Here is a 144,179-nt window from a genome sequence, read left to right as displayed (position 1 = left end):
CTCAGGCCCTACACACTTGGTGTCCCCTCCGCCTCAAAGCCAGTCCCCCAGGTATTTCCTTAGCTGGCTGCTTCTCACCGAATTCAGACGCCCTGACTTCCCCTGGTACAGAGGGGTCCGTTGCCCTGCAGAGTGACGGGACCGCACTTGTCACTCTGAAATGACCTGAGATGTTCATTTTCCTTCTACCCCACCTGAACACAGGCTCCGTGACGGCGGGCGCCCAGCCCGTCCTCCAGGCTTGGACCAGCGCCCAGGACAGCACGCACTAAATATTATCATCCGAGGAGCAAAGGCTTGACCTCAGTGACTTGGGGTGGTGGTTTCAGCGCCTGGCGTCTGAAGATCTTTTTTTTTTTTTTTCAATTGCTCCATTCCAATGGGTTAAATCCTTCATAAGCAAGTCAAAAGCAAGGGTCGTAACAATTATCCAGAGAATTCAGGTGCAAACATCCCACTTTGACCTCAGATATCCATTTCAAGAGAAAGTGAATCTTTCCAGTTCCTTCAGTTTTATGTGTAAATCTGGCTGTGAACACGTACTTTTCCGCTGAATGTGAGCTCTAGGTTCTTCTCCTTTCTCCACAATTAGGGAGTTTCACACCAGAAAGCTCTAAAGCATTAGGGCTACACGTGCACTGGGTTTTGGTTTTATAATCTTTACTTAGAAAACAATTGGACCAAGATGGGTCCAGTCTTCCCAGCTGGGAGGTCCTGACCACGCGCAGCTCAGTTTCCTCCATTTTGTGAATGGTAAGTTTTAGCTAATAAGAACGTGTCTTCCACCTCTCAAAATTACAGATTTTTCTATAATCCTAGGATGACTTTTGAGCAAGATTCTGCCTTTTTGTTTTAACATGAGGGAGGAAACATAGTTCTTTTTTGTTAGCCATGTCTCCAGTACGTCCCCTGGTCTATTGAACTTTGCTCACCATAAAGGATTGAAGATTTCTGTAAGCAGAGTCTCCTCTAGAAGAATCTCGTGCGTGGTCAGTGTTCATGCACCAAATGCTTCAATTGGATTATAGAGTTAAATGTACAATGACCACAGTGAGTACTTCTCTGCACAGCACTTACCATGCGTTCCTAAGACTTACATATACTGTCACTGAATCCCCACATCGGCTTTGTGAAGTAGGTAATAGTGTAACCGTTTCCGCTTTACAGATGAAGAAACTGAGGCACACGGGGGTCAAAGACCTTTGCTTCAAGTCGCAGAGCCAAGTGAAAATGTGAGCTGTCGCATGGCTCCAGAGCTCACACTTAGTCACCATGTCATATCGTCCGGGGTGCAAGATTTTTCCAAACCCGGAATGGGGGAAGATGATGTAGGCCTTAAAAAGAAGGAAGTTATCAAATATGTGGCTATGTGGATCCATGTACTCAAAAATGAAAAGTGCTCTATGTCAGAAAACAGCATATAATTTAGAAGGCAAATAAAATCTGAGAAAAATATTTACAACATTTGTGACAGACAAGCTAATATCCTTTTCATACAGAGCTCTTTAAATAAGAAAAAGGCCAACACCAGAAAAGAAAAATGGACAGAGAATTGTAATGCAAACGAATGAATGCAAACAGAATTTGAAAATATCTTCAAACTCTTGGCTATCAAATAAATGCAAACTGAAACAAAATAAGTTTTTTTCCTACAAAATTTGTTTTTTTTATGCAATAATAGCTTCACTAAGGCAGCTCATGGGAAAACAAACTGGCACAACCTTTCCTGGAATTTTTTCCCCAGAGTACCTGGAACAGTAAAATTAATCATCCATAGATGTGGAAAAATATTGATAATTGTGAAATTGTTGATAATTGCTGAAATTGAATGGCAGGTATATGGGGCATTCACGGTATTAGAGTCAACTGTGTTTGTTTGAATTTTTTCACATTAAAAATATTTTCAAGAAAAATTTAATTTGAAAACAGTCAATTCTTTTTATGCAACAACTCAAAAAGCTTATGTACAAGATTATTCATTTTGGCCTTACCTATAATAGCCAAAAAGTCACCAAAAACACATTTCTAACATTAGAATTTTTTTTACATAGTGCCAGTTTGATACAATGGAATATTAAGCAACTATCAAAAAATCATATTTATAAAGACTGTTCCATAACATGAGAAAATATGACTGGTAAAACATCAAGTGAGAACAAAAGGAAGCTACAAGATTTTCTGTCTTTCAAAAACATATTTATATCCCTAAGGAGGCAGAAAGAAAGAAATTCTCAAATTATACACAGATTTCCTTTGATGGTAGGATTATAATTTTTTTTTAATTTCTCCCACCTTTAAAAATATTTTCTACATTTTTCTGCAATAGTCATGCAGCAATGTTACAATGAGGGGAAATGTAATCTAAACATTTCATTGATCAAAAATTGAAGACAAGGGTGGCCAGTTGGCTCAGTGGTTAGAGCGCAGTGCTCATAACACCAAGGTCACCGGTTCGATTCCCCACATGGGCTGTTGAGCTGCGCCCTCCACAACTAGATTGAAAACAATGACTTGACCTGGAGCTTATGGGTCCTGGAAAAACACACTGTTCCCCAATATTCCCCAATAAAAGTTTTAAAAAAAAAATTGAAGACAAATAAAGAAAGAAAAAGCAAGAAGAGAATCCCAGATGTAGAAATTAACTACTCCTGTGTGAACGCATTTCGCTGAGTTTCCCTAACATGACGCCGGCCACCCTTGAGAGGCCTGTGCAATAAACATGACAACGTCGTGAGCTGTGTCACTCACAGCCCGCATCTCCTGACAGGACTCTCCTCCTTATCAAGTCCTGGGATTTTACAACGACTGGCATTTGACCAAACAGAAAGCATGTGCACACTCCCAGTTCCAATGCGTTAGGGGCTACCGTCTGCAAACATGCAGGACAGAGTCAAGTTGGGCCACAAGTGATGGAATTGCATGTCACCAGCCTCCATGGACCCGGGGTGACCGTGCTGGCTGGCAGCGCATGTGTGAGTCTGGCTGGCTTTTCCAGTTGATTACAGAACATTCTCTGGAGGACTGAGATTTTATAAACAACAAAAATAATTCTGACAGCCGACGATAGAAATAATCATTTCTCCTCGCATTTCATTAGTATCAACTCCCACTTTTTTTGGTTTGTTTTTTAATGTTCTTTTCAAAATGAAGTCTGCGTGGCCCTACTCAGCCAGTATGGGATATCTTTTTTTTCTATGATTAGCAATGGAATGCCCAGGATTTGAAGGTAGACGAGATGGCTGATAAATACTCCACTTCTCCAGATGGAAGACATTTGAGGAAAATTCAACAGAATGTCAAAATGTTTATAAGAAATGTGAGATGGGAGAATTTGTGATGCAGAACAGATAGACACAACAAACAAATTTAGCCTCTGCCACCCTTAGGCCTCATTACAAATCCCCTAACCCCCTGAACACAGCCTGAATTTGCTCAACCGGGGGAGAGTTGAGATGAACCAAAAGCGCAGACGCAGAACAAGTCAGGAAAACCATGTCTTGAGTGACATCGAACCTGCTGCCTTCCTCTGGTCCTGCACATCCAGCTTTGGGGAGCCCAGGGACTTCCTTCTGCATTGTTTTGCCAAGTGGAGTGCCCTGCGTGCCCAGGTGGCCTGTCACCTGCTTCTGGAGTAAAGCGTCAACCAGATGACTGGGTGACGACAGGGCTTGGTGACTGGGGATCCATCATGATTGAGGGGCTGTATTTTAAGGCATATGTGAAAGGGGACTGCCCAGTTGACAAATAATAGAAATATAACTTTTAGAATATGACAAGTTAAATTATCTCTACAGGTGTGGTTCTATTTTTTACTTTTTTAAGGAGAGCGCAGCTCACAGTGGCCCATGTGGGGATCGAACCAGCAACCTTGGTGCTACCGGCACCGCACTCCAACCAGCTGAGCTAATCGGCCACCCCTCCAAAGGTGTGGTTTTAAAGAAGCAGAGATGAGATTTTAAATCACAGACGAAAAACCAAGTACTTCATATATTTCTCCCTAGCAAGAGTGCATTTAAAAAAATTTTACCTTGGTTATCTCAAATTAAATTCTAAAAGAAAGAAACCTATGTATTTCTATTACTCACTTGTGTGGGGTCTTTTTACTCTTTTTTCAATAGACTTTTTTTTTTCTTTTTAGCAGTTTTAGGTTCACAGGAAAATTAAGTGGAAGGTACAGAAACTGTCCATGAACCCTCTACTTTCACGCATGACAACCTCCCTGTCACCAACATCCCCACCAGGTGGTACATTTGTCACCACTGATGAGCCCAAATGGACACGTCATCGCCACCCAGCGTCCACAGTTGACATTAGGGTCACTCTCGGTGTTGTGCCTTCTACGGGTTTGGACAGACGTATCATGACACGTATCCATCATCATAGTGTCATACAGAGCAGTGTCACTGCCCTAAAAATAAAAACCCTGTCTGCTTTGCCTCTCTTGTGTGTGTGTGCGTGTGTGTGTGTGTGTTGTTGTTTTACTCTCCTGTGTTCTTAAAAGTCCAAATGCACACTTCACTGCTATCCTACTCCAGAAAAAGACGAGTGCCGAGTTCCCAATGTGTGTACCATGATGTCTGGCATTCACATTCCAAGAGATACAGAATAAGATTGACAAGGGAATCAGCTTAGCTTTCCTTTCGTTAGTTCAGGAAAGAAGCCGGCATTCGAGGCTCCTCATATCAGACTCAGCGTACCCTTCATCATCCTATCCACACTGCCTGTCCTGTTTCATCCCTGTTTCATCACCTCTGGGTCATTCCAGCCTGTTTCTCTTTCTTTAGGCTACTTCTCACCAGAATGTTCTCTCATCTCATTGCCATCCATCCTTCAAGATGCCGTCATGTCTAGCTCACCTTAGAAGCTGCTGCCGACGCCCCCACCTCTGAACTTCTGTTCAGTCACTGTTCCATCACTTGGCTCCGATTTATATTCTGGTTTTCACTGCAGGTTAAGTTTTCCTGCGTGTAGGTCTCATCTCCCAACTGAACTGTAAACAGCTAAACCACCAGGGCTCTGTTCTCCCCTTAAAAGAAAACACACTCCCATGCACAGAGGTGCAGCTCACTAAATTCCTTGCATTTTGGACCAAAGGGCCTCAACCCAAGTCCCATGTGTGCACACCATAAGAAAAGCAGGCATGGTCTGAGACCAGAAATCCCATCTCTTTGTGCTTCCACTGAACTGGAACAGAGCCAGAAACCTGGATCAGCTGGATTCACTATGGCTCATCCAGACTTATCTCCAAGCAAATCTTCCGATTCAAGAACCATGCGTGCAGATCCTACTTCACTAGACGGCTGAACGGCCTACAGCTAAGCAGCCAGCCTTTCCGCAATTCCACAGCCTGTTGAGTCACCGTATTCCTTCCCAGATACTGGAATTGTACACAACAGACCCCCAGTTATTAAATGGGGGTGCATTTGCTCTGGACCCAACCTGCCCTGACATGCCTTAATGAAAGCCAGCTCCTGGTCCTTCTAGAAAATAAAGTACTTTTAAAATATTTCTGTACAAACAAATATATTTTCGGCATAATCTCGCCTGGAGTTCCGTACATGTGGAAACAATTATAACATAAAAGGACCGAATTGAGAAAGGTGTATTTGTGTAATGAGAATAACCTGTCTTGGTTGACATAAGGCTATTTTCTGTCTAAAAGCTATTTTAGTGCTGTTGTAAGAACCCCCCTCCTTTTCTTTTCAAGCCCATCCCTTAGAAGAAAAGAAAATATGGTTAGTGATCATTAGCCTGTTTTATTTTATTTACTCAGATAAGATTTATAGCTTTCAAGTACGAATAAACTCTTGTGTGCTACCCACAATTACCTTGTGACACAGAAAATGGCGACTGAGTCTCTTTGTAAATGCTGAACTCTCCTAAGACTGTGGAAATTCCTGGACACCACTTGCCCTAATGACCTCAAAGAAATGGTCCAATCACAGCTCATTACTAATTAGAACAGTCACATAACAAAAGGTAATGTATGAAAAAATAAGTTATCATAAGACACTGGAAAAGAGAAGATTCCTTTTAAATGGTTTTGGGATAATTAGCTAATTCTGTGGAAAAGGGAGGTAAGACAATCCCTAGAAAGCCAGGGTTTATGCTTTCTCCAGACTAGTATCTCCAAAACCAGCACAGTGATTTATAGAATACGCATTCAATAAACATGTGTTAAATAAATGATGAAACGGCAAGGCAACAAGATCTCTGTATCACGAATCTTTGCCCCCGCCCTTCAATAGTCCTGGTTACTCCCCAAAATGCGGACCACAGGGCCATGCAAACCAGTTTAAATCAGAAAATCCCATCATGAACTCCAACTCCAGTTGACAAGAACAAACACAGCAATGCCAGAGGACTAGTTATGAAACGATATTTCCAAAGAAAGAACTTCCTCTGAGTGTCCCTGTGTGACAGCCAGCTACCCAAAGTTCCACTTAGAGCGAGCTTGCTGCAGCCTCGAGCTTTACAGCCCAAAGGCAAATGTGTCCCAGACAGCAGAGCAGTCACAGTGTCCCCACGGTGCCCACCGGGCAGCCTGATTGTACGCTTGACGCATATTGAATTGTGTGCTGACTTTAGACTAAAGCGGAAAGAAGAGAGAAGTAAACTGGTTCATTTCCGTGGTGGCAAAGGAGAGTTAGGCACCTGAAGAGCAGCCATCGTAGGGGCCCGTCACATAGGACAGCCAATTGAAATTAATGTCAGTAAAGTTACCATATCCACGTCCCACATGTGTTCGTCTTTGAGCTAACTACAGAATTCTAGACCACATTCCTTTTCTGAAACATCACAAGACAAAAGGCGAGGGAATGATTTAGTGAAGGAGAATGTTCTTGGCCCTTCTTTCTGTGATGTAAAAAGTCACGCATTCACGTCTTGGTGACAACGGCTAATGGGAACCTTTAAGATCCATTAACATCAGCACCAATGACCGACTGGCAATGGTTCTGCCGAGAACCACCTTGCTCAGCGCTGCAAACACGCCCTTCTCAACCTGGTCTAAATCCTGCCAGATGGGTACTGGGATCCCCATGTCATAGATGAGGAAACTGAAGTTCAAGTGCATGAAGAAATCTGCCCAAGGTCCAACAGGACGTGAGTGAGTTAGGACTTAAACCTATGTCCTTGTGACTCGAAAACCGAGTTCTTGACTTCCTAAAGAAAAAGTCACCTGAACGCAGGTAGCACTGAGCACCTCGCGGTGGCTGGAGAGCTGTACAAAGAGGAATCGAGTCAGCTGCGAGCCGGCAGCTGCTGCCGAAAGCACGTGCTCCTACCCCCGGGCCTGGGGTACCGGGCACCCCATCCTCTCCTCTCTCTCCCCTTGAGCTGTTCTCCCGGAATCATCTCGAGCTCTTCCATTCAAGCGCCATCACACCTAATCCCTCTCTGTCCCTACCCAGCACTTAGGACGCAGATAAGGCCGCCACCTTCACAAGAGCTGTGTTACCCTCTCTGTGCGCCTCAGAGTAAGAACCGGGCACAAACGGAACCCTTTGGGCTCCTGGACGTGTCACCTGTGTGGTCACCTCACGTGCTGGTTTGCATAGCGACGCCCCGCCCACTCCTCCCAGGGCCTGCCAAACGCCCACGCGGCGAAATACTCCGCAGTCGTCTTCCCATATAGTGCTTCCCACAGCGGCCCCGACGTGGTACTGTCACTGCGCCACTTCACGAGCGAAGGGACCGGCTGAGCGAAGCTGAAGCCGTAGGTAGGGCTGCCATTCAAATAGCCTTGTCTGCTTTCCAGGGATGAAAAAGTCATTTCTGGGTTACTCTGCTACCAACCAGGTAACGAAGGAACTCTATTGCAGTGCTGTATCAATACGAGCAGAGAAATCCTTCCAAACCTAAAACTTATGGGTTTTTGGGGTTTTTTTTAAATTACAAATGAAATCAGTGTAAATTCTAGTACCTCTGCAGGCAGGGCCCCCTGCGTGGGGGACGCCCGGGAATGACAGGTCTCAGCCCTTTGCCTGGGCAGACTCCCGAATGGCACAGGCTTCCTTACGGAAACCAATTTTAAACAGACGAGAAAAAATAACAACTGGTAAAGCTAGAAAATAGAACAAATCACAATACAACATGCCAGCAAGAAGACTGGCGCGTGCGCTAACTAACTGGCAGATCAGAGGCGCAGACAATATTTTGTCAAAGCATTGATGAGGCCGATTAAATCAGTAATCAAAGCCGGCCCACCCACTGTGAGTCAGGACTCGCTGGAGGCCACTGCCCGGCAGCGAACTGCCCGGTGACAGACTGAAGTCAGGGCTGGACCCAGAGGGGCGTCCTTGGGGGCTCCTGGCAGCACTCAACCCATCGGTTATGCTCGCTGGCTTTCTACTTCTTGGTCTGAAGGTTGGGGCCAGTAGGTTCAAGCAGCCTAGAGACCGAATCCTGAAAAACAACGAATCTACCAGGAGGACAGGAAAAGCTTTTTCTCAGGTGATGGGGGGAAAATGTACGCTATGGCGTAAGTTCAAGTGATTCAAAACAGCACGTGGAAATTAAACCCCAGTTAGGAAGTGGAAAGTATGAGGATTCCCCAGCCGACTTCTATGATGCTGGCCCTATTTCATCAGCAATCTGAACCACGTCCGGTTCACCAGTCCCACGGGACAGTCTCTTTCTTTTGCATGAAGTTTTATATTACCGGATTATACAGGTTTCTGGAAAACGACCCTTTTGGTGTATGGTTGCTCAACTAAAAACAGAGGAAAAAATTCAGAGATAATTATGCATCTAAAGGGGCAGGATTTCAGTCACTCTCATCAGTGTTCTATAGCCCTTGAAAAAACAATGTATCCTGTTTTGGTTGTAACCTTTCCAAGGCCCATAAGGAAGGGCCCTGAACATCGATAGCTAATATCAAATTGTGCCTTAATGGCCACAAAGTATTGTCACTGATTAGAGTGGGAGAGAGGGGCTTCTCAATGAATACAAGATATTGCCACAATTTAATTTTATTCTCAGCCAAACCAACTTTACAAAGACATGTTTTTCAGGGCCCCTGGAATGCCAGCTAAGCAGTGTTATCTGACTGAGCCAGGTCAAGGTCAAGTCCCATCTGGGGTTAGGGCTTCCCACCCATCATCGCCCAGCTCCTTACTAACCTAGTGCGACCTGAATTCTTCTCTTCTTTCCTCTAAGCAACCGGTGGAAGCCCATATAATTCTCATCTTATAAAAGAATTCATTTAAAGGTGGTTTGAAAGTTAATGGTTAAACCCATTGTTTGTGGTTCCATGAATATAGGTCACAATGGTAACAAGCCTTTAGACAGAAGATACACAAAGAGGTAGTGAGCAGTTCAGGACCTTGTTACGACATGTCTGTCAAACCCAAAGGAACAAACAATGTGTCTGATTGATTTTTTTTTTTTTTTTTTAAGTCTGGCCCAAAGCTCCCATTGTGCCATTAGCCCCAAACGCTGCCCCAAATTAAAAGTGGAAGTTGAAGCCAGAGCTTCCTGAGTCAGCGCCGCAGGACACACTCCCTTCAGGGCAACACTCTCAGTCACACTTAAGATTCTCATTTCCCATCTCACAGATTCTGCTGCTGGTGACCCGGAAATGTCTGTGTGGACACATCGTCCCCAGGATGGAGAGATCTCGGGAGAAGAAATTCAGCCCCGCCACCCCCCACCCCAACAACACACAACATAAAGCTCCTTTTCACTTTTAACACTTCTGGTCTAGTCAGCTCTCATCTTGTTATGGGAAAGGCCACATACTAACCGTGCAAATGAATATGAGTGTGAGGACATCTGTTTCTCCAACTAATATTACATCTCAGGTCTCGATACCAGTTACTGGCACTCTTTAAAGCCCATATACAGTATGATGGTGGCTCTTACCACACTAGACTGCTGTCTCCTATGTGACCATGAACCCTTTAAAAATATAAAAGAATAGCAATGATCAAATTAAACACTAGCTAGTTTTCAAAGTGATAAAATCTTTAAGTTCCAAGATAGTACTTCCAGTGTTTTTAACACATCCATGCACACACGCAAACACACGTGTCTCTAGATGTAGAATTATGCTTTAAGCTAAGCCGAGAAGAATAAAATATTTAATGTGGATTACAAGAGCTGTGAAGAAAAATTGTCTAAACTTATAAACTATGTTGATAAGTTGAACGTAGAAAAGTGATTAAATATACCATGAAAGGCTCTGGAATAATTTCTCTCCATCATCCCTTTCAGAGATCTGATAAAGCAGATTTATAACTGCAAAAAATTGCAGTTTTTACAGATAACACAACTAAAGTTGAAGAAAAAACATCATCACAAAAAACATCAAACTTAAGCTCTTGAAATCCTATTCCCTAGTATTTGGGTATAACAAAAGAATTTGTTTTCAAATTCACAAGTTTATGACAAATTTAATTAAATGTCTTTTAGATGTTAGATCATGGCTCAGAAATGTTTTTGAAAATTGCATTTCTTTAAAAAGCTTCATTTGAAGTACATTTGAAATTATCTAATAAAACATTTAGAAAGTGTTGACATAGTCTCAATTCCCATAAAACTTTAAAAGTTGTCAATACAATAGGTCTCTGTACCTCTCTTGGTGATTTTAGGACTAAAGCAGATCCTTGTAGTAATTCAAAATTGTCCAACCATCTTCTAGAACGGCAGCAGTCCAACTGAGGCTTAAGATAAGATACAAAGTTTTGTAGATCCCTAAATTGGGCCAACTTTTGATAATGTTTTCCAGGAATACCTAATGTCTTATCAAATGGCTTTGAAACCCATTCTTCCAGAAAATATTGTTAATCCCTGAAGTCATTTCATACGTGCAAGCATTTCTCAAAGGTGTTTTGCCTTTGGAGTCCCACTTCTAAATGTGGGCAAATCTCATACACCTTCGTGGACCAAACAGTTAATCGGTGGATACTTCCTACAGAAAATAGGACATACGCATGTACAGGTGGGAAACAGACGTATAGCCCAGGTACCTGGCAGGTACCACCTCACCTGGTTCTCCCAAGTTGAGGCCAGATCAACTCACTCAGTGGCCACCACCTACCCACCCCCATGAGAAGAATTCTAGGAGACACTGCTCACTTCCCAGACCCACTTCACAGCTCATCTCATGCCACATCCACTTTGGTATCAAGAGAAGGACAGCAAAGCAGCTTTTCCCAAAATGGCAATTTCCATGATTCTGCCCACGCAGATATTGGGGCGTTTTCTATTAATATATATGCAGGTTTAAGATGAATAAATGATTGCTAGGGGGTGGCCGGATGGCTCAGTTGGTTAGAGCACAAGCTCTCAACAACAAGGCTACCGGTTCAATTCCCGCATGGGATGGTGGGCTGCGCCCCCTGCAACTAAGATTGAAAACGGCGACTGGACATGGAGCTGAGCTGCACCCTCCACAACTAGATTGAAGGACAATGACTTGACATGGAGCTGATGGGTCCTGGAGAAGCACACTGTTCCCCAACATTCCCCAAAAAAATTCATTGAAAAAAAATACTTTTTATAAAAAATGATTGTTAGAATCAATTCCAATTAACATTCAGTAATTTTTTAGCTCTAGCCAAAAACGTCTATCTTGGAAGCCCTGAGGGGTATGCAAACAGTGGGGAGAAACTAAAAACTAACATTGGCTGTGCCTGTGCCAGGCTTTCGGGGTCATTAACTCATTTAACCCTCATTGCAATCCTAGGACATAAGTACAATTATTATCCTTATTTTACAGATGAGGAAAATGAGGCACAGAGAGGTTAAGTAACTTGCTCAGGGTCGTCCAGCTCAGCTGAGCTTAAATCAATAAAGTTGTGGCCTTTGGAACTGAAGCCCAGCACTCTGCTGCCTCTACACACACACACACACACACACACACACACACACATACACACACACACACTCACCACTTCAAATTACCATCCTCCTTCTCATGTGGTACTACGAGAAATGTACTTTCTTAGAGGACATGCAGGGGACAGTGTGATCTAATAACTCACCGAACACAAGTAAGGAACTAAAACTACAAGGATCAGTTAGTTCTCGGGGGAGGGCTGCCTCTTACTTTGATTTTAATAATACTGACGAGTGGACCATGGAGCTCAAAACACAAACGTCAGCCCGGTTTCTCTGCGCGTTCATTCAGACATTGAGATTGCCCCTTTCTGTCAGAATTAAATACCTTCTGAGAACAAGAAGAAAAGGTTTTGTTGTGTGTTTAAGGGCATGTGTGAAAACAGTGCCTGAGTGGTCACATACAGTCCTCACTGCCTCTCAGATTATGTATTGGCCAGTTCACACACGTACTCACAAATGCATAATGTATGAGGTGTCAACCAAAGTCTGCCTTGGAGTTCCAATCGAAATTAGGAGATGTTGTGAGACGCCAAACAATCGTCAAAATGGCAAAACTCACTAGTGAGGAGACTAACGGAAGAAGACGTTTTTGCCATTCTCCTGCACTGAGCTGAAGTGCAACTGCTGCCGGTAAAGCCTCACCCAGGTGACGGTGGCAGGCTCCACGCTCAGGGACCGACTGCACAGCAGGGGTCACACCTTCGTCCACTAGAGTCCCCTCAGTCGCGTGCACATTGCACAACCTCCCCGTGCGTCAGTTCTTGACCTTTCGATTGGGAGTGAGAATGACACTGGCTCCCGGGGTCGTTGAACAAGTGAGCGAATGGGCTAAGCAGTGTCTGGACAGAGATGTTTCCTGCCCTCAGTGACACAGAGAGAGGACAGGAACATTCGAATGAGATCACATGGGTCTGCCCTTCTGATGAGCCGATTTTCTTTAATTCCTTCGCCGTGTGTACATCATGGTAACGATGTCCAGGGCAGTGAGCCGGGGCCGGTTTGTATGGCTCTGTTGACAACAGAAAATGTCTGGGAACGATGGCGGCTCCAAGCTTCAGCACAGCTGCAGGCAGGGGTCCTCAGGGCGCCCAGCCCTGGCACATCTTCTGCCCAGGCGTTGGGTAGGAAGTGGTGCTTCGTGGGGAGCTGTGACCTCCAGCCAGCCCGCGCCTCCGCTCCGCGGATACTGCTCTCACCTCCTGCCGTGAGTCCCCTGTCCCCTCACCGTGTCCAGTGACTCCCCACAGCCTCCTGTTCCTAACTTTGCAAACTCCCCTCCCTCGGTATGTGAAGTGAGCGGCTGCCACCAGGACACAGGTATGGACAGGGCAGGAGGAGGACACAGTTACGGGGCGCGGCAGACACAGGACCTGCTCCCCCAGCCCATTTTCTCTCTCTTGTCCTTGCCAGCAGGACCCTAACGCTCCCCACTGGAAAACGGACCCTATCGTGAGCTCATGTAGAGGCTAAATCCTGAGTGTTCCTGCGAATCGTGGTCACTCCGCACCCCTCCCCAGTGACTGCATGTGACCAGGAACTCATCCGTTACATACTCAGGAATCCGCCAGGCATTACTGATTTCTTTTCTGATGGAAACATAGAAAAATAGGACACCTTCATTGCTTATATTGGACATTATTTGTTGTCTGATGTGATTCATGAAATCGTACAGCCACCTGGCAACGATGAAAGCCACCTGAGGACACGTCGCCATGCTGGCAGGGGCAGGGATAGACAGAACTAGGACGTGATGACATCACCAAGCCCTAATGTAACCAGCCCTGGAGCCACCCCACCTCTGATGACGTGACATTGGATTTTCTCCTCAGCTCAGTCGGGGGCTTTCTGCTACTTGCAGCTTAACTAAACCAAGGAAAATGCACTGTTTTTAAAAGGAAAATAACTTAAAGATATGCATGGAGAGAGAGAGAAAGAGACAGAGAGAGAGAGAGAGAGGCTTAATGAAGGATATAGAATATATTTTAATCTACTGTTTTCATTGTAAGAATGGCCTATCCTTTTACTTATATAAAAGCTGCTTTTTAACATTCCTTCAATAAACTTGGTATGAAAAGTGTTCAGTGCAATACAGACTGCAGAGCTGTTCTTGACCTGCGGTGAAGACCAAAGTCACTTTAAATGTTTCCTCAAATGCCTCAAGTTCACCAGATAACCACTCTGGACGTCAAATCTGGTACCCCTCCCAAAGGATGGAGCTCACCTTACACGTTATTCTGGAAAGAAAATCGGTGTCATTGTTCAAGCCATTAGCCCCCATTACCTGGCACTTGAATCCCCCCACCCCCAGGGTGCTTAGCCACAAACAGCCCCAAGCAACCAAGCGACTTCCTACTGAGCCGGGACCAGAACCGGGAGCCTGTGAAAGTGTTCCTACTTTTGATGAACTAAGTTAAGGGGGAAACATCCCTCCACTGCGCAGACCTCTTTGCAAGAACCTCAAGTCCAATCAGGTCAGACATGGGGGCGCTGTGAGCTACGGTCAGCCCCTAACAAGTGTACGTCCAGCTCGGAATCCCCCAGCACAGAGATGCACAGGCGGGGCCAGAGGGCTTTGCCGCCCCGGGCACTTCTGCATTACACCTTCACTACCCACTGCCCCGCACGTTTCTCCAGAGCTGCGGTTAGAAAGCTTGGTGTCCTCAGCCTACAGGCTCAAGTCTTCATTGTAAAGCAGTCCTTCCCTACAAACATGTAATTAAATGAAAATGGTAAAGTAAAATAAAGTAAAATAAAATAAAATAATAAATAAAATAAAATGAAAAATAAAGCAGTCCTTTTCTTCCATATACTCTGGACTGTGGCTTTCTGGAGGCTCACAAGTTTGGGATTTTAAAAAATACAGAGGGTGCCAAAAGAATGTACACACAATTTAAGAAAGGAAAAAACTACTAAAATTGTAATCTTCAATATGTACCGATAACAAAAGATGAATACAAGTCATGAGCATACATTTTTTTCTGGCACCCCCGGGATATTCTCCAGTGTTTTAACCATTAGCTCCTCCACTGCTGAAGGTTTCCAGATTCATCTCTCTGTTTAAAAATAATCTCTCTGTTTACCTTGCTGACGTTCCCCTGCCTCTTTAACCAGCGCAGTGGTCACCGCTGAGCACAGGAAAAGACCACGTCTCGTCCCCAGTCCACCTGTGGCCCCCCAGTGTCTTGTCTTTTCACTGATGACTCACAAGCAATGAGATGACAGCTGTGACTCTGCAGATGTCCCAGCCGCACGACTGTGGATGAAAAAGCACGAGCACTGCGGACCTTTAGCAGGTCCACTGAAAGCAGGCTTGGTGCCATCTCAGGGACACTCTGACCTTTTTGCTTTCCCGCTGCAGGACTCTGTCTCTTTTCAGATGGCTGGAGAGCCCCGGAAGAATGTCCATTACTGTACGCCAAACTATGAAAGGGGCCCAATCGAGAGCCAGGCTGGCTGTGCAGTTTACCACCGTGACTGACAGGACACACTTGACCTTATTTGTCGAACACTGAAGCCAGGGACCGGAACCAGACAGAGTCATGAATCACAGCCCCATTCCTTACTAGCTGAATGACCTTGGGCAAATAATTGAACTTCACAAATCTCCAGTTTTCTCATCCTTAACACAGTGCTGGGGCCTAGCTGCCCCATGGAGGAAGCCATATCATTTACCTAAGACACGGTGCTCGAAATGATTAAATAAGACAATCCATATCAGAACTTAGCTACCTGATGGACTCAGAAGTTAGCTGTTCATGGCGGAGCAGATGACCCCCGCCTGCACCCCACCCCAGGCAGAGTCTCTTGTTTCCCCCCACCCGAGTGATCAGCCTGCTTCACACCACAGAGATTCTCACCAAATTCACCACCGCTCCCTTTATCTGCACATTGCCGTCCCTTGTCACCTCCATTTCAACAGCTTGATCTCGTTCCCCATGGTCATTTTTCTTTTGTCTTTTTCTTCCCTGTTCCCTCAAATAACTCTCCTCTTAAATCTTCCTTCTGAGTCATTGTGTGGGTGCTGGGGACAGACAAATAAAGGGTACACATGGTCACAAACAAGTTCAAGAGAAAAGAAGCCCTCCCGATACAGGGCGATACATCCTGTAACAGAGTGAGGTGTGGGTGCTATGTGAGCACAGAGGAAGAACACTGGACTCACCCTGGAGACCCCCAAAAGCCTGCTGCGTGTCAGATGCCCCGGAAGCCACTTGGAAGACGTTGTCTCAAACTCACAGCGGTGACGGGAAGCAGCCACCGTCATCTCCACTTCACAAGAGAAATTCTCACTCGCAGCTTCAGAGAGCTTCCTAAGAGCGGGCATTTACTGAGCACTTACTACGCGCCAGGCTTAGTTACGAGGAAATATTGCTGAAGCCATTTACACATTACAACTACCCTATACTATTCCTATGTCCTTTTTACTGATGCACAAAAAGATTAAGTAAGTCGTCCATGGTCATGCAGCCAGTAAGTGACAAAGCCAGGATTATTTAAATCCGCAAAATATATACATACACACATACATACATACACACACACACATACGTACATACACAGTAAATGAGCAACAAGAGAAGAGTGGTAGCTTATAAAGGATCCAACTGAAGGAATGGTGGCTAGAGATTAAAATTGTATTTCAGAAAAAATATAGTGGGATGGAAAAACACCGATCATATAACATTTAAAAGGGAAGAATATGAAACGCTATAAAAGATATAATACTAATTTTGTATGTATTTAAGGACTTATATACGTAACAAAAGACTAGAAGAAAATACTTCAACCATTAAGATCTCAAGATGTCAGGATTACAGAGGATTCATAGATCTTTCCTTTATACTTGCCTGCATTTTCTAAGTGGTTTTAATCTGTTTTAGTTGTATACGTACATATGCACATGTACACAAATTTTACATAAATGCCTCTACTGCATTTCCTCTGTTTGGTCGGTTCTCCCACTCACACAGTCACCTTGCTTTACTCAAGCAACAGTACTCACTTCCCATGATCCCGCCCCATCCCCTGGCCATCCAGTAAGGCCACAGTAGAGCCAATGAAGTGGAGACGCTATGATTTACTCAGCCATTCCCCAATTGTTGGCCATTCCTCTGTTTGCATGTGCTTCCATTTTTGGCCACGATTAAAGAAAAGTTCCAAGGACATGTCCTTCAACCTGGGCCAGGCTCAGCTCCAGTGGACTGTTTACAGCCCTGAGCTTGCCGTCGCCATGCTTCCGGGGCACTCTACATGCTCTTCCTCTCAGGAACCCTGGTTACCTGGCTGACTCACTCTCCCTCAAGAATGCCCAAGCATTTTTCTGGGCTGCTTCCTCTCATCTTTCCTAAGGCTGATTCAGGACCCCAAGCTCTGGTAAATAACTGTCACTTGTCTCTTTCACCAAATTGAACCAGTTGGATCTGTATCCCAGCACCAACTGCTGGCTCCAGCACATTTTAGTCAGTGGAACAAATGGATGGATGGGTGGATAGATAGATGGATAGGTAGAAGGATGATGGATGGATGGATGGATGGATGGATGGATGGATGGATGGTAGATGGAGGGAAGAAGAGAAGATGGATGGATAGGTGGATGAATAGATGGAGGGACAGAAGATGGATGGATGTGTGGATCAAGGTTAGGTCCTAAAGGGTCTTGTGTATCAAACTTAAAGAGTTTGAACTTTATCCTAAAGAATATGGCAAATTGTTGAAGAATTGTAAGCAGCAGAATATCATTATTAAATTTTTTTAAATGTTTTAGGCATGAGTGTGGAAGATAGAGTTGAGGAAGCCAGAGTAAAAGCAAGGCCCTGCTAGGAGACAACAGAAATGATGCAGGTGAGAAAAGATGAGGGTCGTGTCCATGCCACTCGTTGGGCAGACATACCGCATGTGCCCGTTTCATCTCCCACGTCCCAGGAGTCCGGGTCTGCAATGTCAAGGGGACAAAGAACTCACAAGGGTCACGCTGTCAATCAGTGCTGTGCTCTGACTGGACCTCAGGTCCCGCTGGCTCAGAGCCAGTGAGTTCTCCAGCGTGGACATTGCTAAGCAAAGACAATGGCAGAATGACGGGGCTGGGGGGTGGGGGAAAGGTGCCATTGGGAGATGGTAAAGAAATGGACGGAGCTTCAACTGAATACACGGAGTAAGTATATCAGAGGGAGATTTTAGAATGATACCCAAATTTCTGATTTAGCAATTTTAGAATGATACCCAAATTTCTGATCTAGCAACTCATCCAAAAAAACACAAACAAAAGTGGCATTCGAAATGAAAGATAATGAGTTCCATTTGGTGCCTGATGAATCGGGCCTGTACTTACAATTGCCTCGTATTTTGTATATGTTTGCCTCCTTTGTGGATTCAATGCATTACCAACTCTCTGTTTAAAACTCTTTGCATTTCCCAGGGCAAACCTTCCCAGACATCAATATCAATATTGATCACTGATGTTTACTGAATGACTGTCCTGTGTGAGGCGTACCTATCATTTAATTCATAACATAGATTTTCAAGGTAGGATCTTCTAATGATTAAGACCTTGAGCATTGAGATCAGACGTGAATTTGAATCCAGCTCTACGATATACGACCTGTGTAGGACTGCGCAAATGACTTAAAAATTTCCAATTTTTTCATATGTGAAATGGAGGTAAATAAAATAGTGTGACAATTAAGTGGTAGAGTGCATGTAAAGCTCCAAGCAGAGTGTCTGATATATGAGAACTGCTCAAAAAATGTAGAAATGATACACCAGTGTATAGAGGTAAAAAAGACTGAAAAACTACTCAAAAATGATATATCAAGTAACTGCTGTTCTAAATCTCTTATATATACTAATAGTAATAGAATTTATTGGAATAAAGCTTTCAGGTCATAATAAAGGCCAAAAAGGCCCTAAATTTAAGCACAGCACAGTTAAGTTTGGGTAGTAATGGAAGTTAATGAAAGAGAGAATAGACAACTGGAAACTGACCACAATTCCAAATTTTTTATTTCCCCATAATCTCAACTTTCTTTCCTCTTAGTTATTAGTTAAAAATAGAAAAATTGAATAGTTTGTGGCTTTCTGGGAAATGCTAAAGAACTTGAAAAAAACTTAAAATATATTTGTATCTAAATCATACTGCTTGAGGAAACAAACAAGGAAATAAAAATGGCAGGTAGACAGTAAGCCCGCCTCTTTGAAACTCATTTTTGTTTTTTTCTGTTTTTTTTTTATTTCATATAGTATAAGATGACACTTCTAAGTAGCTTCAGATTTTTTTCAATTAATCCTTTCTTTTTGAGGTTTATCTTTTCTTTCTCAAAATATAATGGAAAATATAACATATGTGCATTTATGCCTTTATTTTATTACAATCAGTAGTTTTGACTAATCACAGATTACTGTGTGTTGGGAAACTATGTCAGGGATAGCTATTTCTAAATTCTACAATATTTATCATTTTTGAGTAAACATTTTCTTTTTTCACAAAGAATTGAGAGGACAAAAAGAATGCCTATTGGAATAACTGAAAGGTTGAGTTCTATATCCCCATATAAGTTTGACCCATATAAAATATTTCATTCTAGAGGAATGCTTATAATTTGAAAGATTGTTTTATTCATGTGGTCTACCAGATCATGTTAGATAATCCATAACATCTCATTTCATGAACTAAGGTTGTCTGACATCTGTTTTTTTGGGTCCGTATTTTAAAACTAATTACTATGTGATTCCTAGGCAAATCACGGTGAATGTGCTACAGATAATTTCGTTAATTGCCTAAATGTTAAAAGGCCTTAAATGGAAACAAAACGGTACGAAGTTTGTTTCCTTTACTCTAAATAAAGATATGTGCCATACGTCAGCAGACGTAGATCACAGATTGTGATAAACATGGGGAACTCAACACAAGCCTAAGAAAGTCTAGAGGACTGCAGTTACCGAAAGATCGACTAAGGCTCTGTTTAATTATCAGCGCTATAAAAAGTGAGTAATATTTACCTGACCATAATAGTACTGTGTAAAAGTCACTTATCTTTCCTGCCAGGTGCCGTATTTCTCACAGTTATTACAAAGAATGAGAAGAAATCTTTAGTTAGTCCCTCCTTTCCCAATTCTGCCATCCCACCATCTTATACAGTTTGGGGGTTGGGGGGTTGTTTAAAAAAAAAAAAAAAGGAAGCTGATATAAAAAATAAAAACAAAAGTGCCAACTAGCCCAGATCCTACACAAAGACAGTGACTAACACCTTTGTTACTGAAGGGTACAAGCAAAAGTTAGGCAATGGTTTGGCAGGAACTCACTGGTTCAGTATTTATCAGTCTTCTGTAAACTCCCCAGTATCTGGTGCAATCAGAGCGGTGAGAAATCGAGGGTGCTTGTTCTTAGCAAGCCCAGGTTAAGAGCAGACTGAAAGGGTCCTTCTGGTATCACGGAGCGCATCAGAAATCCAGCCTTCCTGGAAGCTGCTCCTAACTGACATGGAAGCTCCCAGGAAGTTCAGTGACTGTAAGTCATTGACTGAGCTTCTCCTTCGTGGTGCAACGTGAGTTCCGGTGACATTGTGGAAGGCCTTTTGGATTTTGGCAAAGATGCTTTGGAGTCATTAGTTATCTGTCAATCATTTACAAATCTTTTCTGAAATCAGTGAGCAAATAATGCTTTATCACTATAAACATGTATCCGTGTAAATGTGAGTCATCGTTAGAGTGCGATGTGGAGGGATCTGGGAAGCTGAGTGGGGGAGTGAAGGTGTTTCAAACAAAATGCGGTGATGGAAAATGCCCACTCGTGCCAAAAAACAGTGGTCAGACTGCGCCTTGACTGGGAAAAATAATTAATAAAAATGGAGGCTGTGATTCATGCCGTGTTTTGCCCCAGCACAGGGGGAACACACATTGCTCATGAACTGCCGTCGCTCGCCCGGGCTGAGTTCTGAGCACCTGTTCTTTGTGTCACATGGGAACCTTACTCCAGCCCCTCTTTCACAAAAATGTGTTCATTTCTCACAAAGTACCGAGTATCTATTTCTATTAAATTCGCCTGACAGATAAGCTTCAAAAGACCAAAGTAACTCATTAATGCAATGTTTCCTCAGCCCGCCAGCCAGCTCTACAGGAAAGTAAGACAGTGACAAATAGCAAGTAACATTTTTAAAACCTGCTCGTAGGACTTATTAGGGATCTAGTAACGCTATGAAGCCTCAACAATTTTTTGTACATTTTGTAAAATAATTCTGTCTCATCAGAAGCACGTAACAGAGCGTGAAATTCAATTGTTTTTGTCATTGCATGTTTTATTAGCCATATACCACAAGGAGCAGAATCAAAGCAAATCAGTATATAATGCTATGAGAATCCTATGAGATCTTCCATAGGGTCAAACAGTATCTGTGACTAAGATAGAACTGGTGCCAAACACGAAACGCAAACAAGGAAACGTGTGTATGTCTTCCAGAACTCCATTCAAGAAGGTGGGTCCCTCCCCTAAGACCCCGGGTAGGATTCACCAACCAAACTGCCCATTTGTCAGGGATGACTTTGGGTCTCCAGCAGCGTCCGGAGGGTCAGATGGACAACGCTATGTTAGGAACTGGGCAATACGCAAAGCCTTGACAAATGCTTGCCTGATATTTTGGCATGAATAAGGGGAGACCCATAGATTCCAAAGTAGTGGCTGGTGTAAAATGTGTCCACAAAAATATATGTCCCTCCTGAGTTTCCATGGTGAATTAGAGAAGAATCATTGGTTTCAATAAAAATCATATTTTGAAATCCACTACATATTTCAAAGAAAACACTAATCGAAATAAATAACACCTAACACGGTGCTAAAGCACAGTAGGCTGCTTGGTTACCTGTACACATGAACTTCCAGTTCAAAGGGAAAGTACCATGTGTCTCCAGCCCTCCACCGCCAGCCGCGTCTACCAGCGCTCTCACCGTGTGTGAGCCAGCACCAGTTTTAAACTACCCACCTCCCGCGGTTTATCCCGAAATCAGTCTTCTAACCACCTGACCACGTATCCCCAAGGTGAAGGGAGGTACATTTTTAAAACAATCTTGACATCTGTCTCAAAAGATGAAAAGCCAGAAGAGCAGCCAAATCCTGTCTCCTACGGTAAGTATCCAGCCGAAGCGTGCGCACACACATGGCTCCACAAATCCCTTCAGGTCACTTTGGAAACAGGAGCCCCTGGTTCTGACACAGACGCTGATGGGACCTGGAAAATGTTCTATTCACAAATGAAATCTCAACACGCCTCCTTTGCAACATCTCAGCGGGGGATGGCTCATAATATTTAACAGAAGTAGGTATAATCTATTTTAATCCAATTCGCATTTCTTCCATACCCCCAATTTCATGAAAACACAAATATAAAAGTATATTTTTGAAACAGACCAAATTAACGGACCATTTCGCTTTATAAAAAACTTCTAAACGCTGGGTTGCCAGCCCAGAGCCCCAACGCGTGTATTCAGTAGATGACGTGGGTTGTAAACACGAACTGAGGTGCTGCTCTTAAGAACACGGCTACATCAGGACGCACAGCCCGCCACTAGCCAAGCCGAGCCATAGAATTAAATCCCCCCCTAACTGTGCGCAGTCCTCAAAGGTCTTCAAGCATCATGAAGGCCGAAGCCCAAGGATGGCAGCTGACTGCAGGCAAGCCGCCCACGTGGATGTTGCAGGGGCGGGCTGATCCAGCTGCTTTGTTTATAGAAAATTATTTTTACGTTCTAAGAATGACTGGCAGACAAACGATGGTTAGTTAGACGTGGGTATTTTGGGGACAAATAGGAATGAAGTGAACCTGTTACTTTAAAAACAAACTGACGGTATTTATGGTGATTTAAAAAAAAAAACTGATGGTAATTTTTTTTCCAATTTTAAAATTTAGGCTTTCGAAGTGAAAAGTTGGATTTTAGAAGCTTGTGTGCGACAGCTCCCCAATATTTCAAGACTTCTGACAGGGTGAGTGGTCATATTAGGGAACACAGTTTTCGATATTGTATAATAAACGTGTCAACATTTGATTAACCTGTGTTTCCCAAACTACCAATTTAAAATGTAACAAAATCATGAACAATGAAGGTGCATCTGGAGCACCACGTAGGCTGATAGGGTTTCAGACCTCACACGTGAAGTAATGTTTCAGAAATAGCACTTGTGGTGTTTTGCTGCCATATCAAAGAACATCTATAATTATTTGAAAAAGCTATTATAATACTCCTCCTTTTTCTAACCTCATATCTTGAAAATCGTATGGTCTTATGTACGTCAGCCAAAACAATATATTGCTACAGACTGAGTACAGAAGCAATGATACAAATCCAGCTGTCTTTTATTAAGTTAGATGTTAAAAATATTTGTGAAAATGCTGCTTTGTTTATGAATTGTTTTGTTTTGGAAAACAGTTCTTTGTAATGTAAAATGGGTTGTTTAAATTAATATGTAGTGGGTTTACTATTGTTATTTTAATGACAATTAATACCAATAAAATACAATTAATAAATAATTTATAATTTATTAAATAAATTAATAAATACAATAAATTAATACCAATTAAATACCATTAGTACCAATGGATACAATTCACATAAGCAAAAATTTGGGAGGTCCCAACAATTTTTAAGAGAACAGTTGCTATATCCTTTGACACATACCTAGGTATATTTCTAGTATTGTGCCATGTAATTTATTGATTATTGAAGAAATAACAGCAAAGAACTGACATGGTTGATCATCGTCGCCCAATTCTTTTTAGTTTAAAACACATATTTACTTGCCCCCATAAAATACTTGACATCCCAGCCTCCCTGGCAGCTAAATGTGAGTATGTGTCTAATTTCTGCTCATAAGATGCAAGCACCGGGCTTATGTGGTCCTTTCAGGAAGTGTCCTTAAAAAGGAGCGTGCATTTGTTCTCCTCCTTCCCCTATGCTGCTTCCCGGGAGTAATGGCTGGAGCTCTAGCAGTCATTTTGGAACATGAGGACGACAGACAGATAGTGAAACAGAAGGAACCAGATTCTGGACAACTTTGTGGAGTCATTGTGCCATCCCTGGACTGTCACCTCTGAACTTTTTATACAAAAGAAATAAAAGTTCTATTTAAACCTTATTAAACTATTGTTCTGGTTTCTCTGTAATATATATACTAACCCCCAAAATACAATTTTGATGGGAAAATGCTGTATATAAACATTTTGGGTTTTCCAAATAGAATATCGGGGGGGGAAGTTTGCTCCATTAGCAAAATCAAAACAAACAAAACAATACGGGAAAAGACATGCGTTGCTCTAAGAATCCAGATTTCATTACTTTGAAAAAACAATAGGGATACGTGACCAAAACCTAAAACTACCCTTGGCCATTTGAGTACTAGTGCTTTCATGGTGAAGAGTGATCCAGATATTTTCCAGATTCCATAGAAAATGTATCACACATTCATCATTTTGCCAGCATTCACCTCACAGTATAAGTTTTCTTTTATTGAGATAAAAAGATAGGCTGTCCTTTTAATCAGACACATTGTTTGATTAAATCGATCAATCGATTTTAATCAACTGACCAATGTACAAAGAAGCTCAGATTAACTCCTTGGCTAATTGCTAGGCATGATAAAAACACTGGTTGACAAAACATGAATAAATAAATGACTATAAGCTTAGAAGTGCTACCTGCAGTGTTTCAAAGTGTAAATCATATCTCTAGTCATTACTTACAGCATTAATATCTGCCAATGTTATCATCTAGAATGTATTTGCAGAGGTCAGAAGAGCTATGTCTCACTTCCCCTAAGCACAGAGGTGCAGACATCGAGGGGTATGTGACAAGCCTAAGGTGAGGTAGTGGATTTAAGCTGGTCTGGAGTTTCATCCATACACCAAGTCTCGTCTGCTGACGCCCCGTCTCACAGCCTCCCACTCTGTACTGCATAGCACCTCTCCACTTCTGAGTTAATCATTTCTTGGCCATTATCTGCCAAGAGTTCTTATCTCTTTTGCTGTCACTTTATAACAGGGTCCTCTTATCAACCTGCATAGAATCATGTGATCAGTTCAAACCTATCAAAAGTTTCCATTCTTCAGATTAGACACCATCATGAAACTGGATACATGGTTTACAGCAGGTCAGTAATCCTGGAAAAAGTACAGAGTCCAGGGAAAGACTTGCTTGTACTTTTCTGAATTCTCGGATTTTTGGGGTTTTTTTGTTTTTGTTTTTTTTTTTTTTTTGGTTTTTCATAACTTTCACTAAGGGTCACTGTAGTCTTGTAGTCTGATGTGTCGTCCCCCAAGGACACAAAATTTGACAAGCTGCATTTTTTCTTATGCTCAATGATTTCTGCTTTAAGCCAAAGGACCGCCTATAATTTCACTAAGAATGTGTTCTAATTTGGATACTGGGAAGTTACAAGAGTCTCTAAAGCATGGATTTACACCTGTTGGTAAGTAGGAGCTGCTCTATTTATCATCTTTTTATATTTTGCTATTAGATTAATACACGTAAGTTAATCTCACTGATGCATTTAGTATTATAAATCACTGCTTTTCCTAGTCTTTATTAAAAGCACATAAGCACATGTATATATCACACATTTATCTTTCTTGAAGTTCAAAGAAAGTAAATGGATATTTCAAATATTATTCATGATATCCACTGTTTTTGGATGTCATTCTATTAGCCTAAAACAGCTGGGAAAATATATCAATTTCATCCCTAATATTTCCTGATCATTTTTAATCAGAAATAATAAGCTAAAATTTTGAACAATTTGAACAAGTTAACCACATATGGGGTGATCGATCATTGACCAAACTTTAATGCACAGCTTTCAGATATTTGTGAAGTTTCCAGCCACACCACAGTACGGTATCATTCATTGCAGATACTGTAGAAAATCTTTTGTTTTTCTGGCAAATGGAAGTCATGCCAAAAAAAAGAAAAAAGAAAAGAATCGCACTAGCATTAGTTAAGAATTAGAAGCTAAGGGTTACTGTTTGTTTTTCAAAATAATGAAAAACGTCTTGTTTTTCTAATCAGAAGTACAGAAAGCTAATTTTCATTTTTTAAAAAAGAATCAAAGCAGGAGAGTCGCAAACTTGTTAATGCCACAGCCAGAGTACATTCAATTAATCGGAAGAATAGGACTGAAGGGCAGCGAGTCCCAGCGGCCTGAAAGGTCTGGAACTGCCAGTCGGCCTATGGAAGTCACGACCCCCTTGCTCCCCCAGTTTTAGGAGGCCTGTCCCTTTCCGGTAGCACTTTCTTAGGCTTCGGGACTGGGACTTCCTGCGAAATGCTGGGGCCTGTCCTGAGCTCCGCCTTCCGCCTCTGCTGGACCCAGAAGGGAAACCGAGGCTTCAGCTCTTCCTCTTTCTCGCCTGATACCCAGCTGACCCCACTGGGTGCAGTGATTGCTTTTTTATGGGCCCACTACACCCTAAAGCATATCAGTTGAGGAAATGGTTACCAAGAAATGTCCTGTACTTCCGAAAAGGAACACTCGGGGAGGCAAGCAGAGTGCAACTTGATTGCTCTGCAGATAAGAGGCTGAAAGGGACGCGAAACGATTTCAGATCTTTTCGCTGATCGCGACTCCCTCCAGGAGGCAGCCGCGCGGCGTCGGGGGCGCGCGGCGAGAGCGCGCTCGGACCGGGGACGCGGGCGGCGCGCGCACGGGGCCAAGCGCGCTTCCAGACGCGGCCGCGCGGGGAGGGGGTCCCGGGACCACACACGCCGATCGCCCACCGCGTGGCTCAAACCTCGGGGTGGGTTAACCCAGGTCAGGGAGTGGGAGGGGGCGCGCTTGCATTTCTCTGCGCTACTGCGGAATCACCGTCCGTTCCCCACCGCACCGGCCCCGCGGCCGGACAGGCGTGTCCAGCGTGAGCCGAAAGGACACCTGCCAGTCGGGTGAGCGGCTGCCTGCAGGGGCAGGGAACCCGCGGAGTCCGCCTACCCCGGAGGATCAGCTAGAGACTGGGCCTCCACAAAAAGTACCGAGCACGGCGCTCACCCAGCCGCCCCAACACCCTACACCTGCCCAGGCACTTCCGGGCGCCAGATCCCGGGGCGGCTGAATTCCAGGCAACTTTCCGGTAAAAGAGGCCTCTTTCCGGATCTTGTTCGCAGCCACCCGCTCCTGGCCCCCCCAGACACACGCCTCCCCTACCCCCTGGTATTGCAGCCCCGCAGGTGGCTGTGAGACGTCCCTGTTTTCAACATCTTAGTCACCGAGAGGTGGCTGCTGGCACTGGAGTCCATCTGTTCAAGGGGTAGGGTAGCCGCTGAGGGCCATTCCCTGGAACCTTGGTACCGACAGGAAGGAAGGGAGGACAGCGTGGAGCCATCACACACTGGACAGCTGGCTGGAAGGGGCTGACCCCCGGTGCTGAAGGCCGTTGCCTCTTGGACTGGGGTCTGGCTGCCTAGGGCCGGCCCGCTGGGCAGAACCCACGGGACAGCTGTACAGTGTCTGAGGGCCTCCCGCGGCTGTGAGGTGGGATAGGGGTGCCGAGAGGTTCACAAGACTGTCCCCAAGTATGTGAGCTTTCCAAGTCGCCATTAAGTCCCATGTGTCCTGTTAGCAAATGTGTCTGTTTATTTTAAAACCTGCCTCTGTGGGTCCCAGCTGGACACGAGTTTTCTTCTGTGCACATTGGTGGTTCCATGAAAAATGTGTCCAGAAGTCTGCACTCAGAGAAAAGTGGAAAAACGACAAAGTGCTCCTTCTGCCTACCTGTGATGGGATAACCAAGCAGAATGGGGTCCCAGAAGAGCAGCAGACACGGGTCATACCCAGATCGTCCCCTTAGGAAACACTCTGGCACACAGTTCTTCTGCCTCCCAAATAGTGATTTTACTGAGTGATGTGCAGTAGTAATTTAAGAGAAAGAGAGGAACTGAGAGAGAAAATAAAGTACTTGTTGGTATCAGCAAGAGCCAGGTGTGTGCGGTAGGAACCAAGCCACGTAACAAGCCTTCGTTGGTCCTCCTGCTGTGTGCCCCTACTATGCTTGGATTTGTATTACACGTGAGTAATGCTGCAGATTAAGGGCACTCATGGAAAATGTTATACACATTCGACACAACATTGTGTATTATCCACAGGAAGGCATGTCTGCGAAGTGAGGGGCACATAACGTCCAATGCAGGCGCCTTGTTGAGACCAGGACGTCAAGCTGCTACCAGGTCCTTAGCACTCTTGGGGGCTGCTTTGATCCAGTGATAACCTCCAGTAAGCTCCACGCCCACAAGGATCTCTGAGAGGAGATATCTTGCAGTGGAAAGTGACATAGCCCACTTTGTCACCCTAACCTCTAGCCAGCTTTATGTGCAGTGGACCTAGCCTGCCGGTCACCCAAGCCCAGGTTCTGATTCTGGCTGCTGGAAGCTAAGCTCTGCTGCCCCCTGTCCTTCCAGCCCCGCCCCCCTGCCAAACAGTGCTTTCCGGAGTCTCTCCTGGCCTCCACCCACCACTTCTGACCTGACCAAAGTGAAAGGATTTCTTTAGTGCCTCTCTTAAAAAAGCAAGGGAGATTTATGGAGGAAGGGAGAACAGAGACTCGGCAGGGCTTTTTCACTTGCCGCCTCCACCCAGACACAATGCCTAGCGCTATCTTGGATTCAGCCTTGAACTTGAGCTGAGCTAGAGAAGGGCTCTGGGAAGGTTCCCACCTGGAGGCCCTTCCCCCTCCCAGACTGCCTGGGAAGCTCCTCCCAGATGTCTCTCTCAGCATGTGCATAACCCACCTCAGGATAAAGCTACTTCTTTGAGTTGAACTTCCTCACTCTTCTTATTGGAACAAAAGCTTCTCTGAAAAATCTGGTTGGCTTCAAGGAACTTCAGAAGTTTGGGGGGGGGGGCGGTCATTGGAGCCTGGGGGGGGGGGTGAGGGAGGCCTGGGGAAGAGTTGAAATGTGACCAACGTGAGCTTGAAGAGAGTAAGCCTGGGAGGGCCGTGCAGACTGAAACGAAGCAGGCACTGTTAGTGAAGGTTGTTATTTCTTTGTCTTTTGGGAAGTTTTAGGTGTGCTTTTGTGTGATTGATAAGCAAGACATACTTAACTTTTAAACTCCAAATAATCTGAATACAGAAGAGAATAAACAGTTGCATCTGGGGGTGATGTTATTGGCCCTGGGGACAATGGCAGACCCTGCAAGAGGGTCCCCTCGGCAGGGACCTTGGGATGGTCAGCGATTCCCTTCTGGTCAGTTTCCTGACACAGATAAGTTTGGATGAAGTTAGGGGGAAGGAGACAGAAGAGACAAATACCAAGGACAGCTGATCTTCCCCAGCAGCCTAACAGGGAGCTTTCCTGACTCTGTCTCTGCAGCTATCTGGTAGGTAACCCCACTGATGAGACCACGGAGTCCAAAAGGTCAAGTGACTTACCTAAGGCCACTCAGCTTGTCAGGACAGTAAGCTGGAAACAGAACCCAGGGACTTCATTCTGAAACCCCTGCTTTCTCCTCAAGGGAGTAACACCTGTCCTTAGTGATGTAAAGGAATTATGATTAAAAACATGGCTGGTTGACTGGGACTTTCTTCCAAAAGGCGTTTGGGGATTCAGACAGACATTTGTAAATAGCCCTTCACCTCCCTTTTCATTCCACACTGGGAATCAGGTTTAGATCCTGCCTGGCAGGCTGATTCAGAAGGATGGGATGGGAGAGGGGGACAGCAGGGTGGGGACAGCACCGGGCAGCCCTGCGGGGAGGGCGGGGTGAGAAGGGACTCCTGGGGTCCTGGAGAGGATCTCGGGGTCTGCTGAGGTTTCGCTTGTATGATGATAACAACTCAGAGGGCTACTGAGCACGGCACTGCAAGACAACTCAGAGCATCTATTGGGTCCGAGGACGGCAGTAGAACCACTCAAAATGAGTGCGTTTCCGGAGAATAGGACTTGTTTCCCTAAGAAACAAACATCAGTGGTTCCATGGGGAGAGGAGACCGGTTAACCACTCCCCCGCCGCGTTTAAGCAAGTTTGACAAACCCAGGTGTGCCTGCAGCAGAGAGACTCTGACCCCGCGCCCGGTTACCATGGTCCGTGCTGATTCGTGTCTCAGCCACACCAGGCTCCATCCGCTCCCGCGGTCTACACAGGATGGGGAAGAAAACCCCTCTGAACCCTGCGCCAGGTCCCCAAAGCGACTTCCCACAGTTTCCACACCAGAAACCCAGGGAGAAAGCGAAAGAACCTGTCCCCAGCTTCGGCGCACGCTGGCCACCACCTCTTAGTCGCAAAAGTTTTCTGTAGGTTGGAAAAGCCAACACCCTCCGAACCGCGCAGCCCTAAGGTCCCCAACTCCCGTGCCGCGAGCCCGAGGTGACCATGCCACCGCAAGTCAGGCCTCTCCAGACCGCCACTTAATCTGCGGTTCAAGAGGGACCCTAATTGCTCAACCGCCTGGCTCCGCGCAGCACTCTGAGCTTGAGAATCAGAGACCCCGGGGGATCTCCCAAGGCAGAAGCCCTCAAAGGTCCATCCCAGCGCTGCACGAGCGCAGGAATTCGGGAACCTTCCCTCAAGAAACTGCCAGTGTGGCGGGGTTCAGGTGGCTGCTAGTCCCAGAATACACTAGTCCAAGTGGGGGGCCCTGGGGTCCGAGGGTTAGTGCTCTGCGTCATTTAGCGCTGGGTGGCCTGCTGGCCCAGGAGTACCCTGGAAAACGGCCGCTATTCACTGTTCTGCCTTGTTCCGAGGAGGGTCGGGGTGGTTCCCCTTACGAGTCTCCCAGTTGGTAGTGGGACCTGACTCACATTTCCACGTCACTTACAGAGAGGAAGACCACCTACCCACCATTATGTCCCCAGCCAGGCCGGCTCTCCCGGTTCACTCCGAAGGGCATCAGCCATCCCAAGGCTGAACTCGCCCAGACCCCTGGGTGGGGACAACGCACCCCAGAGAACAGGAACTCCAAAAGTCCTACAGTGAAGCCTTTTTACAGAGAGCAGCAGCTGCCCAGCCTGTGGGCCCAACTCCCCAAACCTCACCTTGCCGTCCAGGCCAGGAGGGAGGTGGTGTGGGGGCGGGGGCAGGAGCCCGCTGTCCCGAGGTCTTTGCGTTCCGTGCAGTTCCTCCCCAGTAAAGACGCCACGGTGTGTGAAGGCGCAGCCCTAGTGATCGTGAGCAAGGCCACGTGCGGGCACCCCTGAGGTCTACACCCGCAGTGGGGTCCCCTGCAGCAGGGCCCGTGTTGACATCTGCAGTAGTTATTTACACAGACGCAGAAAGGGTTTTGTTTTGTTTTGTTTTTTAACGAGGCAGGACTTCTCGCCCATTGCAGCTTATTTTTTTTCAAAGCCTCAGCCCATACGATGCTCCCCTGTAACGTGTGTAGGTCTGTACTGAAATCTAATCCCTCTTTTCTTAAAATCTAGTGCCGGGGCCGCGGGGGTGTGGGGCTGGGAGGCGAGGCACACAGCCGGGTCCCCTTAGCTCAGACGCCAGCTCTGGAGTTATCGCCAAACTCCATTTTCAGAAGAGAGAGGAGACTTCGACTGAGCTTTTCGAGTGGGGGTGGCGGGGAAACGAGGCGAGCCGCGTCCGTGGGCTGAAGGGCTCGCTTCCCCTCTCCTCTCAAGCCTTCGAGGCCTCTTCTGGAGTTTTTTCTAGAGACTTTCGGGGGGGGGGAAAAAAGCTAGGTTTCTTCTGGGGCTGAACAGTACACACGTGCTACAAGAAAAGTCATTATTCTGGTTTCTTAAAAACACCAAAAAACATAGGCCTGGAAGAGGCGTTAGCAACTGTTTCCAACCCTGTCGATTGGCAAGTTTTGTGTGGGGTTGGGTGGATGGTGCCAGGCGCGCGGGACAGGTGGGTCTCCCACTCTGGCCTTGGGAGACCTGCTCTTGCCATGCTTAGGAAGCCCGAGCTGGACGCGAGGATGTCGACCTTGTGTCCCTCTGCGGCCCGCACACGTGCAACACGCGAGTGGCTGGCACCTCTCGGTCAGGTCAAGGGCAGGAGCCCCTCCCCCACCCGCCGCGCGCTCGGACCTGAGGCAGCACAGACGGGAGGTGCGGACAGAGCAGAGCTGGGCGGCGGGTCCTTGCAGTGGGGAGTGAGAGACCCCGGCGCGCGGCCCCGCAACGCTGAGCCCGCATCAAATATGCCAGGACTGGCTTCCCGCGCTCATCAAGGCTGCGGGAGCCTCCCCGAGCCGTCAGCTTTTATACTTGCAACCGTCAATCAACGCTTTCAGACCGTCAGAACCCGCCTGGGCGAGCCCAGGAGACCCGTCTCGCCGCCGGAAAGGAGCTGGGGAACGTGGGGGAAAAGGGAGGAAAGTTTGCCCGGAGTTGGCAGGAGCGCAGAGAGGGAAGCAGAGCGCCGCGCCAGCTACAGCCGGGCGCCCTCCCCGCCTCCCGCCTCGGGCCTCAGGTCCCGCACCAGCCACGCCTCCCGCAGCCGGGTGGGTTCCTGAGCCGGCCTCCACCCAGAGGCAACGCCCGCGGGGGCTTCACCATTGATTCCAGCGGGTCGGTGCATCTGTGCGTCGGTGCAGCGCCCCGCGGCCTCCACGTTTAGACCTCACAGGCCCTGTTCCCCCTCCCATCTCAGCGGCGCCCCATTCCGCTCACACGGCGGCCTCTGCCACCCGGAGCCATCCCCAGGTGACCGACCCGAGGCACCACGCGGGGCTCCTCCTCGACAACTCTCCTGGGGAGGGTCTTCTGGGAGAGGCCGAGGCCCATCCCAGGTCACAGGGCAGGCGGCTCCTGGAGGGGGTGGGGAGCTACACAGCAGAACTAAAGTGTCAGGGGACCCGAGGGACTGCTCCGGAGGAGGCGTTCAGAGGGTGGGACCAGGTGAGGCTGCTTCGCCGGGATGTGCACCGCAGCGTCGGAAGCCGGGTACCGCCCCGCGCCCTCCCTTTGCGTCGGCCCCAGGTTTGGGGCCACCGCTGCTCCCCTAAATCCCTTGTGGAGCAAGGGAGAAGGTGAAGTGTGCCCCCGGGTCTCTGACAAGTACCGACTCCAGTGGAAGACTGCACCCGCCTCGTCCCCCGCAGCCCGGGTCTCGAGGTCACCGAGGGAACCTGGAGGGGCCGGCCCTGGGGAGGCGTCCCTCCGTGGAGTGGAGGCCTGCGGGTCTCAGACGAGGAGGATTTCTCTCCGCTTGAGACCCCCCTGCGCCTTCGGTGCCCCTCGGGCTCACTGCTTTCTCAGCAGAGCGTCAGCCTGGACTGGTCCTTCAAGGCAAGGCGGAAAGCCTCGGACCTTTCCTGGCAGATAGACTGCGTTGTTTTAAGGGCGGGTTTTGAAAACCGTGTCCCCAGCCCCTATTCTCCTCGATCGCCCCTCTCATTTTGTTAGGAGATAAATGAATGCCACCTGGCCTTTTGTCACCCTCACTCCTGGTCTTTGGGGTGGGGGTGATGGAAGGCCGACTGGTCTGGACTTCAGAGACTCCCGGGGTCCGAGCATGATCACAAGGTCCCCTTGGGCTAGTTCAGGCTGAGCCTCAAATCCAGGCAAGGACTTTTGCCCCATTCCAGTGACGAGGTCCTGTCAGACCCTCTCCCTACTTTCAACTCTCTTAACCTCTTCCTCCTGCCACTCCTACCACAGGACTTGTCCTCCCCTCCCAGGACCCAGCGTCAGGGATCGCCCTGAGCTGCCGGCCTGGCGTTGGGGGGATGCCCCACTTCCCAGTGGGAGGAGGTGTTCTTAAATTAAGGCTTGGTACTAAACTGATTTTCAAACGTCTCCTGAATCCACAACCTCTGAGGTGAACTCTCTTTCTCAAATATGTATACATATATTCTTAATTCACACCGATATTCAAACAATCTAGGAAAATTCTGGAAATGGCCTGACAGGGTTACTTGACACTGTCAGGAAAATCTGAGCATCCTAAACGTTACTAATTTTGCGCATTGCCCCCTGCAAACTAATGGAGCCCCCACCCCAAGTTTAAATGTTTCCACGAAACCAGAAGATGATACTAAGACTGAAATGTAAATAAGTAAGATTCTGAATACATACTGAAGAGCAAAATGACCAGTCAGTATAGAGAGAGCCAACAGTGTTGAATTGTGGGTGAGGATAGGGGGTAAACCATCCATTTCATATAAAAGTGTAGCTTATGCATAGTGATCAGGCTGTTTCTCAGTTCATCAAATACCGGTCGGGCAGTTTGAATGTGGGGTCTCTATGCCATTCAAACAGAATCCACTCAGATCTTTTGAGGTTGAAATTCACCCCCTCCCGCCTGGACTCCGATAATTACCGGCTCTCAGAGCAGACACTGAGGATGAGGCATTTCCCACGCAGTCAGGAGGGACAAACCATGTTCATGTGGTTGGGATGAGATCTGAAAACGTGTGAGGTTGGCTGGGTCGGTGGCCCAAGAGCTCGCCTAACAGATGCTTCTGTAAAACTTTGTAAAAGTGCTGGGCCTCTGGGCCTCAGGGGTTTCGGCCCACCAAAGAAACCCCAGCATGAAAAAGGAAAGCGCAGACTGACTGCGTTCACTGGAACTTAGGAAGTGTGTCGCCAAGATGGGGGGCGGGGGGTGGCATTTATAAGCGAGGGAAGGAACTGGGAAGAGCGGACAAACAGGGGTAGCAAGTGAGTGAACTCTAGGCGACGCGACTGCCCGTCGGTGAGCAGAGACGCTCGGCCACTCCAGGGCGCCCGGGGCCCGCCAGGGCCTCTCCGCGGACTGCGCGCCGCGGGCAGCAGCGGGGCGACGGTGTACAGCCAGCCAGCTCTGCTTTTGAAAAGAGCGGTCAACTGAATTCAACGTCTCTTTTCCCCTGTAGGTTGTTGAAATGGGTGTTCAAGTCCCCCCCCCCCACCAAGCCCCTCACCCGATGCAGACGTGGGGGCACAACCCACACCCCCAGCCCTCCTCCCGGCTCCCCCGCGGCTCACGCAAATCGCCGCCCTAGCCTTTCATCCGCCGCCGCGGCGCTCAGACAGAGGTCGCCTCTCACCCGCTGTAAGACCAGGCAGCATTCACAGCCCCCGCCCCGGGCCAGGGTGCGGTGGGAGGGGGTTAGGCGGGGTGAAGAGGTTGGGGCAGGCGAGGGACTGGGGCGTGCGCCGCCTCCTCATTGGCTGGCGGCTGGGGTCCGACCTGAGTCCGGACCCCGCGTCCCCAGTCGCTGTCAGCGTCCCCCATCCCAGCCTCCCCTCCCGGTCCTACCTACCTCCCTTCTCCTCCTCAGCCCCCTTCCTTCCAGCACCGTCACCCGCGGGGCTGGAAAGGGCTGTTCCGGGACACGCGGGAGGAGGACAGGAGGCGGGAGAGAAGGCTGCAACTTCACAGTCCGCACTTGAGAGCGAACGCGAGGCAGCGGGGAGCGCGCAGGGGTGGAGAGGAGCGGAGGGGAGGCAGACCCTGCTGCGCCGGAGGCGGGCGGCGCAGGGGCGGTGGGAGTCGCCGCGCCGTCCCGCAGCGGCGACAGCGGCCCCGCGGCGGCACCTCTCCCCGCCGCCCGCGCTGCGCGCCGGGATCCGCGCCCCAGGCGGCTCCGCCCTCGCCGAGTCCGCGCGCCCGGGCGCCGTCTCCGCCGGGTCTCCAGACCCCTGTCTCCTCGCAGCTCGCGAGCGACTCGGGAGCTGCGGGGCTGGACAGGGCGCAGGGGTCCGGACGCGCCGCCCGGGTGAGGAGGAGGAGGCAACACTCCGGCGAGCCGACGGACCGGCGAGTAGCCTGCCCCCAGGCGCCCCTTCCCCCTTCCCGCCGGAGTTGAATCTGCGGCCGCGTTCAGGTGCGGGGCTTCCGGACCGCGCCGAGCCCCTCTCCCCGCCCGCGGCCGCCTTGTCATGCTGCCCAAAGTGGAGACGGAAGCCCTGGGACTGGCTCGATCGCATGGAGACCAGGGGCAAATGCCGGAAAACATGCAAGGTAAGCGGGCGCCGCGCTCGGGTTCCCGTGGCTACCGCGCCCCGGGCTCCCCGAGCCTGGAGTGGCCGCGCCGGGCCGCGCGCGGGCGTCAGGCCCCCTCTCCAGGACAGGCATAAAAGTTTACAGCTCTTGAACCGTGCGGGGCGGGGGTTTTCCTAGCAATGCGTAATTGGCCGCTTCTAATTAAGCAAAGGCGGGGGGGGAGTTCTAGCTGTCTGGCAGCCTGAACGGTGGCTTTAGGCTAAAGGACTTGAGAATGGGAAAGTCGGTCGTTCTAAGACGTGGGGTATCGCACTGGAAACCGGGGCAGGATCTCAGTCACCGGAATCGGTGGGAAGGTAACCAGTGCTCTTGCGTGGAGGAAAAACGCGCTGCCTAGGAAAGTCACCTGCAGAAAGAGAGGGTGACCCCGGCGAGGCTGGTCTTAGGTTTTAGAAGGTGGGCACCCCCAAAAGCCCAGGCGATCCCCGGGCTACAGCTTCAGACGTGTGGGCAGAACTGAAGGACCAAAGTTGGCCCCGACCCCAAGCTCAGCGCAGGTCCTGCGGAGGGAGTGGGGCGAGCGCAGCAGCCTCGGCTTCATTTGCACCCCGAGAACTGGGAATGTGGGAGCCCTGGGTGTTTTCCCAGCGCCTGATAGGTAACAGACACAGCGAATCTCGCTGGCCATCTTTTCACCGCATTCCCAAACAGCGCTCGCAGATCAGGCTGTACCAGGCGCTTCAGAAGTTTGTCGCAGTGGCTCTGGGCCGGGAAGGGAACAATGCTAGGAAGAGTCACCGGTGCTCTTCCATCCTCGCCCCTTCCCGCGCGCAGGAAGAGCGGGCCGGCGGGCCTGTGATCCCGGAACGCTTCCTGCCATCCCCGTGGGGAACTTGAAAGGGCCGGGAGGTGTAGGGAGCCGAGTTCAGGGCTGGTGCACGCTGCGCCGAGCCCTGGGGCCTGGCGTCGACCCGCCGCGTTGCGGAAAGCGGGTGGCCGGGAGGCGTGCGGAAGGCCTGGGTGGCTTAGCCCTCGGCGATCTTGGGGTCTCTCCAATCCTCCAAGAAGGGCTCTGTAAGTCCCTTGCGCTGAGGACCCTGAGACTAACTTGAAGATTGGCAGCGGGGGCGAGGGTATCCCGGTTGACCCAAAGGGGCCTTGCTGCTGGTCCCTGGGATCCTCGAGAAGTGGGGCCGTGGAGGGCGCGGCGCCGAGAAGCCCGGTCCACGGTAGCCGCCGGCGGCCGAGAGGGATGTTCCGTTGGGCGCCGGTGAGGCTGGCGCGATTCTTGGATTCAAAAGGGAACTTTCTGCTGCTCTTCCCAGCGCGCGCTTTACCGAGGGACGCGAGGAGACGCTGGAGCCCGAAGTCGAGGAGGCAGGGGGAAGGGTTTGGGGAAGGAAGATGGAAGGGAAATGCCATTGTAATATTTTCTTTGTAAAGTTGGAGAGGGGCGTTCGTGACACGACCTAGTGCCCCAAGGCAGAAAGGTGGCTTTCCCTGTGTCCAGGGCTGCAGAAGAGTCGCTGGCCACGCGCTCAGCCCTGAGCTCCGGAGCAGCGTGGGAAGCGCCTGGACACCGCTTCCCCGACGCTCCGCGGCCCGAGAGGAGCCCCTGGGGACGGGTCTCCATTCCCGTGTTTGCTCAGGTCTGAGCCGGGGACGCACCATAGTCTGACCGGTTGGGGAGGTCCCGCTGAAGCGCCTGCGGCCCCAGCTGCCCAAGGCCCCACGGTCCCCTCCGCTTTCTCAAGACGGGGACTTCTTGGTCCCGACGGATTCGGTTCTCCAAATGCCTACCTGGGTTGCAGCACCGAGAAAACTCTGAAAGACGCCAGGTGTGGCGCAGCGGCGTGCGTCTCCCCGCACAGCCTCCGTCTTTGAATTTTCCCAGCTAGTTCCCACCCGGCCCCCGTCTTTGCGGTGCTGGATCCCCGCTGTGGGCTCCGCGTCCCCGTAGCAACGGTGGCCTCATTGCCCCTTAGGTGCGAAGCCAACGTTTACTTCGTTGGGGGATAGGGAAGTAAAAAAGACACGGTAAAGTACACTTTTCTTCCGTCCCTAAAACGTGCCTCAAACAACAGTCACAAGTTTTCGGAGACGTGGGGCTATGAACGAACTTCTCGAACCGACTGCCTCCCCCAAACCGGAGCGCGGCCCCCTGAGAGCTGGGACCCAGGCCGGCGCCGCAGGAGCACCGCGCTCAGAGTTCCCTTATTTCTGTGTCACGGAGCTCAGCGCCTGACTCTTCTGGAACACCTTCTCCCTGAACCCCCCACCCCCCGCCAAACTCTGCCTGTCTCCGGGTTAAGCCCCAGCCCAGGGTCTGCGTGGTTAAGAGACGGCTCTACTCAGCGGGTGGATGCTGTGCGCCCAGTGACACCCCCTCCCCACGGCCCCTTCCGGGGCTCTGCAGAATCCTTAGAGGAAAAAAGAATTTGAAAGAGAGAAAAAAAGAATTTGAAAGAGAGAGGGGGAAAGAGAGCAAGTCTTTGGCTCGGAGGCCTCCGCAGGGATCGAGTGCCAGGTACTCTGGGGGTGGGTGGGTGCTGCTTCTCTCTTTCCCTTTTGGTAAACAAATCAGGAAACTTCTGCCCGGTCATCGGTTCCCCACCCCCCACCCCGCCCCCTGCAAATGCCACTGATTAACTTAAAACAAACTGGACTCGGTGTTTGCGCGCCTGTGTTAACCGAGATTGAGCAAGGGGCGAGAGGCGAGTGCGCCCCAGGGGTTCACAGGACGGTGCCCGAGGGCGCGCGGCGCCGGGCTACGCGACCTGCCCCTCGCCCTCGGTCCCCGCCGCGCGGACGCGGAGTCTCGGGAAGGGACCCGACCAGGTATGATCCCGGGCCTCCTGGCCACTGTCCTGCGCGCACACGATCCATCTCGCGGCGAAGACGCCTCGGCAGGGCTGCGTCGGAGGAAGGCGGTCACCCGATCCCCGCGGCCTGATTTCTGTTTAACTTTCACAGGGCGATCCGGGGTGTTTAGATTTTTCAGGGAAGATCGGAAACATGTGAAGTTCATTACAGGACTTCAGGGCTTTGCGACGAGACCAAACCCTCCTGTGCCTCTTTTCCTCCCCCCCCGCCCCCCCAACCCTGGTCCGGGCGTCCTCCTGTTTTCCTTTTAATTTTTACAGGAGATTTTCAAATGTGTGGAGATGAAAGTATCCAGATCGGGAGTCCTGTCAGTGCGGAAATGCGTGTTTCCATAAATGCGACCGATCTGGACGTAGGGAGCCGCGGGCTGCCGGGAAAGTGGGACTGCTGAGAAGCGGGTTTCTGGGGCTCGAGTTTCTCTGCTAAGTGTTTGCAAACCCGTGTTGCCGTCCTTATTTATCAGCGCGGTGCTTGCTGCAAACTTATTCAGGAAGGGGGCAAGAGTGGGTATGCTTGTTTTCCTTCCTCCGGCCAAGGCGACGGTTTTGGAACTCTGAGGAGGGTTCAAAGAAATCCAGAGTTGTTACTGTAGGCAATTCCTGCGTCTCGTCTGATTGGTCGTTTTGCAGACTTGTGTTCAACAGTGGTCAGTGGATAAATGTTTAACAGAAGTTGGAATTATTTTTTAATTTAAAAAAATATACGAACTGCACGCTCATTGATGCCCAAAGATGCTTTACTTTCACTGCAGAAAAGTAGTTCTCTTCAGTGCACCTGGGTAAAAATAATTTTCATTTTATGTTTTCCCTTGTGGCATTTGCCCACCCGTCACCAAAATGCCTTTTCATTGCAGGATAAAAACCTGCCTAGGAAATTAATTGGATATGTGTGCCCATTTCTCTTCTTGTTCCAGGGTCTCAGTTTAAAATGGTGAATTACTCCTATGATGAAGACCTTGAAGAGCTGTGTCCGGTGTGTGGAGATAAAGTGTCCGGGTACCACTATGGACTTCTCACCTGTGAAAGCTGCAAGGTGCGCTCCCACTCTGCTGCCTGAGAAACAGACAGCAGACTTGGGTTCAGAGCCCAAGTCAACCGCTGGGTTCCTTGTTAAAGCTAAATTGGGGGCTCTTTTTTAGACCCAATTAAAAATGAGAGGGAGAAAGCCTCTCAAGGAGCTGATTCTTAGAAATATGTGTCTGATTTAATTCAAAAGGCAAGGAAATTTATGCTGTTTAGAAAACTGCCACTCTCGTGGCTTTAAAATATTTTATTGTAGTGAAGTGATGTCCCTGTAGAAAGACTTCTATTTCTAATGGTCCTAAATATTGATTTTGCTTGACTTATATATATTTAAAGCATCGTTGTTCATGAGAGGAAACATGACAAAGTATTTTCCAAATACCTTTTAACTTCAGAGTATTCTGTGCTGCAAGTCTAAACATTTTTTATCCACAGACATAAAAGTATAAATTCCCAACTGTATGATTTCATCCTGATTTATTCTAAAAATAATTTTTGGACATTTATATCATACAGAACAAGAAAGCAGATCTTAGTTTATAATACAGCAGTTTTCACAAATACATTATAGGACCTATTTAAATGCAAGGAATTTTAATATGTAAAATGTACTCTATTGTTACTAATATCAACTAGACATTAAGGATTTATCTCAGACCTTTTTGATATGTTCCCAATAAATTTGATACTCGATGTTTCTCCACATTTTTTAAAGCAGAAAACTCAGTACAATTACTTACAGCACTGCCAGGAAAATCCCTTCATTTTCGATAACAAAGTAAGATTGTTTCACTTTATGGCTGGTAGGATAAACAGAAAGAATACAGCATCCTGGTAAAGCTGTTATATTATAAAGCTACGAGTGTTATTTTCGATTAATTTCTTGAGTGAAATACAAGGAGAGCATATGCTCTGCTAAAATTCAGCTCTCTGCTGTACATGCTTTCATATTAGTTTCACCCCCCCCTTTTTTTTCAACATAGTTCCCATATCCGAATGCATTCCAGTGGAATTATGAACATTTCCCCATTTTGCTCTTTAAATCCTTTTGCTTTTAACTACCTAATGTTGACATTTGTAAAAGATCTGACATGTTTTGCTATTCAGTTTTTCCACTGGCATTTTGCAGTAGTTTGTCACTGAAATTGTATCAGACTACTTAGAAACAGTGCAGATTCTCAGAGTACCTGTCTCTGGACGGGAAGGTTAATGGGAAAATAGATTTAAAAAAAAAAAAAAATTGGTCAAGATAGAGGGAGTGTATTTTTCTCTGATGAAATGGTGTGGAGCCAAATCTTCCCAATATTTGATGTAATTCTTCAGGAATATAACTCTGATGCCAGAAAACCCCCCACTATAGCCTGGTGCTGTTTTGGGGGTTGATCGTGTTAAAATGTAAAACAAACCACAGACTCACAGAAAGGCTCAAGTGGTGCAGTGGAAAGACTGACTGGTGATTTCCTTAAAATGAAACAATGAAAAAGAGGCATGTTAGACCTCTACGATATGTCTCACTATTTTTTCTGTCTTATAGGGATTTTTTAAGCGAACAGTCCAAAATAATAAAAGGTACACATGTATAGAAAACCAGAACTGCCAAATAGACAAAACACAGAGAAAGCGGTGTCCTTACTGTCGATTTCAAAAATGTCTAAGTGTTGGAATGAAGCTGGAAGGTAAGATTCTTCTCAACTTACTGCCTGTGCAAACTCTCCAAGGACATAGAATTGAAAACAACAGTGTACTTATAACATGGTAACATTGTTTCCCTAGTCTTGTAACACTATTGGCAATAATGTAAGAGTTTTTATGTTGTGTTACCCAGAGTACTGTGTCTCATTTGAACACTGCGAAATCAACCAGGAAAAAAACATTAATGTCAGTTGTGCCCCTCCCATTTTGTTTTGTTTCGTTTTGTTTTGGCAGTGGATGCATTTGACAGTAAAAAAGCCAGGTCGATGAAAACAAAACTCAAGCAATTCCACTGAGAACAAATAAAAATAATTTGTAGCAACAACAAAAAAAATCCTCAATTTAAATTTTCAAGTCAGGATGCCCTAGTAACACTTTGGCCTGAATCTTTTCTAATAGGTGTGCTTGTCATAATTGTTACTGTCAATTCCATGATTCCTGAGCAAGGGTTTAAAGGCCTGAATTATCAGAAAGGGTTTCTCACGTAGGGTGTCGTTTTTGATAGGGTGGGAAAGCACTTTTTTTTTTTTTTAAGATAACGATTGAGCCTGCAAAATAGAGAGTTGAGAAGCAGGAAACATGAAATATAGTGAACTATGAAACCAGTAGCAAGGGTGACACAAGAACAAGAGAATGCTTCCCCAAAGGCCACATACAATTTTACGTTGAAGGAGCAGAACCCGTTTGTACAATGTACAGATTGGCAGGTGGTAAAGTTAACATGTGACGGCTGAAAAGATTCTGTAGTTCATGGGCTACTGTGGTGTGTTGCTGTTTTTCAGCCTCTCACCTACTGACTTTCCACAGATGAAAGCCACTGCAAAGATAGTAATAATAAGGACTACATATCACTGACATGTGCCAGGTACAGAGCGCATTTTCTTTGATCAACGAGGCCCAGGCTAGTAATGGTGGGAGCTGTTCTGTTGCGTGGAAGCCAGACTTGATAGAAAGACACCCCCCCCCCCACGTCTCCAATAAATCTGCTGAATTACTAATAGATCCCTTCCCAACAGAAGGAGCCATCTTGGGTATCACGAGAGCTGAGAAGTCTGTCTTGCTTTTAAGTAGAGACTGAAAGGAAGCAGTTGATGCTTCTTAGTTTGTTTATTACCAATCACTTTTTATTTTCCAAAAGTGAAATATTGTAGTAGACACTTACTATAGTAGGAGACCCTGAAAATAAAATGTCAAACATTAAATCTTGTGATTTCATAGGATGTCATTTAATTACTTACTTTCTTTAAAAAAAAAAACAAAACAAAAGAAAAACACTGCATTTCTTTACCTTAAAAAGTGTGCTTTCTTAACTGTAAGTCACTTGTGGTGCGCACTCATACTTCCTTACCAGGGATGTGAAACAAGTGAATCTTCAATAAATTATCATCCACATGAAAAACTCTTTATTGGCTCATGCAGTATTCTGGATACCTAGTATTCACAATAAATTTTTAATGCTACACTAATCCTACGATAAAAAGCTCAAAAACATCACCTCAAGCCATTGCAGCATGACATAAGCTGTCTGAGTTGCTGGTTTCGGCCTAATTGCCATTGGCCACCGTGGGCTCAGAGAGAACGGCTAACTTATGAGACATGACCACCAGACATGGAGCATCGTGACTGTGGGCTGTCTTCACAGCTTCTGAAATGAATGTGCTTTCATTATGTCCAGTTTTGCTTAAGTTAAAAACAATATCTGTGGTTATCTGATGTGTTCTCATCACGAACAGGTGAAAATGATTTTCTAAGAAAAGTACGTACCGAACCCTTCTGCTGCAAATCAGCCAACATGGCTTTGGAGGAAGATGTTCTAAGGGAAAATATTCATGATTTAATCCAGAGATGGGTTATTTCATTTGTTTTCCCTCTCAGCAGTTTGAGCTTCCATTAAGGAGAATCACAGTGGAACTGGCATAATAGAAACGGGTACTCATAGTAGAAAAACCGATACTGTTTCTCAACCATAGAAAGTGCCCTCTGTGTGTGGCCCGAAGAGGACCTCTCTGCAGCCCAGTGAAGGGTTAACACAACCCTGCGTATCCCAAATATGTTTTTGATGACAAGCACACTTGGAGGAAAGAATTCATGAATAAAGGAAGAGGCCAGGGCTTTGGGGGGAATCTCTGTGGGCTATTTTGAAGAAAACCACACACATACCACTTCTGGTCAATTTGCAGTATTTTCCAACAGCTGGAATTCTGGGGGACGCTAATAACTTACATCTTCTTTATACCCTTACTTCCTTTTCTTTTTTTCCCCACTAGCGGTAAGGGCTGACCGAATGCGCGGAGGAAGGAACAAGTTTGGGCCGATGTACAAGAGAGACAGAGCCCTGAAGCAACAGAAGAAAGCCCTCATTCGCGCTAACGGACTGAAGCTGGAAGCCATGTCTCAGGTGATCCAGGCTATCCCCTCGGAGCTGAGCATCTCTGCCATCCAAAACCTCCATTCCGCCTCCAAAGGCCTACCTCTCAACCATGCCGCCTTGCCTCCCACCGACTATGACCGAAGTCCCTTTGTCACATCCCCCATCAGCATGACAATGCCACCTCATGGCAGCCTGCAGGGTTACCAAACCTATGGCCACTTTCCCAGCCGGGCCATCAAGTCTGAGTACCCAGACCCCTACACCAGCTCGCCGGAGTCCATCATGGGCTACTCCTACATGGACGGTTACCAGACCAGCTCTCCGGCGAGCATCCCGCATCTGATCCTGGAACTTTTGAAGTGTGAGCCGGATGAGCCTCAAGTCCAAGCCAAAATCATGGCCTATTTGCAGCAAGAGCAAGCGAACCGGAGCAAACATGAGAAGCTCAGCACATTTGGGCTGATGTGCAAAATGGCAGACCAGACGCTCTTCTCCATCGTCGAGTGGGCCCGGAGTAGCGTCTTCTTCCGGGAGCTCAAGGTATGTTGCCTGCCGTGACCATCACAACGCCCCTTTCCAGAGACACCTCTCTCTCCTCCTAATTCATGCATCCCTGCTGGGGGACATACGTTTCTCTTGCCTTCCTTCTTTGTGTGATTTACAGAAGTGAAAGAATTTGAGGACCGTGGCTTCAGGACTAGAGCAGCTTAACTTTATGGGGCTTTTATTCTGCGTATTCTTAATTGGCGGGGGGCTGGGGGGATGACATTTAGTGTAAAAGATAGGAAACACGGCTTTGTTTGGTTTTTTTGCCGCTTTTCTTTTTCTGGAACAGTAGGATGTCTTCATTTATTCCCTTTAACTCAGATGGTTTATGGCTAGAAAATTTAAGTCTGTGTGAAAGAGCCTGGTAATGTTTTTAAAAATTATCAAGTCCAGAGCTGTGTTATAATGGTGCCATTTCAAAAGGAAGAACGCCGGCTCTCAGCCATGTGTGGATGCTAAAGAACGTGGGTGATCCCACTGCTCAGTGGGATCAGGTCTGTATTTACGACCTGTTCACCTTGACACTGGGTGGGTAAAGCCTTTGTTTTCGGAGCACATTCCAGCGGGTGTTTGCTGTCATCGCAGGGGAACTGGGAAGGGCTGGGTGCCAGTCTGCTGGGCGTGGGTTTTAGGTAACCTGTGTCTATCGTTGATTTTAATGTACTAGTACATGGTAAACACGGTGCTCGTTTGTAGAAGGGTCTCTGTTTAACTGCATCATTATTTTATTTCCTGAAACTTAAGCCTGAATTAATTTGGGAAAGTCTTATAGACGTTGGGAACTGCACAGTGGCTACCACACCAACCACACTTGGTAGTCGGTGGTTTCATTCTTTGTCTTGAAAACAAACGTGGATTCTGGATTTGATTTCTAAGTGTATCTGTTACAGAATCAATGTCTTCCTTTTGCTGTCGCGGCCAGGGGGGGGGCGGGGGTGTATAAGGGGGAAGGAAGAGGGGGCGATGTGCCTGCTTGATATTCGTGGTCTCTGATCACCTTGGACTGTTGGGGGAGATTTTTAAATCTGTGAGAGGAGGACAGTAGAAAGCAGACTTTTCATTTAAAGGGTTTTCTGTTAAAAACTGTAGATGGACTAGAGACGATTAAGCGATTAAGCGCTGCTATTCATACATGGAAACAAGAAAGTTATCTGAACAGATCCAACTCAGTGAACAAACCCCGGCAGACTGCTTTTCACTCTCACGTCCCTTACTGCTACAGGGAAGGTGGCCGAAGCTGGGATGTCAGGCTGCTGAGTTAGCACCCTCTCAGGCCACCGCGTTTCTGAGTGTGTAACCATCTGTGATACTCAGGGTCTTTGTCATGAAAACAGAAAGCAACAAAACTTTCCCGGTGTTCTCACACTCACAACTTTGTCTGTAAGAGAACAGATGAGCTTTTTGAAAATGAAAATGAAAATGACAATTTAAGTACAAGTGAAAGGTCAGGAAATGTCAAAACGGGGAAAGCAGAGCCTTTCCTGTGAGATGGACTGGATTTGAATTGTGCCGTCGTCACTTTAATACCTGTGTCTTATGGGCGGGCTGTCAATCTGAGGAGTTTTCTCATCTGTAAAACTGTTTATGTGGTGTTTAGAGGGCGGGTTGTGGAGGGAGTAACAATACTTCTATTGAGGTTTTGCAAGAAATAAGTGAGGCCAGTTCCAGGAGCCCAGCATGGATGATATACTCAATACATCGGTGCTCTTTTAAAGTTGTTATTATTACTGTTTTATGACAAGTGTGTGGAAACTTTACAAAAATACTCTTATATTCAGGAAAAAGCATGCACTTGTACACGCCTATTTGTTGTTGGGAAACAATGTCACTACATGTGCTGTAGTAGCACCATTGTATAATAAACAGTCACCACTAATTCAGGACCTCAGACTTGCCAGCCAGTAAGTTGGGCATAAAATGGATACAAAGTTGAGTAAGACAGAAATATTTCCTGTCAAAGACTTTACGAGAAGACAGTTTCATAAATAACTATTAAAAAAAATAAAGACGCTGAAGTTGCATTTCACAAACCTTCGGAGGCCAGGACTATGCACATTATTTTATGTAAAAAGGAACCTTACAGAGGGAATATGGATCACTACAGTAGAATGTCAAGAGTACTGGGAAAACACTCTTTCTCTCCAAATTTCTCTGTTCCTCCCCCTGTAGTGAAACTCTATGAGGCTCTTTTATAGGTCAGAAGGTTTAATATTTGGCTGAAATACAAGTACCTTTGGGAACGGGCATGTTAAAGCGTCACCAGTCATTTATACTGTTGTGTAATGCATTTGTCAGTCTTTCGTGAGACTATGATTTGAAAAAGGAAAGGGAAAGTATGAACCACTGGGGGTACCTGCAGAAGGGGGCGGGGCCCCAAGAAAGACAGACAGATTGACGTCGTCTCAGTTTGCCTCAGGCTTATATTGAAAGGCGTGATTCAATTCAGTTATTTTTTGGAGGAGGAAAAGTAGAATTCAGGATAACTTAGAAATAGTTTAAACATAGAGTTGTGAGGTGACTTTCCCATTTGGAAGAATTCCTTTTCCTTTTTTTATAAAGTTACTTTGAAGCTGGCCCTGAGATATGTGCGTCGCAGTATATTTCTCTAAGGCCACAGTGTTTTAACTATGACCTGCAGTAAGAAACTTATTGTGCACTAGAACTTGGTGTACCTAACACATCTCACGCATGCACGCACGCACAACTGAACCAAAGTTTCACTAGGCAGTACACGACCTTCTCCACGCCACCCACTCTGATATTTTCTATTCTGCTTTATTTAATTTATTTCATGTTTTTTTCAAACTTTCTGGTCGTGCCACACTACGTTGATCTGACTATTGAGGCAAGAGCAGCAGCAGCCCTGTGGCCACTGCCCCAGTGATGGTTTCGGGGCCACCCCCGGGTGCTGCCCACCTGCCACCCCACAAGCCCCTACCTCCTGGCGTGGCTGCTGAGACCCCCTGAAGCCCGCAGCCCATCCTCACGATACGTCCCTGCAAGCGTGGGGACCTGGGGAAACGGATGCTTTCCCCTTAAACGTTTGTGTCTTTCTTCTAACTTCACAGCAAATTAGCCACCGAGAGACAGACTAACAGGGCAGCTCGTTTATAACTGCACCACCCCGAGAGGAAAAGTCACATATTTGCTCCTGGAAAGTAATAGGATAATAAGGCAATTTTGCAAATGACCCCTTGCTCACGCTCCCCGACACGTTATGTTCTCTGCTGAGTATGAAAGAAAACACGGATTCTATTTGTTGACTATTTAAGGGAACAGAGGGCCAGAGGAATTGTGGGGGGGTTGTTTTGTTTCTACTTATCCACAAGGTGCAAAAGAGGTATTGTGGTTCTCGTTCAACAGCCTGGAATGAGAAAGGGAATTAGGGCTCCCCAATTTGCAGCTTGAGAAATTGCACAGGAACAGAAAAAGAGAGGGAAAGATGGTATATTCGTGTATAAAACACAACGTCAGAGGAAGGTGGCGGGGAAAGACAGCGAGAGGCCATCTGTAGAAGTGAGCTGCTTGTTTTCCTCTGCCCCTGAGGGGGCTGGTTCTGATCTCCGGCCCCAGAGGAACCAGTACTCTGAAACAGCACGTGTGCCTCCAGACGCTCTTGTCCTAGCAGCACAGATTTTCCAGAACTAGGAGGGCGGGTGGAGACACCTTGACCTCGCTTCCTGCTTTTACAGATGGAGAAACTGAGGCAGGAGAGGGCGCATGACTTGCCAAGATTACCCAGCTGTTTAGTGGCAGCACGGGGACTGGTAGATTCAGGTCCAGACCCCCCAGCCCCACCCCATACACACACACACACGTGGACCCTATAACCTTTGACTCCAGTGAGGCTAAAGCAAATCCCTGGGTTGTCAGAAATCCATCACTCCCATCACTTACTAAATCACTGATTATCGGCGAGACAGATTTTGTCCAAGTCCAGCCTCCAGAAGTGAAGGAGTCGCTGTAGAAGTTCTGGTAATTCTTTCTGGCCACTGGCGGGGGTCATTCAGAGAGTGGGTCTACCTGCCAGCTTTCTGGCTGCACTTGGGGGTATCCTGGCTTCTGCGTGATGCCACCATGGCCAGCGTGGGTTACAGTTTACGTATGTTTGTGAAAACAGGCAGAAAGAGAATGCGGGATTGTGCTGCCTGATAGATGGGCCACTAATCAAAATATTAGGAATGCTTTCTGAGGTGCACCCTTCCATTCAACGTACCTCCTAATCTTTCATCCGAACCTGTCTGACAAGGGCCTGGACTCTTGACTTTGTCCTTGTGTTTTTGGAAATGGGCAAATTCAGGACCCCCGTCCCCACCCCCTCCCCCAGACACACACACTGAGAGAGTCTCTGTGAGTCAAGAAGACTGTGCTTGTTCTTGCCGTGATTTCTCTCTCATCTGGGCCCCGACTCGCACAAACCAGAGCAGTGAGAAAGGAATTCCCACTTCATTGACCGACTAATGAATCTGCACCATCTATTTGATCTCCTAACGAGACCAGATGTCCTGAGAGGACTCTGGGAACGGGGAGAAGATCCTCCCCTCCACGAATGATTCTGATACATGGAGGAATACAAAAACAACAAAAAAAATTAAATTAATTCTGACTGAAATACATAACTAGCGTTTCTGTGGAAAATAGGTCTCAGAGACTTGGGGAGTTTGTGCCAGAGGAATTCAGCCCCGCTGAGGCCAGTTTGAAGCACATTTTTCTCTGAAGTGCAGAGGCTGGGGTGGGAGGAAGCCCCCCTTTGTCTCTGGCGGGTTGCAGAGGCTTTCTGAGCAGTTTTCTTTATTTATTTTTAACATTCCAGATCCCTTTCCCCAAGCCCTAGCTCACCTCTGCCATCCAGTCTGAGACTTACCGGGGTCTGCCCCCAATTCTCAGCTTCTTCCTTCATAAGCTCTCTCCACCCTCCTGGTGTGTGTGCACGTCCCACATTCACCTGCCGTCCTGCTCTCCTTGGCCCTTGCCTGAGAATCAGGGTCCAACCCCAGCACCCCTACGTGCTGACATGGCGTCTCAAAGGCACAGTCGGGCCCCTCACTGCCCTGTGTTTTTCCCCCTCTGGATGCAAAGTGGTTAGTCCCAGAAGGAGATGAGAAGCAGGTATGAACTTCAGAGAACATCCCGTCAGGAGGGGAGAAGTGTTTGCCTCTGAAGGCAGGTGAAAACACCCTCTCACCACTCCTCCGACAAGATGACAGATGACAGGAAGTGAACTCCAGGCAGGCTGACGAGGAAGCCAGACCCTGGCTCCTCCGCCTCTGGAATGAGTGTGGACGCCCTCGTGTCCTTGTGAGTTTGGCGAGAACGTGGGAACTGGCAGGTTTGACTCGATGGTCTCCGGGTATCAGGCTTTCGCTTCTCTGCCGTCTCCAGGCAGAGGTGACACAGCGGCTTGTGGTCTGGTTGGTTGTGTTGAGAGTTTCTGTTATTCTGGCCTTACTTGCTGTACACGTGTTTCTGCGTACGCGTCTTGCTGACTCAGGAATCCACTATTTTAGCTTCGGGTTCACCGTCCCCTGGACGAGTCAGCTCTTCTCGGTCAATACCATTTGTGCAGAATGGTTCTTTGGGGGCAGGTGAAAATGCCCACCTGACTGGGAAGACGTGTTGTCTGCACGCTGTCCTTTCCAGCCATGTCATGGGAGTCACGGGAGCCGGCGGCTGCTGTGCGCTCGTGGCTCTTCCCCTCAAGGATTACATTTGCTTCTTTCAGTGACTGTGCATTTGCAGACTCGGTTAGACGCTGACTTCCCGCTCTTGGCTCCGGGATGGCCAGTCCCAGTAGTTTCCCTGTGACCGTATCCTCCCAGGGAAGCAGGGCTCATTGGTAGGAGTGTCAGTAGCACGTCCACGGCTTCCTACGGGGTTGTCTTGTTCACACACCCGATAAGCTTCCTGTTCCTATTAATCTATTTGTTATCTGTGAGACCATGGGGAGAGCCTGGGACTAGCCAGCCACACCCAGAAACCAGCGTTTAACTGGCTTGGCCATTGTCAGGCGTCTGAATATGAACAGAGAAGGAGGGAACCATCACTGTCTTTGCTCCCCTCAAGGTCAGCTGGTGAAGGGGAGTAGAGGTCACCTCTGTTGGAGCCTTCAGACCCTTTTCTGGCTGGGCCCTGAGGACACAGCCCTGCGAGGGGAGCGTGGCAGGAGGCTTCCCTGTGCTGACAAGTGACTGTCACAGCACTCTTCCCAGGGGACACATCCACACACCGCTCCTCCTGCTGAGGGCTGCAGCGGCCCATCGCTTAGTAAAAGTTTGCTAACTAGTTTTTCAACCAAACCAGGCAAATAAGCTGTTGCACCAGCAAAATTAACCAACACACTTGAGTCAGTTTGGGATCAGGGGAGCAAGTGGGAACGAGAAAGATGGGGAGAAAAGAGAGACATGGTGAAAAAGGCCCCAGGAGGTAAGCCCCCCCCCCCCCCCCCCCCCCCCCGCAAGGCTTGGCCTATGTTAGTTAATAGGTGAGAGTTTAGGAGAGTCAAGGTCAGCAGAAAGCACTTCCATTTTCCCGCGGCTGCAGAGCTCAGACAATAGATGATAATAATAGCTGCCATTAATGGAGTCTTAGCTATGAGTCAGACAATTGTTAAGTGTGCTACATGTGTTACCTCATTTAATTCCCACTAATCCTGTGCGGTGGGCATTACTCTCCGCAGTGCACACACGAGAACGCGTCCGAAGGCCGGGACGCTCGCCGACTTGTCCCGGGTCACACAGCTAATGTGTGGCGGCGGTGCTGCCATCAGAACACACACAGACATGGCGGCCTTTGGAAAAGTGGCAAGTCCTTGGTGACAGTTTCCTTGTCACGGGGGGCCCCTCAGCACCCTTCACAGCAGGTCTTAAAGCTCTTTTGTCTCCTCAAACTGCACAGGGCAGTGATCTTAAATGGGCCCAAGGAAATGCAAATTCTTCCTTTTCTTAATTAGAGAAGGACATTGCAGGAAACGAGTAGGGAGCGGCTAAGTCCTTCCCCTGGGAAGGGGACCAGGGTGTGTCCTTGGTGACAGAGCTCCGAAGCCTTCATTTGCAGAACCGGGCTGTAACTGGGGGGGCATAGAATGAGGCAGGCAGTGGGCATTGGCAGTGGGGTCCCCCAGTTGGAGAACACCTGGGTAGACTCTCCTCACGCCTGCCCGTCCAGTGCCCCCCACCAGCTCCTGCTGCATCAGCAGGAGATTTTGTCCGTTTGTTTCTCAGAAGCAGTACGTGCCCGCTTGCTGAGAATAATGAGGGCCCCCCACCCCCGTACTTAGCCCCGTCCTTGTACTTGCCCAGCAGGGCACACGGTTACCCAGATCTTATGGAAAGTCTGCCTGCATTCGGTTCCCTTGTCAGTGTGGGGGGGGAGGACTCCGTGAGGCCCCGAGCCCCTGGGCCCTGTCTGTGAATGGCATTCACTGTCACACACACTCAGGGAATGGGTGAAAAACCCTAACGACATGACTCATGGGTGACACCCCCTCGCACACTTTGAAGGACTTTGCCCTCTGAACCTACAAGGAATAAAGCAGGTCTTTTATTTTCCAGGGTAAGTGAGGGATGACTTGGCTCTGACTTATTCTCCTACTTCTTGGGAAGTAGACCATACAAATCTTAGAGGGCTCAACATCCATTTGCAGAATGACTGCATAGAAATTGGGCGTCTCGGCCGTTCTTCATGAGAAGAACATTCCTCTCTCACCCAGGAAAGCCACCCACACTCGGGATGAGGACACATGCTGGCTCACCGATTCCAGCAGCTGGGCCTTCCCTCAGTGTCCCAGTTCCCTCTGCCCTTCTGTGTGCTGCAAACGCCAGGCGGAGCTTGGGCGGCCAGGGGCCTGGGGCCCTGCCAGCTGCTCTGACATGCTCGGACCTCCTGCATCATTTTCCTCATTTGCTCCACTGCCCCCACCTCCACCTCGCCTTGTCTCGCTGTCCAAACTCTGTTTTTCTCTTTTTCCTCGACCTGCTTTTCTTCCCCTTCCTTCTCATGCCCCAGGCTTCCCGGAGGCACCTGGAGGCATCGCTCCCTACAGCTGTGTAGCCCCAGGGACCCCGGGGCTGCCCCCAGTCCTCAGCCGTGTGGGCATTTGGCGTTTTCCGTGCAGGTGAAGTGTGGTGGGCCGAGGGCAGCCTGACGTGTGCAGGTGTGAGGACGCACAGCCAGGACCAGGCAGACGGTGGGCAGATGGGCCCCCGGCAGCGCGGTCTGCAGTGGAGGTAACCTGTCCGGCCCTTCCCCTAAGCAGGGGCGCCCACGTGGGGGTCTTCTCCTGGGTCCTCAGGTCAGCTCCAGGAGTTAGGAGCAGGACATCCTGAGGCTGCGGGCTCATCCAGGTGAGCATGCGTGCGTCCCACGGAACGCCCACACGGGAACAACTTGGAAACCCCTCCCTTCGCTTTCAGACAGTTTGCAGGGCGTCTGTGGGTGGGGGGACACTTCTTTAGGCGTGTGGCCACGTCTCCACAGTCCCGCAAACGGTCACCAGGGCTGTCTTCACTGCTACCTTTCTCCATGGAGACCATGTTCCAACACCATGTTTTTGACCCACTGGGACCTACGTGGACATCCCCACGTATGGTGGACTCTGAAGGAAGAGCCGACGCCTGTGAGGAAAATGGGAGTCTGACGTGCGTGGGGCTCCCGGGCACTGCTGCTGCCCCTCTCAGAAAACCGAAAGAAAACCCCAGGAGCTTACATATTTAGAAATGTCCCTAGGATTACGCAACGTTCGGGATTAACTTCACACCCAAACCTGATCCAACGTCTAATTCTGTAAGAATGCGTGTTCTTTACACAGCAGATGGACTAATTGGCCAATGGGTCTAAAGTCCACCCTTCATTGTGCAATAAGAGCACTGCAAGGCAGAATGTCACCTCCCCCTGATCTCTGCCTTTCATTTTGGGAGCATGGATGTCACTGGCCTTTCATCAACCATGCACAGTGTTGTTTTTTCGTCTCCAGCAAGACCACCTCACTGATGATCGCATTTCTAAATACCCTGTTTACACAATGCTTTACCTGGGAGAGTAGTATAATTATTTCATGTAAATTAAAAACACATTTTTATGGGAATGAAACACAGGAGACCCTGGAGACATGTTGAATTAAAGACTTAAAGGAGGGGAGACTAACCCCTCAGCGGTAACGGCAACACGTCGACGTCTTGTCTTTACTTTTCAGCAACATTACATGTCTGCTCTCAGTACTCTGAAAATTCTCAGCATGATGCTTTAAATGACTTTGGAATTCGTGTTTCTGATTCTCTGCAGGCACACACACTCATTGGCTAGAAAAGAATCGTGCACACGTAGGTCTTGGGTCCCAAAGAGTTGTCCCTGGCCAGTCCTGTGTGTCTGTCTCAGAGTTCTGCGTACGTACCCTGTTTGCAAACGTGTTCTCTGAACCATTGGCTCATTCGAAGGTCTGTGGTTTTATTTTGACCCCCGCATCCTGCCTACTCTGAAATCACCACAAATGGGTCTTTACCACACACGTCCTATCTTCACGGTTCTGCTTGTTTGATCTAAAGTTGCGATGGGTAAGACGCTTTGCTTATCGCCTAATTAAAAAAAAAAAACACACAACTCATTACATATTACATTTCCCCTTGTAAAATAATGACACAGATTAGTGTTTGTGCGGAGCGTTGGCAACGGCATTCTTCAAAAGTTTTCCTTTGGGTGATGAAAAGCTGTTCTATTATTTTGACTTGCTAATCAAATGTAATTGGGTGGCTTGAAGTGCCTTAGATGTTCCCCGTGCCCTTATCAAAGCAGGACGCGTCGCTCGTGGAACTGATGAAAGGCGGCTCTCACGGTGTTCTTTCAATTATAGATCTTACACAGTGAATGAAAGCACAGCTCTGCCGCTGACAACGCCGGGCTGTAACTGGCCCTTCACGCTAACTGCGGTGTTCGCCAGCGAACACGTTTCTGTGTACTGTAATTGAGTCTTGCTCCAGCTTTGGAGGAAAAAAGCGCTCTGGATCTGTGGGGCAAGTAAATTAAGTAGCGGGGGTGGGGGAATGGCTGGCCGCAGTAATGTTACTGCTGACATTCAAATCACATCCGGTAGCTGCAGTGAAAACAAGAACCCTCACTTTTGGGGGGAATAACTTGCTTTCAACGCATTCGTAGTTTGCACTCGTGCATTGGGATCCGGGGCTCCGAATGTTTTGGAAGGAGCGTCCCTGACCACTGAGTGACTTCAATGACACTGTCCCTGAAATGTTGCCGTCTTGAACACAGACGTTCGCTCCCGTCATGTACTTGGGTGGGTCCATTTGAGGCTTTAGCTTCTGAAAAGGAAGGATCAGGACACTCTCTGCCTGCTTCTCACCAGAGGTGGCATTTTTCGTTAGGGCTGAAGCCCACACTCAAGCGGCCCCTGAGGCACTCCTGGTGTAAACGGCAGTGGTGACCTAGATCAGGCCCAATGGGTTTTATTCACTTACTAATTCACTTGTTCCCTAGCTCATTCACCCAAAGTTTCCCGAGTTCCTACTGTGTGTCAATGTCCACTCTAAGTTCCTGGAGATAAAGACGGAAGCAGTCTTCACTTGACGTCAGTTCTCACTTAAACCAGAGCGCCCTGCTGTGGGTGAGGCACTAGATAGCAAACCCCCACTTGGGAATCCTGCAGGACTTGTGACAGACACGCAGATGACCCCGGCTGTGTGGGCGCTAATGCTTAAGCCTATAGTTTAACTGAGAAACGCAATTCCATTCGCGCCGACACAAGCCAGCCTCTGAGAACCTGGCCCTGGGCTAGTAATGACTGAGAGAGAGGAGAGAGAGAGAGAGAGAGAGACAGAGACAGAGACAGAGACGGAGAGAGAGAGAGATGAGAGAGATGGAGAGAGAGAGAGAGAGAGAGAGAGAGAGAGAGAGAGAGAGAGAGAGACAGGGGTTTGCCCAGAATGCAGTGTGAGCACTTTGAGGGAGCCGGCCAGGGGAGGGGGTGAGCAGGCGTGTGGGCCAGATGGACAGGTGGGAGTGAGGGGTCGGGAGGCGTTCCTAGCAGACACGGCGTGCAGAAACCCAGAGGTACTGCCATGTACCCCTGCGGAGCTGTGAGCAATTCCTAGGCCTGCCTGCAAGGGCCCGTGTGTAAGGAGAGGGGGCAGGGAAAGCTGGGCGCCCGAGCAGGGTCACGTACAGAACTTTCTTCTGTATGGATTTTGTTCAAGACCAAGAGGACCCAGAGGGGCTGGAATGTAACAGTGACTACTTGGCATGCGGCCGTCACATCGTGTCACAGTCTGCTTTGGGTGCAGATTGGCCTGCGTCGGCCAATAGTTAGGGGCGCGTGCATTCCAGTGTGTTTACATGTCTATGTACGTGTACACACACTGCTTGACGTCACGTTGTTGCAGACCAGGCATAGAGCTGGTATGTTTTACACGCTGGACTATTTCTCTTACCGTTTCCAATAGGACTTTTCCTTCCAGGTAAACTTACGTATTCGAGGTCCTTGTTTCATGTTTCATGGAAACAGCTACAACGTTTTCAAGCGTCTTCAGTATAACATACTTTTTAACTAGAAAGGCTTTCCGCCTCTCCTCCCCCGTTTTAACCTCAACCTGATCTACTGCTGTTTATTTCAGTCGTTGATTTAATAGCACCAAACCAACCTTCTAGTGTATTCGGTGGGTGCAAAAATAACTGTGCTTTCTGCAAATTTTTTTAACCTTTTAAACTGCAATTACTCTTGCACCAACTTAATACATACACGTGTGTGTGTGTGTGTGTGTGTGTGTGTTGCGGGGGATGGAGCGCTATCTAATCCAGTGCATGTACAGTGACCACATCGCTGTTGAAATGATTTGTTCCCAAGTCCCACCTGCAACCTGAGGAATTATTCATCTACTCGTTCCGCATATGTTAATTCGAAGCCCACTCTGCCAAGCCCTGGTCTCAATCAGGGGATACGGGGCTGAACACAGTCAACACGGACACCGCTTTCATCGGTGCGCACGTTCGAGTGGGAGGGGAGCATATCGACCAATATAACAATGATAACGTGACCTGATGGGACACAGGCGCGCGATGGCATGCGGAGGGTGGAAGCCGTGACAGGGGTTCAGAGGAGACTAATGAGAGGAGCTGACACCTGAACTGAAATCTGAATAGCAGGAAAGAACCCGCCTTGCTAATCTGGAGATACGGGCATCCAGGTACAGGGGCAGCAAGTGCAAAGGCCCTGAGGTAGTAACAGGCTCGGGATTTCCAAGAAACATGAGGAAAGTCAGCGTGCATGGAAATCCGTGACAGAGAAAATAGTGGCTCCGGGTAAGAAAAGTCCAGGAGTTTGACCAGGTCCAGCTCACCAGGGCTTGGGTTTTGTTCCGGTTGGGACTGGAAACCACAGGAGGCTTGGAAGCAGGGACACCCATCACGTTGTCAGGACAAGAAATGATTCCCAGGCTGCAGGTGGGAACGGGCTGAAAGGAGGCGACAAAGGGAGGAGGAGGCCCGGCGTGGAGAAGGGGAGAGGCGGGCAGACTCAGGATGTATGTTGAGGTAAAGCCAGCAGAAGTTTCTAAGAAGGGCTCTGAGAGGAAACGATGAGACAAGCAAGACTTGAGCTGTTGAGAACCATTTGCCGAGAAGGGGGACCGGAATCTCTAGGCCTGCAAATTTTCTACGAAGCTTCCCGAACAGAGAGACCCAGCTGCTAGGACTGGTCCTTCCAGGCCCCCTTTGGCAGCCACTGATTTAGCCTGATCCCCATTTTCACTCGAGAGAACCCAGCTAAACCACCCCGTGCAGATGAGAATCCAAGCCCTTCTCCCCCAGGCCCCTGCCACCCACTTCAGAGTTACCAGAAGTCAGACATTCTTTTCCGTGCAGCTCGAACCCTGTGTGTCATTTCCTCTGGATCTGCCAAGGGACCCGAAACCTGAAGTCCCCCTTCACTCGATCCTAACCTTTTCTATGATTACTCGTTGAGTTTTAGCTACACGAAAACCCAGAAATAGTCTGTCTGTAAAGGGTCCAAACGTGTTTCAGTAACTGAGGCCAACGAGTCCAGTTAAGACTGGACCCCTGTGCTGACACAAACTGACCGCACTGCAAACTCAATCAGAAGGTGCCCAGGGAGACTCCTGCCGAGAACATGTGCTGCTTGTTCCCCCAAAACTCCCCAGTTCTGAGATCGGCTCTGGGCTGAAGGAAGAGGGGAGCTTTGGACCCCTTTGTTAGAAGCGTAGAAATTATCTTTAGAAGTACTTTTCTTACTTCAGTATGGATTCTATAGAAGAATTTGACCCAAAGTTTGAGTCAATGCCCTGACAGACCAGTTTGGTTTTTTTCATAGTCCTGTTTACGAGGATAAAATTGCTAGTGATTCGAAATAGTCTTTCTAAGCCTTAGCTCCAATCCCTTAGTTATCTTTGTTGTTCTTTTAAGAATCTTTTCAACTCTCTTTTCTGTAATAACACAGGATATCCAAGCCACAGTTTTTCCAAAGCTTCTCTCCCCGCAACGCAGAGCAGTGGGCCGTGTTTGGATTATCAAACAAATCCAGGGGCTTATTCTAGATGAGCACGAATGTGTCATATGCGCCAGAATCAATACCTCTGCTAATAATGAGTGTTTTATCTGGGATAATTCTTAAATCTTCCATATTCCAAAAGGACTTGGTCTCCCACTACCGAGTACCTTACTTCATTTACTCCAGGCATTGAAAAAAAAAAAAAAACCTGATATCATTCTGTCTACTACATTTGCAGTTGAAAACACGTCTTGCCAGCTCACTTATTAGCCTGTCAGGGTTCACTTGCAGCAGAGATTGGTCCCGGCTTTGTGGACCTTGAAGTTTATGCCATTTCAGAAGCTCTTGAGGAAACAGAATGCGAAAACCTATCTTCTCTTTTATACAAAACCATTAGACTTCGTGCATATACAATGCTTGGAGCCCTCTCAGCCTAGGACGTGGCTGTCCATGGGAAGGTTCCTGAAATTCAAGCTCACTAGTTTCAGGTAAAATTGCTTCTGACTTGCAGGCCCGTCATGGTATTTCCTGTCTAGAGTATCACTGGGCTGAGGAGGGCGCTGAGAATAAAGCTGACACTCTACATGGATGATAATGGTTTTAAGTGTCATCGAATGGGACTGCAGTACAGTCCATCCACCTTGAATAGAACAGATAATAAGCTCAGACACTTTGACGGACTTTCTTTCTTTCTAAAAATAATGTCTCATTGGCCAGGGGCAATCAAGGCAGGCGTGCCCGTGGACTAAAGACATAACTTTTCCACGAGCAAAACTCAGCTTCTGTAGCAGTACTGACACGTTCTGGCTCTCCCGCCTCACCCAGACCCCCTGCTCCCCTCCCCGACTGTCCGACACCACACGGACCCATCAATTCTACTCCACTCTCTTTACCCTAAGAAACGTCCGACATGCATATTACACAAGTGGAAAGTTCTGTAAGTTCTATTTCAATTCCGATAAAGGACTCATAAAGAACTAACACACTTCAAAAACTATAGTACTTTGTGTAGACACAGGTTCACAGGTGATCTCAGAAAAAAGAGGGGTGTCCTAAGGTAAGATTAGGAGACATGTTATAAACGTTGGGGTGGGCGGTTCTTTACACTACAGGAATTCAAGTTTTCTATTCTTAAGAAGAATCACATCATAAACTATTAAGTCATCTCACATTTCCTGTTTGATTTTATTTACTCAGTCTTGCCATACTTAAGTGACTACGTAAGAGAAACACTGGAAAGTAATCCCTAAATATGTCTCCATACTATACACACGTCCATGCATGAGTGGTTACCTCTCCGCTGGACTCTAGTTGGCTTGAAAATGGGGTGTCAGAGAACATTCTGAGGCAGACCTTACACGCAAGAGCTCAAAGCTCAACATAAACTTAAAAGGCTGTGAGAAAGTTGTTTATTGTATTTATTTATAGTAAATATTTTTTGTTGAGAAAATAAATTGTAACATTTTTTTCAAGTAAGCTTTTTAAAAGTGAGTTTTACTCACTTCCAATATCGTTAGATAAATGAAGTGCATTTCTCACGCACTTTTCCTTTGTGAGGTAGGATGACTGATACAAATCGTACAGGAGAGGAACATACATGTTCTCATCAAAAAAACAAAATGTGAGGTGATTGTGTTAACGAGCTAAGATGGTGGGGATCCTTTCACAACGTCCATCAAAGCCCCATGATGTACCCTTTAAATATCTTACAATTTTATATGTCAGCTGTACCTCAGCAAAGCAGGAAAATACACCAGTTGTGCAGGGGACCACGGGAGGAGTTCAGTACAGGGTCTCAGGCAGTTTTCATGGCCATCTACTTTCCTGTTCGTTCTGAGCAGTGAGACTGTGCTGGTTAAATGAATGGACAGCGGAGCCCCTTCTGCATTGGCTGTGGGCGTGGGTTTTCTTAATCTTTCGTGTGGGGAGTAATTCAGGTAGAGAGAGAAGGCACCTTGCAAGCTCTACGAGTCCTATTTTGGAGTGTCTGATGCTTGACGGAGCCAAGAATATCCTTTAATGGACTGATCCATCAGCTTTTACCAACTACTCCTGCATCCTCACTAACACTTGAGTAGAAAGTCTGTTCAAAGAAGCGAGGGAATGTGTAAGGAAGCTTGAGTCAGAGCTGGGCTCTGGGAGGCTATGCCCCACCTGGTCAGGTGTGTGTGAATGGGAGCAGTGATGGCGCCCTCTGTGTGTGCAAGCTGTCAAGGGAGAATTCGGGAAGAATGGGTAGGGACTCACAGAAGCATGTTGGTGTACTTTATAAGAGACAGTGAGACGAATTTAGCTTTCGCAATGAGGACAAAATGACCTACTTTCCCCCGACCTCTTATCCTTTTATGAGATGGTCTTTTGGCGCCTTTCTTCTTGGAGTAGGCACTAGTCACCGAGGGGACTGACTGGGGAGATTTTGGGGATCAGTCATCTCATTTGCAGAACACTGATTAGTGTTCTTGGATTCCTAAATACGAAACACCTACCATGGAAAACACGTTCCGAGAGAGGCGCTAATATCCAGAAAATGCCGCTTCCTGTGCTTTGGCAGTTTGGGTTTACCTACAGCTTTACACCCAATCCCACTTCAACTCAGGAGGTAGGAAAATATATATCGATAAGTAATTATTATGTCTTAGCCATAACGAAGCTAATATATCAATAATTACCTTAGATCTGAAAGCACTTGGCTGCACAGAGGCACTATTTTACAAAGGTTTCTGAGGTGAGGAGTATAGATTTCGCTTTAACTTTATCAAAACAAAATGTTAGGTAAACACATCGAAATGACACTTAAAACAACAATGGTATCCAAAGTCCGTTGTTTTATTACATTTGAGTGTCGGGCAAATCTAGCTGTGAGGTTACCTCATAGTGAGAACTGGTGAATAAATGTTTATATAATTCCTCCCACTTTTCCTGACTTTCTTAGTTCGATCAGCTTTCGAGCAGAGGAGTACAAAATATTTTCATTAAAAGAGAGCACTGGAGATTGAATGCTCTAATTAACAGCTGACTATTTCTCTGATAAAAAAACACTGGATTGTCTCCATTCTCCTGGATTTTGGGGTTGTGATGAAAAGCAGAGCTGAGTGAGACCACAGGAGCCAGACCACCTGCGCTGCTCAGCCTCTCACGCCGACACAGAGCCAAGTATAATATTTAGCAGATCTCTTTTTCTAAAAGTCTGAACAATTGGTGTTTTTCATATAGATGCGCAGAAATGAGCCTGACCTTGTGGTTGGAGCATCCTGGGCCATGGAGGGCTCCAGGGATGTGGGCTGGTGCTGGACAGAGCTGCGTTTGGGTCGTGTTGCCTTAGATAAGGTGAAAGACGATGATTCATCTCTGATAGGACTTCTTCACAAGGAAATACTTAGAAAGGGACAGGGTCAAACTCACGTTTCAAAACTCAAATTACAGGAATAGCGAAGTAAATCTGGCAAAAATTGACCTTTCTGAGTTTGGATGCTTCTTAGTCTAGAAAACTCATTGGCTTCCAAGGGAATTCCTAGGTGGAAACCACTTACAGAAACACTGAACTCCAGCAAGCAATTTGAACGGATGGGACGGTAAGAAGAGGCATTTTTAGACATTACGTTGTCTAACCATATCACATAACAATCATATTTTTATTGCTATATTTTTGAGTGACAGTCTGTCGATTAATAAATTCCTCATGGATTAGCTCTATGGCAATTTAGCATCGATATCAAAAGACAAAGTTTGAGTGAAGAGAATGCATGGTCCAGCACAGAAAGCGGGATCCTGGTCATCAAAACACCTAAAGGTCAAATGAGAACAATTTCTTATAAAATTTGGAAAGAAAACAGTTGTATATCCCTTCCCCCCATTGAAATCTGTTTTTAGTGCATCGGAAATGGGAGTAAAATATTTTATTGAGTCTAAATATAGGCTTTCATATATTAAAAGAAAAGCTATTTACAGGTGATTTGTTGCTAAATAAATTCTTGGAGGGACACTTTTAATTATCAAAAAGGTAAGGGAATAACAAACACAGGAAGTGTAAATGCATGAAGTGTTCACAGAGTCGGGCTGCCTTAGGGGCTATAAATAGCCCCCAGCCCGGCCACTATTATTAGCATGTGTGAACAAAAGAAGATTCCAGAAATAGAAAGGGGGCAGCATCTTGCTGAGCCTTGTATTCCATGGCATAGGAAATGTTTCTAGCAAGCTCATGAATTTAGGGGGTTAATTGATTTTTAAAAAGGACATTTCCATGCTGTCTGTTTGCCAAGGAAATTCTTTTACTGGCATGTTTGTCAAATTGGCAGGCCGACATTTCCTCTGGAGGACACAAGGTGTGAGGAAGAATTTTATCTTTACTTCCTTACTAAAATCAGCACTGATTGCTGCCTTTTTGTTCGCTTACTTGGTTATTACCAGGTTACACCCAGAGAGGGTCAGTTAATGCAGCTGGGGATGCGGGGAGGGCGGGTAGTGGACATCCAGGCCAGGAGTCAGGTCTCCCTTTCGCCCGAGCCCCCAGGGAACTGGGTGACTTGGGTCCAAGCATTTGTGTCTATCTCATCTTCATGTCCATCTCCCTCTGTCTGTATCTATACCTGTAGCATCTCTAGCTCATTCTTGGTCTCTATCTCTGTATCATCTATCTATCTGTACCTATACCTATCCCTGTATCATATCTATATCTATATCCATCTACTGTGTTTCCCTGAAAATAAGACCTAATCGGAAAATAAGCCCTAGCATGATTTTTCAGGATGACATCCCCTGAACATAAGCTCTAATGCGTCTTTTGGAGCAAAACTTAGTATAAGACCCGGTCTTATTTTCGGGGAAACACGGTATCTATACCCACCCCGATATTACACCTATCCCTGTAGCATATCTATCCCTGTAGCATATCTCCATCTATCTCTGTGTACAGATCCCTGAGCCACACTGGTTGCTGACTGAAGAATGCAGCAAACATAATTGAGCCCCCAATATTCCAGGCAAAACGCTAAGCAGTAGGGATACAAAGTAAATAAAAATACCAGGGGGGGCAGACTTGTGAAGAGGTGATTGGAATTTACAAAGCATGTGTCACAGGGATGAAGGGGGTCTCTGTGTGTGTGTGTGTGTGTGTGTGTGTGTGTGTGTGTGTGTGTGCAGAGCTACTCTGTCTGGAGGGGCACCAGGGAAAACCTGACAGGCGCACCATTTGAACCAACTCAGTCTGGAAGGACAGCTCGTTAAAAAGGCGTGCAAATGCCCACGACGGCTGATCGTGCCAGACCCTTGGAGGGCCACGGGCGTGACAAAACGTGAGCTGGACAGCAGCACACACAACACACAGACTGCACAACACACAGGACACGTGTCTGTTTCACCTCGTTTTTAGGACAAAAGGAAACATGCGTGAATCTCACAGATCTACTCCTAATTTCCGATGGTTTAGTAAATACTTTTCTGTTTTGATAACTAATAAGGAGGCCATCATTCGAGAACTGATGGTAAAACTGTAGTTAAAAGTGAGAGAAACACAAATTTCAAGTAGTTTTGTTGTGTTTTCATCGGTATTGAGCAGAATCAAATGAAGAAAAAGTAACTTCTCCAAATTCAGATGTATTTTTCCATAAGTAGTAATGATAGTAATTATTTTTAAAATAGTCGTGTTTTTGGTGATTTTCAGGATAGGAAATTATGAGGACGTGGTGGTATTTAGTAATAAGGAGCTCATTTGTTAAACCGTAAGTTATTCACAAACCATCCATGTGTTCTTGGTAAAAGACATCATCACCTTCTAGGCAGAATAAGTACCAGAATTCTCCGTCTCCAGTAGAAATGCATTATTTTCCTGTCTTAAGCCAGACAGCTCTATGGTTATTTCATTTCATGATTTATTCAACACATATTTTTGGAATGCCTACTGTGTGCAATGTGAAACAAGGTAAACAGCATATTAATGGACTTTGTCCCAATACCGTTTTAGAATGAAACGTTTTAAAATTACATGCAAGTCAGACGTTGACTGCACACACCACCCCCCCCACACCCAGCATTTCCAGCAATATAAGAGATCCTATTTTTAACCACGAAAAAAGGAGAGGAGCCTTTTCTGCTTCGGCCGACACACAAATTAATTTAGAGTAGGCAAATGCTTGGAGTGGACGCAGGTTTAGAATTACCACTGTAACTTTCCCTCCCTTATTGCCTGTGAGAATAAATGCCGCACAGAGGAGCGTACACAGAGCAGAACTCTGACCTGGGCACTTGAGTGGTTATTAATGGGCCAGCAGGACCCATGGCCCTTTGTAGCCCACGTTCAATGGCAGAGGCGCAAGTCCCAGGCCCGTGTCAGTGGCCCCCTCCCCGTTTGATCCCTTCATACTGGCTTTTCTCCCAGAATCTCTTTGCCTTCCTCCTTTTATCACTTTGGACTAAGCTGAGGGTATTCCAGTCAGGAGTCTTTATTAGCCCTCTGCTGCCAGGTTTTCAGAGAATTTATAAGCATGGTAGTTTGACTTGAGAAAAGACACAATTGTATATACAAAAGCTCTTCTGGTTTCATTTGATTTTTTTTTTTTTTTTTTTTGGTTAAGAAACAATAGTGTTTATTTATCATGTTTGGCTTAGAAGAATGTCTTTGGTATTTGGTTCTTTCAATGTGAACAAGAAACTCCACTCAATAACATCTTTAAAAAACAAAATAGTTTTCAGCTGAGGGTGGGTGAGGAAGTTATATGAAGATTGAGTGGGAACCTCAACCCAAGGACATAGTAGACAAGAAACAATTTTTTCTCTCTTTTCTTCAGAAGTAGCCTTCCGCATGGTTTAATGTGCTAACATAACCCCGGTTCCAATATTTCAAAAGATACAGAACTTCCCAGCATGGTGATAAAGTTTTCCTGTGTTCCAATAATAAAACCTCAGCGTACCAGAGATTTCCAGTTCCTTTGTGGCTCAGCAACTTGTGAAGACCGACTCACTGCTAAGTATCAGTGTAGGAGTCGGAAACAGATGTCCCCGGGACAATGCCATTTGTTGTCACTGTCGATACTATGTGGCAATGCTCCAAAACGAAATTGTTTGTGGATGGAAAAGAATGTAAGCGGTGATTCATGCCCAGGAATTTTTTTTTTTTTTTTTTTTTTTTTTGGCTGCAAGCTGACCATATTTTATTTGTTTTAAATCCTAGAACATTAGTGGATTAAACATTTTAGGATAACTTAACTATTAGAGTATCTATTCCTTTTTCTTTTCTTTCTTTTCTCTTTTTTTTGGGGGGGGGGTGTCAAGCATTTCCTTCTGAAAGGAGTGAGCACATACGGTGGTTTACTGAAAATAGGTATCTGAGAATTCAGATAAATGAATGACAAGCCCTGCTTAGTATTTTTGTTAATAATTTAGTTATTTTTTTATTTTGTTAATAATTTGGAGAGAGAATTCAAAATAGTCAAACATTCAGTGGAAATATTTATTGGTAATAGGCGGCATGGCATGATCCTTGTTTGAAATTTTCATGAATATTATAAAGGATCAACCACTAACTCATACTTACTGTAAGAGACTATGGATTTATCCGGGCAAATTAAATATTAATTTATAGAGAATCTTAAAATGTGCTCCCAAGGAAACAGAATAAAGCTACCTAAACATCAGTTCCCCACGACACAGGACCATATTTTTCAGGAAGAAAACCTAACACAATTCAAGGCACACGCTCCATCGTTCCAGTGCTGTTCTTATAAAAAAAAAACAAATTTTAATCCACAAATGAAAGCGTTTTTGAATGCTTCTTCATAACAACAGATGCCTCAGGCCATTAATTGTAAAATGTCTTGTCTTCTATTAAATACGTAGATGTCTCTTGCACGAAGGTTTCTATACCCCAGAAAAAATTATTTTAAGGCACATGAACAAAATCTGACTTTTAAACAACAAAGGAAAGGTTGGCGCCACGTGCTGTGGGGGGAGCCCTGGATTCGGAAGCCAGAGGCTGGCGTGCCAGGCCCACTGCCCTCCTGATAAATTGTGGCGTCTGGCTCCCTCGTGCTCCTCCTCCTTTATTTCTGCGAGAGGACGGGTCAGGCTGGGTGGCCTCTAGCATCCTTTCAGACATGCGCAGTTTCTGATTCTAGTTTGGTGATAACTTTTGGGACCTCACGCTGCCTTCTAGCATTCACTGTCCGTGACTTCTTTGGCTGGCAAACACCTTGGCACATCTGACAAAAGCGGTGATTAATCCTCCTGGGAAAACGCGTAGACAGAAAATTTTGCATGAAATCCTGGGGCTTCCCACTCCTTGAAGCCCAGGGTGGTCTCAGGCTAAGATCCCTGTGACTGTTAAAAGGTTGGTATCTTCACATTTCTGGTTAGATTGAAGCAGGAATTTTTTAATTGCTCCAAACTTTAGCAGCAAAACTTTCTAATTATTTCTGACGCTGATTATTTTTATTTCCTAACACTGCCACATGGTAGAAAGTTGACACTGCTATGGGCACGCTTGGAGAATGAAAACACACACAAGTTGGCCAGCTGAAGACCAGGACAGCACTTGAAAGAGATTCTGTGTATAGGGCTAGAGTCCAGGACGCCAAGGGTGTCACGATGACTCAGCTAGCGTCCTTGCTTTAGACAGGAAACAAATAAAGTAAGGTACGCTGGCATCTCTTACGCGGTGGTCCATTTATGAAAAATTCATTTATGAAAAGTTCAAAATGAGCTGCCCCTATCACAGAGATAATGGCCTGGGGATGACTGTCTCAGGCCTCGTTCATTTTTGGGACCCAACACAGAATTCTGGGAGGCACACAATAATGGAGAAAACAGTCATTTCAGTAATACATACAAACTAGAAATTAACTCTGATTCAGATTTCAGAATATTTAAATGTTAATTTCCTCCCAGTCTACATATTTCCTTCCACTATACATCTCTGGGGTGTTTTTGTTGGTGGTGCTTTTTGTTTTTTAAGCCATTCATTAAGCCATGGATAATTCTACATTTTCCTAAATTCTAATATCATTTGGCGAAAGCTTTGCACTTTTTAAAGTACTTCCATGCACAAGGTCTCATTTGATCCTTTAATTACTCTCATTTCTTTTTACACATAAGAGAATGAAACGTGTGACCACTTTAATGAAGAGTGCAAGTCTCAAAAAAGTCTAACAAACCACTTCCTTCACCGAGCAAACGTGGAAGCTTTAGTAAAACTTTCTCTTTACCTTCCCAACTGTAGCTTCTGTGTTTTCAATCTAACAAAGTCTTCATGGGCTCATTTTTCACATTTTTCGAATTCTGTTCATTTCTCTGTATTACGGTTAAATTAGAGAGATTTATGTTGCCTATTTCTGGCATTTCCAAGCATAAGGCAGTATCAAGAACACAGAAATTGGAATCCTGATGTTACAGGAAAGCCCCTAATGCTTGGCAGAAGTGACTGCAATGAGGGAACCCCACCTGCCTTCTCTGTTTCACTGGCACAGATGTCCCCGGTATCGGGGCATCCTGGGGTACCAGATAACCCGCTCCCTTCGTGGGGCAGAGTTACTCAGAGCGCGCCGAAGCCCATCTTTGATCTCCGGTGCTATTTTTCTCTGTTATGTCACAGAGGTCACCTGGCTCATGTGTGACAAACTGCCTGCATAAGTCACAGTGCCAGTGGCAGAGATTTGTAACCTGCCCCTGGTCCATTGCCTTTGAGTTATTTCACAGGCCCGCTGTTTTACATTTACACTCTGTCGGAAGATGAACAGAGGACGGGAGTAAAACCAAGGGCAGGGTCTCGTCCTGAAGGACAAGGGGGAACAGGTGGAAGGTTAATGGCCCTGGAGTGATTCCACAAGCCTCTCAGGCTTGATATATGGGCCTCGGGCCTAAAACGGGCATTGGCTTTCAAAGATATATTATTTCATTTGAGGAGAGGCATTCTGGAGCTCCTGCATTTGTCTGCTGATAGATGACCCTCTGTCCACAATTGGTTATGGCGTGTGAGTTTTCCTTGGGCCTGCTCCCGTACATAAAAATTTTGCTGAGCTCTCCAACCTTCCGCAGGCCTGGGAGAAGGGGATATGTGCAGGCCTGCTGGCAGGCGGCTGGATTTTTGTTGCTGCTATTTTGGTAGTTCCTTTTGAACTCTCATCCCCCAGGACGCTGGGGGGGATGAAAGACACTTCCATTCATACATAACTTGATAAGCATGGCCTTACCCCCCAAAAGGGGGTGAAAGGGACATCGGGAATCGGACACGCGTGTCAGTCAGAGCGGTACTGGCATTTGGGTTTCAAAGTCGCTTTTACCTAGAAGGAGATAGATGCCACCGGGCAGCCATTGACTTCCTAACTCTTTTGCTTCCCCTACGCGGTTCACAGATGGCTTACTTGGTTCTAAGCCTGTGCTCTGAAAGTTTGAGGGGGTTCCAGAGTGGGGGTGAACAGACAGTTGGAAAAAGATGCTTTCCACAGAGACCGAAGATTGATTTGCCAGGACCACTGGGCAATGCGACCCAGAAATGCGTCCGCTGGCTCAACTGTCACAAACGAATTGGACTGGTCACTAGATTAATGGAAGCAGTCTCTTGAATGAACCTTGTGCGGCCTCTGAAAAGCTGTACTGCAGCCCCAAACTGGAAAAGGCTAAGTGGCTAAGCCAGGCCTCTTGACGGCCACAGATCTGATATTCATCAAGCGTCAGGAACCCCAGTATGCCTCCACGTGTAAATGTTCTGAAATTACTGACCCTGGTTCCGGGTGTATAGATATGAAATGTTCGAGTTAAGATTCCTGATAACCGTGATGTTTTAGCCTTGTCAGAGATAGAATGCGGATTTCCATGGTGAGTGTTAAGGAAAAAAGAGCTTTGTGAACTCACGATCCTAAACAAAAGGTTAGTTTGCTTTCGAGTTCTTGTGTGTTCCGCGGACATTGAGTGTGGCGAATGCTCAGCGCGCCGTCTGAAATGTCAGAATTCTGTGGGTGGCATTCGCGTTCTGAATGGCTTTGTCATACGCGACCTCTCCGCCTGGGGAAACCTTCCAGGAGCATCCCAGGTGTACACTGGTCTGTCGAAGAAGTCAAGATTGGGCAACCAATTGATATTAGGAATTTAATTTCTGAATGAGAGACACTGAGGAGTGACCCAGCACACAGCTGCAAGTGACATTTACCAAGCATGCAGATGACAACCCTCATTCAGGCAACGAAGCCCAGCCCTCAGGAGAAGGACGCAGTTCTGACCCTGGTCCTGGGAATGCTATGTACCATTACATGTTACTATGGATACGGTGTATGTCGTTTGATGAATATATGGGATTATAAAGACGGTCTTCCCTTTTCCTCGGGAATACTGCCGAGCACTGGTCAGAAAGGCTGCACAGGGGTGTTTAGTATCTGCAGGAAGAAAATCTCAGCCCTTTTGAAACGGAAAGCTTTGGAATCACTAGTTTACATAGAGCGTTGAATGCAGAGTGTCAGCAGTGAGAGTCCACTTGTCCACTTGTTGCCTTGACAAATGGATAAAAAGGTTGCTGAGGACATCACGCCTCCAGCTGGGGGGACCCCGAGATAAAATTCCCGCAGGGGGGCAGGCCCCAACCCACACAGGCATCTTTTCAATCACCGAGGATCTGTGCTTCTCTGAGTCCTTCCGGCTTCTGACCTAAGAGTCTCCTGTTCATGTTTGAAAACGTCCCACCTTTATTTCCGTCGTCTGTACCCTTCCTCTGTGGTGTCTCCCCGTTGGCAGACCACTGTCCTGTGGGTTATAGCAGTGCCTAAAGCGGGAATCGAATCAAAGGACCTTGTAGAATGGAAGCTCACTCTGCATTAGTCAGTGAGGCCAGCCTGCCACATCTGTCCACGTCCCCCAGCTCAGAGGGACACCTCCCCAGACCCATCCAAAGGAAGCCGAGTACTTGCAAACAGGCCTTTAATTGCTCATTTGCAGTTGGACAAAATGCTAAATGCAGAAAGAGTTCAAAGCCAGTGTAACCCGTGTTGGAAACAGGATCTCAATACACACAGCGCTTATTGTTGCAGAATTAGAATAACAAATGTTCCCAGCGTGAAGCCCACATGAACTTGACTGAGTATTATTATTCAACCCGAGACGCGGTCAACTTTTTTTTTTTTTTTTGTTAACAGCAACAGGAGAGGCATACTTAGCACTCTGTTACTCTCCACTGTTCATTTTAATGACATATTTAGGCCTCCATCACACTTTGTATTTTTACGTGTAATTACCCGTATTAAAAAAAACACTCATTAGTGTTCTGTTCCACTGACTTAATTACCCCCTTAATTAAATCCTGACTAACTGAGGGTCACTGCGGTGGCGGTGGGATTTGTCACTGTTTGTCAGCAGGTGTCTGGTTGCATCTATTTCTGCTTTTCCTATGGTTTGAATCTATTCAAGAGCTTGCTTTTCCCCTGAATGCCAGAGACAGAGAGATCTCATTGGAGAGAACAGCATGTATGGCAGCATGACAGACAACTGCTCCCCGAAAGCTCATCTGGGCGACATTTCTGTTACCGTTAGTCTAGGAAAATCTGTGGATTGCGAGAGAGATGCTGAAAACAGACTTGGGATATGAGAGACGCACTTTTTAAAAGATTAATGTGTTCGCATTCTAGAATTTATGATTCTATTTATCTATGCAATTCTGAAAGTTCCCTAAAGAACAAAACATGATTATTTTGTGGTGGTTGTGAGACCATCACAGATGCTTTGCACCAGGATACTTTGTGTGGCATAAACCGTTTGGCCCACATTTGTCATTGTAAAAACATAAAACAAATTGCAAAACTAGGAATCAAAGGGGAGAAAAAGTATTTTATGTGTCTAAGGTACACATAAAAGTTCATTATTTGGAAGGGGTTTTACTAACATATTAAGACTGCTGTGCCTTCACATTTCACAATAGAATGCTTTAGACTCACGATTTTCGTACGTCACTTCAGGGAGATCTAATTCCCACGTGGATGTGTATAAGGCTCCTAATGTTGATCAGAGTAATTGATTAGTCCAGGCAAGATTTTATAATTAGTTGTCAGCCTTTCAACACAAGCCCTCGAAACACTCGCTGAGAATCTGCAAAGCTTTTATATTTATTAATCAGTTTTCAATCTAAAACTGTATACAAGCTACCTGACAAAGCATTTATATATATATATTTTTCTGGAATTAGGATGGCCCTTCTATGTAAGCCCCGAGAAACTAAACTCAGATCATATACCTTTGAATTTCTCAGTCGAGAAAAGTTTTGGACTGTGAAATTCTGATTTTTTAAAAAATAATAACACTTATTTTCATTTAAAGGCAAAATGTCACAATTTTTCCACCAGTTAAGATGTTTTTCAGAACTCAGATTTCTAATGCCAACAACAAACAAGACAATAGGTGAAAAATATCATCAGGCTATCAACAACAGAGAACAGTAATATGACTTTATTGTCATTATATTTTTATATTTTGTTGTTATATTTTGTCATCACATATGCAGTTTTTATTGGTTTACCTATTACAATGGTAGGGCAGAGTAAGGAAGAATTTTAAAAGAAATGTAAACAATAGTTCAACTCTATTTCTGAACTTGAAACCAATTCATTTCATCCTAAAGCATTAATTCTACTTCTTCTTCTAAGAAACAAATATCCTCATTTGCTATTCTCTTTTGATGTTTCCTTTCACTTCAAAGTAATTTAAAATTTAAATATGTGAGCGTCCATGGTTTTCCAACCAGTTTAAATGGTGGGGTGACGAGAAGTTGTGTACATGCTGTGGTTTCTGTCCAGCCTCGTAACTGTCCCAGGATGATGAAACACTGGGTCGTGTGTGTGCATGTGTGTGCGTGTGTGTGTGTGTGCGTGTGTGTGTGTGCGTGTGTGTGTGCGTGTGCGTGCGTGTGCGTGCGTGTGTGTGCGTGTGTGTGCGTGTGTGTGTGCGTGTGTGCGTGTGCACGTGCGTGTGCGCGTGCGTGTGTGCGTGCGTGTGTGTGCGCGTGCGCGTGCGTGTGCGCGTGCGTGTGTGTGCGTGTGTGTGTGCGTGCGTGTGTGTGCGTGTGTGTGCGCGTGTGTGCGCGCGTGTGTGCGTGTGTGCGTGTGCGTGTGTGTGTGTGTGCGTGTGTGTGTGTGTGCGTGTGTGTGCGTGTGTGCGTGTGTGTGTGCGTGTGTGTGTGCGTGTGTGCGTGTGCGTGTGTGTGTGTGTGTGCGTGCGCCTGCTGAAGCAACATGGGTCCCCAGGTGTCCTGACACATACATAGTTGGGGTAATCGTGGTATAGTTTAATCACCACAGGGTGGGTCAGAGATTTTTAAGATTCCTTCTTTTGTTCAGGAAACACTTCTCAAGGGTCAGTTATGTACCAGTTAACACTTTAGGGCCTGGGGATCCATCGTGAGCAGGACAGACAAAATCCCTCCTCTCAAACAGATTTTATTTTATCTATGTATAATATATATATATATTAGTGATTATGACTATTTCTAGAATAATTACACTGACTTATGAAAAGCATTACCATCAGCAAACCAGCCTAGTCAAGGATTGAAACTGCAAGTGAGGGCCCATTTCTCTCCTCTGTGTTTAAGCCTCTGAGAGACGTCACCAGCCCCCCGACCCCCAGTGTATTCTGTCAGTTCAAGCCCACTCCCCAGACGTGCTCCAGGATTGCTGTAATGGTTAGTGCTCCTTTCTGAAACTTGGAGTCACGGGGGAAAGTACAATCATGATTTGAGAGAATCATTTTTTCATAAATTGATACTTAGTAACTTTACGTGGTGAACTTACCACAGAGAAGGGTGGGAATGACATTGAATAAACAATAGCTTTAAGGCCTGATGGAATCTCTGGGAAGACTGTTCCAGCGTAGAGCGGAATGACGCCCACTGGTAGCCTTTCAGATAAGCTCACAAAGCTTTCATCCGTGTAAATACTTCACAGGTCGGCCGTTACTGGAGAATAACGAGGTAGGTCGTGCCATTTTGTTAACGATGCATTACTTCTTCTGCAGCAACTTCTCTAACTCACTGACTTGTCAATAATAAACATGTGGGCATGACAAAAGTCAGCATCAAGGTGTACTGTGCCCACAGAAACCAAAAGGATCGGGTTTTCTAGGCACCCAATAAGGCGGTGGTTGAACACTGCTCGAATCTAGCCTAGTATTAGGAAGTGTGTCCTAGGCCACCCTGTGAGCTGGCTCGGACCAGGACAGATGATTCAAAGATGATGGGCAGCAAGAGGGTCTGGGTTCTCTCCGAACACGAACACAGCTCCAGCTGATTCAGGGAGGATGCTCCTGCCCCCTTGGGGACAGGAGGAGGAGGGCCAGGGACGGCATGTCCCTTCTCGGGTGGTCAGTTATCTACTCAGCTCTTTAAGGCTCAGTCCCCTCACCTGTAAAGCACCGTGTCAGGAAATGTCAATTTCCTCTTTCCTTAATCAATACCTGAAAGTTTCTGGTGCTGTGTTTGATTCATTCAACAAATGGGAAAATAGTGACTTCCCTCTGATGGCAATTAGGTGCGCTCTGGAGTCCAAAGCCTTGGCCTCAAATCCTAGCTCTGCGTCTTGCTAGCACTGTGCCCTTAGGAAAGTCACTTAACTTGAGTGTCCTTGTCTGTCCTACGGGAGACTGTCCAACTGACACGATGCTTTAAAATTGCAGAGTGCCCTGGGCTAGAACCTGGACACAGAAATGAATTAGAAATGGTCGCTACCCTCCAAGAGAAGGACACACTTGAGTACCAGTGCTGTCCTGGGGGCGAAGGTGCTAGAACACCATTCCTGAACTTGCGTCTCACGTTACCAAAGCAAGAATTACACTCCAGAAATTCTAACAAAGAAACACCCAGTAAAGACCAACGCAGTTCATTGGTCAAACCAACAAACACGAATATTCATACACACTAATCTGCTCTACCCTTACCTCGGGTTTTATAAGCCGATTTCCTTGAGTCTGTAACGCCCCAGTTCTCTTGGGTCTGGTGTAAGGTCTGCCTTATCCCTAGTCGCCTCAGGAGGAGCAAGGACAGAGAGGTTGGTGACATTTTTGGCCCATCTAACTCCATGATCAGGACAGGGAAACCTGGTTGGAGTCAGGGTGGAGAGAGGAAAGGGGCTCCAACAGTCCAACACGATTCGTTCACTGCTAAGTGACTTTCTATCAAACAGAGCTTATTCAGGCCAAAGAATCCTGTCTATTGTTCACGGGAAAGGTGAGGAGACAAGTTGCTCCGGCAACGTTTTTAGAAATTAAAAAACTCAGACAATTACAATATGGTGAGTGCAATCATAGGGGTCCCCCAGGGAGAGTCAAACAAACCCTTCCTTCCAGCCCTTCCCCCGCGGTTTCTGACTTGATCAGGTCTCTCCCACCGTTCCATGACACTGACAGAAAAAGTGACAGTTCTTCACAGGTCTGTTGTCACTCCTTGACCATGTGCCACCTGACTCCACACACACCACACTCATCTTTGGCCACACGTTTGCAATCTTCACACCTCCGGGCACTGGCCGGCCCCGCTCTTTGCTTAGATCCTCCACACGGGGCTGACCTTAAACACTGATCCTGAGAACTGCTGTCACTTGCTTGAGCTGTAATCAATCTCTCTTTCCTCTGTTTCTGTATTTTGCTTGTTCTTCTATGTTAGCCATTATAAACGCGTATATTCCACCATCACCAAACTTCAAGCTGTTGATGTGACAAGTCTACAGGTAGTCATGGAACTGTTGGACCATCCGACAAAATCTGGGATACCCGGTGGTCATGTGACCCCCTCAGTGTTACTTACATGTCCATCTCCCCAACTCATCCGTCCCTTACTTGTCACTGTTTTCTCCCACAAACGCTAGCACAGAGCTTTGAACTCAGTAGTTACTCGACAAATTTGTTGTTAAGAGATTCATTTATGTTCATATGAAAATGACTGATAATTGATTTAGAGAAGTATTTCACATGCGTTTTGATCTCAGGCCCCCTTTGCACTCTTGAAAATGACTGGGGACTGCAAAGACCTTTAGTGCACGTGATGACCTGTAACTGCCAATAATAACGTACTGAGATTTAAAACTGAGAAATGGTTAAAACACAGGGATTCACAAGCATACGTTCCAGCTGTCTCCAGAGCAATGACGTCATTTCATCCTGTAGCTCAGTCCAGTCGTGAGAGGTAGAGGGTCAAAGGGCAGAGAGCATCTCTGTATAAGGGAGTTTTCACCCCGGGGCCCTCTGACCACACTGGGGAAACCATTCATTTAAGCACCACTTCTGTGGCGTTTTCCTCTTCCGTGGGGATTAAAGCCGGATGGCAACTGAATGCAATTCTGAAACTGGAATGTGCCACTGAGCAAGGAGGTGGGGCATCAGGAGAGACAGCAGGGCGGGGCCCCCTCTCTGCTGGTGGTGTGGCAGCCATGAGGACAGCACCCAGGGTAGGCGACTGACAGGCTGCGTGCTCGCCTGCACCCCTTCCTCACACACGCTCACACTGGGGCCACTCTGGCCCTGACCACTTGGTGCTGCCATCCAGAAGCAGCTGGAACCACTGCAGTCACCCTCTGAGGTCCACATCCCGTTGGGCCTCTCCAGCAGCTGTAGGTTCTGCCTGGTCAGCCCCCAAGGCACGTAGGAAAATTGGTGGGGAGACCATGACCGCACAGAAGCCTAGAGGTGGTGCTTTGAGCTGCATTTTGCATTCAGCTCCTACCTGTTTTGTGATACTTGACGGAGCTAAGGATGACGGACCAACTCTAACTCTTATAGAAGAACTGTGATGTCCTCTAGGAAGAGCTCTCACTTAGGGAGACCAAGCCTTGTCCTAAGCTCTGGGTGTGCCTTGGTCAGTGAACCCTCGCCACAAGGTGGGTGGGGGGCCATATTAATTAGAGTTTGGCCGAAGCAGAAACAAAGTGAGGCTCAAGGCATTACGTCATTTGCCCAATGTCATGCTTATCTGTTGGCCGCCGGGGGATCCTGGGCTTGCACAGGACTGTCCAGCCCCTAAGCTCTCACTCTGCCATCATAGTGTACTGTTCTCATACCACGTCCCTGAGCCTAAAATGTTGGCATGAGAGTGTGGGTGCGAGACAATGTGTGCACACATGCACCTGTGGAGGGGGCTGTCTTCGGCTGGAATTTGCTACAGCTTTCCATTCAAAGGGTGGCATGTTCAGCCAGCACTGGCCTCCCTGGTCAGCTGGTTGGACGCGCAGGACTCCCACCCGATCTGCTGAACCAGAACCTGCATTTCAACAAGATCCCCAGGTGAACTGTAGGTGCCTCAAAGGCTGAGGTCTTGGGCACAGCTGTATCTTCCTGGACTCTTACGAGAGAATGAAGTGAAGCCATTAGTAGAGCTTCCTGCTTAGAAAGCTATCTAGCACCTTGAGGAAAAACGAAAAGAACACGCTTTGTTTCAAAGGCATGCGTTCACGCTGTCTTGCCCATAATTCCAGACATGACATGCTAATTCGGCAAGGTCCTCCTGGTCGGTACAAAAGATGTGCTATGAAGTCCGCAACGCGCTTTATTAAAAGCAAGCCAAGACCAAAAGTCCCTGTTCAGGAATGTGGTTTGCGCTGCAGCCTAATTTGTACCACGGGCAAAGGTCAGACAGAGGCGCTCGTTAATGCACTCGCTCTGGGAGGAGATCAATCTCCATACTTCACCATATTGATCCGAGAGCTCGCTGCCACCTTGAACTGGCTCACCCACGTGTGAGTGGAGACGGACGGCTTTCCGGGCCTGTGGGCTCCAGCAGGCGCGCCACTCGCAGCGAAAGCCGGACGCTCAACGTCCTCGTTCAGGCAGGCCGGTTTGGTTCCTAGCGTGTGGATCTTCTACTTGTTTATCAGGTACTTGTTTATCAGAAAAAAAGGGTTCAAAAGAAATAGGTTGCTTTTCTACCATGAGGAATGCTGTTTCTCTTCTGTAGATTTTATAAATCGTGTGTGTTCAATCCAGGGGCGAAATGTGCCCGAACACAGGCGGATGGGTCACTTTAGCGTGTAACATCAACGTCACCACACGTGGTTCATTTCTTAGTCACCTGTGTGACCTTCAGGACCCAGGAGTCAGACTCGCTGCTGGCCTGTGTCCATGCGACCCCTTCACTGCAGATACGCTGAGGACGTGGTGGCTTGGGGAGTCAGTCCATAAAACATTTATGTGGCCTTTGTGTGTTTCTTTCTCCCTTGAAGGAATGGGCCATGGGAATTCCAGAAGTGGGATAGCAACAAGCCAACAAGCAGACATTTCCCTTTTTTCAAGAAAAAACGTGTAGCTCCCAGACTGCAGGACAGAAGCAGGCTCTGCCACCCTAATGCTGTCAGGCGTGGTTTCCCAGAGAAAGTGCGGACGCTGGGATAACAGCAGCCCACACCCTCCTTACTTCCCTGGTACGCGGTGACGCAGTGACGGGCTTCGTCCTTGCACCCCTGTCAGTGCCATGCACAGCGTGAGCGGGGCTTTGCCCCTGCGCTCTTCCCCTAGACTCCCTTTTCCTCGTTTTCAAACCAATTTCTGCCTTGAGAAAGAGTGAAGCTCGAATCTGAGGCAAGTCCAGTTAGGCCAGATTTTCCCCACGTGGAATTATACCTCATTCTTTGGGTGGGTGGTTTTTAAATGTCCATCTATGAAATACCAGTGGGAGTGTCAGTGTGTCGCCATTTTCACAGGACGAACAGCCTCGTTTGAGCTCAGTGAGATACCACGTCTTAGGATGTACCTCGGAGAGCCCCACCTCGTGACAGCAGGGGGTCACGGTCAGGGACAGTGGGGAGCTCACCCCTTGGTCAGGCTCTGTCCGAGCTCCTTCTGAGTCGTGAAACAGCAAGGAGACCCTGGGGCCTCGGTCTGATCGGCCACGTTCCGCGCTCACGGGAAATGAGCAGGCAACGTGGAACGGGGCTCAGAGAAGTAGGATGGGACAGGGCTGCACACATTCTCGTCACCTTGAGCACCTGGCTGGATCCCACCCTGGTGGGACGCTTGCAGTAGGCGCTCTGTCCTATGAGTGCCTTACGAGTATCATCCAGTACCTTCTAGGTTCTGAAGTGTCATAAAGAAAGAATTGACAAATACTTTCTGGCAGAGAAATGTCCTAATTGGTTGTAAAGAGATAACCGGGAAGGAGCTGCGTGTTGGACCTACAGACCCTTTCCTTTCTAGCAGGTGTATAAGGGCCAACATCAGTAAGACGAGGACATGCGTGGACAGGTTTTAGGAACATCGTACGCTCATGCGGCTGCGTTTTTATTATTCCAGGGATTGGGACCCCGCCCAGCCCACACGCTGCTGCCTCAGCACTCAGACACAGGAGGGTGTTCACTGTATGACTGACCACCTGTGTGAAATCGGAGCACTGTTGTGATCGATGGGTCGTAACAACCCATCTCGAGGCCTGTGTCTGTCTACACAGTCTGGGAACTGATGGTCAGTTTCACTGAAAAATGAATTGACTTCGTGAGGTGGCTGAATTACCGTAGTGTTTGCCATGAATCGACCAGCCTACTCCGATGAAACTGCCACCCACTCATTCTGTAGACCCTCGCCGGTCGTCCGACAGGCAGGCATGCAGCCTGGGGGTGGGGGGAGCACGATGGCCGGCACGTGTTGCTCCCTGAGACTGGAATAGAGAACACGGGGGTAGAAGCAATGGGCACCTCCGTGTAAGGAACCCTGGCCTGCCACCAGGTGCCATCGAGCTAGAAATGGTGTTGCTGAAAATCTGGAGGATGTAGTTTGGTTGCCCAAGTCAGTACCTCGCAGTGGTGTGTGTGTAGGATGGTTTTCATGCTTAACGGGCCACAACTGGGGAACGAAAATATTGGTCAAAACTAGGGCCGTGCCATACTGGTGAGTAGCGTCTCCATGGCAATGAGGTCCCTCGTTTTTAGGTTGGGGGCGTTTAGCGGGGTTGGGAGTCCTATCCTCCACCCAGCCGAGCTGCAGGCAGCTGTAGGAAGCGACACAGGCCACCAGCAGTTACGTGATGACTCAGGTTGCCTTTGTGTCTTCTGGGACTGCGGCCAGGCCAGGTGGCCCTTTCAGTGGTGACACACCACTGGGAAGGTGCTCCCCTCTGACTACGGGGCCAGCACCACACGCCCTGTCGTGACCAGATGGACACATCCTGATAAAGTCATGTAGGGGCTACTGAGAAAATGTCCCCAAGGTCAAATGAAGTTATTATTTGCCTAAATATCTTGACAGAGAAATCTAGCCAGTCATACCATATAATAATTTCTGGATTTTCAAAAATATGAAGAGAGTGAAATCTTTGTTTTTCTCTACGCTCCTTCTCCATCTTGATTCTAGAAGAACTTCTTTCCTATCTCAGTTTCAGCACAAAACAGACCCCCATGGGATTACGTAAATGCTAGGTTTCAGTTAATCCTCCATCCAAGCCACCTTCATAGCCTTTCCCCCCAAAACCAGGAAAGAGCACCTATCTGGATTTTATGTCCAGAGAATTCCACGGTTCTATCACTTGGAAGCCATGTTTCTGTATTTCCGAAGGACTTCATTCCTCCAATCACAAGCTTCTTTACATTTCAAATAGAGAAATTAAAATACCATTCCTGTATTTCCTTGCAGGAAAGATATCGAGGCAGCGCTATATTTACAAAAATAAACTTCGATAGAAAAAAATGAGAAGGTTGTTCTTTAGTCCTGGAGAGTGGCAGTAGGCCGGGCGCGGATCCATAGCGCCTGGGTCCCCACCCCATTTCTGGCACCCGAGTCACCTCATATAAGTCACAGCACACCTGACCTGCGTGCTCCCCTCTGTAAAATGAAGTCGATGAACTAAAGGTGACCGCTAGGTCCTTTCAACATCACCCTACTCCAGAAACGACAAGCATATTCACAAATGTTTTCCAGACATTCTAACCAAGCCGAAAGAAAACATGTTGTGCTTAAAGAGTGTTGTCGTCATCGCTTGACGAGTAACTGCCTGATCAGATGTGTGAGGAGCATTGCATTAATAGGAGATTTTGAAACTTAGACCACAGCAAACAGCGAATGTCATAAATGAAACAATACCCAGCCAGAGAAAGCACTGGAAAATATGTCACATTCATCTACCTTAAAATACATATTTTTTTCTCATTCGCCAACTTTTTCCATCCCCTGAAATGTTTTTCTTTGGACTTCACTTAACACCTCTCATATTTTGCCTCCTTTTATTTATTTTGGTTTAGATTTAACAACCACTAACAGGGTGTCTTGTTTGGGGGACTGATCCTATGCTTGCCTTTCGCTTCTTCTCCTGCCTTTATGTTCCCTTTCTCTCCATTTCCTCATTTAATTGATTATCCGTCTTTTATCAGATGTACGTATAAACTGCTTCAACTCATCTCTTAAGGATGTGGCCTTCTATGTATCTCACACGTATGCATATACACATACAGAGGTTGCCAAAAGAATGTAGATACATTTTAAGAAAGAAATAAAAAACTATTAAAATTACGCTGATGGGAACCACTGTGAGCACCTCTTGACATTGCAGAAGTCACACGTGACTTGTCTTCATCTTTTGTTATCGGTACATATTGAGTATTACAATTTTAATACAGTGTTTTCCTTTCTTAAAATGTGTATAGATTTTTTTTTTTGGCACCCTCTGTATACATACTCATTTTCTAATTACTGGTGCCACAGTTTTACACATTACGTGCTATCTTGTGCACTAATTATTTTGCACAGCTAGATGTCTTATTTGTTCAGTTCATTTGTAAATTCCTTGAGGATAAGAACTAGTGTGGTTTTCTTTTTTAATTAAAGTATAATTGACATACAAAAGAATTAGTTTTTATATTTATTCAAGTCTCAACAATGGCCAGCACCAGTAAGTGTTTGATTTATTGTTGATTGGGACATGTCCCTAATCTGATAAGAGGAATGACTCCTACGTTAACACGCCCGCATCCAATCCACCCTTTGCAATACCCATCTCACAGATCTGGAGCTGGGCTGGCCCAGAGTTCAGCAGTACGTTAATTCCTACCTTCTTTACGTTGCAAAAGACACTAGACTGAGTTGTCATGTCCAAGCAGCTCTGGGGAAGTGTGGACCAACTAACCTGGTGTGATGGCACAGACTCCCTTTCTTTCATCTCGTTACATATGCACGTGCTGTGACTCTGAAGCAATACAAGTGACCGATCCCACAAGCCACCGGGAAAGAGCCTTACCCGTTACCTTTGAGTGCCACCAAATCAGATCACATGAATTATGTGTGTACAGACACTTAACAGGACTGCTGTGTGCCAACTCCTATCTGACCCCCCAACATGATGAACATACTGTTAGCTTATAAGTAATTGATGTTTCAACAAGAAGCTTTTGGAAATGTGGATGAGAGGAGTAAAAGCCAGGTAAAGTACGTCTTAGGTTTGACAAATTCTGAGAATGTAACTTGGAAGAACTAGGAAAAGTCACCAAGAGCTCAGATGTGTCGTTAGGGACCAAGGCTGAGACCAACACACCCTCGTGTTCCCACTTACTACGTACGGACACGAAGGTTGGACGGGGAAGAAGGCGGATGGGAAAGAAATTGGTTCATTTGCACTATGGTGTTGGGAGGAGGTCTGTGGAGACCCCGGACCGCCAGGAAGACGAACGAGAGGGTCCTAGAGCAAGTTAAGTCTGAATATCACTGGAGGCAAAACGCAAAAGCTGCAGCTGTCCTACTGTGGGACATCGTGGGAGGGCAGGGTTCTCTGGAAAAGACAAAAGTGCTGGGAAAATAACAGGGAGCAGGAAGAGAGAGAGACCAAATAGGAGATGGACTGACTCCATAAAAGGGGCCACAGGCTGAGTCTGCAGGAGCTGAGCAGGGCTGTGAGGACGGGACGTGTGGACGTCACTCATCATATGTCACCCAGAGTCGCAGCCGACTCGATGATACATAACACACAGCTACAATTCTAGTCGAAAGAAACTGGCTAAATTACATCATGCCGTCGGGTGACACCTACCTCAGTAGGGATAAGTAACACTTACACACACCATGCTGCCTGTCTCCAAACCTCAGAGGTGTCTCTCACTTCAATAGCTGTGTCACACTCACACAAATGAAGACGACGCTGAGTACCTGGCATTAGCACATCTTCATACCGAGTCATGCTGAATCCCACATCCCTGCGAGGTAGGCCTGCCAGCACGTGACCGTTCTGGGGAAATGGAACTTACCTTTGGAAGCACTGGGCTTTGGGAGGAATGGTACAATGTTTGGTGGGGGCCCCCGAGAGAACACGCGCGAGCCCCTGACGTCTCACACGGGACCTACCGAGCCTGTTCCTGGTGATTCATGGTCGGGCATGTCCTGTGGGATCCTGGCTTCGACCGGCTCCTCGGGGCGCCTGACATCCAGGGCCTCCAACCGTGTCCACTGAGTGACCCTGCACTGAGCTGTGAGAAGTAGGGGCTGGTCTGTCTTATGTTCCGTCTCCTCCCTCTGCGGACAGCTATCTTGTTTCTCGCTTCCACTTGACAGGTGGAGGGGGGCAGGGCCCAGGTGGCCCCGTTTCCCTGGACATTTAGGAGATCATCGGAATGACAGCCACTTTCCTCCCATTTGCTCCTCGGTTCCCGGCCGCCTCAGGCCACCCCGGGCTGCAGGATCAGTAGCCACCCTGAGCAGTGGCCACTCCCAGCATACACTAGTCGGGCAGAGAGCTTTGAAGGGAAACTGAGGGGCTTTGGGGAAGGTTTGTGTGCAAAGGAACAGCGTGACCAGAGTAGGTAGTTGCAGTGACTGTGTCTGGGTGAATCCGATCAGGAGGGAGAAGTGGGTGGTCCCTCTGGGTCCTAGATTCTCTGCACTGCTCCCGTCCTGGGTGGAGTGGAAATGTGTGTAGCTCAGAGGGGCTGCTGGAATAGCCCTGGGCAGACGTCACGCAGTTAAACCCTCTGCCTCCTGCATCCCTCACCTGAAGCGAGGGACACACAGGGGAGAAGAAATCCTGTGTTCAGAGACGCCCGGGCGAGGTGATGACAGCTAAGTCTCCGTATTATAAAATACAGCCACCCACTTAGAAAGTCCTCTGGGGCCACGTCTGCTATCGCCGAGCAAGGAAGACCGTCTGGCTGTAAATCCACTGGGTATTCCGACAATTGACAGGGGAGTTTTCCTGGCTGCTGTTTCTCTTGTGCAGTATTGTTTTTAGTGCTTGTTTAATCACTGTTAATGTGAAATCATTTCTTGTTGGACTTTGTCGCAGTTTGCAGATACCCTTCCGTGTGTTTTATACAAACAAGGAAGGATTGGAGCAGCTGTGGGTCTGCCTGGCTCACAGCGGCTGTTAACATTCGTTCCGTTGGTTTTGATTTTTGTTTGGGTTTGGATTTTCTCTCCCTGCTTCTGGATATACCTTTATAAATGTCATCATTGTCACAAAGGGAACGGGGGGCCCACCTCCAGGAATTTTTCATTCTTTTTGCCAGAAACAAGGAAGGAAGGATGGATGGAAGGAAAGAAAGAAGGAAGCAAGGAAGGAAGGAAGGAAGGAAGGAAGGAAGGAAGGAAGGAAGGAAGGAAGGAAGGAAGGAAGGAAGGAAGGAAGGAAGGAAGGAAGGAAGGGAAATAATACGTGGACTTTATTTGTAATGATTCTGAAGAATCTCTACACTGTTTTTTGAACACTTTGTTCCAAGAGTTCCCGCAGGAGCTACTGAGAAGAGAGTTTATTAAGTGATTCTATGGAAACGTCTGCTTGAACACACTCTTCTCAGAAGCGTCCAGGACCCCTGGGGGCGTCCCCAGGAAGTGGAGCCGGGTAAAGTGGCCCTGGGATTATAAGAACAGGTTTGCATTCGTGTCTCTGCTGGTTGAAGGCTGGATTGTACCTTAGTCACCCACTTCCCACCAAGTTTCTCACACCGGGCCTGGCACACCAGGCCTTGTGACCAGAAGTAAGAAACGGGTTCACATCCCCTTTAAACTGCCATTCATGACAGCAGGACGTTCTCCTATGCAGGGGGACCGTGGACTCCGAGCTCGGTGGCTGACTGGTTAAAGGGAAACGGGAGGGCTGACAGAAAGGTTTCGACAAGGTACATGTGGGCTTGAGACAGAGCGAAACATTTTTCTTCCTTGAGTTGTTTGCCAAATCTCCCCCGTTCTCCTGAGAAAGCACACGTTTCTAATGATTAACCTCCTGAGGTGTGGGAAGTTGAGCTTCGTAACAATACGGGGCTTGTATTCCTGTGCAGGCTCGTCTATAACATCAGGATAAATAGTTCCCTTGATGAGTAATTAGGTTTCTGAGATAAGTCCTCCCCTTTATTACAGCTGATAACACAGGATCACACAGGATCACACCAGAGACGTCTGGGGGGACAGAGCGGGTTACGGGCCGTCAGCCGCCCTTCTCCATTTCCGAAACTGTCTACCAACAGAGTCACTGCCAGGAAAAGCTGTCTTCACTTCTCCTCCCAACCCTAGATCCCTCCTACAACTGTTTTCCCTTCAAAATCGCCAACGTTTCTTATCTAGAGATAAGGGACACGTCGGCCGTCACATCTCCCCTGTCCTTCCATCCAGAGCCGCACACCCATGAGGGCACAGCCAAGGTGCATACTCACCAGGCCCAAGATAACGTAAAACAGGACATAATCCATCAGGGAGCCCAGTGACACGGAATGTCGGCTCAGGAGGGTGTTGAAATTACAGTCCGTCAAGACGTCTGCACCAGAGGCCACCTGTGGGTCCAGACTTGCCGGCACAGGCAGGGGACGGGCAGGCGCCCTGACACTGAAGGGTGGCTCCCTGATACTGCAGGCTAGGTACCAGGGACACAGAGCACAGCAGATACCTGCGAAGCAAGGGCAGCTGGCCGCCCAATCCTTCACTTCACGAGCGTTTATAAGACGCATCTTTTATGCCTGGAGCTGGAGCTTCAGTGCCACGCGCCCCTGCCCTCAAGGACGGCAGATGGACCAACATGCAATTCCACTCCTTGTGTAAACAGATGCCAGGGGACACATGATGACACGGACAGCATGAAACAGAACACCAAACGTGAAGTGCTAGTTAGGGGAAATCAGTGTTTTCACTGTTCCCGCAATTCCTGAGGAAGCAGAGGAACCGAGAAACATGCAGATTTTAGACGCCAACCCATCATCTCCTTCCCGCGTCTGGACTCAGGCAGCAGGGGAAGGAATTGGGGCCAAAAAATATCCAGCCCCTTAGTAAGGAGCTTCCGGGGGGGTTTCTGACAGCAGAAGCTTTGCTCCTTCCTGAGCAATGGGCGCTCTCTCTCTGTCTCTGTCTCTCTCTCTCACACACACACACACACAGAGTCAGGAATGAGGTCTGAAAATGATATAACCCACTCTTTTTCTGAACATGAGACAAAAATACATCCTATTTGGAAGCACATTCTCAACATCCCGGGAGAAAAGAGAGCCAGGAAACGTCCGGTTCTTACCTTCCAATCTGAACGTGCCTCGATGCTGGCAAACTCTGTTACCTCAGTATTTCTGTCACGTTACTTAGGAAGGGTGGGGGACCATCGAATGTGAATAAAGAGGAAGAACCCCGTAATGCGCCAGAAAACACGCTTGATTTCATTGCCACTCACCTTTTCTCCTTTTCTGCGTGGCCAGCAGATATTCTCTCAGCTCTTTCGTTTTTCCACCTGCAAAATGGGCATACATTTTCTTGCTGTGTAAATAGGTACAGAAACTGGCAACCCGTACAGACACCCATAAATACACTTGGAGGAGTCCATATTCTCCCACCCATTTTGAAATTATTTGCAGCATTAATGTGTACGCTAACTGTTTCTGGGGAGACAATCTCAAAGTACAGTGTTTTAGGCTTCCTTGAAAAGCAAGCTAAGTAAATAACAAAAGCTTCACATCACAGAAAGAAAATGTACTATGGAGCCAAACGACCAATATAGCCTGATAAATTTGAAATGCGATGCTGGTAGCATATTTGCTGGCATGAGAACATCGTAAAACCCACAGAGTGAAGTGGGCTTTGTCTGACATCAGCCCAAACCTCTGAGATGGCTCCCAGAATCTGCTCTGGGGGCCAGGATGTGTGGCCGCAGTGTGCAGAGAACGTGTAGTAATCTCTGTGCCACTGCTGCCCACAGCCTGATGTGTGACAGCACACAACACAGGAGCTCTCCACTAAGCCACCAAGTAGTGGGTCGGGGAGCAGTGGCCCCACCAGTCATTTTCACAGGTGGGGACCCTGTGTGCCACATATCCCAGGTGTGGCACTTATACCCGCCAAATAACCAGCTCCTAAAAACATCCATGTATGTAATGAGTGCATGTCTGGTGTGAAGTATTTCTGATGGAGCTGTTTGGGGAGGCTTTTCCTGGTCCCTGAGCCCGGTTGATGCTTTGATCCCACAATCGCTTTTTCCCTTCAAAACAGAATCAAGATGGCCACCAGTTGCAAGCCTTCTGTTTCCCCTCGTTTCCTCATTTGCTATTGTTTTACACTTTATGAGGGGATTTCCCATCTACTATCCACTATCTCATTTCATCCTCAGGACAAGAACAATCTCACATATTTTTAGGTAAGAAAATAAGGCTGAGAGAGCCAGGTGGGTGGGCCAAGCTCTCACAGTCAGACTGTCAACCGGGGCTTCTGCTCCTGGTTTTCACTCCAAGTTCAGGGCCGAGCTGGGCACTGTTACCGTGACCTGGGCTCACGGAAATAAAATCAGCCACAAGCTCGTGTCACGGCTACTGGATGACTCTTCCCAAGAATCATTCAACTATCCAGAGTCCCATCGAATGGCCGCTTAGAAGTGAATCTTTTTCAAGTGAGTTAAATTAATTTGGTTTAGAAAATTCTAGCGCCTCTTGTACTGTGGAGGCAGCCTGGAGCTTGAGCGGAAGAGACTCACAGGCACACCGCTGACCCAAAGACCCCATTTCCTCTTCCGAAAATGGAATATAATGAGGCCTGTTCTCAAGGGTAGGTGTGTGAATCCAATCTGAAACCACACACAAAACGTGAAAACCTGTCACACAGCTTCTCCATGCTAGGTGTTTCGGTTAGAAATGCACAGCGGATGTGTAAACATGGCATCCGCCGTGACAAGTAGACATAGCAAGGGACCGGGATGCTCGCCACACGGAGACCCCGGGCCTGTGGACCGCACCTGGAGTAGCTGTGCTTTTGTCATGGACGCATGATGGAATCTGCATGAAATGCCCACCGTGGTCGGTGAGGGAGGTGCCGATCCCACCCCTTTCCCACATAAGGACAGTTGAGAGAGTTGGTGGGGACCCGTCCGACTCGATACTACTGGACAGCGAGACCATGCTCGGTGACTGATCTGGTCAGAGTCGAGCCCAGTTTGCAATTTCAGTTCTGTCGGCTGATTGCAGGTCACGGCAGGCTGCCTCTGTGTCCCAAAGTCACCTGGGCTGCCAGGCTCACTGTCTGTTCCATAAATCCCCCTGGTTTGGCAGCTTGCTAATATCTGCGTACTCTTTCGGCTGTGGTTCAATGTATGAGCCTCCAGACACATACGCGCGGGCCAGCTGGGGTCGTTGTAATGGGGTCTGCTGGGGACGGGCTAATGGTGTGGTGACGTCGGACAGACCCATCTAATGGAGTCCCTTTTCCTAGAGGCTCATTGATTACAAACACTTAGCTGAAGCATTTGTGTGCGGACTAAAAAGTATTTGTCCAAATGAAAATCATGATTTTTCAGGAGCGCTGAGGGTCCACTGAGCACCTGCGCTTTGGTGACTTCTCTTCTGTAGAAAACGATGCAAAAACAAAAACGTAGTGAAGAATGGTGTCATGTTTTTTTCTCTTTCCTCTACAGGTTGATGATCAAATGAAGCTGCTTCAGAACTGCTGGAGTGAGCTCTTAATTCTCGACCACATTTACCGACAAGTGGTACATGGGAAGGAAGGATCCATCTTCCTGGTTACTGGGCAACAAGTGAGTGTAGAGACCAAAAAAAAAAAAAAAATTGCGTCTTTTTATTAAGCGTGATCAGAATGGCAGGAATTTAACTGGCTCAGAAGTACTCCTGTGCTTTGAAAGGACGAGATGGGTTGCAGATAATTGAGAGAAGCCGACTTGCTGTCTCCCCACCTTGATGTTTTCCGTTAAACTTGTCCCCGCACACAGAATCGCAAACACACAGCCGCGTCCAGTCTGCCAGGACTGAAAGCTGGGCTTTCGAGGGCCGAGACAATTGCTAAGTCAAAGTTAAGGATTAGTATCCAGGGTCTTTCCTCGAGCTTCTGCATTAATCAGCCACACTGGTTTGTCAGCTATTGAAAAACCTCCTAAATTGTGGAATCCTTCTCTTTTGGATTCATATTGGTGGGAGAGAGAGGTTCCATGTCATGTGTAACCTAAAATGTGGCATGATGGCCTGCGAGGAACAAGGAACAGGAGGTGTAGTGGTCAAGAGTCAACAGTTATCACTCAAAAGGAAGCCAGCCAGGAAAGGGGCTGTTGGGTCCCACTCCTTTTTGAATAGCTATTTGTTCCATCAACAGATATTTCTGGAACCTCCTAGAGTGTGCCAGTCACTATTCCAGGACTTTGGCAAATATTAGTGAACAAAACGGGAAAAGATGTCTGCCCTCGTGTCACTCACCGTTGTGACACGGAAGAGCTGGCAGTAAATAATCGCTGTAGACAAACCGATGATACGTTAGAGGTCAGCGCACAGTTGAATAAAAGAGAAAAAGGAACTGCTGTGTGAAGGGGAGTCGACACACGCTTATGCCCGTGTTTGGCAGGGTGACCCATGAACGAGTATGAAATAAGAATGCTTGGTTTGGCCTCTTTGTGAAGGTGACGAGTGAGCAAAGACTTGGAGGAGATGACCTTGTGGGTACCTGGGGGAGAGAAAGTCTATTCACTGGGCCTAAGCCCAGCTCCCCAGGATTTTGGCATGCCCTGTTCCTTGCATTCCACCCTAGAACTGAGTTTTATCAAAATAAGTGCATGGGACATCATGGTGCCTCTGAGCGACTGGACTCACCCATTCGGGCATCCCTACAGAGCTCAGCACGGCTCAGCCCTCAGGGCTCGGGTAGCATGAGCACTGACATCCAGCCATCAATGTTTACAGGCTGTCAGTCCACGGCAGTGCATATCTGAGAGTGAAAGGCTGTCTCCACAGCATTTGCTGTATTATTAAATAAATCACATTTTCCCCATCAAAGCAGAGGCAAGTGCCAACGCAGAGTTTCTGCAAATTGGACCAGTTTGCTACAGGGTCCCTGCTTTCCACAGGTCTCCTGAGAAAAGCGTTCTAGATGAGCAAATGAAGTCTCAGTGGGTTTGGCTTCCTGTGCTTTCAAGTCTGGGTTTAGCATTTTCACCCTGTGACCTGGCGTACCCCTTTCCAGAGTGCAATCACTGGCTTTGCGTCCCCATCCTCCCTCCTACCCTGGCCCAACGAGGAGATGCATTAAAAGGACAAGACTCAGTCCACAAATTAATGTGATTTCATTTCCTTCGGAGTCTCAGAAATGAAATGGGTTGTGCCATTCTTTCTCAAAGCACTTCCATTCCTGCTCTTTAGAAATATTCCTTAGTTCACATTTCATTTTCCCTTAAGTGCTGTCCCTGGGTAGACGTAATTACCATGTAAAAGTAGAGCAAGTGCATTTCTTGTTTGATTTTCAGAACCAGAACAGTCAAGGAATAGGTGGTATTTACAGTCTTTAGGATCGGTTCTTGCTACTCGTGTTTGACCGTCACAGCGGAAGGAGGGGACCCACTGGGTGGAGAGCTGGTGGCTTCCTTACACCTCTCCTGCGGTCCAGATTCTTCTAGCTCCCGCTTCCCACACTTTTAAAAAAATTTATTTTAAAATTATAGTTGACCTAAAATGTTCTGTTAGTTTCAGGTGTGATTCATAGTGATTCGACATTTATGGACCTTCCGCAGGGACCGCCAGGATGAGTCTAGCGCCGTGTGACCCCACCCCTGGTTGCTAGGAGACCGTTGCCACGCCCCTTACATTTCTGTCAGCCGCCTCCCCGCCCTTTTCCATCCAATCCCGGCGAATCGACTCATAGTGACTCCTTATAACTGGACAGTCTCATTGATTGAAATTGTGGAACAAATGGTTTCTTTTCTTTCACGGAATAAGCTAGACCACACCTTTGGAACGCCTCCCTGGGCTCCCTGTAATTTCTTGAGATGAAAGCTACAAAGGAAGACTTTCCAAAGCACGTGACCGTTCTACCAGAACGAGAGAGGTTTTCACGCGGGTCCCGGACTCCCGATGCAGAGTGTTCTCCCTCCGCGTTCCCTTCCCTCCGTCCCACCCTCTTACCAGGCCAGGCTACTGTCACAAGCCGAGAAGTCACACGGCCCCACAGTGACAAGCAGCCATGCACCTGGCCCAGGGAGCCTACACCGTCGTCTCCCCGGAATGCTAAACACCTCTCTGATTGCAAGGCTGGGGAGACCTAGATTTTTGTTAAAACAACAATAGCAACAATAACTCATTTGGTGTACGCTAATGGTAAGAAGACAGTTAAAACAACGATGAGAGGAAAGAAAGGAATACATTAAGCATACACACGGAGCAATATTCCGGGGGAGAGATTTTTAAAGGAAAAGATATAGAAGTAGCTGAAGAAAGCAAAGAAAAACAAATAGAGAACAGCTTGTTATGTTTACAGTCCCAGAATAATCAAACTACGGGTAGAGTCTATTTTCATTACTCCTTGGCATGAAAACGGTGTGTGTGTGGGTGGGTACACGCGTGTGTGCCTGGTGTAGAGTCAGCCTGACCTGTGCTCGAGTCCCCACTGCAAACTGTTCTTTCTGTGTCGTGTTGAGCAAGTTGCTTTGCTTTTCAAGCCTCAGTGTCCTCACCTGTCCAGTGGGGATGATTTACAATGGAGTCTACCTCGGGATTGCAGCATGAGTTACAGGAAATAGTTCTGCAAAGTCCTGACATGAAAGTTAGAAATCATCGAAACTAAGCTGCCACGAAGCTGACATTTGTGGACTTGGCAACCCTAGAAGACTGTATCATCATCGTCATCATTATCGTTATTATTACCCCCATTTTGCAGACGAGGAACTGAGGCAGAGGCAGGTGAAGTGCTTGGTTCAAGGTCAAAACACAATGACCTCGTATGGTGGTAGAATGTTCAGGTCTTGGGGCCTGTGGCAGCTGGAGGCGCTCGCCTTGGACTTCGTGTGTAGTTTCAGCGTGTGGCAGCCTCTGTGGAGCTTCCAACAAAAACAAATTCTTTTCTTTTTCATCGAGCCCAAATGTTTTTGTTTTATTTTGCGGGTGTGGTGTCGTAAACACATTGTAAAAACAGATTTAAATTATCCAGAAGCAATGTTAATGTGATTGTTACTTACAATTTTAAAATTATTTCCGCATTAAGAAAAAGCAAGAAGAAAAAAACAATCACTCATCATCCCATCGCCCTAAGTCAACTACTTCTGTGGGTTCTCTTCCAATCTGCGGAGAAACCATATGTCCAATGGGGGTTTTTCTTAACTCTTCTGAGAAGAGAACTCATCTCCACATGGCCGTACTGACCGAGTCCCATGGATCTGTCTAGACTGTGAACTTTGAAATAGTGGCCGAGCGAGCCAGTTTCCGTGAAGCATCACGTCACGGTGCTGATAGCACAGGACACATGGAAAATGGCATTATTGCAAAAAAGCATGCGAGATTCCCTACGGGCAGCTTACCACTTGCCTACAGGACAGGAATGGCTTCATCCATTGAGTTTAAGAATGTCGAAGGGAAATCTAAGGTATGAGGGGGTAAAATGAGACACAGCCCTGCGCTCGGCAGTGGTGAGAAGTGTGGCCCACCCGCCTCGCCTTGCCTGTCTGACCGACCTTTTCACAGCGCTCAGCGCCGGCGGCTGTCACAGGTAAGGCCCATGACGTGGGTTCAGATAAAACGGGAGGAAGGTTCAGAGGAGGACGTGCTTGGGGCCCAGAGGGGCATTGGAAGCGTCTGCGTGATTCAGCTTCTAGAAGAAGTGCCTTGTTCCTGGAGTGATACGCTCCTCGACCACTCTCCTCCCCAGGGGCTTAGAGAAGCTGTGACAAGGAATTGCTGGATAAACTTGAACCCCGTCACCTTCTTCAGATTCAGCCAGAAGAAATACAGTACAGTACTCCCACATCCCTCATGATCAATTTCCAGGTCTGCCGACAGAATATTCTCAACTGCCCCATGGCGATGCCTTCTCGAACAAATGAAAATGTTTACTTGCAGTGTGTTAAGACCAGTAGACAGTAATTATTGTGTCTCCAGCCACAAAACAGGCCACGGTCCTGACACCAAGGGGACCCCACACCGCAAATGTGTGTCACCTTGACGTGTGGATGTGGTGCCCACACAGTGCTTTATGGCAACTGTGCTGGACAGGCTAGGAACGCACGGCCACGTTCTGGCTTTTTCCTACTGAACGCAGCTCACGGTAAAGAACGTGTGAGTTTGTTACTGCAGAGGACGAAGAACAAGGCCAGACTGAACTGTACAACGCGAGGGGGTTTCCGGGAACCGTACCCGGAGATGGAAGAGGGAAGAAAGTGAGATACAACAGCACAGGGCCCCTCTCAGGCCCAGAGGCTGGCGCGGTGCTGGCACATGGTGTGCGCTCAACAGCTGATTGCAGAAGCGAAGGCCCTCGTGGTGCCTTCAGAGCGCCAGGAACTGAAATAGCCCCGCTGTGCTCGGCAGCCCGGGGCCCATACCTAGAACGGGAATGGGAGTACGAGCTTCACACCAACTTTCCTCCTTAAACCTTAAGTCAGCCCCTCAGTTTTAATTCTTTAATCCGGCATCTATGTGCTACATAGTAAATAACCTCGTCAAGCAAAAAGGAAATAATAACTATCAGGAAGAGCAAGCACTGTCAAATCAATTCTGTGCACGGAGCATCTTGGAATTACGACAAGAATTCATTTCTGTCCGCATTTCAAAACTAAATGCGCACAAAACATACATGTCCGTATGTACATAAAACCACACGAGTACTTTGTAGGGGGATCACTTCCAGTATTTGCATATTGTAGCTAATTACAGCCACTGTAACATCTTCCCAAGGGAAAGCTCTACTGGCAACTCACTCATTGTCTCCTATTATTGTGTATCGTAGGAAAATGACAAGCATCTTATAATCCTCAAGTCATCAAAAAAATATCAGCTATTAAAACTAAAAGCAATTTAGCTAAAACGGTTTCCACCTTCATGACAAGTGAAATTTATCCAGAGGGGACAACCAGCTTAGAGTATGTCTTCAATACCTGCCCTGAATTTAACGGCACAAAGATTACATGTAAAAGAGCAATAAATTAATTTTACTAAGTAAATAAAGGGACAAGGCCAGCTGCTCCTAAACTGACTAGAAACTCTTGCATTCAACAAGGAGAATAGAATCGTGTTTGAAATAAAATGTCAGGAAGTTGCAGCCATGTGTGTGCTTCCAGGAATAAATCGCTGAGCCTGCTTCAGAGCTGCAGCAATTTGATAAATTCTCCTTGAAGGAAATGTTACCAGAGCCCTCATTTAATAAGCATGTTTGAGCTTTCAAATCAGCTTGTAAACAAATGTCCGGCTATGAAGGCGTTGGTAGGCCCATTGATTTCTGGAAGCCACCTCACTGAATAGAGAATCAATCTCGGAAACAATTTCAGTTGCTTTTGCTCCCAGTGTGTTACATTTTCAAGTATGAACGTCTAGTGCTTGAACTTGTTATTTCACACCTGTGTGAACTACACACACATTGACTTTTAATTAACCCATCTGAATAATAAAACAATTCATTCTTTAGGTTCTTTCCAGTTACAATGTACTACATTTCCCAGTATGAGCTCTATGTTTGAACTTACTGCATACCCGTTAGAACTACACACATATCAGAATTGAGTGAACCCTGTGTTAATGATACAAAAGTCAATACCAACATGTGTGTGGTTTATTTTAGTACACCTTCGGAATTAGGGCTTAACGAATGATTCTGATGACAATGTGCTGTGTACATACTGAGAAACTGATTCCAAGCTGAAGTTGGTAGGAGGGTTCCAACTGCTCTGATCCCCTGGGAATCACAGATGTGGGGGCCACCTTATTGCCATCTGGCTTAACTGACTTACGTGAGCTCAGGGCACTGAGGGCTGGAGACTTCACGTGGCTTCGTTTGGAAGGGGTCGCGGTGGCCCAGGTCTTCCTGTGTCCTCTCCAGGTCCCTTCCACCTCTGTGGCCCTAGCTGTCATTGCTCTATCCCGTTTGGATAATAGAAACCGTTTGGAGGGTTTCTATTACTATCAGTAGAGCATGGACTGTTTTTACGTGGTACAGCGCTCAGGCACCACGGTTGAGTCAGAGAGCTGGCGAAATGCTCCTTGGCGCGTCCTTCTGTGTGTCAGGCAAACCATATGCTCCGTGGTGTCCATCTGTCCAGCTCAGCTTCAGGTGGCCTGTGCACTGGCCCTGTCTTCCACACGTTTAGAAACAGAAACCAGAGGAGCTCTGAGAACCCTTGATGTTTGAAGGTAGTGGACAGGTGCCAGCTCGGTGACAAGCGGGGGCCAGTGCTGGGCTCCGTCAGGAGCTCCCCCAGCACACATGCTAACGGTGGCTTTTTCATGCATTGTTGACTCCATAAAAACTGACTGACACCTTTGGGGGTCATCTTTCCACTGACTCCTAATTTCTCTCACTCTTGAAAAAAAAGGTTTCTGTACACCCAGTATTCTCTAGTTAAAGCTGAAAATTCAACTCATCATATTTACACAATAAAAAAAAAATCCATTCTGCCTTGTTTTTAATTGCAAATCCTACTCAAGGGACTAGTTCTTCTGCTCAGGGGGCGGCCCTGTGCCTTCTCCTAGAGAAGCAAGTGCAGTCAATTATGGTAATGAAATGTCAATAAATATAAAAGTTTAATACAGCCTGCTCTGGGTGAGTGGCAGATGAGACTTGCCTCCCAGACAAATTTGCTGCTGCTGCAGATATCAGATGGGCCTAAAACACGGTGGTGGCCTGAGAGCTCGCCATGAGAAGGACAGGGCGCGGGGACCACCAGGACTCCCCGCCAAGCTGTGACTGCAGCCCCAGAGCCCAAACATCACTGACAGCCACCCCGACGTCTGCACTTGTTATTATAAACGGACTGTTCACGTCTCCAGGAATAAGCTAGGTACATCGCAGCACCTTTTGTGCTTTATGAAGAAGGAAATGAGCCTTTTTTGTTTTGTTTCCCCAACCAAGACGGCCTTCTTCTTATAAATGAGATCATGGCTGTCTTTAGAGAGGAATGTATCCATGATCCTATGAAAACTGTTAGGTGCAGCTCTTTAGGAAGCCGCACACTAAAGGATAATCTAAACGGGATTCGTTCATCATCCACAAGCTATGATCTTGAACGATGGTGACTTTAAAATATAGTCTCAATAAAATAACAAGGGAAGCACATCTCTGCCTTCATTTTCCTCACGTACTGGTTAATATTGTGCGCACACAAAACGTGCCGGATTCATTTTTTATGACAGTCTGTTTTTCTTTGAACTAATCCCGGAGAGTTAAAATTTTTAATCTTATGTGCGAATATAATTTTACAATACAAAAAAAGAGTAGATGTATAAATATCTAAAATGTCTTCCAAGCTACCGAAACGACTAGGTTTATCAGAATGACCGTGACACATCTGATAATCCTAGGCTGCCTTCAAGCTCTTTCCCGGGGAAAGTCCCCTCTGTCATAAGCTGCACTGGCTCTGCTTTGCCGCGAAGCCTCCGGTCCCCAGTGAAGGGTGTGTGTCCGGGGCTGACAGTAACACGCAGTCTGTGTTGCAGGTGGATTACACCATCATTGCATCGCAAGCTGGGACCACTCTGAACAATCTCATGAGTCACGCGCAGGACTTGGTGGCAAAGCTCCGTTCCCTACAGTTTGATCAACGAGACTTTGTGTGTCTGAAATTCTTGGTGCTCTTTAGTTTAGGTAAGAAATCCTTTTCTGATACTACACAACCCAGTGTTACAAAACGATGCCGGGCGTGGGGTGTCTTGAAGTCAATACAGGTTTCTGTTCTGCCAGGGTAATGCCCTTCTTTTCCCTTCGTGACCTCTTCAAACGTGAATCTGTGTATTTTCGTGTATGTGTATGTCTGCGTGATTCATCACCCATCCAGGGATAGGCTGGGGTGGAAAGGAGTCCTGAACTTTCTTCCTTAATGGACATAATGAGTAGGCCGAGACCTACTCACGTGAAGCTGTGACCGAAGGTTTGGGGAGACAGCTCAAGGAAGACGGATGGGACTGAGTTTTAGCCTCGTTGCTGCTGTCGGTTGTCTCTGTGTGTCTTTTGTTTCAGCTGCTACCTACGGCTGTTGTTATTCTTGGACAATATGGATAGTAATTAAGAAACTGTTTCTGAAATCTCTATCAAGATTAACTAGAAAGTGTTTATAACCATGAGGCACATCTAAAAGATGACGGTTGTCAAGGGGAAAGGATGCTTCTTTAGGAAAGCTTTGGAGAAGAAAGATAACTAAGCAAGACAGATTAGCTAAATCAAGGTTCTCAGTGAGTCAGTTGAGAAAAATCACCACTGCTTGGAATAAAAAAAGGATTAAGGAGATGGATTTTTATTGACTTCAAAGGAACAGATTTTTCTGCCTGTCCCATACTTGATTTCTGTATTTTGTTGGCTTAGTAAAGCCAACTTAAATAAACTTTTTGCCAAGTCCATTTATTACTTATTGGCAGACAGCTGAGGGAGGCAACTCCCCTTGAATTAAAAAAATGCAGAAATGAGATTTACCAACATATGTTTTTTCTTTAGTCCTCTGTTATAAGATAGTTGTGAATTCATAGCCTAAGAAATAAAGCACTAAAACAAACTGCAAAGTAAAACAGATGTGTCTACTCTCCAAATTTGGTACTTTGGTTTTAAAATTCTTCTTGACATCATTGCACAACTGTTGCTAATAAAGGGATAGTTTGAAGTAATAGAACCAGAGTTAATTTTTCACAATGTAGTCAACATTTAAAATAAAAAGAACATTTTCATATTTTGGAAAATGTGATAAATATAGCGAAAAGAAATGTTACTGAAAATTTAAAAAGACAACAGAATTTCATAGACGTAGTGTTCAAAGCTTTATGATGCCAGGATGGGGTCCTGTGTGGTTTCTGTATTAACCACAAGAAATAGGAAAGTTCTATCCAAGTAAACCTCCATCTTTTACCCAAGAACAGCTTTTTTTAGAAAATCAAGAGGAAGATAGCATAGGTCTGCTTGCTGTAATCTCACAAATTATTCTGGTTTAGGGCGAGATCTTAGTCTTTCCAACCGGTACATTTGATCAGTAATTAAATGAAAAATGTGGTGATATAGAGGTAGGAAATCTTACAGCCTCTTAGAGAGAAAATGCTTAAAGAGGGTCATCTCACTTCAATGGTATTTTAAATTAGCTGAGTCACTGTATTACATTGAAAGAGGTAGGGATTACCCATGAGCCATGTTTCATTTTCATCGCTTTAATCTTTCCTCCATCATTTTTCAAAATTATTCTATTCTCCGTCAGTACTGTAGGGGTGACAGGGGTGGGGGAGCAGGGGTCTGAAGTACTTTCACCCTTTGCACCTCACAAATTACCTTCCTGAGCCATCGGGCCGGGGATTCACAACCTCAACCACACGCTCCCTTGTTTAAGGAAGGTTGGCTATTTCAGGAGCTGAGGCACAGTGACTAACTAGCCTGAGTGTCCCTAAAACGATGCCTATTTGTTGTTTAAAGAAGAAAGGAAAGCATAGCTTTCAGATCTGAGGTAAACAGACTTTGGGCCAGGAGTTTATTTTTAAACAAGCAGGAAATAAGTAACTGGCAGTAAAGTTCACATAGTTTCCAATTTATGAATGGAAAACTTTTTCCCCATAGAAACCATAAATAATCAAGATTGTACGGGGGCAATTCTGTTAAAGTATATGAGTGATTAACATTAGGTACCCAATATATGGGTGATTAATTTTGTTCGAGTATATGGGTGATTCACCCCCAAATGCCTGCTTTCCCTGTGATGGTAATGAAATCATACCAGGACCACCCTGGAAGCCAAGCCCAAGTCCAAAGGCAGTCAGTACCTGCCGTCCCAAACCTGCATGAGCCTTGCAGCGCCCCCAAGTCTAAAACCTCATATGTTGTGACCCCAGCCCGTCCTTGAGCCTCTTGACCCTGGGGGAAATTTTTATTATTATTATTATTATGTTGTTGTTGTTATTATTTTGCCTAACTATGAAATAACAAATGTGAGCCCATTGATAGCTTGGCAGGAGAGGAGCTATTCTAAGTTGGCCAGTTAAAACTGATGACTCGAGACAGGCCAAATTAAAATGTTTATTTCCTGGTTTGTCCTCCCACTTCCTTCTAAAAAGGAACCCAAGTGACTGATGAAAGGAAATGTGCTGTCTGTCACCATACGCTGCAGAAGTAAGTGTCCTAGGGGACAGGTGTGTAGGAGGACCACGCTCCTCAGTGACAGCATGATGGCGTGAGTTCCACGGGCAGGTACTCTCCGCCGCTGCCCCTCTGGGAAACGAATGCAGGGCTGCGGGAGTCACCGGGCCTCTCACTGCGGCCTCCATATAGTGCCATTCCACCTTCAAGCCCATCACAGACATTACCGAGGCTCCAGGGCTCAGAGCGGCAAGGGCCTGGCCGATGCCAGCGCAGACGTGACGCTGGCCCTTGTGTTTGTTCAGCCTGGAGACTCAGTGGCTGGACACTCGCTGCTGGACTCTTGTTACGTCCCAGGTGGCGAGAGAGTACTTGAGGCATAACGCGTCCTACTTGCCTTTGGAATGGCCTCCATTTGTTCTGTTATTCTCTTCTCTGGCCAGCCAGTTTTTCTGAAGGTACTTCTTTATATTTAGCCGAGTTAAGGAGATGGTTCTTCTCTTTGATGAGATTTCCCCAGCCTGAAAAGGAGCTAACGTTTGCCTCGAGTCTCCCCGGTTAGGCTAAGTCTGCGCCGTGGGTAACAATGCTGCAGGCCTTGCCCGTGTGTGTGTGCAGGAGGCCTGTTCTAGCTGAATCTCAGCTGGGGTTAGAAACTGGCCCTTCCTTTTCTCTGTAGCCCAGGCTTCGAGCACATTGGTACCCAGTGGGGACTTAGCAACTGCTTCTGATAAAACAGACGCAAGCCCTTCACCGGAGCAGTTTGTGCGTGTCATAAGAGACAGGTGAGCGTAAAGGGCACCTCTCGAGTGCAGCTTAGTTTTCTGAGAACACTCTGACAGACGCCTATGCAAAGTCATCTCGGCCCTGGCACCATTCTGCACTTGCCCGGTGTGTGGGCAGAGACTTTCGTGTATAAGCTCTCGGGCAAAGCGAACTTGCAGAAAGATTAGAAAGACTGTGGATGGCTAAAAGCAGGTGATAAATGCACGTCTACTCCAAGAGCACAGGTTTTCAGGCCACATTAAGCGACGGCAGCTGAGGCAACGTCTTGGTGCTGACAGAGCCTGTTGACAGTAAAACGGACACTCACGGACACTCATCATATTGCTGCACGTTGAATTCCAGATTTTGAACATGGCGTCGATTACCCCAGGTAAGATCCTCCCCCGGAGGCAGACACCCAGGGAGCTTGGGTGTGCTTGCCTCAGGGACGTCTCAGCCGGGAAATGTGTGCCTATTGGGTGCCTTCAGCGAACTGCCATCTGAGTCCCCTCTGTGGAGAAGCCCTGAACGAGCCAGGGCGTCACCCAAGGGCAAAGCTGACGGAAGGGCCGTTCGCTTCACCCCGGGGTCGGTTCAGGCACTCTGCGGTGCCGGACCCCACAGGCCTGCCCAAAAGGAGTCAACCACCTTATCTGAAATGTGAACGATGTGCCAAGCAACTGCTGGAACGTCCTAGAACGAAACAGTGTCGGTGCGACTGGACTTACAAGTTGGAAAGGATTTGGAAAATGGATGGGTGACACCTGCAGGTCCTTATAGTCGAACTTTGGAAAAAGAGAATGAGGAATTTCTACGGCAGAGCATGACTTTCCCGTCTTGCCCACTGTGACTTTCAGCTCACGGAGACTCACACTGACCAGGGGGGCTCCAGGGTGTCCCCATATTCTCATGAGCACACGCAGCTCCTCTGCTCCTACCAAACTACCGACGTCACGTAGGTTTCTCATATATGTTTATTGCATTTGTGAATGAAAGAATGCTTTTAGGTTAAAAAAAAAAAAAGTAATGGGAACTGGGAAAATTAGTTAAAAAAAACATACGAGCACAAAAATTGAAGAAAGGGAGGCTAGTACGTAGATCCTATGGATAAACAGTAGAGCATTTGACTTCTTCACTTTAGACAGTAAGGATATGTATCAAGGCTTCACGTGGTGAAGGGGATTCTTAGAAGGACAATGAGACTAAACAGTCCTCTTTGTGCACAAGATAATAGGTGGAATTAAGTACTGACGACAAGTATTTAGGTTCTGCTTGAATTTGTGACACTCAGAGTGTCAGGTGCCAAAATGAGCGCGACGAGGAAGTAACAGAAGTGCTTTTCTTCCATGAGGTTAATAATAAACTATCTTCAGGTGAGTAAATCACGTAGTCTGTCTCTCACAGGGAAGGGCCCCAAGAGATCGCCTCCCTCCCATTTCATAGATGAAGAAACAAAACTATGCAAGTCATCCAACCTCTTGTCAGAGGCAGGTCTAGAACTAACAACCCCATCAGAGGTCCATGTTTTCTCTCCTGTTCCGGGCGGGACATCTGAACTCACCAGTCAGTACTTTTAGACCAGGGGTGTCCAAACTTTTTTCAACGTTTTTCACCAAGGGCCATATTCAGTAAAATACACAAACAGCCGGGCCACTCGCTCAAGGTGAAGTATGTATTGCCTCACCTGGTTTATTTAAGTAAACTACATACATTTTTGGAATTTGCTGCAGGCCAATAAAAAATGGATTGCGGGCCGCAGTTTGGACACCCCTGTTTCAGATACTACATACATACATACTACATACATACACACCACACACCACACACATACATACTACACACATACACACTACGTTCATACATGCATACTACATATATACATACTACACACGTACATACTACATGCATGCATGCATACTACATACAAACATACATACATACTACATACACATGCATCCTAAGGCACCACCTGTGTGGACCCAGTGGGGTTGGAAATTAGGACAATCATCTCAGGAACCAGCCTCCCTTGGGTAGAAATGAGGAACCACTTTACATGAATTTCCAATCTTGAGCAAATGGACTGAGTAATTGTAAAGCACCTTCCTTCCCTTGGCCACTAAACCTAAGTTGTTTTAGTCTGTCCATGGTTATGGCTGGGTGAACTTTCTGGGTTGCTCGTAGAAAGCATTTGCCTCAGACTCTGGGTACCTTTGAGTTTATCACTGCCTCGTGGGTCTGACGCTGGCGTGGGACCACTTGCAGAGCTGCAGGGACGCTCGGTGATCGTCAGCTTTCCTGACTCGTATGTCTGTTTTATCATCTATGTGAACTTGTGAGGTTATAAGGAGAAAGTTAACACAAGCAGCTCAGTGGTCATTCTCTTCCTCCTTGGTGGTCATCGGCCTTGAAAACCCTAACATGGAAAAAGAGGAGCCCCCAGTGTGTATAGGAGGATGAAGCTCCGTGGGGGGCAGGGGGCCAATCAGCCAACCCGACCCCCAGGCAGACCCGTGCCCCTCGCTGGAGTCCCACCGTGACTGCTCAGTCCACGTGAGGCTCAGGTTGTTGATGGTAAATAAAACGGCGCCGTTTCCCAGCTGGTGGCGTGGGGAAGGTAGCCCTGGGGGTAATGCAAATTTATTTTCCGTGACTAGTTTTCCAATCGGCTCATGCTGGAAGCTTTTCCTTATATCCCTTTTGCCCAGTGTGTCCTCTGCTTTGGCATTTCCGTAGAGATCGGTGCCTCGTTTTCCCTCCACCTAAATCGCCGCGCGTTGTCCTGACCCCGACGCACTGTCAGCTCCCCGCAGTGACTGAACGTTGGCAGCCGGGCTTCGCGACCTGAGTGGCGCTTAGGGCGGCAGCCCAAGCACTCAGTGGGGGGACTCACCAGGTTTTCTAAACGCACACTTCTCATGGCTGTGGATGTGGGCAGAGAATTGGACAGCAACTGTTGACCTCACGTCTCGTTTAACAAGGGACGACGAGGCCACGGGGGAATAGGAAGCCTGCAGTCCGTAAGCCTGCCACACAGCCCGTAGGAGGGCTCGGCTCCTCTGCTCGCAGGGAAAGGCTGTTGTGACGGCCAGAGGCCAGAGCCCCAAGGCCAGAGTGGGCGCTCCTACGACAGCCGACCAGCGTGCACAGCTGCTGCAGCCATCCACTCGGCCGTCTGCGACCCTGAGGAGGGTACTCAGGTGCCCTAACCATCAGAGGACGGTGGACACTGGCTGTTCCACCCGCCATTGCATCTGCCAACCGAGTGCAGACAGCAGCCTGGCCTGCAGTGTAGACTTCAAATGGGCTTTTCTCCCACCCCGAGTGGAGGGTGGGAGAAAACTGACGCCTGGCCAGTTATGGGGTGGTCAGGCTGGGAAAGAAATCTTGTTCCGTAAGCTCCACTCACACATATATTCACATGTACTCACACACACACACACTCATGCACACTCACACTCATGCACACACACGCACGTTCACGCACACACTCATGCACTCACGCACACACACGCACACACTCATGCACACTCACACTCACGTGCACACACTCTCACACACACACACACAGACTCTCTCACTGACTGGCTCACAGAGTTTAGTAGTGGAGAGCGTCCACCCCACGCCTTTCACCAGGTGTGCTGGTTAAAGCATTCCTCATGTGGTCACAGGAGACATCCCTGGGTTCCCACGACAGCGCCCTCTCCGTTTTTACGCTCTTGCACATGATACATTCTAATTCGGATGAACCCTCACTGGACACTGGAGTAACCAAGACATCGTCACACCAGTGACTCACAGCTGTGCAGCCGACAGTCGTGCTGGAAAAGAGCACTTCCTTCTGCGTGTGTCATCCGGTGACATTCAGGAAGCTCGGATCAGCATTCAGCAGATGCCACGGCTCAGTATTTACACCAGAGAGCTGGCAGAAGCGAAGAGCGGCACAGAAAGTTGATGACTGTCTGAATTAAATGTGGTGTAATAGGTGTTGTGTGGATTTGTTTTCTTTCAGTGAGCAGAGAGCAGTTTGGCGAGAACCAGATACAATTCATTCTGGAGTTCTAGGTTGGAACTTAATCAATATGTGTTGACAGCCACGGAGAAGTGATTCTCGTCTGTTACCTGCGGGCACAGGCACAGAATGGCCCAGACAGCCTTCACTTGGGCATATTTCTGAAGAGCTCATGCCTAAAAGTATTTATGATTTTTGAGGTATTAATACTAAGGCTGCCATCGTGCCAACTGCGGCTCTTCCGTGAGATGCCTTCTCAGAGATGGGTGGCCTGGCTCACTGGGAAGAACCAACAGGCAAAAGAAGAGCACAGCTCTGTGCTGGACGCTCCTTGGCTTTAAGCAGCGCCTGCCGCGGTGTGAACAAGCAGCCTCTTGGTCCCCACGCAGAAGACGTTGGTTGGTTGGTTGGTTGGCATGGACTCCCAGGGCCTGCACACCAGCTAACTCTGGACGCCCAGGATCGGTTCTAGAAAGCAGCCACCCCAGGCCTCCCAGCTGGGCCACTCCTTAGTCCCTCCTCCTGGCTCACTGCTAAGACCCAGGCACCCCAATCTCACCTTCTGGCTGCTTGCGGAAGAAGGTTCACTTCCAGACAGACCAACTCAAGCCAGGCGCCCAGAACACACACGGGCATCAGAGGCCCTTCCTCGCTTTGAAACAGTTCCACGAACTCTACCGGATGGCTGCCATGTGCGAAGCCGCCGTGCAGGCCATGTGTGAACTGGCAACAGACAATCTTGCCCAAGAGAAGGAAATGCCTCAGTACAGTCAGAACCACACGATGCGCTCTGGGGACCCTGATCCCCAAAGGGCACTGTGCACCCAGCTAGGAGTCCGAAATGCGACCTGCCTTCACACGCCCACATGATGTGCTGGTACCGCTCGGCTTCCCACTGAGCCAACACGCCTCGCACACACGTGTGAGCCTCGTCAGGCCTGTGGTGTCATGCACACGCCTTTCCCACCCTTCACCTTACACAGTCTGGCGGCAATCAGAGGCATGAAGCGCTGGGAAACGGCAGGGGGTCACATGCAGGAGCCCCAGCAGGGGCCCTGCCCCGAGTGCCCGGATTTCTGACAGGCACTTTGCCCTCAGCCCTGAAGAGACACCAAACCCTAGAATTCCTGCAGAAAAGAACCCGCAACGTTGCCAAGGGCCACCACCTCTTGTTCCTGGATAAGGACGTGGCGACTCTCAGAGGTTAGGTGACTTGTCCACGGCTACACAGAACAAGGCTTGGGCTGAAATACTGGGACTGACACAGGAAAGCAGCACGAGCAAGGACGCCCACCATCAGTGACACTCTGCTGCTGCCTGGATGTTTCCTGGCCACCAGGCGGGTCAGCAGTGCCCCGACTGAACGCGTCGCTGCTGAGTCCCCGTGAGCATAGCCTCCCGGACTGCGAACCAGACACGGCGTCCGCCGGGCAGGGCGGGCGTTAGCGTGCGGTCTGTCCTTTCCACCCCAGTTCATCACGACATTCCCGGAGAAGGCGGCTCCAGCTTCATAGACAGACGGCCTGTGACCTCGTGCTGCTGCTCACACAACCCCCCCCCCCCACCAGCCTCCAACGTCACTCACCTAACCCCCACTCACCGGCCCGACTCCAACGCCAGCCCCCTTCTCAGTCTGCACTCCCAGCTCTCAGCACCGCGCCCGGAGGGCAGTCCCTCTTAGACACCATGCTGCTTCCTTAGGGGATGAGAGGGAACGCTGGCCCGCCTTCCACGCGCTGTTTAGGACCGCACAGCAGAGCCTCCCAGACAAGCATCCTTAGCCATTCCTGTCACCACCCTTCCCTGAGACCAGTCACACAGACGCCCGAGAACGTGGTGGGACGGAGATCTGCTCGCTCCAGATTTCTCTACCCCGACTGCTGCTTTCTGGATGAAAAGATTAAGTCATAAACGATAAGGCACTGCACAAATGCCTGTCGTTTATGAGGATGACAACCTATTGTGAGTCGGCCGGTCAGGAATCTGGAGGGAAGCTGATCCTTCTAGATCTTTCTCGAAAGTTACCCTCTTCATGGGAAGCAGTGCCCCTTCACCAGCACCCCCCTCCAGGCTGCCAAGTGTGAGTTCCTCCAGGGCTGCTTCGATTTACCCATTTGGGGGATGGGGGTGCAGGTTTTGTGTGCGAAGTCAGAAGTGCCGCTGAGGTTATAGGGTACGTACCAGCAGACCTGCTGATTCTACACAGATTTCCCTTCCACTGTGAAGGAGCTTCTGGGGCCCACATTCCTGCTCTCTGATGAATCTTTGCTGTGAACAGAATCTGGCAATTTAGCAGACATTCTTAGCCTGGCGTCTTCAGCGTCTCCCTTTTCCTCGTATGACCAGTTTCAAACTCAAAGGACTGGACTGCGTCGAGTGGGAGAATAGGGGCTTAAAAGATGAATCTGTGCGTATTTTTTTTAAGTATTTTAAGAATACCTAAATAAAAGATTCATCATAAAATCTTTAATGTATTCCTGATACTTGTAGTCAGGATAGCTTTTTAGGAATTAGCAATTTCTTTTAAAATTAAAAACCAAGTTGTTGTTCCTGCTGGTTCCACAAAATTGGAGGGCAAGTTGGAGAGCCACATGTGCTGGCGCCCATCCAGGACAACTCATAGCAAAAGCATTGGGCCCATGGATATTGTAACAGTATCCTTTCTAATTATAACTTCAAGGAACTTCCTTTCTCAGAGACGTAGCTGCAGAAACTTGTTCTGATCTTACAAAAGAATAAGGGCTTCGGGATTGAAAAACATCTTACTTGACCCTTTTCACTCCAGATTTCTATTTTGATTCATGTAGCTCTGGAATCCTGAAGAAATCCAGAGGCTGGGTCGTCATTTTCACTGACACATAGTATTTCATTATTTAATGTGCCCCATGATTCATGGATTTGTTCTCCAGTTGACGAGTACTTATTACAAACAGTGCTAAGGGAACGTGTTTTTCTATATGTCTTCCCATACATATATTGCTGGGCCGTCCTTCTCAATTCTAGAAATTGCCATATTGTTCTCCACGGAGCTGTACCACACTGCAGTCCCGGCCACGGTGACTGAGAATTCCCGTTCTCCTTACCGTCAGCACCATAACTGAATTTCTGTAATTGTTCGGTTTCCATTTGCATTCTGATGATGAGTGAGACTAGGAATCTTTTTAAGTTTCTCTGAAGTACCTGTTCACGTCCTTTGCCCATTGGTACCTGGGCCTTTCCTTATTGATCTGAAGGTCCCTCTTGAGATCAGATTGGTTTGGCTTTTCCTTTCACTTTATTTATGTATCTTTTCTTTCACAGACGCAGCCGTATTCATCAATATTTTCCTATATGGCTTTTGCTTCCTTGTAGCTTTTTAAAGAACTCCTTCTCTACCTTGGAAGTCATAAAATTCATTCTTCTTTAGCTTTTTTCCAACTATATTAAAACTTGTCTTCTCATATTTAGATCTCTTAATACACCCCGAATGCACACTTGCATGTGCTTTGTGAGGCAGAGATCTAGCTCTTATTCTGCCGTACTTTATTTTCCTTACTGAGGGTCAGTTCTAGCCTTCATGGTTGAATACTTGTCTTTCCCACTACTTGTCATGCTGCCCTTCTTACATGTTGTAGATCTGCATATTGTGGATCTCTTTCTGGACTTTCTATTGTGTTCCCTTGGCGTATCTGGTCGTCACACTGCGAATTCCACGGGTTTTAAGTATTCTTATAATAAAATCTTGCTATCTGTTCGAGCAGTCCCTCTACTTTTTCTTTCAAAATAGTCTTAATTGTCCTTATGTTTTTGCTTTTCCATGTCAGTTATTTTAGGATTGGCTTGCTGTAATTCCCCCAAGAACCTGCCTGGGGTTTTGAATAGAATGACTTTGCATTTAGAGATTAGTTTGGGGAGAATGGTGATCTTTACAGAACTGAGTCCTTCCCATCCATGAACATAGTTTATCTTTCCTCTAGTCAGGTGCACTTCGGGGTCTTTCAGTAATGCCTCGTGATTTTCTCCTCGGGGTACATCATTCATTATTGATTTAGTCTAGCTTCTTTAGAGTTTGTTGGTATTGTGAATGTAAACGTTTTCCTTTATATTTTCTAACTGGTTAATATACGTGTAACTCAGTTTTTCATATTGAACATGTATTTAACAAACTTATTGAATTCCCTCATTTGAAATGGCTTTTTTTTTTTTTGTATTTTATCTTCTATATAGGCGATCATAGTCTGCAAATAAATGCAGATTTATCTCTTGCCTTTCTGATTTCCTTTTTTTGTCTTATTTTATTGACTAGACAATGTTGAGTTGAAGCCATGGAAAACAAGCACTCTTGTCTCATTCCAGTCTTCAATGGGAAAACTTATGAAGTCTCACAATTTACTATGAAAAGCTTTGCCTATTGATTAGCTTTCTTTTTTAAAAAAAAAATAAAGCCGTAGGTCTTGGGGATCCTTATTTTTTCTTTGCCTTATATTTCAGTAAATCTTTCTCTTGTCTTTATCATTTTGTTCTTACTCTAGTGACTTCAGTTGGACATTCAGTTCACCTATTTTCAGCCATACATCTCAGTTATTTTTCATGAAAACATTGGTGTTAGAAAGTTGCAGCTTGGCACTGCCATAGTTACATCTGCAGAAGATTTGATGTGGGGGACTTTCTGTGACAGCCGGCCTGCTGCAGGGTTCTGCAGATCACACCACAGAAGTGCAGGGGCCCCACTCACACCACAGTGTGTATCCATCCGAGTGTCCACCCTTAGAGTGGGAAACATCATGGACAACTAGATCTGTTCTAAATATTTCGTGATCTCTACGGTGATCTGGTTTTTAACCCATGATTTATTTAACAGTGGGTTTTACATTTTCCAAATAAATGGGTGTCTTGACTATCTTTCCATTTTTGGATTCTAAATTGATGGCATTACCATGTTTCCCTGAAAATAAGTCCGAGCCGGACAATCAGCTCTAATGCATCTTTTGGAGCAAAAATTAATATAAGACCCGGTCTTATTTTACTCTAATATAGTAAATTATATAAGTAATATACTAAATTTATGTAAGCTCAGGTCATATATTAAATTTTGCTCCAAAAGACACATTAGAGCTGATTGTCTGACTACGTCTTATTTTCTGGGAAACACGGTATGAGGTTACACGTATTGATTCTTTGAAATACATTAGGTCTTCCTTTGTGATGTGCTATTTACTTAAATTTTGTAAATGTGGCATGTGTTAGGTGCCGGTTTTATTTGTTTATATTGACAATTTTGTTATATCTTCTTGGTGGTTTGTTTCTTGTATCACTATAGTGCCCCTCTTTTTTCCCTTTTAGTGCTTTTATCTTAGAATATGGTTTGTCTGATATTAAGAGAGTTTTATCAGCTTTAATAATATCTCTGATTATTACCTTTAATAATAACCAACTGTTCAGTGGATTCAGTGGAGTTTCTTGCGTTTCTGTGATTTAGCTGGGTTTCCTGTAAGCAGCATGACTAGTCTATGGCTGGACTTTGTTTTGTTTTGATCCTGTCTATAATGTCTTTAACTTTTAATTTTGAGAACATTATAGATTTACAGGAAGTTACAAGAAAGATCATATAGGGAGGGGGATCCCACACACCTTTCATCCAGTGTCCCCAAAGCCAGCATCTTGTACAACTACAGTTCACACAGAAACCAGGAAAATGACATTGGCCCACACCACACAGCTCATTCAGTTTAATAATATCACTAGTTTTACACGTACTCACCTTCGTGTGTGGGTCCTGAAATTGTCACGTGTGTAGATTTGCATAAGCACCAACACAGTCATGATATAGACCTCTCCATCACCACAGCCATAGATACGTTTACATAACTATGGCCACTCCTGGCTCTTCCCCCTCTTCATCCACTAACCCCTGCTCTCCATCTCTGTAACTTTGCTATTTCAGGAATGTTAACATAAATATAATTAGACAGTTTGTAACCTTTAGGGACTGACTATTTTCACTCAGTAAAATTCCCTTGAGATCCATGCATGAGTTGGCTGCTTTTTACGGCTGCATAGTATTCCATGGTGTAGATGTACTACAGGTTGTTTAACTATTCATCTGTTGAAGGACATTTGAGTTTTCTCAGTTTAGGGCTATTACAATCAAGCTGCTATGAACATCATGTACTGGGCTTTGTGCAGACATGTTTTCATTTCTCTGGGATAAATGCCCAAGAACACATTTGCTTGACCCATGCAACAAAAGCATATTTATAATCTATATTCTAAGAGGTAAGGTTTGATCTGTTTACTGGTAAACCATTCCAGGCTTTGTACGTTTTAAAATGTTTTAAATTTTTCCTCATCTTGAATGATACTTTAGTTGGATATAAAACTTTAGGTTGGCAAGTTCATCGCTCAACACTTGAGAAGGCTCTCAGAAGTCTACTGCCTTTCCTCCTCGATAACTTGTAAGGTTTTCTCTTCATTGCTGATGTCTTATACTTTCAAGACAAGGTGTCTAAGTATAGATTTATACAGGAAGTGCACATTCAATCAGAGGATACTGGAAAACTCTCAGTATTCTCTTTTCATATATTAATTCTATGTCAACCCCTCTGCTAATCCCTACTAGACATGTTAGAGTCTCTCAATCTATCATCTAGGCCTCTCTTTTTTATATCTTTGCCCCTCTTCTTACTGTGCTGCATTGTGCTAGTGACATCTTCTAATTCTCTCATCAACTATATCTAGTCTAGCATGTATCCCATCAATTAAAAGTGTTATCTGAATAATTATTTTTTTGCTTTAAATATTTCTAATAGGTTATTTTTCACATATACCTATTAGTGTTTAATATTTGCCTACTTTGTTTTTTTTTTACTTTTTTTTAATGAATAGCATCCCTTTATTTATCTCTTGAACACTCTAAGCAAATGAATTTTGGAGTTTTCATCTAATTCCTCCACATACAATTTCTTCTACAGTGAACTGATGTGTTAATTTTGTTGGCTTTTTCTTAGCAATATACATCTTCGAGATTTTTCACATTATGATTAGTAGACTGATTTTGAGTGAGATTTTTTGTGGTGATCATTGTTCCTGCCTCTCTTTCCTTCCATCCAGCTCTACAAGATCCCACGTTCAGAGCAAGGTCTGATAATGACATGTAGGCCTCGGCATTGTGGTGACTTTGGTGATAGCTCAGCTCCACTGACAGTGGGAGACCCAGTCTAAGGACATGTTTTTGCCTTACTACCTTTTCTCGTTCCATAGCTTACCAAAATAGCACCCATAACTTGAGTTGTAAATTTGGAACAGTTTCTTTTTTGTTTTTCTTGGTGGCCTCCTTTTATAAAAGGAGTGGGGGCCCAGCCCTGTGCCATGCCCTGACTCCACACAGGGCCTAACTCTGAATGCCTGATCACATCACCGTGCAGAAGCTGAACCCCACTACTGTTCACCATTTCAGCCACGGCCCGCTCTCTGCATTTCTGTTCTGTTTCCAACAGAGATCGTGATACTCGTTTTGAGCCTAGCTATGTCGTTTGCTCTCACTTTATATATTTCTGTCGTTGATCTGTCTGAAACAGAAAGGGTGCAGCAAAATGTGAACTCATTGAGACATCTAGACTGAAGTCCAATGGATCTTTTCTCTTTCCAAAGATCATAACATCCTTCAACCCCCAGTACTGACACCTACCACACACACACACACGCATGGATCATTTAGGGCCTATCCACATCGTGTCTCTTTGAAGACACCTGCTTGCCTCCCCTATGGCATTTTCATACCTCCATGTAGCAATTGCCATATTGAAACTATCTGTTTGTGCCATGGTTTTTACCACTTGTTTGAAGTCTACACACCAAAGCTTGGCACATAGTAGGTGTTCAAACAACACAGGATGGATAGACGAATGGAAGGATGGAACATTCATTGATTAGAAGCCATGTCAAGCGATTTGCAGAAACACTGTCTACACACTCTGGTCTTTAAGCTATCCCAATTCTTGCAATCCCCAGAATAGCATATAAATGGGAGCCAAAATTAAATGGAAAACTAAACCTAGCCTGATTTTGTCACCCTTGGTAGATACTTAGTTTAGGAAATAGGAAATTGTGCTATTCATACAAGGAGTTAACGGGTAGACCAGTTGATCCATCACTAGCTTGGTTTGCTAGCCTCCTGGTGCAAAGACGAAACCAATCGTGGACACCAGTAAGTATCATTTATATTTAATGCCTCTGTTTATAGCAGTAAAACCCTGGATGATTATCAGCACCACTTAAAAATATGGCCTCTTGTTAAATAATTAATACATTTGATGGGGGCGAGCTTCAAACAATGCTCAAAGCTCAAGTAATTATAAGATGCTTGTAAAATGGCTTAAACACTAAAAGTACAGCATAGGCATAACTGTTTTAGAGTTAGCCCTGTGCATATAAATATGGTTACATATTCAGGGAAGGTGGTGGAAGGCGTGTGTGTGTGTGTGTGAGAGAGAGAGAGAGAGAGAATAAGATATCATACCAACATAGCGGTCTTAGTTATTGATGTAAGAGTATTTAAAAGGCTCCATAAAAGCAGAATGTAGGCATTCCTGAGGCCCCAAACATTTTGTGAGCATGTCTATAATCACATAAGAGCATCACCCGTGAGTCACGGGACCCCAGGTACCTTTTTGGAAGGCAGAAACTGCTAGAATGTGAGTCCTTTCAGCCTAGTTACCTTCTCTGACCCGAGGCTAAAATTCTCCTACAACCACTGCTCCAGTCCCACAAGAGCTGTCTGCTTTTCATTCCCAGCCCTTGGGAGATAAGAATTAATGGTAGCTTGTTTTTCCCCGTTGTTTGCTGTTCTCAGAAGTGATCTGCGCTCTAAGCTTTCTTAGAGTCGATGACATTTCAGGAGGCAAGACAGGAAACAGCCCCCTCCCTGAACGGTCCCTCACGGCCCTCCCCGGAGGGAAAAAGAGCCTTCTGTCCAAGATGACACACGGGCTCGTGTGCGTTAGCACCGTTCTGGGCAGTCAGTCTGTTAGGACACAGCAGGCGATTATAGGACAGTCTTTTTAAGGAAAGCCATGGGTTTCTAGTTAGCAGGAACCATCTATCAATTCCTAAGATTGTGCTGTGATTTACTGTCAGCATCATGTATTCTCTGATTTTCTGCCGCCCGTGAAACATTGTGCTTTCCTTTTCTATTGATGTATCAACTATAATAGTTACAAGCAGCTACAGGAAAATCAATAGCGAGCTTTCTTTACTGTGTACATCAAGTAGAGCCCCACACTGCCGGCACTCGCCTGCTAGACACTCCCGTGGAAGGGGCACGACACGTGACTGGTTTTCCCCAGATGAAACGAAAAACTGTAGAATCCAACAAATCAACTGTAGGGAATGTTAAAAAAAAAAACACAAAAAAAACGCGGCTTTATTCAAAACAGAAGAGGGGTGAGCCTGGGAAACCCACTCAAAGGAAATGGACAGGGAACACAGTCCTTTTTCCAAAGGTAAGCAGCTTGGCCCACGTGGACTTAAAGACGTGAGTCCCATGTGTTCTGTTTTGCACTTGTCTTCCCGAGGCCATCGGGACCGTGGGCGTGAGGACCAGGTTAATGTTGACGAGTCTGACTCTAAGCAGAAAGTCCCTGCCCCGGAGCCAATGGGGCAGCAGTGCTGCGCTCAACCCCCCGCCTCGCAGGGGCGGGGCTCTGAAAACCACGTGACTGGCTCCACTGCAAAGGCTTACACTTAGGATTCAGGACCCAGACCTAACACAAGCACACAGTCGAACACTCTCTCGAAGCCCGTGTTGGAAGAAGAAAGGTAGGGGATCGCAAAGCAACAAATACCTTCATGTGCCTCGGGGAGCACATCAGCTACCAGCTAGTGCATGGAAATCAAGAATGCTGAGAACCAAAACGTGTGCACTAGTCCTGGGCCCTCAAAGCCTGGGGACTCCTCCAGCACTTCAGCATCTACCTGGGCCCCTCAGAGAGTTCCTCAGCAGATCCTATAAGTCCTGAGTCTGAACCACGTGAAGTCATAAATCCTGCTGAAATCCCAATCTCAAAACATACGTACAGTGACGAGCATTCACACACATGTGCGTGGGCATGCATACACACACACATGCACACACAAACGTGCACACACACACGTGTGCACACACTCACACACAAACTTTTTGACATAAAGGTTTTCCAAAGTTCACTATTATGACCCAACTCCAGACCCCAGTTATAAAAATTATCTTTAGAGGTGCTACATTTAGTGAGAAGGTAGAAGCTTACGCCTTGCTCATTTTTGCATTCGTGTAAGAATCTTAAAGAATGACCAAAATATTTTTGGAACCATCACAGCAATGACGCACAAACACACACACCTCCCCAGACACTGTTTAAAAATCTTGAGGAGTCCGACTGAGCAAGTGGTTTGATTTCTTCCAGTGGGTGTGTTTGGGGAGGAATATTTCAATGATGAACTTTTCAAATATTTGATTTTCTTTCACATTTTCACCCACTTTTGGGTTGTTGTTTTCTTCCCTCCCCATATTTCTATGCAACCAGGAATTGTGTGAGAATTTAAATTTCCCTTTGACATTCTGACGACAGAATGAACTGTCGTTCAGCTCTGGCACTACTGAAGTGCTCACTGTCCCAGCAGGCTTGCCCTCCAGGCTGCGGGAAGATCAGGTCACCCGTGCCACATGCATCTCAGGGCGCTGTGAAATCCCAACGGCCCGCTTTCCTCTCCACTGCCCCAAAGACCGACCCTCCTGCCCCTGGTAACCAGTGGGCAGTGCTGCCCACCAGGTTGTTAGCCTTTTTACTTGCCAAGACCCCCAACAATGAGAACTAAAACTAATTCCCGGAACGCCAATCTCTCGTGACAATCTTACTTTCACGTCTTTCCTCTGCTACTTTCCTGGTTGGTGTTTTGCATACTGTTTACACGCAGTATTTCCTTATTGTTTTAACCGACTTCAGATGTGGTTGTGCTAAGTGGATGTGGAGCTGAGGATCATGGGATATCACTGGGATGGCTTTCAACCAGGCGCGGCTCCAGAATCTCTGAACTAAGCCAACACTTCCCTCTCTGTCACACTCCTGCTCTTTTTAGTTCTGTCATCTGGCAGGAAAAGCACATTCTGTCTACATACTTTGTCTTGCAGAGTGAGAAAGAGATCCCTGCGTGACCAACTGAATCCTTAAGACCAAACACACTGGTGCTTCTTTCCCGAGCGGCCAGGGAGAATGTCCACTGTGTAGACGTCACAGTGTCCTGACGGCAGGAAACCTGGGAGCAGGACATTCGGCACAGGACGGCTTTCCAAGCCGGTCCTTCTGAGCCCTGCATGGTCACTTTAATGGGGAACTCCACAGTGACAGCAAAGTCCCCATCGAGTCACCAGGCGTCCTGCCTGACAGGCCGCTGCTCAGACATCTGCACGTGTGGTCGGTGTTTAACGTGTTTTAAAAATGTGAATAGTGAGAGGATGCATTTGAAGCAGAAATTGAGAATGAGGTAATCGCGTATGAGCAGATAAACAGGAGGGCTGACAGGAGGAGGCGGAAGAGAGAGAGAGAGAGAGAGAGAGAGGGAGAGAGAATCAAACATGCACTAGTCATTTCACTCCCTAATCATGTCAGATGTGAATTTTCTTTCTAATTAAAAAAAGTAAAGGAAGTTCACATGTGAAAAGAAAAAGAAAACACTGAAATTGCACTGGCATAAATATTAGTCTATGATCCACTACCGTTACTGCAGTATTTATGCAAACTGTTTGAAAAAACAGGACTTTGGGTATTCTTATGTTTCACAGCACGCTTTTCACCGGTCCGCGTGGCTCCGGCAGGGTCTCCCATCCATGGGGCTGCCCCGTGCACGCACGTGTGTCCCCTTCACGTCTGCCCCAGCAGTCCTGAGCTGCGTGTGTGAGCGGATGAGTACTTGGGGCGTGTTCTAGGACTGGCCGCACAGGTGGGGGGATTGCCTGGCTGCTGGCTGTGCTCACACCTCACACGTTCAGGAAAGGGACGGGTGTGCATCAGGCAGAGGCCACACACCCTCTCTAACTGCCTCCAGCCGGCCACGCGCAAAGCCTTGCTGTGGCTCGGCTCGCAGCAGTAACTACAAACCCTCATGACTCACCACAGAGCCACGCCGACACCCGAGGACCCGAGCCATCCCTTCCCCGCCCCCCGTAGGCCCACAGCTGCACACCACTGGGAAGCAGAAAGCTGATCATTAACGGTGGCGGCGTCGGTACAGCAATTCCGACAGGACCTTTAGGAAAAGGGCTTGGGGGAGACAGTGGGCAGGGATGGAGGGGCCCGGCTGGCACGCCCACTCTCCTGGGGTCTCCTCAGGGGCCGAAAGCTCTTTCCGAAGTTTCAAAAGATGTTGCATTTCACTGACCCGTCGATGCTTCTGCACGTCCAGCCTCTCGGGCTGCTTTGCAGGCCGGGCTGCAGGCGTCTCTGTGTTCACAGCCTGGCCCAGGAGTCAGCAGCGCTTCCGGAGGGAAGTGCTCTTGTTAGCTTTCTCCCTCATCTCCACCCCCACCGAAACCTCAGACCCCCGGCAACAAAATGCAGGATGTGACTAAAGCCACAGAGACCAGAGTTCAGAGCAAACGTGGATTCCAATGCTGCCAACCAGCACAGAAGTGGGAACAGTAAGGACCAGAATACCATCATCCACCTTGTGGGCTTCTCAAGCATTAAATGAGGTGGTGCGAGCATGACAGACACTTAAGAAATGTCCTTTGCTGGTATTTTGATCAGCTAATAGGTCAGCGATAATAAATATAAACGCTCCAAAGTTGACAAACTGAAAATGCTTCGTCGGCTGTGGCAAGACCATATATATTTGCAAACCTGAAACCGACGTCCTTTCCACCGAGACTGTGTTTTAATCAGAGAAATGAGAACGTCTCTGGGTCAAAAAGCGGTTGGGTGACGAGGAATTTGGTTGCTTTGAAAACGTGTCAGGAAAAATAAACAGTGTCTCTGTTCACCTCACACAATCTAGGATTTATGCATTTTAAAGGAAACATTTCTATACCCAAATGACACTCGCAGAGTTAAAAACAAAGCTCAAATTACACAGTTTTCATTTATTAGTAATTATACAGTAGACTGAGAGAAAGACAGCCAAGCATCTGAAGAATCCATTCTGAAGGCGTGTTTAATGCTTCGCAGAAGTGTTTATTTTACAACTGGGGGAATGGAAGCCCCTTTTCCTGCTCAACCAAAGAGTAACCACAGCACAGTTTGCCCTGGGAAGCTGCCACTCTGACGTCACCACTGACTGGTCACTGCCAGGTCGATGGCCGACTTGCGGTTTGTGATCTAATTTCATGAAGTTGAAACTTAAAAAGTTACCTCTGCGGCCAGCCCGGTGGCTCAGGCGGTTGGAGCTCCGTGCTCCTAACTCCGAAGGCTGCCGGTTCGATTCCCACATGGGCCAGTGGGCTCTCAACCACAAGGTTGTGGGTTCCACTCCTCGAGTCCCGCAAGGGATGGTGGGCTGCGCCCCCTGCAACTAGCAACGGCAACTGGACCTGGAGCTGAGCTGCGCCCTCCACAACTAAGATTGAAAGGACAACAACTTGACTTGGAAAAAAGTCCTGGAAGTACACACTGTTCCCCAATAAAGTCCTGTTCCCCTTCCACAATTAAAAAAAAAATTAAAATTAAAATTTAAAAAAAAGTTACCTCTGACTTTCTCTGTTAATGGAAGCTTATGGACAACACGGAATCCACAGATAAGCCAAGAAATCAAATTTCAAACTGTTACCTACATCCTCTACGTTCCACGCTGAGAGCTATTCTGAAGTGCCTACAGCCACGTGGAGAACTATGAGTGGTGCAGGCGTGACCTTGAACTTGGCGTGGGTGTATTCACTGAGCTACCAGGAGGCTCGAGTGAAGAGTCTTATGTCCTGGACACGGAAGTTTGGAAGTGCCCAAGAGATGGCACTGGTCGTCCAGGGTGAACCCCGCCGAGGGAGCTCCTCAGGAGGCGGGGTGCCCCGCCCCCCACCGCCAGCTGCAAGAATCGCCATGGACCTGGGTGCTCTCTCGGGAAGCACAGTGAAGGGTCTGAGCAGCTCAGAGTATTATTAACGTGATCCCTGATGTCTTACCAGAGCCTCTCTCTGTCTAAGCGGCTGACCCCTGGGGCTCAGGAGACCCCACAGCTGAGCTGGCCTTGGGACATGCAGTGGGGAGTGGGTGGGCACCTTTCCTGTTCTCACTACAGGAAGACATGATAACTAATGGTACCTTACAAGCCACACACTCACTGTCCTGCTGTTACAATGCATTGAAAAGGCAGGGAACTGAGATCTCAAGGAGTTTCGTCACTCTAAGGTCCCCCGGGCAGTGCAGGGTTCACAGATTTAAAATCACTCGTTTTCATTTTTCCCAGGTGTGGATATGCAAGAATCAATAACTCCCCTAAATAATCATGAGTTGGCAACAACGCAGATGCATAAACATTTTCCGACGTGTAAATTAACACTGCCTGGCTGTGAAAAGGCCTGGTGAGCACACATTCGTAGTTCCCCTCCTGGGCATGGCTTAGAACGGAGCATAGCATTTTATAAAACAAATATGATCCGATATAAGACATTTCCGTATCACTATGATCACGGTCTTAGCAAAATCCATGAGTACACGACGAAAATTAAAGGGCAGCTTCTTTGCAAAATGTTGCAGGCTCTTTTAGAGTAATCTTTCCTGTTATTTCCGCTGCCACGTGATTAAAAAAATACAAAATGAATTGGTAATATAGATTTTCTGTCTTTCACATACAAATACATATCCCTGAGCAATCTGATGAATTATTAATTTGTTATGTCCAAAAAAATTGGTAAGTGTTTGGCTTTAATGATCTTGTTAGGTAATCAGTTCCTCTCTCCCCTTAGTTCTTCACCCCAAAGACCCCTCTTTTCTTTTCACAGTCCAAACGATTCAGAATAAGTATTGGTCAGCTGAATGATTTTTTTTTTCCCTTTATTTCAACCTCTGATCTTACTGAGCAGAATTTTAATAAGCTAAGGGAAATGATATAATAATAAGTAACAAGTATATCTAGGTCTTAAAGAGTAGTTTTATTCTAACTCTACAAATTAAAAAAAAAAGGAAAACGTTGGATACATAGAACAGACACATATAAGTAACAGTTCTCATATGAGTATCAAGTTGCAAGAATTTTACTGATTGTGATGTTACTTTTTAGTACAAGTGGAAACAGAACAGACAAAGTACAATAAACCTCACTAATTCAAAACAATTCAACTGGGAAACAGAAAGCTGAATTTACGTTACTTAAATGCAATTTTAGTGATCTCACCCCATGCTTTCTCTTAAGCAATATACTTAACATAATGCTTCACATCTAAAGGGGTGCATTGCGCCCGATGCAACATTAAATTACCGAGTTCTCCTCCCAGTTCTTTCATTAATTCATTGTGTGTGTGTCTCAGAAAGGACCTGCCAGAAGCGTTGGGTGAAGTTATACAAAATCGAGGAAAGGGCTTTGATAAAAGCTCAAAGATCTAAGCAAACATTTTCTCCTCAGAAATTGTATTATACACTAAGCTTACATTTCATGAAATACCTTATAAAAAGTGTTTAACGTTTACAATTGGATTTTTAAATAGATGGCATTGACAATACTTTTAATGCCCTAAATTTCTGCTTCTGCTGCTGGTTTTAGATAGTTAGCTACTCATGAATTAAGACACTCAGTAGGAAACAGAAAGGCATTCTTTAAACTTCCTATCGAAAATAAAACCCTAATGCAGTGTCTGAGTTGGCATAGAGTTCAAGTTGCTGAGTCGTAGTTAATGAACCAACAACAAATAGTGTAGAGCATTGTGGATTTTCCTGGATTCTGTATTTCTTGCTGGTTGGAGGCAAAATTTCTTACTGTGTTTCCCATTCATCTTGTGTCATTCTTTTAAAATGACCAACCCTTATTCTTTCCAGGGACAAGTACGTCATGTTCATGTCTTGGTTTCAGACCTGTTTGAAATGCCTAACCATACCTGTCCTGGGGCGATATTGCAGCAAAGATGTGCCCGGGTCCCGTGACCCAGGGAACTGGGGTGGGGACCACATGGCACAGGGAAGAGCACATCTGTGTCGGACCATTTCATGGCCTTGGTGCTCAAGGACTAAGTTCAGCCAAAGACGGCACCAGGTTTCCTACCCAATCACCTCTGGGCATTGAGCTATGCAGGATGCCAGTTGTATAAAATGAATGGATGATTTTGTAGATTGTTGAATGCCTTTCTTTCAGCAATTTCTGCTGAAAAGATTTCCGAAGAGTGTTCTGCTGCTAATCTTTAGTTTCGGGTAAGCTTCTCTTCCCCATGGCACTCTCCTCCCTGCTCTGGGTCCCTCTCCTGCCTGGTCACCCTCTAAGACCTACAGGAGAGGAAACCCCTGGCTCTAAGCAGCCTTTTGTGGGGAACAAAGGCGGACTGGAAGCTGCCCAGGGCCCTGCAACCGCCCTGTGGCCCGGGGACTCAACAGGAGTACTTTAAAAGAGGGATTTCTTTCAAACGCTGAATTATGAAGGAGTATTGATTGGATGGGTAGAAATACCCAGAAGAGTACATCTTTTGTCTTCTAGACTAACGTTATAATGTGGAGAAATGTTTCAAGTCAACCATTTATTTCAGCTAGAGGAGCTTGTCGGCTAAATGCACATTTATATCCCCAGGTTACCTTTTCTCTCGGTAGCAAAGTCGCAGAGCACTTGAGTAACGTGCGCTGTGTTGGGCTCGCAGCCACACGCATACAAAATAATATTTTAATTGGCTAAGCTAACATTTGATCCAGATTTATAAAAGTTTGAAATCAAATAATTAAATGCAAATACAGCCTTCATCCCAAAGACAATAAGAATGCCTGTAAGCTAATATTTTTAACAAGAACTCTTCCACAGCATTCTCTTGTAAATTTTATCATACCTGAGGCGGTTTCCCCTTTCGATTAGCTGGAAAGCTGAATTTATCCCGAGGCAAAGCAGACATCTAGCTTGGGCTAAACCCAACAACCGGAGCTTAAATTTGGCTTAATATATCCCCACTTGGATCTGCCTGTTTAATTCTCTTTCATATGATAACGTTGGTTTATTCAGTCCCAACTTGCCACCTGAACGCACTGAACCTTGTATCTTATTCTAAGAGAATAAGAAAACTTCCCAAAAACCACAAAAGTTCTCGAATGGAGATCAAATGGCTCAAAATCTGCTTTAGGGTGTACTGCAAGAATGGGGGGACAGCTGCCCTGTGAGGGAGGCTGCTTTGCATGTGGACGCTTCACATTCTGAGGGGACAGATGGTCTTTATAAGAAGGACCGGCACGCCCACGGTGCATACTTGACACGCGACCCTTAGGGTGAAGTCTGTTGACACCCGCTTTACTTGAAATTTAGGAGAAAACCAGGAAGTGGCCTCATCCTGTGCCCCTTTAAATTCTGTCACCCGGCTCAAAATATTCAGTCAAGTCCCAGCCAGAGACCTCATTTTGGCCTTTGATTCTCCTGTGTTTTTATGTGCTTTTCACCATCATCTGGTGTGTAGAGATTGATAAAACATATCAGGTTTCAATTCATGATCTTCAAACCCCTTTAGGAAAGCTGCCAGCCTCAGTTTTATCCCTAAGAATGCTGGGAAACAGACACCAATGAATACAGGAAGGGGAATGTCCTTTGTCAGCTGGTGTGGACCCTGACACAGCACAGCCCCCGACGGGTTTCCCTCAGCAGAGTCTCATCACCACTTCAGACATCAAACAAACCACCTTTCTCCTGCTCCTACCCACTGAACTCAAGTTCTTCACTTTTGCATCAAACTAGACTTTTCTAGAGATTAATTCTAGGAGACGTGTTCTGTTGTATGTGACACTGGTTCTGAGTGTAACAAGGTGAGGGACGTTAAGATGTTTCAGTGTCTCACAGATCAGCCTCTTGGCACGCGGCAGGCGCCCACTGGATTCTTAGAGATGAATTTGCTTATCGGTTCCATTCACGGATGGAACCCAAATCAGCAAGTTCAGTAGCACATGCATTAGTGTCTTTTACGTGTGTGGCGCTGTACTTGTGCTGGGTGGGAAATAAACAGAAGGCGGGCTCACTGCCTTCAGAGAGATGCAGTTTGTGGGGCCGTGGGGGGGGGCACAGACGGGTGACTGGAAGATCAAGAAAAGCTTAGCAAGGAAGTACGATTGGAGATACTGGGAAGATCTTCCAGATGCAAGCAAGGGGGAGACTGATGTATGAGTGAGGTGAAAATACGTTCTTTCATTCAACAAGCGTGGAGCGGGTCCCACTTTGTCCAGGCACGTGCTGGGCCTGGGAAGGAGGCCAGGCGACCATTCACAGGGCTGTCACAGTGGACAGACAGGTCCCACCCAATGCCTGTCCTGCGTGATGACAGGTAGGATGCTGCAGACTCAGCAGAGATGGGCTAAGGGGGCTTCCTGGAGGCAGTGACGTCCGATGCCAGGGGATACTAATCGGCATAGGAAACGCAGAAGGAGCAGGCTCAGAAAACTGGAGGGTGGGGTGTTAGGCGCTGTTAGTTGGGGATGCCCACTAGCCGTCCAGGCAGAGCTGTGCAATCAGCGCTGTGTCCACAGCACCTGAGACAGCCCCCGCCTGGGTCCCTGAGTGAGCTGCGGGAGGAGAGGGGCTGGGCACGGCCAGGTACAACGTCCTACGCGGAGAGAAGTCCAAAGACCTCAAGAAACGCAGGCAGGCGGGCACTGCAGGTGAAGCCCCCCACCACAATCCCCTTTGAATCTGTTCCTCAAGAAAGCACAATACATAATGGAGCTTTCCACTCGCGGTTACGAAACAATTCTACGTGAAACAAAAATAAAGTCTTCATGAATCTGATAGGGAAGAAGAACAGCATTCCAAGGGGAAAAGAAAAGAAGAAAAGAGTGTGGTTTGGGGCAAAGCAGTGTTTATTCAGAGACGTGTTCCTTCTTTCCTCACGTATTTACTGAGGACCCTCTCAGAGCTGAGCGCGGGCCTGGGTGCAGGGGACAAGCTGCAGACAGGCCACATCCTGCCTTCACGCTGTCACTCTTGGGAGGCTGGCAGGAGGTTTTCTAAATGAGACAAATAAATGCGTCCTGTAAGGTCGGTCAAACAAACAGCAGGACCGTATAGTTTGGGACACAAGAGAAGAGGAAAGAAAGTGGAGAGCAGTTAGTCTAGGGCCTTGGGAACCAGTTCCTGGGCCACACACGCCACCGGCAGCCTGCGGGGGTGGGCGGTGACCAGGTCCCGCACTCCCAGCTCATCTTTCCTAGTGTTTAAAAACTCTCCTAAACATGACACTTCCAACCGTGGTGAGCTCCACAGGACAGAGAGGTTACCATCTGGGCTGCTGCCCAGTGTCCGGCCCGAGAGGGCCAGCTAAGGGCAGTTACTGCTGTGCACCCAGCCTCCAGAGCGCTTCTCGTCCTGCAAAACCAACCCCGGGCCCGGCCCCCACCCTTCTGCCTACTGTCTCCAAGAACTTGACGGTTCTAGGGACGTTGGATAAGGGAACCGTGGGGATTTGTCCTGTTGTGACCGGCTTATGTCCCTGCGCAATGTCCTCCAGGTCCATCCAGGTGGCAGCAGGGCTCACTGTCCTCCCTTTGTAAGGCCGAGTGACAGTCTGAGAATGTACACACCATAAAGAAAAACAGGCAGAGTGAGGGGACAGAGTGACTAGATAGTGAGGCCTTCAGACTAGAACGGCGGTCAGAAAGGTGATACCTGAGCAGAGAGCGGGGTGAGGGGAAGTGAGTCCTACACAGTAGGGAGAGAACCATCCAGAAGGAGGGGACAGGAAGTGTGGAGGTCCTGGGACAGAAGCAGGCCTGTGTGCAGAGGTCCATGGAGACCAGATGTCCACCGGGCACGAGGCAGAGCCGCGGTCTCAGCCTCAGGCTACGGTGAGGGATTTCAGTTTTGTTCTGGGAAGGAAACGCACGGCGACTCCCAGAATGTCGTTTTGTTCAGAGTATGTGAGTGCCGCCGTTTGCATTCAGTGCTGCCGTGTGTGCCCAGAGAAGACATCTGACGTGTGTCAGCACAGGGCTGGCTGGGAAACCTCTGCCAGCTTGGGGTGTGTGCATTCTCCCCTCTCACTTCGTCCTCCCGGGTTCTGGGGCTTTCCTCCTCCTTCCGCCCACCGAGGAGGCCTCGCTGCCGGGGTCTGCACCCCGATTTCCACCTCGGATACCCTCATGCTCCTAAAGTCAGCTCCTAAACTCTCCTGATACCCTGCGTGCTCCTGCACTCACTAGACACAGCCCCTCTTCTGCTCTTCTGCCCAAGTGGCGGCCACCCCGTCCCTCGCTTGACCAACACCCCGAAGCCACCCGGCCCTCGCTCCCGCCTACGCTCCCCCATCAGCCAACGAGCTCTGTTGAGCCAACAACCATGAGGACGCCTGTCGCTCCACCCGCGCCCTGGCGGCCCACAGTCCGTGTCCCCCCCCATCGCTGCCGCAGCGCCCGCCCCACCCCTCCCTTCACGCTTTGCTGCCCCGCCCACCCCCGCCCTTCTTCACGTCCCCACCAGCCCCTTCTCCACACTCTGGCGCGGGGCTCCTTCGAAACCAGACAGCTGGTCGTTCCTTCCTCCTCGAAATCTTCCAAGGCTTCTGTCTGTTGTTTTCAGAACAAAATCCAGACTCTGCCTGACGTGCAAGGCCCTTCTCAGTCTTAAACCTTGTGGTCCGTCCTTATCTCGGCCCCCGCTCTCCTTCTCCTCGGGAGGTCTACCCTTTCCAGTGTTCCAAGGACCTCCTGGTCCCTTGTTGCCCACGCTGTGTGTGCAGAGGACACTGGCTGGCAGGCGCCTTTCTCCCATGCGTTGCTCGGCTCACTCTGCCTCATTTTTCAGGACCTGCCCATGTCACCTCCCCCAGGAACCCTGCTTGTCCCCCAAGCCCTGGGCTGGGTGCCCTTCCTGTATGTGTCCAAGGCACCCACTGCTTGCCTCTGTCACATGAAACTCCTTGACACAGAGGCTGTCTGCTATTCCTGTATCAACACCTGGCCCAGGTGTTGTCAGACTGAATGAATGCACGAGTGAATGAATGAATTCACATATTGTATGTACATGGAGGTATGAAACAATGAAAATTCAACTCTTTGGCAGGAGCTGTAAAAATGTGCTGCTTATGTACGTAGAAATAGTAAGCCCTTACACCTGATTTACAATGCAGTCTAACATGCATTTTTTTAAAATTATTTTTTCTACGTACATAAACAACACGTGCTACATGTCCACAGTTGTACACACAGCTCTTGCCAAGAGTTGTGTTTTGTTGTTAGTAATTTGCATATGAAGGTGCTGAATTGTATGATCTGATTGCTAAAATTAACTCTTGGATTAATAAGCAAGTACACACATATATTTTTATACAAGACTTAACAGTGATCAACTTAAAATCTTGAGTTTCAAGCTCTGCTGGAAATAGCGAATCTTAGACATCAGCACTAAAAATCCCTTGCTCCCATCTCTAACCCCTAAACAGCCCTCACCCTCCAGAAGTGAACTTTGTTCAGAGGAAAAGAATTAGCCTGCTGATCTCAAACTTCTCACCAAATTATGTGTACAAATTATTTTAATATAGCCCTTTAAAAATAATTTTAAAAGTAATTCCTACAGAAAATTCACTTCCTTTCTCCTTTTCTGGCTTAGCAAAGGAAAGGGTCTTCTGGGGACAAGCTGTGTGCCAATTTACAGACTGTCATCCCTCCAAAAACCTCAAGGAAAAGAAGTGTTCTCTGGTGCGACGTGGTACCTCTTTTTTCCCACTTTTATATCTTTTAAAGGGCAGGATGAGATTTGTTCCCCAATGTATGGAAAATTAACAAAGATAAACATCTTCTCAGCAAAAGATGGCGCCTCCTACCCCCAGCCCCCTTGCTCAGCGAAGGACCCATCTCTGGAAAGTGTGCTGAATGGGGGACCCACAGGTCGTGCCACGTGGCCGGGACCAAAGAGGCAGAGACCAGCATCCCTGCCTACAGAGACAGCCTGAGTGCTGTGTGCGCCCGCAAAGCCGGCGCCGTAATGTATTCAAGACCTGAGGGTTTACTCTCCAACAAGGATGGAAGAAAAGCTGCGACCCACTGCGAGCTTATCATAATGCAGCTCCGTATCAAAAGTCGGTAATTAGTCCCGGAGTGGATACAGTAGAGTAGATGATAAGAGATTGATACTTAGAGGAGAAGCACAAAATGCTTTACCAGTCATCAAAATTTAAAGGCTATCAAGACAGGGTTGAGAAAATGCCTCTGTCTGTTTACACACAATTTTCAACCCAGAATTTGTAATGATAGAGTTCATTAGCTTGTGTTTTTAAATTGTATTAAAATGAAGCTGACGTGGATTTCAAAGGCGCACACAGTGCCCAACGCAGGAGATGCTGAGAGCCCACGTAAAACGCCACCGGAGCACTGGGGGTGGGGGGCTTGGGTCTCATGTCAATCTCTGCCCTCCAGCTAGGTCTTTCTCTGAAATCCAAATGGGGTCCATTGCTATTTAATACGGGAACCGGACAGCAGATCTCAAAAACATCTCTTTCTGAGGATTCCAGAACGTTTGTCCAGATTTTGTTTTCTCATATAATTTAATGTCGGTTCATTTGTGGATTTCTGGTGGGACCGCCTCCTGCTGTAGGTAAGACCCACCTCCACCAGCCCCCACTCATTCCTCAGCATAGAATGGCATCGGATGGGAGGAGGGACGGCCCAGAGAACGTGGTTCCGAGTGGAAATGTATCTCACGATTAAACGTTCACGAAAGGGCGTGAACTGACGGAAAAACCAAGTCCATGGGAATTGTGGGAGCACTCTTACATTTCTGGACTCTCCCTAAAAACTGAATACAGGTGAACTACAGAAAAGACAAAATTCCAAGTCGCTGAGGCACACTTATCGTGTTTTACACATTATCTTCTCCACACCTGAGATTCTTGTGAACCATCTCTCCATGGTAGGGAAACCAAGGTTCTCGGGAACCAGGGACCCAAATTCAGATGTGAATGGGGGGTACCTTTCCCTTAAAGCAAACTGACCAGGGAGAACCCTCATGTAAACATGTAAACCAAGACTTGTAAATTCAGGTCACAAAGGAGTTCCCCGCATGGTTCCTTAGAGAGAATACACTGTGGCATTTAAAATACTTATTTCGGGGCTCTATTATATTTACCAGTTTTTGAAAGCTGGCTTCGAACTAGCAAAGGAAAGGAACTTGGCTCATAAGATACTTACAGTTAGCATAAGAGGTCATTCCACACTTCCATCAATCTTGGACAAATACACCAGTAACATAAAGCAAACATTAATGGGAGTACTCCCATTAGTACTCTAGAGAGTCCTCCCAAGAGTAATGCACAGCCCTCACCCCAAGACGCTGACAGCCTACCTTGGGAACAGATGGTGAAGACAAAAGTGCCATGACAGGGACACACGGCTGAAAATAAACCAGCCAGCACAGAGGTGGTCCAGGAACTACTCGGTCAATAAACGAAGGAATCCAGTCAAAATCTTTTTCTTTCTTATTTTATTTCACCTTATAGTTTAAATATCCGGATCTTTGCCACCAAATTACAAATTGCCCGTATAGACACAGAAACAGAATAGACAGTCAGTAAGAAAGCACCTTCAGGGCCGTGGGCATCTCTGTTGTATTTGATGATAACTTCACAGACAGTGGAAAGGGTGATTAATTGTCATGGGACTTCAACCGTGATGAACTTGAGAGAAAAACTGTACATGTGGCCAAGTGAGAGAAACCTTACAATTTCCTTCAGAAGGAAACGGCATATAGTTTTAAGCTCTTGGAAGAAAGGTGCCAGTTTGGACCAGAATTTATGGAAATTATCCAGTGACTGCTGAGGACTTTAAATAATCATTCTATAATAATAGCAAGTGAATAAACCTGACTTAGATCTATCCTTTGGCTTATGTTTGTTAGTAGTTTTATTCTTTCTTAACAGAGTGGCATAATTTATCATAGGAGGTTGAACCTAGTTCTCAAAAAAGCAACACATTTATCAGAAACAAAGTTTCTAAAAGCTTATTATGCGTTTATCTTACATTTTACAGTGCAAATTCCTACATCTTCCCTACTAATCTCTGTGACTTTTGTTAGCTTTGCTTGTGAGAATATCTTTCATTGTAGTACAAAATAATCCTCCACTGCAAGTTTTTTCTGGAATGGTGGTTAAATCACTGGACGTTGCTTGTTTTCTTTTGTAACTTCTTTGGCGTTTGTAAAGGCGAAAACTGCAGTCTGTCTTCTCTAAGTTGGGTGGAGGGCAAAAAGAAGCAGGTCGAGAAATCTGTCGGAACTCAGATGAATTATTTGAATTAGCTCAGCCCTCTGCCATCCCGCTGAAGGAAGAATCTGTCTCCATGACCAGAAAGTGAGCCTGTGAAAGTGTAACAGACGAGGACAGAGGACAAAGTTAACGTGTAGGTTTTTCGGTCCAGGATTCAGGTACAATGTATCAAAGGTGTTTCCAGTTGTTTCCATTTTGTAACATTGAATCAAATGTAACTAATGTTTATATGTACTTTAATTTATAATAATTTTTAAGAATTTGAAAGGAGATAGATGGAAAATGTTTTTAACTGCTAAGGGCCACATGTTTGTAATAGGTCAAGCAGATAGCACCTTGGCTGCCAGTTTCAAGGCCAAAGGAAGACGCAGAATTCCTCATGGTGTGGCATTTGTCACAAGTTCATTAATAAATAATCAATTATCGTTGATTCTGCCATCTCAGTTTGAAATAGACGTGGCCCCCAAGGCTCAGAGCTTCTATCTATTTCAGTACAAATCCCTCTCTGTTTTGAATCTGGGCCAGACTTGGGGATAGAAGGAGGGACCATGCTTGTGTCTCAGAACGTAAGCACGGAACCCATCCTGAACCCATTCCAGTAGCAACGCAAGGCGACCTTGTAAAGCCTTCAGAGATCCCAGAATGGACATGGCCCTAAGTACAGGCTCAGAGAGAAACAGCACAGAGGCCGAAATATTGGCGGGAATTCCTCTGGTAGCGACGGACGGTTTAGCACTGAACTGCTGAGTCATAGTCTGACGTGGTTTTCTTCAGAATCATTCTTACTCATTTTTGTCCATTAGAAAATAGAGCGGGGGGTGGAGGGTGGCTGCATTGTTTTCCTTCCTTAGCATACACGTATGTAAACACACACACACACACACCCCTCTGAATTTTTCCAGAGGCTTCTATAAATACATTGGATGAAAACTGTACTGTTAACATAAACAAATCCCACAAGAGAAATGCCAACATCACCATTCTCCCGCTCACTGTCTGCCTGCCTGCTTGTCTGTCAGTCTGTCTTCTTGGACCCCGTGTCTCCCTGTCTTTCGGTATTTACATGGACCTCGAGGGCGGGTGCCTTACGACTGGACAGTCCCCAGGAGTGAGGCCGGCGGACTGCCTGTGCGCCCCCAGCCCCCTGCCCCACGTCTGTCTGAGGGACCCGGGACGAAACAAAAAAGGAAAGCACAGGCTTCGATATCACTTCGGGTTAAAGGGCACCAGCCACCCTGGCTTGTGTTCTGCCTAAAGGACAAGGCTTTCATTTGATAAAGATCATTAGTCACCGAGATATATATTTTAGAGTGTTCCCAGCAGGAGCAACCCGTTGGCAGTCAGTGGAGCGTACCAGATGGTTCATCAGCATAGGCCAGGCGAGGCAGAGGCTTTCGGAATCATTTAGAAAATGTCAAACAGAAACAAGAACCCTGTCACTTTTTATTAGAATTAACTACATCATATCCTGGACAGAGATTTCACCTTGGGTCAGAAAAATTAATACAGAATTATATGAATTGTGCAATATACTGGGTTAAGATAGGTCTTTCTCCAGGGACTCATTTGCTGGCGATATATCATGATCCCTCTACTTTCGGAGCCCTCAGACCTTTCCTTTTGTAAGATAGGAAAAGAGTTGACCTTGCTCGAAATCCATTGGTGTCTAATTGATGTGAGGTGTATGCAGAATTTCAACAAGACCTCCTTCCCAAGCCCTTCTGTGCTCATTCGCCCCGGAAGCTGGGTGAGTGGGGCTCCCTCGGGCCCGGGAACTTAGACGGTAAGCTTTCTGCCAGGAGGAACACGCCGCCGTGAGCTGAACCCACGGCTGGAGCAAACAGGAATTAAACGCCATTGAAATTTTGTGTGCTTTTTTTTTTTTCCTCCTTAAATCCAGATGTCAAAAACCTTGAGAACTTCCAGCTGGTGGAAGGGGTCCAGGAACAAGTGAACGCCGCCCTGTTGGACTACACGGTGTGCAACTACCCGCAGCAGACGGAGAAATTTGGGCAGCTGCTCCTGCGACTGCCGGAAATCCGGGCCATCAGCCTGCAGGCGGAAGAATACCTGTACTGCAAGCACCTGAACGGGGACGTACCCTACAATAACCTCCTCATCGAAATGCTGCACGCGAAAAGAGCCTAAGTGACGTGCCCGGGCTCTGCTTCCAAAACAAAAAGAGACGGTGGGGGTGGGGGGGGAAGGACAGGAAGAAAGAAAGGGGGAAAGCTACTCTGAACTGCTCCAAGCAACACTAATTAAAAACTTGGTTTAAAGAGATTGGATTTAAAAAGGCATAATAATCAAATACTTAATAGCAAATAAATGATGTACCAGGGTATTTGTATTGCAAACTGTGAATCAAAACCCCAAAGGAGTCCAATCAGAGACCCGGAGTGGACTCAGCTCCCAAGTGGAGACGACACCACACGTCAGAACAGAAATGGACAGAACAATTCCTGTATATTTAAGCTGATCTCTGCTGTGAAGACACTTAGGAACTGGTCTGTGTTATTAATTAGGCTTCTGCAGCAGGGGATCCGAGCGTACAGAATTCCTCTTTGGTGAGGCTGAACTCAGTGGTTCTCAAGGGTCCCTCAGCTGCACCCAGAGAAGCCCTTCCTTCTTCCTTTCAAGGACCCAGCACCTGTCTGACCTTGGACTCTGTACTAAGGATTCACGCTCAGCCACACCCACTAGCTCCATGGTATCAGGAAAAGCCTAATTTTGAGTGTCCTTGTCTTAGACCTGCAAACAGCTAATAAGAACAGTCTCTTAATATGTTAGCTTGCCATTTTCAATATGTCCTGGTATGTTTTGTCCTGTGTTCATAATGTTAAGAAAAAGCAGGCGGTATCCCTCTTCTGATCTTATATAAGCATTCATTACTATTAAGGGAAATGGCTACAAATTTTTAAAGCACACGCATTGTAGCTGAAGCCAGACCTTCCGTCTGCTACTGTTACTGAAATGTGGCATTGTGGAATTTCACAAAAATTTCCAGCCAAAAGTCTTGTTAGGGTACATCCGTGCTTTTAACCATCCAAGTTTGTAGTTCAGTTCAAGATAAAACCCGCAACCTATTTTGCTGGGATGTCACACAGTCACCGTTCTAAGCAGTTGGAAACCACACTGAAGCGTGTTATGCTATGCAAACAGAAAAGACAGGATGAGCTGAAGGTTCATTCTTGCCGCCACCAAACATCCCCTAACATACAATGGAAACAGTGATTTTTACAGATGGCCTGGAAGGATATTAGAGTAATGCAGATCTTCCGCAAAAGGGAGAGGAAGAGAGTGGTACTGACCTTTCTAAGTCATAGACCAAAGTCTGCTATAGAACAAACACTGGAGGGCAGAGAGCTGCCAAAGAACTCTCCAGCCAGCACTATCTGTTATCAACAAGCGACAGCACAGGTAGGGGTCTTGCCTTATTTCACAATTCCGAAAGGTAGCTGTGCACATGTGGATCAACATTTGTTTAAATAAAGTATTAATACTTTCAAGTCAAATAAGATATAGTGTTTACATTCTTTAGGTCCTGGGGGCGTGGGGCGGGGAGGGAGACTGGGACATGACAAAATAGCTAACGCAGTAACTTCCTTAATGTTATTTTTCTGATTGGTAATTATTCTTAACAGTCCTTAATTATTGTATGTCGTGAGACACTAAAATCAGAAACAGGAATCTCATTTAGACTTTAATTTTTTGTTGAATTTATCGGCAGCACAATCACTTGTAGAAACTGTAAAGAAAATAAAAGTATCTCCTAGTCCCTTAATTTTTTTCATAAATGTGTCTGGCTTTTGAACAGTTTATTTATATTGTATATCATAGTTTCAAGTGTAGACAATTATGATGCTAATTTATTCCTTGGTTTCACCTCTGTGTAAGATGTAGCCAAGATTGAAGAAACCAAATATATGTGTTTACTGTAGCATGTCTTCAAGTTAGTGAAACATAGTTCAGGAACAGAGAAGGGTCTTAATGAAGTAAAATCAGTCACTTGATTAAATGTCTGTAAATCTTTCTAATTCTCTCTGTAGTTTATTTAATATCTATTGTAAATTATGTGACTTGTAGCTTCCTCCGTTTTCAAATGAATTTAACAAGGGTGGAGTCTTACCTGGTTTTCCTTCCCAAGCGTTGTAAGTTATATACCAAAGATCTTAGTTATTACTTCTGTGTGTACAAAGGACTCTTATTTTTATTAATCACCTCTGATACTTGTCCACGTGAAGGGTACATATTAGCTCAGCGGAGTGCTCGTCACCTGTGTTCTCTTCATGGCTCAAAGGACAACGGCACCTGCTGCCCAGAGCCCATCTCCAGAGCACTGAGTAGGGTGACAGCGTCATTTTTCTTCCAGGTAAAGACTCATTGGCTGGAAGACACGTGCAGAGGGATGGGGCCGTCAGCAGTCAGTCACGTGGTTCCATCGTGCATGTGAGCCACTGATGGGGACAGTTATGAGAGCTGTGGGGTCATTATTTGAAGGGTCTTTAACATTGCAAAAATAAAAAAAATACACTTATGTTTTCTTAGTTTAAATATACAGTACTCCCCAATGAATATTAAACTGAAACAAATGTCACGTGTTGGTATGTTGTTAACCTAGTAAAGTACACCCTGAGAACAGTTAGAAAGATGGGCAACACGCAGAGTCCCTTGTACCCAGCTTACTGGTGACATCACGGACAGAAGCTGATACACGAAATGCACCACTGCCAGTATGCGCAGCCCATGGAACGTGTGAGCCAAAGCTGGCAGATAACAGTTCTCCAGGGTTCGTGGCTAAACGGTTTGTAACCAGACATCTACTTAGCAACCACCTTACCCATGACAGGACTCAAGAGTAGAAGCAGACTCCAAGAGAAAGGGTTTGGGCTTAGTCGGGTCGGTTACAGTTGGTCTCCGTTTGTAAACAGACCATCTGTAATGTCTGAGTATTTCTATGACGGATCTTCTCCAGTGACCTTGGACCTGAATCCATGCAATGTTTAGAGTGTGAAGTCGGTTACTTGTTGACGTTTTCTTACTGTATCAGTGAAATACATATTGTCATGTCCGTTCTTGCCAGGAATTTCTCAACAAAATGGAATTTTTTTTTTCAGTATTCCAATAAATATTGATATGCCCAGCCTGATAATTTTTAAAAGTCTTTATGTTGTCCTCATTCTATTGGGTACTGAAGCTTCTAGGTAATTAAGATACTTGACTAGCAATGGATTCCAAAGAATTCCACACGAATAGATACTTTTCCATGTCTGGATATTTTCTAGAATGATCCACTGTCCTTAGTGGGGTACTTAAAGCATTAAATTCAATCTGTGTATCGTTTCTCTACACAGAAAATGAAGCATGTTGTGTCACTCACTGTGTAAGTGATGGGTGGACACCCTCACCCGTCTAACACTTGTGTAGAACTTAGTGTGCGAGGTCCTCAGAACAGCTCGTGAGCTGTTACTCTCCTCACCTTAAAGCTTCCTGCTCAAAGCGACACAATAGTTAGTGGAGGCCAGGATTTGAGCCCACGCTGCCAGTTTGGCTCCAGGATCCACATTCTAACCCCATCCCCACACTATCTCTCAAGCAGGGTGACCCTTAGGACTTGCTTCAAACAGAAACGATATTAGAGAAAATCAGGCATTGAGTCGCCACTCACTATACCAACTATGACACAGACACAAAAGCCTTTACACTTTCTGGAATTTAGCCCTAAAAAGTAGCATCTATGTTCCAGAAATTAGCCTCCTTCAGTGCCACTGAAGCTTAGGAGATGGTTAAAGCAAGAAAACACCTCCAACATCCAGTTTGGAAGTTCAGAATTACCTGTATTACTGAAGAGGGCAAGAATCACTAGACAGTTAGCAGCGTACACGGAACGGGTGACCCGGCCCCCCTTTCCCATGCCCCCCTTCACACCCCTGCAGCTGCCAAGAAAAGCAGAGCCGTTCATTATCCCTTTGCCAAGCGCTGGCTTTTCTTAGGGTCCTACAGAAAGATACTGGGAACCGACCCAGCACACTGCACTTCGGGTCCAGTACGTTCCAGAACTAAGACTTTTAAGCAACTCCAAAGTGGCCTGCAGACCACATGGCCTTTGTGTCCCTCTTACTCGGAGGAACTTCAATTATTCTAGCTGGCGTTCCGTGCAATATGAGAGTATACATTCACTCAGAAGACGGTACCGTCTGACACGCCTTTGCGTGTATATGTACACAGCCACATCCAGTCACACAGGGCAAGCAGGACGCGGGACGCCGTTTTTTTAAATGTGTTTTTAGAAGTGCTCGCATACATTTTTGAAATATTGGTGGAGAGGGGGTTTCTGGAGAGCCCCAGCCGGCAGCAAGCAGAGGTCATTCTGCTGGGAGCAGAGGGCTCCCTGGCGGCTCTTAGGAAAACACGCCCCAAGTTGCTAAGCCCGTCAGCGCGGGGCAGCCCCCGGGAGAAGCGCGGCCAGGCTGAGCGCATTTCCTTGTTACAGCCGCGATTCACCCCAGCTTTGAAGAGGTCCGTACCTTTAACTAAGTTTGACGTTCAGTTTGAAGCCACCTCTGATGTGTGTTTTTATGAGAAACACGTGGAGAGTGTGTTCAGCCTAACACAGGTCAAAACGCTGTGAAACTTAGCGATCTTGACATTTTCCTGGAATAATAAAGACCAATTTTCCTTAACACTGAACAGGAAGTGTATAGTTGAGTCACTCAAAATAAATATTCTTGCAATACTTCGTTCCCTGTAGGCATTTGTTTTATGTTAAGTGAGGAATTAATAATTCAGGGACCGATAGCAAGCTGTGATTGGGGTTTCATTTGTAGACGAGCTGAGCACCAGTCTGAAAGGTTGCATGTTTAATTGTTGCTAGAAAAGAGCAAAAGAGGCAAAAGGGGGGTGTAATTAGGCTAATTGCTGTGGGTCCCTGAAGTGAGTTTGACACAGACCATTAAGAACCCAGCGGATTGCAGGGTGCTGTGCCCTCCACGCCCCACCGAGCTGAGGCCACCACGGCTCAGACCCCAGGCTGCCCCCGGAGGTGCTGCAGGTCCCAGACTGGACTGTCTGGGACTTGAGCAGTGACGTGGCCTGAGGGCCACGTCAGTCAGAAAAAGCCAAAGGGAGACGGAGATGTCTTGCAAGGAGATGGTTGACCCTTGGTTTGCATCTAACTCTTGAACTTCACGGAGTAGGACACGCTCGTCTCTCCTGACGCAGCAGCAGCCCCCCCCCCAGCCCGTCTCAGGAGGAAGCACAGCGTCTCTGACTCGGCCAGGCCCCCAGCACTGCAGCGACAGGAGCAGACGCCCCTGCAGACTGTCTGCAACCTGGGCCACCCCGAGGGCTCCCCACCAGCTTTCTCAGATGCCTGCCCCTCCCCCCACGGCACCCCACTCCCCAGGTCCCAGCTGTTACGTTTCCAGGCTCTCCTTTACACCCACCCACTCCCGACCATCCTGCAGCTTCTGATCGGACCGTTGGCTCGTCTTCCCTCAAATGACGCACTCGCCTCCGGGCTGGTCACCTGCCCTGGACGCCAGTGCTCAGCAAACCTCACTTCACACAGCTGCCAGTGCATCTTCCTCCAACGTCAGGGACAAGCCACTTTTTGGACGCTGGCTCTTCTCCCTCCCCTGCCCCCAAGGGACCCCCAGTGTGGACAGCGGTCAGATGATGGGGCAAGACGGAAGGACCTGGGTCCCTCGATGACCTGGTGAGACTCAGGCGAGAAGGAAATAAACCGTTCTTGTTTAAGAGTCGGTATTTTGGGGTCTCTTTGTTTCCAAAGCTTAGATTTCCCCCCGATATACAAAAATGATTTCACGAATGTTCAAGACTGCCCCATCTTACAACTAAGGAAGCTAACATTCAAAAGAGAAACAACCCGCCCCAGTCCTGCAACAGAAGGGAGGGGGCCGGGCTGCTGACAGTCCTCTGACGCCAGAGCCCATGCTTTCCACCCCCCGAGTTGCGCTGCCTTCCTAAAAGCACCCAAAAGGCATCCTGCAGGATCAGTCCTCAGTTCGCCAACGGAACACTTTTCTTTAGGATTCAGAACAAGCAATGGTGACAGACAACGTGTTTTTTAAATGATGCCACCAAAACCAAAACCGCTCTTTGCCTCAGCAGGAGCCCGAATAAGCTCGGTCACCACCACCGACCTGTACTACAGGACTCACTGCCCAGGCCCTCGGGAACACACAACACTAAACTCCTGTGACTCTGACAATAAAGGAGAATTTGGGCAACATGGGAACATGGACCTTACACCGTCCCAACAAGAAACGTCACCGTAACCACCACCTCTGCTCAAATATTAGGCCTGACCATGTTGTAACTTTAAGAGCTGCTCTCGTGTTCTCCTGCCGCAGTTGGACTAGCAAAACGTCACCGTAACCACCACCTATTTATTTTATCACAAAATCATTCGAGAACCATCCTACACGTATTAACTACTGCGGGCTATGAGACTCCACAGCAATAATGTGTATGAAGAGGAAACGTTTTATGCGGGTCCTTTCTGCTCACATTACATTGCCGCTGGTGCAGTTACTACTCACTATTTAAAAGAAAACCTAGACCTGAGGATTTTCCCCAGAAATAAATGAGGACTGTCGGAAGCTCTCTGCTCTGGAGGTAGAATGAGCTTCTATACATACGCGTGGGACACGTGTCCCAGTGCCCCTCAGGGGTGCTGCAACGGGTTATATTTCCCCTCTGCTCCTGCCATGCGGCCTTGTGTTATTTGAGTGTCAAATGTCCCTACGACCATTGTGCGGCCTGGAGTCCAGCCAAACTCCCTGGGCAGGGGATGCCCGGCCAGGGCTTGCTCACCCTCCCCAGTCCATTACAGGAGCCAGAAAGCAGTGCCACCACCTGGGGGAGAAAGAGGGAGTCTCGCATCTCTCGGTGTGGCTGCCAGACACGCAGCACATGGGTGACCCTTCCAGCCACCCGTCCCCACCCAGAGTCACTTAAGAAAATGAGGACGAGGATGGTGAACGACTGTGGCCTTCCAAGTGATGGCTCCCCTTTAGTTCAACTGCCTCCTTTCATGCTCACAACATGTCTGCCAGGGAGCACCACCCAAGTCCTGCCACAGATGAGGAAATGATCTGTGATGCTGAACACTCCCCAAGGTCACACAGCTGGAAAGGGGCCAGGACACAACGCCAGCTCCCTCGGACCACAGACCAGGCCTCTCAGCGCTCAGCCACACGTCCCATTTGACACAAAACGTGGACGGGGTGGGTTGCTAAACTCCACACCTACTTTTTCATTTGCTCTCGGTGGGACACATCTCCCTTTTCTCAACTTCCCTTAAGACACATCCACCAAGGAAAGGCAAGAAGGCACCCCGGTATCACGTGACGACTGCACATCCGTGCAAACGGTCCCCTGGGAGTCAGTAAGCACACAGTAAGGAGGTGCAGCTCAGGGCTTTCTGCTTTGTGTGCTTGTTTCCTTTTTGTTTTGCTTTTGTTTCGTTTCATTTTAGACACAGGCCCTCATCCAGCCAGATGGGTGCCAGAAATGTTACTGGCCAAAGAGAATGTTATGGAAGGTGCAGCATTTAAATGGTGTGGGTGCCGCTTCCAAAAGCATAAAAGGCTGACCACCGAGAGGGAGCGTCACCCACCTACAGGGAAGAGACCAGCAGACAAGGGCATATCAGGGACAAAAGTATGAGCTCAACATATGGAGGGATTTTCTTTTTTCTTTTCTTTTTTTTTAGGAGGTGTGGTGAGGCTGTTACATGGCAAAAACAAAAAGCACATCCTCTAGGATCAACCAGGTAACAATAAGAAGCGTAACTGTTTTTCTAATATGAAAACCGGCGCTGTATTACCTCATTCTGTGGAAAACTGTGGCCAAATAAGGCATCACTGTGCTGAGAGCTGGTACCAAGGGATTTTACGTATCATTTTTTAGCTGCACGAAGCATCCTCAGAACTTCCTGCGTTTTTTTCACAAGGTGCGGTAAGAGCTTAGATGGCACGGTGAGCGTCCGCAGAAGGGGGTTTCCATCCAACTTTGATTTATGATCCACAAAGATGCCAACTTCCTGTTTTTCAAGCGCTGCGGAAACTTTCCCAAGTCCGATCTGATATTCCACAAAGCCTCGTCGCACAGGGAGGTGCAGGGAGGCCCAGAGCACGGCAGGCGCCGCGGCTTTAATCTTGAGGCGAACTTGGGGCTGCTTGTGTTTTTAGGCCCTAACGCAGCTCCCTGTCGTCACGGAGAAAACTCAGCTAGTAAAAGACTTGTTGTTAATCATCTGGGTTTGCATCTTAGCTCTCCAAGCAGAATAAAGCCGTGAGGTGGCTCTTCAGCCCCCCTCAGGGGCTTCTCAGGGGCTCAGGGCCAGAAACCTCTCGTCCTGTCATCCCATCAGTGCGTACACGGGGGCTCACTGACTTCAGTGTGCAAATCGGGGAAGGGAATGACAGTGACTGTGCAAACACAGGGCGAGGGACACATCTGCCACTCGTTTATCTGGGGACTTCCCAGAGAAACCGTCAGGCTCCCAGAGATGGAGGGGGAAGGGATCTGTCCCCACTGCCTGTCCTCACGCTCCGCTGTCGTCACTTACCCTGAGATCGGTCACTGAGCTCCAGAACCAGCCAGTACTTGGCCCAAGCGGCCTGTCCGTCACCGCACCTATGGCTGCAGCAGTGGTTTTATTTGGCCGGCCTGTCCCTCCTCACTCTGGGAGAGTCTCCACGTGGGCCTGGCCTCCATCTCCGAGCCCCAGCACCTAACACACTCCAGGATCCTTCCTACGGCTGCTTCACAGGCTCTCACTAAATAGTTCTGGAATAAATGGTTCCTATTCACTAAACTTGCTCTAGAAAGGACGTCTCCTAGTCAGATGATTCATAGCCCAGCTTCTTCGGCTGGGGGTCCCCAGTCCTCGACGCGGGGTATGTGGACAAGCGGCATCACGTCACCTGGGAGCTCGTCAGAAATGTCGGCCCCCCCCACCCCCACCCCCGCCCCGACCGGCTCATCAGAATCCGCTCCGGATAACGGAAAGTCTGGCAATTTCACTTCTTTTACAATAACTCTGTGACTCAGACCTTTAACCCTTTTTTCTGAAGTCATAGACAAGCCTAAGCTAATTTGTAAAAAGAGATTTTACTAAAATTCTGGTATGCTAATGTGAGGAGAACGTTTGATGGAAAATACAAAGTCTCATTTGCCTTTGATACCATTGCAGCCACAGGCTGCGAGAGGCCCAGAGGAAAGATGGGGCAGGACGTGGGGGGTGGCATCCTGACACACAGATGAGGAAGAGGACACAGATGGAAAGACGGTCCTGAGGGAGAGAAGAGCAGGGCACAGACAGCCCTGAGCTCAGAACTCCCTGTGTCATTGCAAATGTTCAGCACGCCAGTACCTGGGGGGTGGGGGGTGGAAGGTGAGGCCGGGGGGGCAGCCCAGAGGACCAGAAGCTGATGGAGGGTGTTCAGAGAATCGGGTTTGTACACTGGGGAGCCCAGGCCAGCCACAAGCCGTGGGGTGTGTGGGGGAGGACCGGGCCAGATGCTCTAAGAACCACTGAAATGCAGGCAGCTTCCAGCTCATTCGCGACAGGAAGAACGTCTTTTCAAACGAACGACCCGTTGATATCAACTTGATAGCGTGAATGGTACACCCGGGACAGGCTGTGGGATCTAGTTACCATACCGAGGATTCGCAAAACCGTCATCCACCTATGCCTGAAAACAGTTTCTTCCGTGAGGAGCACAAAATGTTTATCCTATAAGCACAATGAATTAGCCCCGCAAAAACTGGGAAGGTAAAGTTCGAAACCCTCTCCACCCTAAAAACCACAGCTTGCAGATGGACACATGAAATTCAGGACAGAATAAAACGACCCGACAGGGAAACAGTCAGTGTCCCGAGGCAGCACCATTTGTCTGCAGGCCACGGGAGCAGCCCGGGGACAAAGGGCAGGAGGACCCATCAGAAACACTGTGTGGCCCTCAGGTCAGAAAGCCCGGCCACCCTGGGCATTAACCCAACAGGGCAAGACTCAGACAGGGGGACAACGTCTAAATAAACGTCACTCTGAGGAAGAAATCAGACGCCAACAAACGGACGATAAACAAGGTGTCATCTGGAAAGACCCGAGCCCCGCCCGCAGTGTGCGGGGTGGGGGCCCCACAGAGGGGGCCCCACTGCATGTAGAGTCTATGCGTAAGAAGAACAAGAAAGCAGCGGCATTTACAAAGCAGCCTGCTACCTTAACCTCTCCTAATGAATTCCTTTTCTCCATTAATTTGACCTGCTGCCCAGAACTGTCTGGAAGGATCCAGGCAGGAGTTACTCTTCACATCTCACAGAGAAGAAAACTGTAGTCCAGAGACAGGAAGTGTGTGCCACACCACACGGTGGCCGTACTTCTTTACTCCCTGCTCACGGCTCCGTGTGACACTCAGTTCTCGAAGAAGTCGCAGGGCAAAGAGCCACCCCTTTTCAGCAAATCTGTGCTTTCAAAGTGTAAACATATTCGTACTGCCAGGAGGACTGGCAGCTTTGCCCGACGTTTGCCCACAGGTGGCGGTCCTGCTCAGACAGATTTGCCCCCACACTCCTGAAAGCCACTGCCTTTGTGAATCATTGCATAGCTGGCGACCGTCAAGAAAGAATTTAGAAAGCCACTGAAACAACGCAGCCGTCTGCCAGAACATAAGCATGGTAGAGTGGTAAGAGCGCAGCCAAAGGGAAATGACCAGGGCAGTGGACTTGGCGGTGGCACGGCACAGGGGATCCTGTCACCCGCCCCCCCAGCTCCAATGTGCATCCAGAGGCGGGTCCCTGAAGGCAGAGCGGACCTCAGGGACGCCAGGCTGGACCCCTGGGCTCACCTGCAGGTGCGAGGATGAAGGGCATCCTGGGTGCACTTGCGGCCCCACAGCCGTAGGGGGCGCTGTTGCCACCCCTTTTCATCATTTTCTCTGAGTTCACAAACCCTCCCACGGCCAGTCCACAGCCGCACCCCCGCGAATGTCCCCTCCTCCCGCTGGTCTCCCCTGAAACCTCCCCTCCCGTGGCCTGCACGTCCCCTTGCAAAGCGGCTGCTGTCCTCTGCTGACGTCCCAGTGCCTCCCCACCCTTCACTGCGAAGGACTCTGGCCCCTGGGCCACACGCTGCCGCGCGCACCCCCGCAGCTCGTCATCTCCGTGTCCTGGTTGTCACGTCAAAGGCTCAGTCAGGTGACGCCCGTCTTCAAGTTTCTCCGTGGGCATCTCACACTCCGTCTGTCCAAATCCAGCGGTCACTCAGTTCTCCCAGGGGTTGCCGAGTTCAGCGTCCACCCCCCACGCCCAGCTCCACAAGCCAGACCCGGAAGCCTGCATCCCTCCCTCAGCTCACGGCCATTCAGGGGGTTCTCAGGGGACCCCCTTCAGCACCTCAGGCCCAGGCCAGCTCTTCAGCGCTGGCTGCTCTGCCCAGAAGGACCCTGGGAGGGAGGGGCGCTGCCCTTTGTTTCATCCAACCTTGGCCTTCGCTTTTTCATGAGATACCAGTGTGCTGGAATACGTACTAAAAATATCCCAATTTGCCCTTATTTTCACAAAAAGTTAACTTCTGAAAGCAAGAGCATTTCTATTAGTATTTAATAAGCTAGTTCTGAGCTGCATTTGGCTGAAACCAAAGGTCCAGTCCAGTCGATTTAAACACAATTTCTTCTGAATGTTCTTGGAGAGACAGGCAATCAAACGGGGCTGGGAGAGTTTCCCTCGTGCCCATGGCGCTTCCCTTCGCCTACACACGTCAAGAACGTTCAAGTATTAGGACACGATGTTCAGCATTCTAGTAATTAGCTCAACAGAACCTGGAAATGAAAACGGGGAAAATGAAATAAAACGACTCTGAAAGCGGACACAGTGCACTTAGACTCCTCAGGACACGTCCCCGGCTGAACTGCACACGTTCGGCTGAAAAGGAAACCATTTACCAAACACTGAAGCATTTCTACTAATTACAGTGTTCAAACTACACACGCTCCCTATTTCTTCTTTCTATATTGGAACCTCACTGTTTTTCTTTCTGCTCCCTAACGTGGACAACTTGGAAACATGTGGTTTCAATGCTAAGTTGCCATTTATGTTTGTTTTGTCCCATTCTTTTCTTCAAAGTCTTTTGTTTTCTTCATCCATTGGAAAATCATGTCAGTAATTGTAAAGCTGGTAGGCTGTAAGTTCTTTACATTTTTAAAAACACTTGGTTGAATAAACGAAGACCCCGATGTATCTAAATGAGAAGGACCATAAAGTCTTATTTCTTCAGTAGGAGAAAAAACTAGTCGAAACAGTGACACTCAGGAGCTATGCCCTGGATTAAAGTTCGGGATAGACTGATCCCCAGCTTTCAATTTCCTCAGTGATACAGTTGCATTTTAGTGGCTATCTAAGGGTCCCATGAAGAAGGTGAGGAAGGCAAAATTCTAATTCCGAGGTTGAAATTAAATGGATACACTTTCATGAGGAATTTGGGGTAGCTCTACAAACACAGAGTGCAGTGGAGTTGGGGAACTGTTTTTTCCTGTAACGATTTCATTGTATTCAATAATCCATGGAATTGGTGAGTCATGGCTGGAGTGAGCCGGCGGATTTTCCCCACCTGATGTATCTCGCGTTGGTGTGGACTGAGCACAGGGAGCTCCCATTGCCTCCCGAGCCAGCCCCCGACACCAGACAATGTTACAGCTGCACTTAAAGAGGAGGTGAACACACTGCACAGAAATCCAGGCTCTGGGTTGCCCACCCGTGATCAAACGCTCTATTAAGTGAAACAGTGGACAGAGAAGCTGGCTCGTTGGGTCGGTGGTGATGGTCATAAGAAACTCATTGGGATGTGAACAGATTAAAATGAGTGGCTGGAATTGCCACGACAGACCTCTAATTTTAGTGAACAGCAGAATGAAAGACCCGGGTGACACCTCAGACAGCTCTACTCTGCGCCCCAGTCTCTGATCGTGGACGATTCCTGCCACTTCCCTAGACCTGTTTCTCCATCTGTAAATGAGAAGGGTACCTGGATGGACCTCAGGAGTTTTTCCAGGGCTAACATGCGGTGATTCCATCAACGTGAACCTGCACATATCACGTTCCAAAACCAGCAGTAAATGAACCCTAACCAGGCGGACACAGGATGACATGATCCAGCCACTAATGTTTTAACGCGGGTACAAACAATAGATTTGCAATTCCCAGAAGTTAAATAGAAATGGCTCGACATAGTCAAAGATGTTCAACTTGATTTTTAATTTTACAATGTAAATATAAACAATGACATGCCATTCGCATCTGATATGTATCAGATGAGCAAAGATGAAACGTTTAGCGACCCGGTGGTTATTGGGTGGGGGAAGCTGGGGCTTCCGACGTTGTTGGTACAAATAGAAATTGGTGTAGCCTTTTCAGAGGTTAATTTGTAAAAGGCAAATGCCCTTTGAACAAATGACTTCACTTCTAGGAATTTAGCTTACACATATACTTGCAAAAGTACACTAAACTGTGTACAGGAATGTATGTGACAGAACTGTTTGAAATGCAACCAGGAGTATACCACTAATGCCTATTCGTAGGAAAAGGGTTAAATAAATGATAGTGCCTCCACTGTACGGGTGATTACGCAGCTGCTAAAAAAATCTTTGCGTGCTGCTGTGGAAAGAGGCTAAGAACATTATTAGGTGGAAAAGCAAGCTGGAGAACAAAATGAGTACTGTGAGGCGACTTGTTAAAAAATCAGTTAAAACAGGAAAGATGATAGATACACAGATATTGGTATACAGATGCTCGGAAAGTCGAAAAACCATTAAGTGGAACCATCATAAGTTGGGGACTGTCTATATAGAGAGAAATTTTCTAGAACTGCATCATTTTGGTCACCTCAGGGTCTAGGGACTGGTGGGTACGGGGTGAAGAGGAGACCTTTCCTTCCATTTTATAACATTACTTTCTATTTGAATGATATGGAATATATATCTATATCTATATATATCTCAAGACACATATGTATCTTCTTAAAACAGAAACAGCCCCTTGAGAAAGCAACATTGTAAAGGGAGATGTGCGAGTTGTCTGATGCTCCGTCCTGACCTGTGGACACGTGTACGTTATTTTGTCTCTCACCTTTCATAGCCGCCTGCTTCCACAATGGCGCTCGTGGATCTTGTTCGCTGATCTTCACGCTCCAGATAGAACTGTGGTCTCCTCCCGAGTGGACAGGGCTCACCTGCAACCAAGAGGACATTGTGCACATGAAGGAGTGTGATTTCCAAAGCTACATCGGAAAAGACCCTGCGGCCCCGCCCTTGGTGCTCTGAGGCCCTCACTGTCATCAGGCCTGCGTGACAGGAACCGAGGCCTCCTGCCGACGCCAGCGCTGACCTGCCAGCCCAGTGAGCCAGTCACCCGGGAAACAGACCCCCCGGCCCTGGTCAAGCCTTCAGCTGATGACAGCCCCAACGGGCGTTTCAACCTCAGTTTCCGGAGAGAACCTGAGCCAGGAAACGCAGCTTCTCCCATTTTCCTGACCCACAGAAACTGTATGAGATAGTAAGTGTCCACTGCTACGTTCGGGGGTCATTTGTTATGTGTCTCTATATAACCCACATATCTTAACGTGAAAAACCTCACGGAATATAAAAAATAAAAAGAGTTTCTATGACAAACCAGGCAATTGTTAAGTACAGATGAAAAGACTGGATTTTGTGTGGGAAAAGACGACTAGAGAGAAATGAGTTTCCTCTAGTGCGATGAATTGAATGAATTTATATTTGAAATACGGAGAAAATATTTTAAAACTTAACCAAAGTGTGGGGGGGAAAACAATATTGAAGCCCTCGTTGTTCTAGGTCCTATTGATCGATCAGGTTGATGAGAGAGTCCAAGGATATACAAAACGATTGTGACATGTAACAAAAGGAAGACGGAGGCA

General features: G+C 47.1%; 1 protein-coding gene across 6 annotated transcripts; it reads left to right on the top strand.

Moving 5' to 3' along the window:
• The first annotated feature begins 24,955 nt into the window (after positions 1 to 24,955).
• NR5A2 (nuclear receptor subfamily 5 group A member 2) lies at positions 24,956 to 132,370 on the top strand. Of its 6 annotated transcripts, none has more exons than XM_033099586.1 (7): positions 24,956 to 24,973; positions 39,492 to 39,610; positions 41,135 to 41,276; positions 43,560 to 44,203; positions 87,490 to 87,609; positions 95,486 to 95,633; positions 129,120 to 132,370. In XM_033099586.1, the coding sequence occupies exons 2-7, from the start codon at positions 39,506 to 39,508 to the stop codon at positions 129,365 to 129,367; spliced, it is 1,407 nt and encodes a 468-aa protein (XP_032955477.1). In that variant the 5' UTR covers positions 24,956 to 24,973; positions 39,492 to 39,505; the 3' UTR covers positions 129,368 to 132,370. The 6 variants fall into 6 exon arrangements, with proteins under 6 accessions (XP_032955477.1, XP_032955476.1, XP_032955474.1 ...); XM_033099585.1 differs by lacking the exon at positions 24,956 to 24,973 and adding an exon at positions 25,098 to 25,291; XM_033099583.1 differs by lacking the exon at positions 24,956 to 24,973 and adding an exon at positions 35,458 to 35,713.
• Positions 132,371 to 144,179: the final 11,809 nt, after the last annotated feature.

This window comes from Rhinolophus ferrumequinum, chromosome 27 (genome assembly GCF_004115265.2).
Source record: "Rhinolophus ferrumequinum isolate MPI-CBG mRhiFer1 chromosome 27, mRhiFer1_v1.p, whole genome shotgun sequence".
In the NCBI taxonomy this organism is placed as follows: Eukaryota; Metazoa; Chordata; class Mammalia; order Chiroptera; family Rhinolophidae; genus Rhinolophus; species Rhinolophus ferrumequinum.
This window is presented reverse-complemented; position numbering and strand designations above follow the sequence as displayed.

Bases quoted from the DNA above. Each gene is read 5' to 3' on its own strand.
- NR5A2 (XM_033099583.1), top strand. From the start codon at position 35,632: ATGCTGCCCAAAGTGGAGACGGAAGCCCTGGGACTGGCTCGATCGCAT. The intron at 41,277-43,559 runs GTAAGATTCTTC...TTTCCCCACTAG, and splicing joins TGTTGGAATGAAGCTGGAAG to CGGTAAGGGCTGACCGAATG. The intron at 44,204-87,489 runs GTATGTTGCCTG...TTTCCTCTACAG, and splicing joins TCTTCTTCCGGGAGCTCAAG to GTTGATGATCAAATGAAGCT.